Source organism: Rosa rugosa, chromosome 7 (genome assembly GCF_958449725.1).
Source record: "Rosa rugosa chromosome 7, drRosRugo1.1, whole genome shotgun sequence".
Classification (NCBI taxonomy): Eukaryota; Viridiplantae; Streptophyta; class Magnoliopsida; order Rosales; family Rosaceae; genus Rosa; species Rosa rugosa.
Genome location: NC_084826.1, coordinates 20,856,680 through 21,000,459, shown reverse-complemented (window position 1 = coordinate 21,000,459; position 143,780 = coordinate 20,856,680). Strand labels below are relative to the sequence as shown.

General features: G+C 38.6%; 11 protein-coding genes and 1 long non-coding RNA gene across 16 annotated transcripts; 7 read left to right on the top strand and 5 right to left on the bottom strand.

Annotated features, from left to right (window-relative positions):
• Positions 1-5,919: 5,919 nt before the first annotated feature.
• On the bottom strand, positions 5,920-6,900 carry LOC133722236 (dirigent protein 22-like). The gene has a single exon (XM_062149061.1). The coding sequence runs from the start codon at positions 6,552-6,554 to the stop codon at positions 5,970-5,972; it is 585 nt and encodes a 194-aa protein (XP_062005045.1). The 5' UTR covers positions 6,555-6,900; the 3' UTR covers positions 5,920-5,969.
• A 5,963-nt stretch (positions 6,901-12,863) lies between these two features.
• LOC133722110 (large ribosomal subunit protein eL21z/eL21y) lies at positions 12,864-14,374 on the top strand. The gene is made up of 2 exons (XM_062148926.1): positions 12,864-13,180; positions 13,943-14,374. The coding sequence occupies exons 1-2, from the start codon at positions 12,944-12,946 to the stop codon at positions 14,198-14,200; spliced, it is 495 nt and encodes a 164-aa protein (XP_062004910.1). The 5' UTR covers positions 12,864-12,943; the 3' UTR covers positions 14,201-14,374.
• A 10,770-nt stretch (positions 14,375-25,144) lies between these two features.
• LOC133722187 (serine/arginine-rich splicing factor SC35-like) lies at positions 25,145-30,079 on the bottom strand. Of its 4 annotated transcripts, XR_009852533.1 has the most exons (11): positions 29,874-30,074; positions 29,692-29,770; positions 29,229-29,308; positions 29,059-29,125; positions 28,536-28,607; positions 27,517-27,762; positions 27,259-27,436; positions 27,047-27,161; positions 26,595-26,772; positions 26,225-26,464; positions 25,145-25,353 (listed from the first exon to the last, which is right to left on the bottom strand). XR_009852533.1 is itself a non-coding variant. In XM_062149009.1 (8 exons), exons 1-8 carry the CDS (start codon positions 29,947-29,949, stop codon positions 27,156-27,158), a joined length of 783 nt encoding a protein of 260 aa, XP_062004993.1. In that variant the 5' UTR covers positions 29,950-30,079; the 3' UTR covers positions 26,897-27,155. The 4 variants fall into 4 exon arrangements, 2 of the variants coding, with proteins under 2 accessions (XP_062004993.1, XP_062004992.1); XR_009852531.1 differs by having other exon boundaries at positions 25,145-26,464; XM_062149009.1 differs by lacking the exons at positions 25,145-25,353; positions 26,225-26,464; positions 26,595-26,772 and having other exon boundaries at positions 26,897-27,161; positions 27,259-27,415; positions 29,874-30,079.
• Positions 30,080-34,623: 4,544 nt separating this feature from the next.
• On the bottom strand, positions 34,624-36,764 carry LOC133723027 (uncharacterized). Its single transcript, XM_062149863.1, has 4 exons — positions 36,369-36,764; positions 36,185-36,282; positions 35,520-35,954; positions 34,624-35,047 (listed from the first exon to the last, which is right to left on the bottom strand). The coding sequence occupies exons 1-4, from the start codon at positions 36,762-36,764 to the stop codon at positions 34,624-34,626; spliced, it is 1,353 nt and encodes a 450-aa protein (XP_062005847.1).
• Positions 36,765-41,348: 4,584 nt separating this feature from the next.
• On the bottom strand, positions 41,349-43,892 carry LOC133723744 (uncharacterized). Its single transcript, XM_062150613.1, has 2 exons — positions 43,462-43,892; positions 41,349-43,093 (listed from the first exon to the last, which is right to left on the bottom strand). Exons 1-2 carry the CDS (start codon positions 43,769-43,771, stop codon positions 42,876-42,878), a joined length of 528 nt encoding a protein of 175 aa, XP_062006597.1. The 5' UTR covers positions 43,772-43,892; the 3' UTR covers positions 41,349-42,875.
• Positions 43,893-53,587: 9,695 nt separating this feature from the next.
• LOC133721144 (glycine-rich protein DC7.1-like) lies at positions 53,588-54,258 on the top strand. The gene is made up of 2 exons (XM_062147678.1): positions 53,588-53,775; positions 53,894-54,258. Exons 1-2 carry the CDS (start codon positions 53,667-53,669, stop codon positions 54,034-54,036), a joined length of 252 nt encoding a protein of 83 aa, XP_062003662.1. The 5' UTR covers positions 53,588-53,666; the 3' UTR covers positions 54,037-54,258.
• Positions 54,259-63,889: 9,631 nt separating this feature from the next.
• Positions 63,890-64,634, top strand: LOC133721845 (uncharacterized). The gene is made up of 2 exons (XM_062148587.1): positions 63,890-64,072; positions 64,255-64,634. Exons 1-2 carry the CDS (start codon positions 63,967-63,969, stop codon positions 64,458-64,460), a joined length of 312 nt encoding a protein of 103 aa, XP_062004571.1. The 5' UTR covers positions 63,890-63,966; the 3' UTR covers positions 64,461-64,634.
• Positions 64,635-71,058: 6,424 nt separating this feature from the next.
• Positions 71,059-71,847, top strand: LOC133721846 (glycine-rich cell wall structural protein 1.8-like). Its single transcript, XM_062148588.1, has 2 exons — positions 71,059-71,327; positions 71,513-71,847. Exons 1-2 carry the CDS (start codon positions 71,222-71,224, stop codon positions 71,686-71,688), a joined length of 282 nt encoding a protein of 93 aa, XP_062004572.1. The 5' UTR covers positions 71,059-71,221; the 3' UTR covers positions 71,689-71,847.
• A 12,021-nt stretch (positions 71,848-83,868) lies between these two features.
• Positions 83,869-84,710, top strand: LOC133723026 (uncharacterized). The gene is made up of 3 exons (XM_062149862.1): positions 83,869-84,069; positions 84,173-84,400; positions 84,471-84,710. Exons 1-3 carry the CDS (start codon positions 83,872-83,874, stop codon positions 84,708-84,710), a joined length of 666 nt encoding a protein of 221 aa, XP_062005846.1. The 5' UTR covers positions 83,869-83,871.
• An 807-nt stretch (positions 84,711-85,517) lies between these two features.
• On the bottom strand, positions 85,518-97,081 carry LOC133723025 (uncharacterized). The gene is made up of 5 exons (XM_062149860.1): positions 96,919-97,081; positions 87,155-88,237; positions 86,728-86,867; positions 85,969-86,397; positions 85,518-85,598 (listed from the first exon to the last, which is right to left on the bottom strand). Exons 1-5 carry the CDS (start codon positions 97,079-97,081, stop codon positions 85,518-85,520), a joined length of 1,896 nt encoding a protein of 631 aa, XP_062005844.1.
• Positions 97,082-115,244: 18,163 nt separating this feature from the next.
• Positions 115,245-122,356, top strand: LOC133723024 (uncharacterized). The gene is made up of 3 exons (XM_062149859.1): positions 115,245-115,318; positions 116,581-116,948; positions 121,392-122,356. Exons 1-3 carry the CDS (start codon positions 115,245-115,247, stop codon positions 121,694-121,696), a joined length of 747 nt encoding a protein of 248 aa, XP_062005843.1. The 3' UTR covers positions 121,697-122,356.
• A 7,899-nt stretch (positions 122,357-130,255) lies between these two features.
• On the top strand, positions 130,256-134,724 carry LOC133721544 (uncharacterized). 2 transcript variants are annotated; one of them, XR_009852230.1, is made up of 7 exons: positions 130,256-130,836; positions 131,090-131,159; positions 131,419-131,529; positions 132,331-132,493; positions 132,724-132,798; positions 133,830-133,879; positions 134,414-134,724. It is a non-coding gene; the product is annotated as an uncharacterized LOC133721544 (long non-coding RNA). The 2 variants fall into 2 exon arrangements; XR_009852229.1 differs by having other exon boundaries at positions 131,414-131,529.
• The last annotated feature ends 9,056 nt before the right edge of the window (positions 134,725-143,780 follow it).

The window sequence follows — 143,780 nt, the reverse complement described above, 5'->3', positions numbered from 1 at the left end:
TTCAAATTATTAGACTTTAGAGCATCTCCAACAATTTTCCTATAAATTCTCTATTATAGGGAAGCAAAAATTAAAATGGTGCGACCATTGCCACCCTACTAATTACTTTGTTCACCCTATACATATTTTTTTTAATTTCATGTTTACTTTGTTCACCCATTTGTAGTACCCAAAATACCATTTTCCAATGTAGGGTTTAACTCGAATTCTTTTTCTATTTTGCTTCCCCCGCGTCTCTCTCAATTGTTTTTGGCTTCCTCCTCGTCTCTCTCAGTCAATCAATCTCATGAAGTCTTAATCAATCAGTCTCACCAGGTTTAAAATCTATAAAAAAAATTCTGCTCCAACTCCAACAGATTCTCTATTTTACATATTTCATTCTTTCCTAAAATTTTACAGATTGTTGTAAATATAGGGAATTTTGTTTTCTCTCTCATCACTATCTCTATTTTAGGGATAATTATAGGGAATTTGTTGGAGCAAAACAGCCAAATTTTTCTTTAAAATGGAGAAAAATTAAGATATGGGGAAGCTGTGGGGGTAGTCATAGGCCTCATCAACGGGCCCATTCGTAGCGGGCTTGGGTCGGGCCTTACTCCATTTTTAACTAGTAGCGGGCCTGGCCGGGCCGGGCTTTATTTAAATTAAATGATTCAAGCCCATCCATTTAATGCGGGCCTCGCGGGCTTTTTCGGGCAGGGCCAGGCTAAGCCTTGCGGGCTTTTTTAGGGCGGGCCTTGCGGGCTTTATTTAAAAATAAATCTTTAAAGATAATATTTTTTATAAACTTATATTTATATATCATACACTCCAAAGAGCAACCTCTATCAACTTAAATAAAATGGGAAAACCGACCGTTGGATGAGATTATTATAATAAATTATGAGCGTGGTAAAAAATTTAGCCAATTTCACCATATTTTAGAATCCGATCGAATTAGTCAACCGTCGTCACTTGTATGTTTTCTTGGTTGACTGATGGCATGACGACCGCGAAACGTGCTTATTTTTTCACATCACGTCTGTAAATATTCCATCGATGGATGTGCGTAGACATAAGATAAAAATTTCAATTTTAATTACAAAGAAGTTTGTCTATATCAATTTGCCTCCAAAAGTAGTATGACTTGTATATTGCATTTAAATTGTTGAGGTTCATTCTAAAGCAACCATGAAGTGGAAAATGAATTTAGAGAAATCAACCGCTCGATTGAGAGATTGTAATGTTTTATGGTGATTGTAAAAAATTCAGCAAATTTGATTCTCGTTTCGAATTCGATCAACTAGGTCAAATTTAGTTACTCTTATAAACCTTATATTTATATATCATACACTCCAAAGAGCAACCTCTATAAATTCAAATAAAATGAAAAAACTGACCGGTGGATGTGATTATTACAATAAATTATGAGTGTGGTAAAAAATTTAGCCAATTTCACCATATTTTCGAATCTGATCGAATTGGTCAACCGTTGTCACTTGTATGTCTTCTTGGTTGACCATCACATGACGACCGCGAAACGTGCTTATTTTTTCACATCACGTATATAAATATTCAGTCAATGGATGTGCATGGACATAAGATAAAAATTTCAATTTTAATTACAAATACGTTGGCCTATACCAATTTGCCTCCTAAAGTTGTATGACTTATACATTGCATTTAAATTGTTGAGGTCCATTCTAAAGCAACCATGAAGTGGAAGATGAATTTGGAGAAACCAACCGTTTGATGGAGATATTGTAATGTTTTATGGTGGTTGTAAAAAAATCCAGCCAATTTAGTTCTCGTTTCGAATTCGATCAACTAGGTCAAACTTAGTTACTCTTATAAACCTATATTTATATATCATACACTCCAAAGAGCAACCTCTATAAATTCAAATAAAATGAAAAAACCGACTGGTGGATGTGATTATTACAATAAATTATGAGTGTGGTAAAAAATTTAGCCAATTTCACCATATTTTCGAATCCGATCGAATTGGTCAACCGTTGTCACTTGTATGTCTTCTTGGTTGACCGATGACATGACGACCGCGAAACGTGTTTATTTTTTCACATCACGTATATAAATATTCAGTCAATGGATGTGCATGGACATAAGATAAAAATTTCAATTTTAATTACAAATACGTTGGCCTATACCAATTTGCCTCCTAAAGTTGTATGACTTATACATTGCATTTAAATTGTTGATGTCCATTCTAAAGCAACCATAAAGTGGAAGATAAATTTGGAGAAACCAACCGCTCGATGGAGAGATTGTAATGTTTTATGGTGGTTGTAAAAAATCCAGTCAATTTAGTTCTCGTTCGAATTCGATCAACTAGGTCAAACTTAGTTATTCTTATAAACTTATATTTATATATGGATTAAAGTTTGTTTAGTCCTTGTACTCTGCCTCCAACATCGTTTCAGTCCCTGACATTTTAATTTCATCCAAAAAGTCCCTGAGGTCACAATTTCCGTCTGATTGGTACACTCCGTCCAATTGCTCCGTTTATAGGCTGACGTGGCATTAAAGTCAACGTCAAGTCAACCTTTTCAATTGTGAAATGTCCATACTATCCATGCCTTTTATTATTATTTTTTTTATCTGTTTATCTCTTCTTCTTCCCTATCTCTCTTCTCCTTCTGTTTATCTCCCTCCTCTCTCTTTCTGTTCGTCTCTCTTCTCTTCCCTATCCCACTTGATCCGCGGGCTTTTTGATGAGGCCTAGGTAGTCAACGATTTTGGCCTACCATTGTGACGGTTAACCTTCGCCATAAGTATGCCGATAATGACGATCGCAAATGCGGCTTAACTACTGTTGTTAATACCACAATGAAGGAGGCTATTAAAGGCAGTCATAATAATACGGCATGATGGCGTTAGTAAATAACGTGGAGTGATGGCGTTATTAAATAGCGCGGAGTGATGACGTTATTAAATAGCGTGGAGTGATGGCGTTATTAAATAACGCGACATGATGGCGTTAGTAAGAACATGTATTAAAGCGATATTAAACGCGACTTGTAGTGCAAGCTCTCCTTCACCTATAAATAGGGAACACACTGACCAAGTAAGACATCTCATTTCGACTCTTTCTACTCCACTACTAAGAAACGTACTGACTTAGGCATCGGAGAGTTTTCTGCAGGTACCCCCCTCATCGAGCTAACGGTGAAACTTCGAGTCAACACTCGAATGAAGCTTTTCGATCTTTCCCGGTCAGCTTCCGCTCCAGTCCGCATTCATTGGTGAGTCAAACTCCTCTACGGAATTTTTCGTCACCAACAGAAGCTGTTGGAGTTGCTTTTAGGGATGCTGTAAATTTAGGGAATTTAGTTTTCTCTTTTCTCACTATCCCTAAAATGAGGATAGTTATAGGGAATCTGTTGGAGCAAAAGATGTTAATTTTTCCCTAAAATAGAGAAAAATCAAAATATAGGGAACCTGTTGGAGTTGCTCTTAGTGAGATTAGCTATATAGACTATTATCGGAGCCTATTAGTTCACCGCTAGTGAAAGTTCACTGGCGGGTCAACCACCACCAAAACGAGTGACCCTGTTTTTTCTCCCCCCTTGTGCCACCTCCGACCATGTTACTGGTCCTAAAGCAACCACCTCATCCTATCTAGCCCCTGCTCGAGCTCCACCATCCTTCAGAACCACCCATGCCGGCGTATGGAATAGGAGAACCAAAACAGATTGCAACCGACTTCTTCCTCCTCCGGCTACCTCGTGCTCCGTCACTACTTCAGTCGTATTCCTCTCTCCTTGTGGTTCCAACTCCACCAACCAAGAACATCAAATAGATCACACGATGACATATTGCAGAAGAGAAACCAAAACAGGTTGTAACCAGGTTCTTTCTCCTTCGGCCACCTCGAGCTCCGCCATCACTTGAGTCGTATTCCTCTCTTCCTCGCGGTTTCAACTCCACTAACCAAGAACATCTAATCGATCACACGACGACGTCTTGAAGAAGAGAAACCGAAAAGTGCTGTAATCGGGTTCTTTCTTATTCGGCCACCTCGAACTCCACCACCACTTGTCTTGTGTTCCTCTCATCCTTGCAGTTCCAACGCCATCGACCATGCACAACAAATCGTTCTGTGGAGGGAGAAAGCATAATTGAAAATTTTGGCAAAAAATTTTTCGAGATAAATTCTTCACTTCTCATTCATTTTTGGACTATATATACTCCAGTTATAAAAGTTATAAAAGAGGTAGAGACGAAACCAACGCCATTGATTTCAGCCTTTTTAGTGGTGATTGACCATTCACCTTTGGGGAGCTCAATAATTTTACAACGATTACTAAGTCTTATTATGTTGTATAGAATTTAACAAGCTAATAAATTATAACTTTGCTAAGGTAGAATGGGGTTAGATACTGCTCATTCAACAGTGAGCAGACTGTTTTGCCCCTCCCTCCTAATCAAATTACACTCATTTGCCCTGCTACCTATTGATCTGCTGAGGCACCAACTCCCAAGATTCACTGCTTAAGTTCTTTCAATTTTGGGTTTTTTTGCTCCACAGAGACTGAAGAGAGTCTTTGAGAGCTACTAAATAATCTTTTCTTTGAAATTTAAGAGATTAATCTCCCAATTGCCCCATCAGTTTGACCGATTTTGTGTCATTAAATTTGCTCTGAAAAAGAAGAAGAAGAAGAATCACCAAGACACAGATGGTTTTATCTTCATATGCCAATTCACTCTCTCTCTCTCTCTCTCTCTCTCTACACACACACACACACACATACAGTCCTTCTCTGCTAAGGAGGTCTCCTTAGATATTAATATCTAAGGATTTCCATGATATACTCACTTTTCGATTGCATATCCACATCTCGACCTTTCAATTTTTAGGTATATATGACTAGATCATCTCTCAAATTTTCAGCCAAATTGATAATCATTCAGGCATTCAAAACTGCAATTTACAATTATGAACATGAACGGTTCAGTTGGACAGATTCAGTTCGTTCATTGATTTAATCTAGTTCGATACCTTAACGATCATCAATTTGGCTGAAAATTTACATAAGTGATCTATACATTAGAACCTAAAAACTGAACGGTTAAGATGTGGATATGCAATCAAAAAATGGGTATATCAAGGAAATCCTTAGATATCTAATATCTAAGGATCTAAGGACCTCCTTAGCAGAGAAAAGTTATATATATATATATATATATATATAACTTTTCTCTGCTAAGGAACGGATTTCCATATTTTGATAACTTTTCAATCACATATTCACATCTAACCATTCAGTTTTTAGGTCCTAATGTATAGATCATTTATGCAAATTTTCAGCCAAATTGATGATCGTTAAAGTATCGAACTTGATTAAATAAATGAATGAACCAAATCTATCCAACTTGAACCGTTCGTGTTCACAATTATAAATTGCAGTTTTGGATGCCTTAACGATCATCAATTTGGCTGAAAATTTGCAGAGATGATCTATACACTAGGATCTAAAAACTGAACGGTTAAGATGTGAATATGTGATAAAAAAAAGTGGTCAAAATATAGAAATTCATTCCTTAGCTAAGGAACGGACCTTCTTAGCAAAGCAAGCCTCTGTGTGTGTATATATATTTTTGGAGTCTTTGAAATTATTCACTAATAATGAACTCAATAGTTGGGTAATTGATTGATCCCATCTTGGATCATTTCACTCTGTTCGTTATATAACATACAAACATATATATAAACAACAAGAAACATTAATGTAAATCGTGTTCGGATGGAAAAATAAATCTTTGTTGACTGTTGAAAATGCATAGTACTCAGAAAAACATACGATTCTCAAAATCTCAAATATAGGTGCAAGAGACTCATCTTTTACATCTCATGATATATATATCCTAACATCTCCTCTCTCTCTTTTTATTTTTTTTTATTATTAAAACATCTCTCTCTTTATAAAGCTAAAATATGAAAGTAAATTAAAACTAACCAACAGAGGAGATCAATAATGGAGAACGTAGACATTATACTCCACCACAGCATCCCCAGTGTTCAAATCAACCTTGTGAGTCCTAGCACGAGCATACCCCCTAGCAAACCGGAAAAGGCCGCTCCCGCCAACTATTGGCATCTCCCTCACGGCGGAGAACACCGCGTTCCTTCCCAACACGCTCAGATTACTCCCATTATACTTCCCTTCCACAAAAGCAAAGTTCAGCACCATCAAAAGCCCTAACTCGGTTTGTGAGGCCGAAGCATAAATGCCTTGTGCCTTGCCGACTAGCTTGGTTCCCAGCTCCGGTCCGGCAGTCAAGGGGTCATCCATCATCATCACTGCACCGAAAGCCGTGCTGGAGTTTTTGGTCGTGGGAGCCTCAGCGACCCTAACGACTGTTGGGCTGTGGCCGCTGACTATGTCGTGGAAGTAGAACCGGAGATGGCTCAGTTTCTCTTTCTTTAGGCCAAGTTTGGCTCGGGACAAGGGTCTTGAGAAGCGGTGCTCGCTGGCACCGACGAGGGTTAAGAGGAGGAGAAGAGTCAAGGGAATGATGCAGAGGGAACTGAAGTTTTGGAGGGTCTTAGCCATTGTTAATTGGAAACAGAGGTGTGGTAAAGCTTTTTTTTTTTTTTTTTGATGCTAGCTAGAAGAAACAGAAACAGCAAAAACAGACTACAGAGGTGTGGTAAAGCTTTGCATCTATAGCATTTGGGTAAAACCCTTATATAGTACAAAACGAGAAAGGCTGATTATTTTATTTAGCGTAATACATATACATTCCAGGACTGCTTTACACTAAATTTATAAGCCAACCAATCTAGCTAGGAATTGAAATAGTCAATTTCATTTTCTTGTTTTTCAACATTTGTTTGGAAAATCAAGGAGCTAGGCATCAACATGCATTAGATGATAAAAAAAACACAAGCAGATTGGGTCGAGATAATTTGTAGTTGGTTTAGAACCGTCTGATCAAAGATTGTAGAAGGAGGATCTCACTGTTGTAATTGAAAGACGACCAAAATCTATGAAGTCGACTGGAAATTGATGGCAGAGAAAATAATGGGAGTTTAAGTCATGCATGGACCACGGGGCCGGGGGGTCTGAAGAGGTGATCGACCACCAAAAGCAACAAGGTCTTTGGAATTATATGCGAGTCTGTAACCAAAAGAAAAGAATGAACGACATGGAAGGATATGGACCATATGGTCGTTACTGTCCTAATTTCAAGCCTTCACCAAGGTCTTGGCCAAAAGAAGAGAAAAGTCTTTAATATATATAAGGTCTTCTAATACCAGTCAACTAACTTATGTAAAGGGATAATTTGAGGGAGTTCGTCTTTACTTAACAACCCAAGTCATCATTCAAAAGAATCGGTTTCAAACTATTTGTGGACTCCCAAGTCTTCTTTAAATACCACAATTTTTTGAAATTATAGCATTATTAACGTGGAAACTCAGGGTATCACAATGCCCATCTATTACTTTGAATCGTCATGTCTTCAAGAAAAGAAAAGAAAAATTGAGAATGGAGTACACTTATTAAATGAATTTGTAATAGGTAACGCAACCATTTATCTAGTTACATATTCAAGTTAACTGGGAGAGGCACCATTCTTCTCATTGGTATGCATAATCAAGATGGCTAGGTTGGATGTAATACCATTGGTGTTGGGGGCTGTTGGGGCAGCGGTGTGGCTCTGGGAGAGTGGATGCTTCTCCGTTTTTGGGCGGTATGGACCGATCTCGATCTGTCCTGCTCGGATCCGGGGCGGAGGCTATGGTGCTGCAACGTCGTTCTTCGCTTGTCCGGTGGGGGCTTCTGGCGTCATCGATCGGGTCGTGGGTGTGGAGCTTCAGTTCGGATCGGGGTAGTGGTGATCTCGAAAGGGATCGGGGTCCGATCTGGGCTGGATTCGCTCGGTGGTGGTCCTTCTGGTGCTGGGGCTGGTTCTGGAGTGACTTGGCGGTGCTGCGATGGAAGGATTCGGCGCGGCCGTCTGTTGCTGTGGGGCGGCGGTTTGGTGGCGATGGGGTTTGCCGGCGGCGAGTGTGGCTGTTTGCAGTGGTTGGCCTTTGCTGGGGGATGGGGGTCTTGGGCCGGATCGGTGTTCATGGTCCTCTCTGGTGTTTTTTGTTGTACTTTAATTTGTTTTGCTGCGTTTTAGTTTCTGTTGTTTTTTGGTTGGGTGTTGTTGTTGTTGTTGTCGTTGTCTTGTTGACAATAAGTCCCTCCTCTTTTGAGCGAGGGTTTGGGAGTTTCGGTATGGTGTCGATGCCATTGTTTTGGTATCATGGTTGTACTGTAGCGCAAACTCTATGGCTCGGCTTGTTGGCCGTGCCGGCTGTTTGTCGATGTGTTGATGAATTACCCTCGCACGTGGTCTGGCGGTTTTGGGACACGGTGCTTGAGAGGGTGTTACGGTTCATCTTCATATTGGCGACAGGGCTGTATTTTTACACTAGAGTTTGGTTGCTACCCTTCGGTAGCCCGTGTGAATGGGCGAATTTGGTGGTTGGTAGTTGGGCTTGTTTGGCTCACGGAGGTCGGTCTTTTTGGCCGGTCTACCACTATGGTTCTAGGTTGGATGGGGTGGTGTGGTTTGATACCACATATCGTCACTCGTTTTAATATGTTTTGTGCTTAATAAATTTCCTTATTCTCAAAAAAAAAAAAGATGGCTAGGTTGGATGTAATACCATTTGTAACAATTCATGCCTTTTTGAAAAAGCAGTAGCTGAATTTTGTATTATTGTTTTTGTTTTGTTTTTTTGTTTTTTAATTCTTATTTTTGTAACACCCTATTTCTTTCTATACCTCATCCATCTCATGGTATCAGTAAGATTATTATTTTTGGTTAGGTTATTGTCACCTTATCATTTTCTTTGTTTACCCTACTTGCTCATTAATTACACCCTACATTTTAACGATGAGAACTGAGGAGGGAACAAAAAGACCAATAATAGTAATAAATCCAAATTTGGATGGAGAAGATGAATCCTATGAGAATTTAAGTAGCTTTTTGTATTTAATTAATTGGTTATGTATTTAGTTTCCCTTATAGATTTGGATTTAAAAAAATTAGTGTACTTATTAGTCATTTTTACACTTAGATAATGTAGTCTTTGAATAATTCAAATATTCGTAGGGTCAACCAAGAAAATGATAGGATGACAATAGCCGCATCCATTTTTATATCTTTGCCTCACCCCCTCTCATTCTAAACCCCACTCATTGCTGATGCCAATAATGAGATTTGAACTCATGACCTCTATAGTATTAGTTAGACTAGTTAACCAACAGGCCACAGTCATCAACATGATACCAGTAAGATTTGAACTCTTAATCACTATAGTGTTTGTTATTCTAAATATCTCAGCTGACCAACAAATGTAGTAGTTGAACTTATTTTTAAACTTAATTATATACTTTGATAAATATCTAAAATCACCCAACACGTTATTGATATGTGAGCCGGTATATCACACTAATGAAATTCAAATTAAACCGCTTGAGGATATGTTCCATGTGAGATCCATGCATTGTGTTAAAAACAACGTCAACATTTGTTTTTTAAGTCTCTACTCAAAATTATTCCTATATGTAATATGATCCACTAAAAACAGGTTGTTGGTCGAAGTCAGACTATGTTTTTGTCATCCCATCTTTGTCTCAATATAATTCATAAATTAGATGTTATGATTCTTTTATTCATAACTTAGAGAAAGTGAGCTTCTAGTTTATGTATAAGATATTATCCTTATCGTCTGGACAATATTAGACTTTCTCCTTGTAATTGCAAAAACTAATTACAAAAGTGAAACTCTATAGAATCTGTTAAGTAGAGCCAGGCCCGGCCTTGGTGCTGGGCGGCCTTGGCGACAGCCCAGGGCCACAAAAGAAATGGGGCACCAATTATAAAAGCCCAATGTACATATTAGTGTATATATTTGTTTGCTATGAGGTCATTTTTGGAATGATAAAGGGAAAAAAAAACTGATCTGAAAAAATAAAAAAATCAAGGAAGTTGTATTTAATAAGAATTAAAGTTGGGATATCTCTCTTAGGCAATTTTTCTCTTTTTCTGCAACATGACCAACATCTTTCTCTCTTCTTCCTTAAAACAAGAAGACAATTTCTCTTTTTTCAACTTTCCCTCCACATCTCTCTCAATCCATCTTCTCTCACAAGCTCATCGAGTCATTGCCGCATATTTCTTCCCTATGGTTCTCTTCTGTGTTTTTTCTTTTCTTTTCTTTTTTGTTTCATCTCTAGAAATTAGGGATTTTTTTTTTAAAAAAAAAAATGTATATCTTCTACTTTTCTAGACTCCAATAGAGAATGAGAAAGAGATTATGCTTTTTTTTTTTATGAGTTGGGTTAACCCTCAATACTAATGCACGTTTTGTTTACGATTTTACTGAGTTTTGCAATAGGGGTTTTTATTGGTTGTTGGAATTTTGAAGAAGAGTTTGACATTTTCATTGAAAGATATTTTTTTTAATTTTTTAATTTCATTTCAGTTAAGAAAGAAGTGTCATTTCTTTTGTGTAGTTGTGTTGATCTTCAAAAAATTCTGAAATTAGAATTTATATAGACTTTGTTGCGCTGTTGACAAATTTTGAAAAAAAAAGAGACTTATATTCAAGTTTATTAATATACAAATACGGGGCCTAAGAATAATTCTCGCCCAGGGCTTTGAAAGACTCAGGACCGGCCCTGAGTAGAGCATCGATGAAGGAGTCAAATGTTTCTCAGATAGTTTGACTCCTAAAAATTTGCACTTCATTAAGTGAGTAAGTGTTGTGACAAATGATATTTTGATATAAGCTTAGATAAAACAAATTATCAAACATCGTGCATCAACTAAAATATTTAAAACTCTAGGAAACCCTACAGTTGCCTCATCCAAAAAATAGGTGTTTCTAATGTTATAACCATAAAGGCTTTGGCATTAGAGCTAGTTTGCATGCTGCTTTACTTCATGGCTATCTTAAAGTTCAAGTTGAAGGTGATTAACAACTACTGATTGACAACATCAACAAGAAGATTTCTACACCTTGGCTAATCAAAACTCTGGTGCATGACATCCTTTAACAAGCTTCCCCATTTCAAGTTCATTACTCTCATGTTTGGCGAGAAGTAAATTTCGTTGTTGATGCAATTGTAAGTGTTGGCCATACTGCAATTGTTCACTTCCACTTTATGCCCTTCATGCTTTTAATTTTGATGCTTTAGGTATAAGATATTTTATAATTTTCTATTTCTACATTTAAAAAAAAATTGATAAATTAAGGTGTCTGGTATGATGTCTATGCATATACAGCTTACTCGCCTAAGGAACAGTTTTAAAGGACTGTGAGGGATAAGTAGATCTCAGCCACATGTATTAAATTTAAATGCTGAATTTATAATAACCTAAAACTGTGCATTTATTTTCAGCCAGATGCACTTGTCCCTCATAGTCTCTTAAAAAAGGTCTCTTAATTGAGAGCACCTTGCTCTGCATATAAATAGTCTACTACTTTTGGTTAATTAATATGTAAATAGTTTACTTTATATTATATATATATATATATATATATATCAAATAAACAACTCATATGCAACAACTAGTCTATTGTGAGTCGAACTCACGACTTCTCACTTATAAAGGGGAGACTTATTCCACGAGACAAAATGATACTGGGCATATGTAAATAGTTTTTAAAATAAAAAGTTTTAGATATATGGTGGGCTTGAGTTCATATTTTAAACTCTAAACTTCAAAAGTAGGCCTACCTTCTTGCTTATTTTTGTTTTTGAAAAACTAAAAAGATTAGGCGGTATTAGCTCTCATATAATAGTGAGCACCCACACAACCCCAATGGGGACTATTACAACTGGAACCCACTACCCGTCCCTTCCTAGAAGTATTATTAAAGTCAAATTAAGTACAAGGAGTGGATAGTGAAGGACTAGGCTAAAACCACTGTCATAAAATAACAATGACCAATAGAACCAAGCAAATGGAAATCAATAGATAGAGCTCACGCCAAATTAAGCAAAACGATATGCAATACGTGATGCAAAGTCAAAGCCAAAGGAGCGGTACAAAAATTGGGGAAGAGCGTTCCACCCTCTATCATCTTCATTGGGAGCACCATAGTTAGCAATCACATTTGCAACGGTGTTCCCGTCTCTAAAAATATGTGAAACATCGAGATTCATCTGACTTTTGCTAACCCGAGACAATTTACCCACTTTACTTAAAGACGCCTAGGAACATTCTTTCTCCTTATTAGTTGGTCATTCATCTTAAATGAAGGTTTAGATTAAATCTGATTCGACAATTGTTGTTTTCCTTTCGAAAACGTGTGACGAACTTCCACCCCCTCTTGCTACATTGATTGTTATTTGTGAAGATCTATTTCACCGTTGCAAATGAAGAAATTTGTTGCTGATACAGTTGTCAACTCAGTCATTTTATTATAATTGAGTTTATATGTCATGAATTTTTCTCAATTCTTTTGTGAGAGAAGCTTATTTTACAAAATAGTTAAGAGTAGCTGTGAATTTTTCTCAATTCTTTTGTGAGAGAGGCTTGTTTTACAAAATAGTTAAGAGTAGCTATGAATTTTTCGCTAAAACCCGGGTCAACTTGCCTCAATACCCTTCATTTCTTTAGGCCCTTTGATCCCCTCTTTTACACCAAAAAAAAAAAAAAAAAAATCTCTTCTTTCTAAACTGGGCCCAACTTGTGGCTCCTTACACTTGGGCCATTCATCCTTTTTTGTTTTTGGTCACATTGGGCCATTCATCTCAAAACATTAACATACAACACTACATGCCCAGCCCACATCTCAACCACAGAAACCCTACCCGAGGCAGCTACTATAAAACCAAACGAACCCTCAGCCTCTCTCAGAATTCTCATATTCCCAGCCGCTCCACAGAAAACCCTAGAGAGTGAGAGAGAGAGAGAGAGAGAGCAGCTCAAAATGCCGGCTGGACATGGTCTCCGATCACGAACCAGAGACTTGTTCTCTAGGGCCTTCAGGAAGAAGGGTTACATCCCACTCTCGACTTACCTCAAGACCTACCGGATCGGCGACTTCGTCGACGTCAAGGTCAATGGCGCCATCCACAAGGGTATGCCCCACAAGTTCTACCACGGCCGCACAGGTCGCGTCTGGAACGTCACCAAGAGAGCCATCGGAGTTGAGATCAACAAGCAGGTCATTTACTCGGAACCCTTCTTTTTTACTTCTTTGTTCTTCCATGTTTTCGGTTTTTGAAGTTATGTCTGATTTTGGGCGAAAATGATTGTATGGATTTGTGAGCTATTGTTGAAGTATGCTGGTTTTTGTTGTTGTTCTTGTTTAGGGCTGAGAGTAACGAGTTAGGTCTGGGCAATCTAGTTTTGGTGTTTTAGTGTTTGGATTTGATAGATATTTCGTAGATGTGTGAAGGTTTTCAAACAAAAAAAATTAATTCATCTTGTTCATTTTACCTTTGATGTTATACTGTTTCAGTGGGTAGTGCTTATTGTTGATATATTGTTAGGTTATGTTTTCGGTTACGTCAGATAATAAGACCCACTGCAATTAAGATTGCAGGATTCGAATAAGCCTTGGTTGAAGTTGAATAATGAGAATTAGTACTAGGATGTGATGTGATTGTTGTTAGGCTTTACTCATTATGAGGTATGTTTGGAGTACGTATCTTGATTTTCTTTTGTGAGGGTCTTGAGAGTTTAGATAAATTGATGGTTTTTCGATCAGCGGTTACTATGTAAAATGGTGTTAGTAGTTGTAACATGAATTGTATTCACAGTTGTCAGAATCTAGGTTGCTTCGTTATGAGCTTGTGATCGCACAATTCTAGTTGTATGCCCTGCTTTTGTTAATGCAACTTTATACACTACACAACCCAATTGTTTATTGTATGTTCTTCTCAATTCAAAGGTTTTCTGATTGTATACTTTTAAATGAGAGCAGGTGGGTAACCGAATTATCAGGAAGAGGATCCATGTGCGTGTGGAGCATGTGCAGCCATCCAGGTGCACTGAAGAGTTCCGTTTGAGGAAGGTGAAGAACGATGAGCTGAAGGCAGAGGCCAAGTCTAAGGGTGAGGTCATCAGCACCAAGAGACAGCCAAAGGGTCCCAAGCCCGGTTTCATGGTTGAAGGTGCAGTTATGGAAACTGTTACTCCCATTCCTTATGATGTCGTCAATGATCTTAAGGGAGGTTACTAGGTCTACATTTACTTGGCTTTGTTCACCATCCGGACTAAGTGGATGTCTCTTTAGTTTGTCCTCTTATAAATTTTTGAGATATTTTTATTTGCTGCAGAAGTACTGGTTTAGTTTTGATTAATGTGTTTTGATACATGTGATGTTTTGAAGTACAATCTTGTGCGAATCTGGAAATTTTCTTTGCGGTAGGTCAATGTTTTTGAAACATGCTTAAGTTGCTTGACTGTCTGTTTCTAATGCCAGGCACTGCTGGCCCTTGAATGGTCAGTATTAAGTTTTTGAACATGGTGAGGCATTTTGCTGGCTCATACCTGCCATTATCTTTGAATTACATAAGATGATAGTTTAGGGATGGCATGAGAAATATGTAGTCATATTTGGTCATGAGGGAAAGTGTTTCAGTACACAATAAAACATGTGAGACCTTTGGCTCAAATCCTTTTATGTATTTTTGGTCATCGTAACATTATTCATTTCACCGTCACTTTGTTAAACAGTTTCACCACTTTTCTCAAGGAACCCTTGTTTGGTTAGTAATTGTTCAATTCAAAAACAAAAGTTTCTTTTCAAATAGAATCCTAAACAGGCCCTGGTGTTTTTTTCCCCTAAAATTTGGAGTGTGTTGAAATCTGTACATTCTTTCTGCGTTTCATTTGAGTGGGTGTAAAACAGCATTTGGAACACGATTTGCCCAGTTCTAGCACAATGATATGACCTGTAGCAATATGAGCTGCGAGCTTGCGACCCATGCCCAATGTTTGAAAGAAATACTTTGATTCTAGTTGGTTGTCCAACATGATTCGACCATATATCAAGCCACACATTGTTTCTTGGCATTTTAACAGAATGGAAACACCTTCCAAAAATGATCTAGATCTTTACGAAGATGGGGTAGATTCAGCTTCCACCAGTGGTGATTTTAGTTTCCGTTATTATGGTCATAAGAATCTAACATATGCTCAAATGAAGCTTATCGTCGGCACTGGACAAAGTGAGATTGGATTCCAAAAGAGCTAATTTTATCGTTCAGAAAATGCTCTGTTTATAGAAGAAACACTACATTTTTCTTTGCTGGTTTATCTGTCCAACACCTGTTCATTTACGTTTTTTTTTTTTCATAAGAATCTTTGCAACGTGTATAACAAGGCGTTGCCCTTTGCATCTTACAATGACAAAGCTTTGAGTCTACAGTCTTCCTGACCTCTCAGTAAAACTATGAAGGCATCCTGCACTCTCCTCCTCTTTCTTCTTGTTTCAGGTTTCTCTTTCAATAGCATATCCCACTGGTTTTCAATTTGTCTAATCTGATATATCATTCTCGTTTTTTCTTTTTCTGCTAATTTTAATCTCAATTTCACACACACATGACATGCATGTACAATAGGACAATAATCAAGCTCATTTTGAGTCTGCATATCATATTTCTTTAAGGATCACTTCCCATCCATTGGCCATGAAAATCCATATCACTAGATCAAGATCCGGTGATTGATATTAATTGCAAAAAGAAAATGCTGCATTGGGTTTTGATTTTCAACGAGACCACTAGATATTCATGGTTCGTTGCCTCATACTTGAATCATTTGCATATTCCTGCTGTTGGATTTTCTGGACAGTCGGAATCTTGGCATCCTCAACTGACCGCGGTCGTGCACACGCGATAAGGATCCCCGAGCACTCATGTCATAAGCAGATTGAGTCAAGCAAATGTGAGCTCCAGAAATGCATTCAGGAATGCTCCAAAGAACCATCTGGCGCAGGAGCGTGCAAAAATACCATTTGCTTTTGCACATACTATTGCAAGGATCCTCCAAATTGATACATTTTAATCCTTGCAGTGCAATCGTGCTGCGAGTTAAACTATAAGACTATGAATCATGTGGCATGCATATTATCAAACTCAAATATCGGTAAATAACAGCATTGCGATTGTTGTTAGTGATCGAGTTATGTATTTTCGTGTGTGTGTGCAAATTCAGCGTTGATAGCTGTAAGTACAAATTTGTGTTGCATGTTTTCTTTCATTTATTACCAGAATTTGGATAACAGAATCAGTTCAGTGCATTGAAATTGTTTAGCAGGCAGCCGGTTTGCGAGTTTTGTGTTGAGTCGAGTACGGTGAATGTATGGAAACTAGACTAAAAACTAAAAAAAAAAAAAAAAAAAAAACAGATTCATGCTAGAAGTGTTTTCACTTCAATGATAAATAAATTTTGTGCACAGTTCTGACAGTCACTTCAATCTACATCTATACTATAAACTCAGCTATATTTCATCTTCATATTATGGAGTCATTCCTACGTTTCAATGATCATGATCAGTTTTACTAATGTCAAGATCGAGGACAAGACATGTATGAGGTGCCAAATTGAATGAAATAAGATTTTAGCTAGAGTGGTTAGAGATGTGATCAGAGAAATAGCGTATTGGATTGCTCAGGAAGAGGTACTTGGGAATGTTCTAACTGCTACATCTAATGGTGATCCTTTTAGGGAATTATGGAGAAGACTACGGAGAGCTAAAGTGCCAGGCAAGGTTCAAATATGTGTTTGGAGAGCATGCAACAACCTGCCGCCCACAAGAGGAAGACTGCTTACGAAGGGTTACGTTGGTGACGGGCTGCCTTTTGTGCATGAACTGATTGGAATACACAGCTCATGTTTTTAAGTGTCCTATTGCTGTGGAGTTGTTATCTGCACCCCCTGTTAATTATGGCATGCCTTGCATCTCAAGGCAGAACTGTTCGAAAAATTAATGATGCTCATGTGGGCGCTATCGAAACAGATTGTTTGGAGGCCATGCGATTTTGAACAAAGATTATGAGCTTTATGTGAATGGCAGTTTAATAGATGACTTACAAGTTGCTATGCGCAGTATCAAGGGTGTGCAGAGTGCAGACTGATAAACCAATCATTAATTGATCAAGCATGACTTATCTTATGTTACGTGATATACTCACTATCTCATATTCAGTTTCTCTATTGTAATTATCTTCTCTTCTCTTAGACGTACGAGTATAGATAGGTTTCTGTTTACCAGTCTTTATCTTTCGTATATGTAGAGTCTCACACTCCTAATACAATTGTACTCGTAAGTTACTGATCAATATATAAGCAATCGTCAGCACAATTCATAGTGTGTTCGACAACGCTTCAATTCAAATCCTTATGGTCACGAGCCTAAACGTCCAACAATTTTTTTTTTCCTCCCACCCACCCTTCCCATGGCTACTACTCCGATTACCTCTTCCACCACCGCTGGGGTCACTTCCTCCACCATTTCCACCTCCACCATGTCAACTGCAATGTCCACCACATCATCAATTGAGACCTCTCCTCTGTCACCAACTTTATGTCCATCAAATTGGACCATACCAATTATGTACCATGGTTGGCTCAAATTCTGCCCACTCTCAAGGGTAGAAAACTGATGGGATATGTATGGCACTTCTCGTTGTCCCTCTTGCTTTAAAACCGATGCAGCAGGTCAATTGACAGATGAAGTCAACCGTGCCTATGATCTTTGGATGGCACAAGACCAGATGGTGCTTGGTTGGATTAACAACTCGCTCACACCGGTAGTGCTTGCTTCGGTTGCTCATAGGCAGGGTTAATTTCATCTGTCAATTGACTTGCAACATCGGTTTTAAAGCAAGGGGGACAATGAGAAGTACTGCCATCGACATATCCCATCAGTTTTCTACTCTTGAGAGTCAACAGAATTTGAGCCAACCATTGTGCATAGTTGCCTTGGTACGGTCCAATTTGATGGACATAATAGAAAGTTAGTGACAAAGGGAGAGGTCTCAGTTGATGATGTGGTGGACATTGCGGTTGACATGGTGGAGGTGGAAATGGTGGAGGAAGTGACCCCAGCAGAGGTGGAAGAGGTTATTGTAGTAGTAGCCATGGGAAGGGTGGCTGGGAGGAAAAAAAAAATTGTTGGACGTTTAGGCTCATGATACCATAAAGGATTTGAACTGAAGTGTTGTCAAGCACACTACGAATTGTGGCTGACGATTGCTTATATATTGATCAGTAACTTACAAGGCGAACACCTTCTCATAGACCCCAATCCTTTATGGTATCAGAGCCTCAAGGCGAACGCCTTACTGAGGCTCTCCAGAAAATGCCTCGGCTACGTCTCAGCCTTTTAAAACATTGATGGCTACTACTCCAATAATAACCTCTTCCACCTCCGCTGGGGTCACGCAGATCCAACATGCTCCCAGAACATGCAATGCAGTGGCGCATAGATTGGCCAATATAGCTTTTGAAGCTGATCAAATGGAAGTGTGGTTCCATAAAGCTCCTAACTGTATCTTAGATGTACAACAGCAGGATTGTAATTAACCATATTACTTAACCCTTGAGTGGAAGATTTTTCTCCTTAAAAAAAGAAAAAGAAAAAAAAGTTCATTAGAAAAAGCATCATGGAGTGTAAAAAAAAAGCGTTTTACACCTTTTACAGTTCTACTGATGTATTGGGAAGTCAGCGTATAATTGTACATTATTTGATACATACAAACTTATAAAGTTCGAGACCATTACTATTCATTAGACAAGTCATAATACTATGTACTCCTCAACTCTTCAATACACAAACGCATAAAATTCGAATCGAATGATAACTTCAAAGATAAATGTGCCCACCTCTCTTTTCATTCTTATTTGAAAGTTCATTTACTGCCAGAAAGGTCATTTGTGCGTTGAGCAGCACCAAAAGCTGAATTATTTGATTCGTGAAGCTTTATCATCCCCTGATCATAAAATCGTGGACTTCAAGGAGTTTTCGAGCGTAGTTGAGTTAATAACTCCCAAACTGACTCTTTTAAACAACAGGAGAATAAAAAAACTTGTTATTTGTCACATAAATTCCGTTATTCGTATGAATTATGCCTGTGAGGCATTCTTCCATCCAAATTATAGCTTCTCGCTTGTAAGGGCAAAAGCTTGAGAAGCTTACCTTTTTCAAAGATACAACGCTTGCAAATATATTTGGAGATTTTATTCCAACATTGGGTCCTTACTCATCCCGAAAACAACTTTTGGTTGTAGTTTGGATCCTTGGATGGTAGTTCCAAATCCTTCATGACCAAGTGACCAACTATATTAGGGGGGTCTGTGTGTCACAACGTATATAGTGCAATATGGGCGCGTTTTTTAGGGGGATTGTGTTACCCCGTCTTAATTTCTTTAGGAGTCCCGCACTCCTCAAGCCTGATTCATGCTATAGAATGCCTTGACCCACGTTTGGTGCCAGCAGGATTAAGTATAGAACTAAAACACACTAACCTGCAAAACCAGCGAAGCTCCAAACAGTGACCTAATTAGAACTCCGCCATCAGGCCACCTCAGGCTGGGTCACCGTTCGGGAGTCGCCGACGTGCCTCTAGCCTCAGTTGGTCCGATTGGTGGGTGTAGAGAGAGAATCAAACATCGAGGTCTTCGGCGGTTTTTCTACAAATTCCGATGGCTCCGGTGATGTTTTGAGGTGCATGAGGTATGAAAGTTGATCTACTCTTCGTATTCTACATGCTAGTTTACATGATTTTCAAATTTGATTATGTTTTGGAAGAATTGGTTTCTAGGTGTTTCAGCCACCGTCTGGTACACTGTCTATGGTGGTGGTTTCGAGTTTCTTTGGACTAATTTTAATTCAATTATGAATGTTGGGGCTAGGAATGAGGTCTTTGAGCTTAATTTCAAAATTGATGAAGGTTGTGGAGAAGGCGAGCAGAATGAATTGATTCAATTTCTGTGTTCTTCGTCAAGGTCAGTCAGGTTTAGGGAGGTAAGAATGATCGATGAACTGAAGCAAAGTGGAGAGTGAGAATGAGGCTTCCACAATACCATGATTTTTGGTGTCTCTATGGTAGAAGGTGTTAAGGGGTTTTTGGGACTCTAGAGTCTCATTTAATATAGTCCTTGTTGTTGCCAAACATGGGATGACTTATCTTCCACTAGATAAGCATGTCCAATCCTGTCCAGTCCCCCCTACCAAACGCGCTCTATAGCTTATATAGTACAATTTTTTTTTTGATAAGGAGTTCATAAATTAATATCACCCAAACTCATGGTCATAGAATAGTACAAGGACTACTCCACATGGAAACAATTAGAGCACATAATAGTCTATGCTAATCAAAAACATCTCGCCTCGTAGACAGTCTATTCTGTCTAACCCTACTACGCCAAGCACGCCATTGTGATACTTCTACGGATGCTTCTAGAGAAGCTTCTAACAACATAGACCATAATCTAAGAAAAAACCAGCTAGGCAGAAACTACCTCCTTCCCTTTAGTAGGTTTAGGAGTACTAACTTTTCCTGGCATAGAGAACTCGGGAAGGCCATTAACCAACTGTTCTCCTTTCTTGCTACCTATGCTACGCTTCATGGGTGAAGTCTTGACCACTTTGCAGTCTGCCTTGGTCTTATTCTTGGCACCACGAGGATGGCCTCGTTTCTTAGTGCCTTCTTGAGCAGCATTCATCACAACCAACCCCATAGAGACATTGTCAAGGTTGGTTCTCCCAACTGCAAGACTGAGTCGAGGCTTCTTGGGGGAAACTCCAAGGTCCTCAACAAGTTTTCTCCTCATACCAACAAACTGTGCTATACTCTAATCGAGCAACACATCTCCAAAAGACAATTCATTACTGCCCTCACCACCGCTAGACTCCACCCCCACCACAGGGCTCTCCACCGCCGGTGTAGCCTCACTGCTACCATCAAGACCTGTCTTGGTACTAAAAGTGCCCTCATTAGACCAAGGTTCTAAAAAACGCTAGGCGCTAGTCGGGCGGAAGCTCGGGGACTAGCGCCCAGGGGCCTAGGCCGGGACTAGGCGTTTTTTTTTTAAATTTTATTTTATTTTTATTTCTATAACATATAATTATATAAATAAAAATATAAAAAGTATTATAATGTTTGAAAATAGTAAAAATATGGATAAAATGTTCCATGAGGTATTCAACAACTCAATAAGACAACAACCATTTGTCCATTTGCTAACAAAAGTCCAAAACTGGCAGCAGCATACCAATAGTCCAATACATTTGCATATTACCAAAATTGGCACATAATAACAGATTACAGAAACATATCTTGACATTTTAACTGCTTGACATGGTCTTTCTACTCTGGTGGATCAGTGGATGTACCTGTGAGAAGTTGTGCCTTCTCAATTAGGCCAAATGAAGAAAACAAAGAATCAACATACAAAATTTCATCGTCCAACAGCCACAACTTTAGTAATAGCAACATATATATAAATACCATTCTAGCAAGTTTCACCATACAAAACCATATACACCAGCAGCAACTAGTAGTACTATATTTCTAACCCTTAGAAAGTAGAAACCATCCACCATGGCTATGATGATGAGACTGATTCAATAATTGGTGATCATATCAATAACTACACACACAGAGAGATGAGATAGTAATAACAAATTAACAAATAACAACTATGAAGTATGAACAAAAACTGGAAAAACTGAAATCGAACCCAGAAATGGAAGACTGGAAGTATCGAATGAAGTCACTGAACCTAGCCTTGCCCAGAAATCCAAATCTGAAATCGAACCCTCAAGTCTGTAAGTAAAGTGAGTAACCAAGCAACTTACCCAGAAATCCGAAATCGAACCCAGCCTTCAAGCCTTCAAGAATCTGAAATCAAAAACTGAAATCGAAGTATCGATTGAACCTAACCTTCAAGCCTTCAAGTAAGACTTCAAGAACCCAGAACTCTGCTTGAGCCTTGACTATTGAGGACACTGCAAATTGAAAACCCAGTAACGCAGTCGCAGTAAGAGACCGACCGATTGAAGTTCATAAAGAGTGAAAAACACAAACCCATAAACTCAGACTTACCAGTTACCACCGTCAGTCCGTCACCGTCGAAGAGAGAAAAGGCCGTGCCAGAGAGAGAGATAGAGGACCCAGAGGGGAGACGGAGAGAGGCTGTGCGGCGAGTGTTTAGGTCTCGGGTTTGGTTTTGTCGAAGATTTACAATATATATATATATATATATATATATATATATATACACACACATCATCGAAGCACCTAATCGCCGACCACCCAGCACCGCCCAGCACCACCTAGGCGGCTGACTTTCTGCCCAACGCCTAGCTGGATCGACTAGGCCATAATCGGAACGGGGTTGTAGCGCCTAGCGCCTAGGCGCCGCCTAGGCTGATTTTTAGAACCTGAAGCACCCTAGGATGAAGTGGCCTGCGAGACTTAGCTTTTGGAGTAGCTACCGACATGAAACGGGCCAAACCTGCAACAGCTTCCTCTTCCACTCGTGCCCCAAAGACTAATGCTGGTCCAAAGGCCGGAGTGGTGTCTTCCCGAGCCAGCACTCATTCCAAGTAGCGCCGAACTGGCGAAGTATCCTCCCTCAAGGCCTCCCCTAAAGGCGGACCTGCACATAAGAGGCCGACATGGTTAAGCGACCACACTCCACACACTGGCCAAACAGGTTTTCGAATACAAACTCAAGATCCACATCTAGCCCCTCTTCCATGGTGAAACACCTATGTAACACCACCGGTTGCATCAAATCAACCTCGACCCGGATTCGGATACGACATGCATCATATTCCACCGTGTCTTTTTGAATAAACTTCCCTAGGGAACACCCGAGTCGACGAAGGCACCTGTCCGAATGAAACGCTGGCGGTAAATCCTTCACCTTGATCCAGAAAGCTAACATGTTCAAAGGGACTGCATTGATATGTCCCATGCCATCATATGACCAAAACCACTGGCGCTCGATCAAAGCTCCAAGGTCCTCCTCGCAGAATACAGTTCCGGTCCGATGGGTCAGTAAGAGTGAATAAGAAGCGATCCCCATGTTCCTGGACCGTGTACATCCCATTGAGCCGCCAAGCACGGCGGAACATACCCATGAAAGACCGCCGGTAAAAGCCGTAGCAGTCAAAAGTTTTCCCACCAGAAAAGTTTGTGAGCGTCGAAGCCCTTCCCTACGTGGTGGTCGGAGATCCACCAGTTTCCTTCCTCAGCCAAGCCCAGGGAAGCCGCTAGTCTCACCGCCATCCTATCCATAGCGTCCATGGAAGTAACTAGAATGAAGAGTAGCTAGGGTTTACTCTCTCTGAGAACTCACGCTAAAGAGCGGCTAGAGTTTCATTTTCATGTTTTTGATTATACTTGTTTTGTATATAGTACAAATTGAGTACTACAAGAAAAGAAAAGAAAAAACCATGTTTGTTGCAAATATAAAGAAACTAATATATTTTGTTGGTGCAAGAAAGAGTAATCATATTTTATGTGAAATTAGAATTAAAAGTATATGACCGTACAACCACTTGGTGTGGTAAGTTTGGTCGAGCAGTCTAACGTGGAATCCCCATGTCTAGTGTTTGAGTCTCAACTCCTACCAGGCCAACAGGTTTGAAGGGCCTTCAAATTAGTGTGTCTGCGATGGGGATTTGTCAGGCTTTGCTGGGATATCCTCTAGTGTTGGCTTGAGTATAGGCCAAATAGGCCTGTGCCTATGGCCCCCAATGATCATGGGTCTCAAAAAAATTTACCTTTCTTTATATCTATGTAGAAAATTAAAGAGAGAGAGAGAGAGAGAGAAAAAAAAAATAGCTCGCTTTAACTTGCACGAGTACTCCGGCTTTCACATATTATTTTCAATTATGGAATTGGAAAGCCTATGAAAGATTGGACGACTTACTTTCAATTTTTCATTCTCTTTGAAGCTTTTTGAAGAATTCAACTTTTTTTTATCAACATCAATACTTCGTTTGATTTGTTCATGATATGTTATTCATCTATTCTAAATTTATAGAAGCCTTGGCAATTGGCAAGAAGGAACCATTGAATTCGATCAGTTACTATCTAAGAGAAATAGATATTCATCGGGTAAATTTCAAGTTTTAGTTTCTCTTTGATGATTTAGATATAATATGGATTTATTTTTTGATTCACCTGATATTATGAACAGATGAACAACACCAGAGTTTTACTCTAAGTGGTACAACGCAACACATATATGGAGTTTCATTCAAAGGACATGTTAGTTATTTTTTTGGGAATAGATTATTTTATATATCACAAATTGATTAGTTGATTATTGTTATGGTTAATGATGACGGTCTTTATCATTTTGCTGAATTCTCTACCTTTATCAAAATTTCAATTTTGATTTCACTACAATGTATCTTCTTCCGTTGCTATACTAACATGACAAAGTATGATTATGGGGCTAGAAGAGAAAAGAAGTAAAAGATGGATGACAACCTCATGAGCCCTATTTTTTTTTTTTTTTTTTGCCTAGAGCCCCAGAAATCACAGGGCCAGCCATGATATCCTCGTGGACTGGACAGTTGTGACTTGTGAGATGGTAACAGAGTTAGATTACCCCCAATTAAAAAAAAATAAAAAATAAAAGTGTACGACTGTACGGTAATGTGAGATGGTACTCATGGTGGTTTGATTTCTTCATATTCTTTACCAGCTATTCAAAAATCAAAACGCTTAAGAGGACTGCTGGAATAAATTTGGGAGCGTACAAGAGTCAAAAGTGGTTTGAATCCAAGCTAAAACCGAGCTAAGACCACATTAAAGTTTATTAGTAACATCTTAACCGATATGAAAACGATACTCTTCGTGGCCCGCTTGAACCAACCGCAAACAGTCTCTGAAAGTGAACTTCATATGAATGAATAGGATTGGCTTGCTAAATGGAACCATCTGTTTTAGAAATTTTCAAATTAGAAGCTTCGTGATTGATATAAAGATGCATTCTCGATAATATTCTGGTCATCTTTGTGAAGAAAAACGAGAGTTGGCTTGGCTTCGTAAAATCCTATGAACACTCCATTTCTCTCATCTTGTTAACCCACGTTCACTGACAAGTCTCACCCATCAAAACGAAACGAGAAAGGCGAGGAGGCAGTTGGGAATAGTTAAAACATGACCTCAGCATAAGCAGTAATTCATTAACAAAATCACTGGTAATTCAAGCCCTGAACCCAAAAAAGAAACACACTAACACAAATGGTCCTCACTCAGTTCTGCAATTGTTTCTTGCAACTTCAGGCACATACATCTGGCCTACAGTTCCCTACAATCGCTTCTTGCAAAGTCCAGCACATTAACCTATCCCACTTCACTACAATTGGTTCCGAGAATGCAAAATCAGTTTAGCCTGCATTCTAGGCAGATGATGCTGCACCTATGACCCATCAGCATTCAATTTCCGGAACAGTTTCAATCGCTAGTGTAGCTCAACGATGCATGCATCCACTTGCAAGATAAAAACACATGAAATAGCATCTAAAAATTGGATAGCATACCTTCGCAAGAGTAATGCAAGTCCATTGAACAATTAGCAAGAAAAACATATGGTAATAGCCAACCGGAACACAAACGATCGACTCACAAGCACACACCAATTTGTTTACTGGCAACCACATAATAATCCAGTAGCCAGGAAGCACAGTGGTGATAAGCATGCACCAAATTCTGTGCAAGCAAAGACGGATGCAGTAATATCATTGCTTCCCCATTTGTGAAACACTGGTCCATAAGTAGCAAAAGCAATGCAATAGAGACTGGTATTTAAGGACAGACAAACTCAGGATAACATGCATACCCGAGCATCACATGACATAATCAACAAGGAAATTATTTATGTTGAAACTTGATGACCCCCTCATTAACTATGTCATACCCGTTTTATCAACAAAACACACAAATCCAAACGGATATTTTATAGCTTAGGCACATGCAAAGTATAGCTAAGAAGCTACAATCAGGGACAGACTCATAACAGACAACAAAAACCCCTAATAAAATGGCCGAAATGGAAACTTACAGCTGGTTATTAGCTAGATACTGACATAATACTGATAAGCTACCACTTCACAACTAAACAAACAACCTTGTCATGCAAGATCTAAGCAAGTTCAACAATACAAATTATATTCTAACAGGTTATATAGTCTTGAACACCGTAAAAAAATTAGCCATGAATTCATTACCATGTCTCATGACTCTGGCTGCAACATTGATACAGGTGATCAGGCTTTCATTGTTAGTGGCCACAGTTCAGAGTTGACATCGACATCAGTGTCAATAAATCACATGTCCAACTTATGTGAAGCATCATCTTGCACCATGTAGCAATTACAAATCCTTTTACATTCATACGAGTTACAAGTCCATCTCACATTCATATGCAGCATCAGCTACAGGTAAGGACCCTTTCAACATGCATCCACCTTCTCATAGACCCATTTCAAGGTCAATTTTTTTCAAAATAAACGAGACCAAAAAGGATTATCAGGTCAAACATTAAAATCCTAGAGCATATAACACTTCTCAGAAACAAAGAGCCAACCATATTCTTACCAAAGTTCATTTCGTTGAAGAAAACCAGTTAATTTATTGGCCCAGCAAACAGCTGACTGCAAATACAATCATACTTCTAATACCAGCAAACAGCATCACATTCACGACTAGAAACAGCATCAACGGCTACAAATCAACCTCCTCTATCATGCCTCAATCACTCTTTTCCCGAACACAACTATAAAACCCAAGAAATAGTTCATGATGAATCAGTCCTATAACTTAACCAGCAAAACCACCACTTACTCATAATCAAGAAAGTTAAAAAGAATGCTACAAAAGAAATAAAACTACGAAGAGAATGAAGATGAAAAAGTGCACATACTAAAGTAATTACAGTAGAGTATCCTTTGCAAATACTGTAATACCAACTTAAAAACTACAAAGTGCAATAACTGCCAATCTGTCCCAAATTAATGAAAGATGCATAGAACACTAAGTAAAACCAGTACCACCCAAACTAGCAATTCAAAGTTCAGATAAAACCAATATGAACCAGACATCAGCAGAACATCCAGAAGAATCAATATGCTTCCAGGAATTGCATAGCAACCAGAAAAGTCAATCCTGCAAAATAGATACAAAAATTTACCAATTTAGTATACTTCAATGATGCAGTAGAAAGTCATTCCAGAAACAAACAAAATCATACACATCAACTCACATCATCTGAATGTCGAGGGGATGGACTTCGAGAATCAGCAGGACGACCTCGTGGTGAAACACTTTGAGAATTAGGCGATCGTCCATCACGACCATGTCCATAAGGGCTGACACTGCGGCTTCTGCTTAACGGAGAAAGGCTCCTTTGAGGTGTAAGGCTACGCCGAGCAGGGGATGCACTGCATCACATTAAGTAAAGACAATCAAAGTACTTTCAATGCTGAAACAATAAACGAAAAGGATTAGAAATAATTATAACCTATCAAAAGAATGGCTCCGACTCCGACTCCGCCTCCGCCTATCATAATCATCATAATCATCATCATCATCATCATAGCGTCCTCTTCCCCTGCTCCTGTAGTAATCAGGACTGGCACTAGGGCTCCTGCTTCGTCTATGGAGGTATCTGTCCCTACCATGGCGGTATCTGTCACGCTCATACCTATCCCAACTCCTACTGCGACTTCTCCTCCTGTAGTCCCGATCTCTATAGTCATCACGGTACCTAACAGATTTGAAGTAGTGAGTATCACAAATTCAATAGTATATCATTGTTAACTCAGCTTAATGTAATACTAGAAATCTCTACAAGCCCGATGGGTGTGGGAGAGTGGGTAAGTCGGGTGAGTGGTTAAATAGTTTTTATATTTTTGATTTGACATTACCCCTCATATTAAACACATTCCCTATGTTTTTAATATCAAGATGGCATTTACGTCAAAATTTTCAGTTATGGTTGACAAAGTCCCTACTCTTAATTTCTTAAATATAGTATAGATAAACAGGCGCTTGCAAATTAAGTTCAAACTTTACAAAACTCCACAAAACAAATTACAAATGTAAGCCTCCTAATACTCAATTTTCCTGATTTATTTGCCAATAAGCATTCATTCAAAATTGAAGTTAGATGCATTGCATTACATTCCGCCTGATAAAACATTATAGCACTGGGATAGCAGAAGTTAGATACCACAGTTTTCCAACATCTGTTCCTAGAGTTGAGGAAAACAAAACCAGTGTGGTAACCCACAAGCCACCATCAATCGACTAATTCCACCTCTCGAAAGGGGAGGGAAGGAAGTCAATGGTTTTGAAACCCAGTTGGTATCCAATGGGCACTTTTGCCATTCTTATCTGTTTCCATCCCTATCTATGAAAGGAGTCTTCACATTCTTTGTCCATTAAGACATACAGTAGCTATCAAAATGAAAATATATGATAAATCAAGTGAAAAGGCCCAAACCTCGATCCTTAGAGAAACAAAAGGAAGAAACTAACCTTCTCCGAGGACTGCGACTTCTTGACCTATGCCTCGATTTTGGTAGAGTTTCAGTAATCCTTCCTTTATGACTGGAGGGAGGACAGCAAGGAAAAAAAAGTATATTAATACTACCGGATGTGAAGGCATATGTAGACAAAAAAAAAAAAAATCGCAAGTGAATGACAAACTCCATATACATAAATCTAAGAGTACAGGACTGAAAAGCACCAGTGCACGACTAAAAGGAAAAATTAGAATCACGGTCCACCGATAATGCAACAAAATGTACACCCATTTAACAAAACAGTCAACAAAGCACTGCTCAGAATCCTAATGACGGATGCACCAATCAGAAGATACATATGCAACCATGCACAATGGTGCGAATAAATTTCAACCAGAAATGTTGTAAAGCAAATGAAAGACTGTAGTTGCAGTTCATTCATAACTTTATGCATAGAACACAAATCCAACCCAAGCTATGCTTTACTGATCAACAATCCATTACATAGAAACATACAAATAAGCAATAGAACTTACATCCTCTCTGCATTTGGCCCATATTTTGCAAACTGAACAGTTATTTCGCGACCATCAACAACTCTTCCTGAAAAATACAATTGGCAAGCTCTAGTTACCAAAACTAAAACTAGTGAACCAGTTTTTGAAAGAGAAACGATAAGGTAATGATAATAAATTGATTAGCATACCATCGAGCCTCTCAACTGCTTTATGTGCCTCATCTGCATATTTGTATCGCACAAAAGCAAATCCCCTGGACTCGCCAGTCCTAAACCACCAGAGCACAATAAACACCCAGAAATCAGTCAGTCCTCAAAAACTAAAAAAATAAAAAGGATTTTTGTAGCTAAACAAATCCAAAAGAAGGAAATTACAATTTCCTAGCCCTCCACCACTTCAAACTTCAAAGAGAAGATAAATTACTCCTCCGAAAACGAAAAACAGAGGATCAAAAGCTTTCAATTCCAACATCTTCTCCGCATCCCAGAAAATAAGAAAAACAATGAACAAATGGAATTACATAAAAAAAAACAATGATCACAAATAAACCCCTATAGTTAAATGTAACCCCAATTTTCTTAATTCTTGATCATACATTTCATTTCAAGATTACTGAGAAATCAAACAGGATTAAGAGTTATCCGAACGAACCTTCGGTCTCTGGGGATGAAGATGTCGACGACCTTGCCGTACTTATCGAAAAGCGGAAACAGATCATCCGCACTCGTCCCTAATTACGATGAATCAATTAATCAACACCATGAGAAATCCCCTCAGAAAAATTGAAAACAGATAGAACCAGAGAGAGAGAGAGAGAGAGAGAGAGGACTTACGGAAGGTGATGTTGAGGACGAGGAGAGAGTAGGTATCGGTGATGTCCGGAGGGCCAGACCTTCCGAAGTGAGACATGTTGGTGGTGACGGTGATTGCAGAAGAGCTTGTGAGAGATTAGGGTTTGTGGTACCAAATTGGGGGAGGATGATAGAAGAACTTTCCTGAAGTATCTTTAGGGGTTCTGGATTTGTATATAAATCATCGGGGGAGGAAGAGGAGGAGGGTTCTGGAGTCTCTGACTGTCTATGGACTCTGGCCGGTGGTGATTGGATTTGGATTTGTATTTGCCGCCCAAAACCAACCCAAACCCAATTCCGCTTATTTACTGGACTTTGGGCTCTTTTACTGGACGGTAAATTGTTACAGTCACATCCTATTTGTTTCCTGTCCTAGTTAAGAGTACAAACATTTTTCTGTTTTTTAATAAAGGGTCGGTGCGGGCTGCTTTTAAGACTTAAGTAATGAAATTGTTGAATATAAGGAGATGATATTGAGCCTAATGAAACTGCTAAGAGTACAAACATTTTTCTAGTGTTATTTGTATTTCTTATTCTAAATAAGCTGGTAGTATGTGTTATATTGAATCAAATTTACATTCCATTGTGTGGTCTCTTTATGAATTCCGAACACTAGAAAGTGGAAAATCATAAATGGAGTTGCATTTTTCGAATGTATGCTCTCTATCACTATGAAAATGCAGATCAAGGATGCATGTGTGTTAACTGCCTGCTATATACATATCTTCATGTGTCTGCTGATTGTATATGCAAACCGATATTGGTGACAAAAGTTAAGGCAATTGAGCTTGTTAGGGTTTTATAATACGAAACATACAATATTTGTATTTTCGACAACTGTGAGAATAGCTTAATATTTGTATTTTATAACTTGATGTTTGCCATAGTCCATATAGATGTTCTATTGCTCATCTTCAGTTGGGTCGAAGCATGTCTAGTAGTAGTTGAAAATATTTGATTTCTATGTTTTAGACACCAGAATCACGCGGTTCACGACGTCCATAATTACGAGGTCCGCGATCCCAATCATGTATGAAGTAAATGCAATTCGGTGCGCATCTTAGAAAATCCGAAGCCAACATAGAGAATGAAGAATTGTCCCCTACACCTAAATTGTTTATCTTGATCCATCTATGCTTATCGGCATCAAATTTGAAAACGTTGAATTTCGTTGTCATACGTTTCCAACGGTGGCCACGATGGCGAAATTGATGAATATCATATACCTTTGGATCATCAACAGCTCTTTACCATCACTTAAGTACTTAACTCCACCAAATATCTCTTGATGGAGTCAAATATCTCTCTACCATGCACCTTGTTCAAAACCTCTTGCAAATTTTATATCTTGCGAGCTGTATTGAGTAGTAGTAACGTCAAAAGAATGAAGTTGGTCAAAAGCATTGACGACATAAAATTTATCTTCAACATATACAACATCTTGAATTCTCGAAAGACATTCTGTATAAGTCCATGATGTGTCTTTCTTAAGTCTAATGAAAGCCAATTCACATGGATACTCATATATAACCACAACGATGCAATCTCTAGTATTTGAGATTGGGTCTGCCGACATCATAGCCTTGAAAGATATAATCACAATTATAAGCCCACTTCGCCGTCAATCCTTTATCAGTCTTTGATGGAAGGTTTAGAGGAGGAAGCCGAACGATTGAATTTTCTGTAGGTCTCGTCCCTTTAACTCTGGAGTATGGATTTATAAGGGTTACTACGAAATTCTCATCCATAGTTATTATTTATTAACCATCCTTTTGAAAACACAAAAAAATCTTTTGTTTGGCAACTCCATTTGTAAATCAAGAATCTTATCACGCGTGATGTCACATAAATTCCATATCTCTTCTTTGCCCGAATAAATCAAGAGCACTGGAACTGTCATCAGGCGTTTTTTTTTTTTTTTTTTTTTTTTTGCGTCATTTGCTACAGAATTCCATGACATACATGTTTCACTGAACCGCAAATAGTCTAATGTTGCTGGTAGTCTCTCCAAAACTGAATCCACAGGTCCTTAGGCAGGTTTGCCCAATCTGAGGAGTCCATAATTTGAAACCTAAAAGAAGATTGATGGAACAATTTGCGGTTGTTAGATATGAGCGCAACAGGTTTTAGAGTAATAGATGTCAAACAAATGCCTTCTTCCCTCTATTTATAGATAACGTTCCATAAGTATCTAGGAAACTGATTCCTATTATATATAGGTATATTCCAATAAAAACTATGAATTCTAGATTGTTGTAGGAAACTTGTTTCCATTATGGACCAGGAATTCTAGAGAAAGCTCAGTGCTCACCTTTTGGCATGGATACTTCAATTGTATCAGGGAATTTGTTGAAGAAGTGAACAAAGCTTCAATGAGGTTTAGGGTAGAGAATAAATAAACGAAGAAATAAACATGAAGAAGAAATAAAGATAGGGAAAACAAAGGAACCTGCCACCGCCGGAGCAGAGAACTACCACAAGAAAGGGTAGAGAAGAGCAAAGGGAAGGAAGACGAAAGGGAGGAGGAGAGAGAACAGAGGTTCCCCTCAGAAGGTTTTCATTTTGGTTGTGCTTCAGGAACTGTATACCTAAGCAAAAGATTGGTTTTGGTTTCTTTACTGTATACCTGTTGTGATTTGAAGTTTTGAACATCTGTAAATTGAATACACTACATGAATGGAAAAGAATTATGTTATTATGTTTTATGATATTTTTTCCTCTACTCTTCAAAGCTCTAAAGGGCAAGAACTAATTTCCAGAAGAGGATGGACTCATTATTTTCTTTTCCTTATTCAAAATGCAGGATGATGGGGACCAATTGGGGTAAAAATGCATCAAATATTGTAGGGCAGGACTCAAATCCATAGATACATATCAGTTGCATTAAAAGGGAAGCTGATATAGAAGATAATAGTCTGACATTGCTATTGGATGGATGTCATCCGTGTTCAATATTGCATGTAATATGTAATTTTTTTGAATCAAAGACAGAAATACTTACATTAGGAGGCAATTAGCCAAAGTGATTACAATCAAACTGCATAACATCAACTATGCAGTTAGGTATTCGACTGAACCAAAAACAGCCTTCCCTCAAAAGCAATACTAGCTAGCCTATGAGCTACTCCATTACAAGTTCTTGGAGCACGTACGGCCAACATACACATTTCGAAACAAACCCAAAACAGTTTTGACATCATCTTCCAGACCTCCCAACACAGTAAGATCCGGGCTGGGATTATTAATTGCTGTTGTGGCTTCTAAATAATCGGTCTCCAGCACCACGTTGGCTTCTAAATAATCGGTCTTCACAAATTATCATTTGTGAAGTTGTGATGAAGAAGAAAGCTGGAGAAAGGCTATGGAAGAAGAAAGCCAGAGGAAGGCTGGGGAAAAAGAAAGCAAGAGCGAGAACACCTTCGCCAAGGCACTTGAATTACTACAAGATTGCTCAGAGCAGGGCCGGTCCTGACATTTTGGAGGCCTGAGGCGAATAATTAAAATGTGGCCTCATATAAAAAAATCATATAATCGAACAAACTTTTATATATATATAAATTGAATCCCTACATTAATAGTAATGCAAAAAAAAAAAAAAAAGGTATTCAATTCCAAAATAATTTTTCTCTTAGAAGTTGAAAAAATAAAAAAGAACAAAATATATTTAATTACAAAAGAAACCAATGAAAAACAAAGGGCAAATACATTAGTATTCATTTCCAAAATATTCTTTCCATAGAAGCTGGAAAAAGAAGGAACAAAAAATGTTTAATTACAAAGAAATTAATTAAGGAAAAAAAAAAAAGACATAAAAACTCTATCACCGCTGCACTAGCGCGGCCCCATTGCTCAATACGGGCAAAAGTAAAATATATAATTATACAACATATATATGTAAAATTAAAAAAAAAAAATTGGCCGAGGCCCGCCGGAGAGCGGTGGCCTGAGGCGGCTGCCTCAGGTAGCAGCCCTCAGGGCCGGCCCTGGCTCAGAGTATCATCAATGTGGATTAAGGAGGAGTGTTAAAACAGTAATGCACATTGATACTTTCTATTCTCTAGTTCTAGATTAATCTAGAACTTGTACAAATCTAGTTAGATTAATCTAGACCAATCATGTTAACTAGTGAAGAAAGTTTCTAGATGTATCATATAATTAAGAAAGTCTAAATGTATCTAGAAGCATCTCTTAATGTGTGGTTATCAATTAACCACAAGGGAAGGTCGGTTAAGCAAGTCGGCAGACTTGGTCTATATATATGTATCAAGCCATGTACAATCATCAATTAATGAACTAACCATCAATTATCAAAAACTCCTCTGTTCTAATACAGAACACCTCATCTGTTTTAACTTCTTCCCCAAACTCTTGCTCCCAAAACTAAAGTCCTAAACACATTGTCCTAGCCCACTACTCCTAAAGCTTCCGCACCAAATTACAACAATGGTATTAAAGCCACAAATTCTAACACCATCTCCTATACGCCAATGACTCCCGCCTTTAGCACCGGTCTCCCCTGCAAAATGCTTCTCCAAGAGAAAGAAGGTGAATACCCCAGCTCAGCCTCCCAAAATGAACAATGGGGATGATATCTGGCCTTAAACAACTTAGCAATAAGTGAATTAGAGTTATTTACCAGCCTCCACCCTTGTTTAGCTGGCATGGCCAAGTTGTATGCATAAATGTTTTTGAAGCCCATGCCACCTTCATGTTTAGTAAGACATAAACGCTCCTAACTTCGCCAATGTATCTTTTTCTTTTCCTCAGTATTACCCCAGAAGAAGGAAGCACAAAGTTGGTGAATATCATCACATAAACCCTTAGGTAGCAAATAACAGTTCATAGCATATAAGGGCATGGTTTGTGCCACAGCCTTGATCAAAATTTCTTTACCTACACTGCTGAGGATTTTTGACTTCCAACTGATGAGCTTCTTAGATAATTTTTCTTTGAGGTATGCAAAAATCTCTGTCTTCGATTTACCAACTCTCAAGGGAAGCCCCAAGTACTTATCATGCTCCTTGACACATTTAACTTCAAGAATGGAGGCTAGGTGAAATTGCTTTTCCTGTGGCACATTATTGCTGAAGATAATACTACTCCTTTGGAAGCTTACTTTCTGTCCAGAAGCTTGCTCATACACATTTAGAATATTCCTGTATTAATAACATTCTTCTACATTTGCGGTTCCAAACAGAAAACTTATCGTTCACAAAACATAAATGATGCAGAGTTGGTGCTTGAGGGGAGGTCTGAAGACCAGCAACCACATTATCATTAACATATTTGTTGATCAATGCAGATAAGCCTTCTGCACATAGTATGAACAAGTATGGTGACAGAGGATCTCCCTGTAGGATTCCTCTAGTAGGAGTGATTTGTGGACATGGTTCACCTTGAATAAGGATAGAGTACGTACTTAATAGAATTTACACACCTCATGATCATCTAAACTCAAGGTGTAGAGAAACCGCTTGAGTAGGATGCCCTGCAAAATACTCCACTCTAGCCTATCATATGCTTTGCATGATGTCAAGTTTCAAAGAGAAAAAACCGATCTCCTGATGCTTCAACGTATGCATAAAGTGAGCTGTCTCAGTAGCTACTAAAATATTGTCTGAAATTAACCTGCATGGAACATAAGCACTCTGCAAGGGGGAGATAATATCCGGCAAGCACACTTTAAGCCTGTTAGCAACCACTTTGGACCTAATTCTGCATATTACATTGCATAGAGCTATGGGTCGAAAATGTGTAGCATCTTTTGGGTCTTTGATCTTTGGGATTAAGCACAAATAGGTATAATTGGACTCTGCCCAAATATCTCTTGTTCCAAGTAAACACCTCACAACCATACACACATCCTGACTAACAACATCCCAATATTTTTGATAAAATAATGGAGACATACCATCCGGGCCGGGGCTTTTAGAAGGATGCATTTGGAAGAATGTAGCCTTAATCTCTTCATCAGTGTACGGCCTCAATAAACTCTCATTCAGTCTTGTGTGACTTTGCATGGTGTTGCATACAATATTTGCTGCATAGCAATCACATTTGCACCTTCAGTAGAGAAAATATGAGTATAATACTGCATTAAGAGGCGTTGAATCTCGGTGGGGGCAGATTGCCATTCATCATTCTCATCTGTTAACCCCTTAATTGTATTCCTGCTTTTCCGATTACTAGCCCTTCTATGAAAGAATGCCGAGTTTCTATCACCTTCCTTTAGCCAAAGTGTTTTTGAACGTTGCCGCCAATACTTCTCTTACACCGTAAGTAATTGACTATACTTCACATGTAACAGCCGTTGTTCTTCAGATTGTTGAGAAGAGAATGGTTGTCTCATTACGTCATTCAACTTCTCCTGAATAGTACGCATCTCCACTCTCTGTTTATCAAAGTCAAAGTGGTGCCACTCCATTAGCCGCTGGCCCACACACTTAATCTTGTGACCTAGTTGTCTTAATGGATTACCAGTTGTAGGTTTAGCCCACTCTTGCTAAATGATTTAGCACATTCCTCCCTGCCATGCCATATCTCCTCAAAGTGAAACCTTTTACATCTCCTGCTATTTTTCCTCTTTTCACCATTGACCTCAATCAACAGATGTCCGTGATCAGATTCACTAGGGCTTAATGTGATCACTCTGCTAAATGGGAACCTTCGTCTCCATTGTGTTGTCTGAAACCCCCGATCTAAATGCTCCTTTGTGTAATGATTGGACCAAGTATATTTGCTACATACAAAACCCATATCCATAAAACCACAAACTGACATCGTTCTTCTAAATTTGGCCATTGTAGAAGCTGCCCTTGGAGGGGCCCCCGACTTGTTTGCTTGATTCATAACTTCGTTAAAATCTCCAGCCATTAGCCATGGAAGAGAGCATGGCTGCGCAACTAGGGTTTCAATAAGAGACCAAGTTCTGTCTCTGCCTCCCCTTGCAGCAACACCGTAGATCCTTGTAAACCTCCACAACTCCGACCCAGGTTTCCCAATGGTAGTGTCAATATGGTTTGGGGAGGATGTTCAAACGTCAACATGTATGTCTTCATTCCAGAGTAGCACCAAGCCTTGAGACTCCTTGCCATGTCCCACACAAATGCTACCCTTGAATCCCAATCTGCCCCTAAGCGAAACAATGAGATTTTCCTTGGCTAGGGTTTCTTCGAAGAAAATAAGACTTGGTTTCTTCGCTCGGACAAGATCAATGAAGGCCCTTTGGGTTTCAATATTCACGATCCCCCTACAGTTCCACACCAGAATATTGCCTTGGAGCATGCTTCTGAAGGTTTGCTTGCCGGAAGATGGTCGGCTTGGTGGTGCCAAACAGAGGTTGTTGTCGGCGCCTTAGGGTTTTTTTTTTTCTGTGAATTATTAGTATTTAGTTGCCATATGATTTTGTTAAATTTTCCAGAAGAGATTAGAATCAACTGCATGTAATATGTAATGGTTGTTCCTTAGGTGAATGTATTATTGTTATTATTTTTTAATGTTTATGTTCTTTCATTGAAATTAAGATGCAAGGCTTCGGAATAATCTGGTGATTCTTCATACGGGTGATAGTGTATAAGGGGTAATTAGGCCAATTTGTTTAGCTCAATTACATAGTCTGAATGTCTGATGCCTTTTAGGCTTTTTCTTTAAACTTCACAAAACTATTTGTCGAAGGGCATTCTAAGTGACTGTCAAAGGAAAGGACGGGAACGGGGAATGTATAAGTGCACACGCGAGCACCGCGCACTTCCACACCCGCGTTTAGGGTGTGTGTGTGTGTGTATATATATATATATATATATGTATGTATTTGATTTAGAATTAATATGGTATAAGTATATATATTAATATCCTAATTATAAGTTTATAACCACAAAAGTCAAAAAAAATTGATGAAAAAAAGTCAAAAATTAAAATTAGATCCACAAAAATGCAAAGAAAATATATTAATATCGTAATTCTAAACCACGAAATCTTTTTATTTTATTTATTTTTATCAAAATCTAACCCATGAAATCTGGTAATTTGAAGTAATATTAAACTCTTTTAATAAATAAATTTAACAAAATTAATAGCACGGTAGTTTCCTTTTTTTTTTTTTTTTGAATCATGCCCACGGGGCGAAAATAGTTTATTCATAACAAGCCAGAATATGCCATTACATACTCTTCCGCTGTCATTTAAGGACATAGACAGACAAGAAAGTAGTGGTAGTACCCACAGTGGTACATAGAATAGACCTACTCATTATACATTTCAGATCGTAGAGATAGCGGAGATCATCCATTGGTACTACGCCGGAGGCGCTAGTGATTTAGGTTCCTAATACAAGGAAATTATTGAATTTAGATAAAAACTAAAAACATATAGAGTTAGGCCAAGAGCCTAAACCCTAGCCCAAATTGACTAGAGTAGGACCCCAGCCCAAAAACTTAAAGCCCAAAAAGAGGACAGCCACAAACAAAAGATCCACCAAGGCCCATCAGACTGGTCCGGTCCAAGTCCACCAGCTCCAGCTCCCTGTCGCACGAACCAGCTCCTGCAAGCCTCTCACCATCCGCCGCAACCTGTGTAATACCCCGAAAAATCCAAATTAATTTCCGTGGATTTTTAGAAATGATTTCACGATAGTAGGAGCGAGTACGAAGCTTGGAGAAGTTGTGGAATTAGTTCGAACGATTTTATTTTCGAAAACGAACGTTTTTAGGGGGTCAACAAAGTTGACTTTTTATTCGTTCAAAATTTGGGAAAACTTCCTTCATGAAAGTTGTAGAGCTCGTCGATACGAGTTCGTGGACATGTGGAACGCATTATTCGGAGTTCGTATGATTAAGTTATGAATATTTGAAAATTGGGAATTTTCTATAAATAGGAAAAATTTCTGATTTATTCATTAAGGACAAAAAAATGGAGATTTTGCGGAATAGTCCCCCGAAACCCTCCGTCCTCTCTCCTCTCCCACGCGGCCGAACCGCTCGACCCGACCCGGCCGAACGGCCCTCCTCCGGCCTCCTCTGGCCACGGACCCGGCCTTCCCCGAGCTCGCCGTCGCACGCCCAGCCGCTCCCTGCCACCGTCTTGCCCCGCCGCTGCCCCCAGATGGAGATCGAAGACGCCCCAGCCATGTGAACCCGACCCGACCGGAAAACGACTTTTCCGGCGTTGCATGGGCCGATCGTCCCCATTTTCGTGATCTCCTCCTCATGCTGATCATCCCCATGTAAGCCTTTCATCACGATTTTGTGTATAGAACGCTAGATCATGGTTTGACTTTTTCGACGTCCCTGATTTAATCTGAATCTGATCAGACGCACGAGATTAATCCAACTTCAACGCTTGATCTAGGACGATCTAGGCCAAACCAGACTTAGCTCCAGGTATGGAAGTCGATCACCCTTTCATTTTGAACCAGTTTGTAGTTGGTCACTTTGCCATCTGAGGTGGTTGACCGTCGTTGACCGCCGCGTTGACCGCCCACTGACCACCGCTTGTGGCGGCGCATCAGACCATATTTCGAGTTTTCATTATCTAGGCGATGATCTATGCATCCATACGAGCGTTTTGATATATAACATGGTCATGTTAGAAAAAGTTGATAAATAGTGGATTTACGTTTTGACGTTACTATTTAACGTTTTTACGTTTATCTTCGGTTTACGATCTGTGAAGATCTGACCATCGGTTTTGCTTCAATTTTGGATATGTTGATCGTATGACTGTCCCGGTGACCTTGTGAGGTCACGGACGAAGATCCGACCGTTGGATCTTCGTATAATTGAGAAATAGTGATTCGGAAGGCGATTCGTGAGAATCTGACCGTCGGATTTTCATATAATTTTGTGGAGATGTTAGTAAAGGCGATTCAGGAAGATCTGACCGTTGGATCTTCGTGATAATTTTGGAGGATGATCCTAAAGGCGATCCGTGAGGATCCGACCGTTGGATCATCATTAAATTCAGATCCGACCGTTGGATCATCGTTTAATTTGAATCTGAGCGTTGGATCGTCGTTTAATTTCATATTTGAGTTGTTGGCTAAGTCAAGATCATTATTGGACTAGGTGATTGACGGTTTGAGTTGGTGGACGATTGTGGATCGTATTTTGAGCTGAATTGAAGACGCAGCGGGATTATCGAGGTGAGTAAACCTCACGTGGTTCATATTACGAACCCAATACAATTAATTGCTTTATTTTGTTGCAATCATATGAACTATTGTTGGTGTTACTAGACATTCCTGTGTGAATGTCTGTATATATATTATTACGTGAAATAATATGTATTGTTGGAGTTGTGTTGAGTTATTGTTGAGAAACAATATATTGTGAGAGATATTGAGTTTATTGTTGAGAAACAATATATTGTGAGAGGTGTTGAGTTTTATTGTTGAGGAACAATAAATTGTTGTGATCTGTGGAGATCACTAGGTCACAAGGTGACCATGGCATCTATTAGTGAATCACGCTCTCGTACCGGGCTGGTGGTTATTAATAGTATTAAATCGTAATCACGTCTGTGGCCGGACGAGTGGTTACGTTCAGTTAGAGCTCTAGTCTGTCTGCCAAATGTGGAGTGACCTTATGAGTGAAATTGAGAGTAACTCATAAGTGTCAATATATATATGGTAACCTTATGAGGGAAATTGAGAGTAACTCATAAGGGTCTATATATATATATGAGTCTGTCTACCAAATGTTGGGAAATCTTATGAGCGAATTTGAGAGTAACTCATAAGTGTCTATATATATATATGAGAGTGAGGGATCTTATGAGCTAAATTGAGAGTAACTCATAAGTGTCTACATATATATATGAGAGTGAGTGATCTTATGAGCTAAATTGAGAGTAACTCATAAGTGTCTATATATATATATGAGAGTGAGAAAGTAACGTGGGTTTGTGGTAGTCTTGAAATCTAATAAATCAACAGTTCTTTCTTGTTTACTCATACTGGCTGTAAAAAGCTTACCGGGTTTTGTGTTGTTGCAACTCCCGGTACACTATTCAAATTGTGTAGCGGGTAATCCTACAGGACAGGAGAACCAGGACGGTGATCGTGCGGTTAGAGCAATTGTTAGAGTTTTACAACAATTGTAAGTTGTGAGGTGTGTTATGCTCATTTGAGCTTTATAATATATTGTGAGAGTGAATTGTAATAATGAACTCGAAGTTTCGAGATTTGGTTTTTTTGTAATTGTAATTATTCAGGTTTCGGATTTGAATTTATCATTCAAAATCCGGGGCGTGACAGTTTGGTATCAGAGCGTAAGGTGCATATTTGGTGATGTGTCAATACCTTCCGAGTGATGGCCCGTCTGCAGCGGATCCCCATCGTGTGCTCTTCGGTATTGGCTAAGTCATTGGGTATGCGTGAGTGTTGGGAGTTGTTTAGGCCGCTAGGTCGTTTAGGGAACGTGAATACCTTCCCTATAGTATTGACTTGGTTAATATGAATTTGTATTTGACTTATACTGTGTTTTAAGTGTTATACATGTCTTAGCCAAGCATACTATACTCCTTAGGTGATGGAGATTCGAAGGGGTTGTACTTAGAACCTTACAGTTGTCTTGTAGGTTCGTATTGGAATAAGTTCAGTGGCCGCGAGTTACAATCCTTGAGGAATAGGAACCTCTTGATTCAACTCTGTTAAGTCAACGAGGATTGTTTTATGGAAATGAGGTTCTTTTGATTGTTGAAGTGTTTGGTTGAGGACATGGTGTGGACCTATGCACGTACCTAGTGTGGATACGAGTATGAATTGTTATAAATTTTGTCTTCTTAAGTTGGACGTACAGATGTTTAGATGAGGTGTACGTATCAAGGATTAGATATCTTGTTTTATAAAGAGACGTCTTAGTGGAGTTTTGGTAATTGACATGTGATACGTGATTAAAGTGACTCTGAGGCAATTATGCTGACCTTGTGTGAGATTGAATTCTTAGTGTAGACTAAGAAGGTTGTGTGGTGATTTTATATACACTACGTGATGAACTTTTAGAAGGAAAAGTTATGAGTAAAAGTATGGGTTTTTTCCCTGATGTCTATAGCAGACTTGTGCATATGGCAGCCTTGTGGTGGTGCCAGTAGTGTTTATTTTATAACAGTTTTTATGGCAGTGCTTGTAGTGCTTTAGTGGTAGTTGTGTGATGTAACCATTTGATAGAACTCACCTTGGTTAAGGTGTTAGCCATTGAACAGGATTCTTGACTCTGTGGTTTGGGAAGAGATTGATATAAATTTTTGAGTGTAGTGAGGTAATTTGGAGATACTTAGGTTATCTATAAGGAGGGTGGTGGAGTTTGTTATCGAGGTGATACCAGGTTAGATACCTATATTAATGTCGCCTTATTGGATGAAACTGAACTTAAGGAGTTGAAAGTTCAAGGTGAGAGTTTACTTGAGTAGAGATTCATTAGAGCTAGTATTTTTCCATGATGGTACTGTATTGAGAAAGAAGAAGAATGTGGCTATGTTCCTTCTTTAAGGTGAAACATGACCATGATTAGATTTGGTACTAAGGATATGAATTATCGATAATGACTTGGAGCGAATTTGTAGCATTCTTTTGAGACATGTACTTTCCTGCCCAGTGAAGGATATGTTAGTGTTCTAGTTCTAAAGATCACGAGCGTAAGAGGTGTTAAGTTTGGTGCTCTATAGGTGTTTCTGAATGGGAAGTGTTTAGCTTTATTAATCCCTGAATTCTAGCGACGAAATTGTTTGTGTTTGGTTTGACTCAGAGGATGCTAGCTAGACCTCTGTGCAACTTAATTGATTGTTGGATTCTTTTTGAGTGATTGTTTTTATTGCATCATTATGAAAGATGTGTGCAGTAGAGTTGTTTATGGTTTTGAAAATAGTATTGGGTGACCAAGGTTCGATCCTTGGTGTTGTTGTTGGTTAAACAAAAAGAAGAAACAACATGCACACCATCTTATTGATTTATTATTACAAAAAGGAAATTGGAACTACGCTATACTAAGCCTAATCAGTAGCTCCGGATGGGTTGAGGCTGAGCTCAAGAGAAACTGGAGATCCACGGTTGTAACCGCCTGAGCCACCGAAATAGTAATCATGTGCACTACCTTCCTCGGAAGTAGTCTTCAGGTTACCAAAGACGTCCTCGCCGTGCACGGGGAACAGAGGAAGAGTTTGAACCTCCTGGTGATCTCCTCCTCGTTGTTGCAGGGATGTTTGTCCTCCTGTTGTGCCAAAAGAGTTGGACTGGTATTAGTGTTGAAGTGTGAGGAAGAATATGAAACAAAATTTAAGTAAATAAATCCTTCATTACCAGTAGAATAGGTGGAACCAAAGTTGAGATCAATGGATCTACCATCATCAGTAGAACTAGTGGACCCAAAATTGATGTCAATGGATCCACCAGCTGGCCCAAAATTGATGTCGATGGATCCACCAGCACCAGTAGAACCAGTGGACCCAAAATTGAGATCAATGGATCTACCAGTACCAAGAGAACTAGTTCTCATGGGCACTGGAGCAGCCTGATTACACCTATTCATCTGCTTCTCTCGAGCCCTGACGTTCTGGAACCAAAAGTAAATGTTCTTACCCTCAACATGCCCATACTGGTTCAGCTGGAGACAGATCTCGTGAATCTGCTCTGTAGTTGGGCACTTAAATCCCTTGACGTAGTAAAGATCCTTGAGGATTCTTATTTGTTCTGGAGTAGGAATCCACCTGGTACGGCTTCGCCAGAAATCCATGTTGGCACTACTTCCAGCTGCTTGGGTGTTTCCTCCCTCCTCTGTTGGTTGCTGTTGTTGTGGTTCCATTTGTTGCGGGGTTTGGAGCTCCATTAGTTGCAGAGTTCGTGGCTCTTGGGTCATGGGGTGAGAGGATGTGGAAATCGAGGAATACATGGTTTAGTGTTTGAGGGAGATTTTGTTAGAAGGATTGGAGTTGTTGAACTGGTGATTGGAGATCTGAGATTCTCAGAGGAAAGATGAGATCGAATCTTCAAATGGAAGAAAAGATCTGAGAAAGAAGGATTGAAGATTTGGAGGAAAATATTGAAGATCTGAAAGTTCAGAGGAAAGATGGGATTGAATCAACTAGATGGGAGAGAAGATCAGAAGAGAAGGATTGAAATTGATGAAGAAAGGATTTGAGAAGAGAAAGGCTGAAGAGTTGAGAGAGAAAGACTTGAGCTCGGAAGAAAAATTTCTTTTCTTTTGGAGTGAACAGTTTTTCTCCAGAATGCACCTATTTATAGAACAAGGTGAGCAGATCTCCACCGTTGGATGAACGATCTCAGAATTTGAATCCACGCGTTGGATTAAAGTCGCCCCGAAACCCGGAAAAGCTGTTGGCGCGTGTTGAGCGTGTAAGGGGACAGGCCGAACCTCGAGACGCTGTGGCAGACAGCTTTAGCCGAAAGTGATTTGCTTTCCGTAAATCACGGAAGAGACGTGTCGTGGCACGTGGAGTGTACCGACAGTTTGTTGTTATTCTATCGCTTATGATAGAATAAATAAAAGAAGTTGCATGGATAGTAACGAGAGCAGCTGGTGCTCTAGTGGTTGAAGAGCAAGGCTCATGTACAAGAGGTCAGAGGTTCGAACCTTGCCTCTCGTTTATTTTTATTATGTTCGCTTATGACATAATAAGTAAAACATTTGTACACATTATATTAAGCACAGCTTGTGCTCCAGTGGTTGGTGGGCAAAGCCCTTGTGCAGCAGGTTAAGGTTTCGAACCTTGCCTCCCCCGTTATTTTATTTATGTCGCTTATGACATAATAAATATAACACGTGAGCATATATTAATGAAGGCAGCTCTTGCTTCAGTGGTTGGGAGCAAAACCTTCGTGTTTGAGGTCGGGAGTTCGAACCTTACCTCTTACAAATATTTTTGGATCTCGTATATGCTTGATATACGGACGTATATACGGTATGTACGGTATACATACGTATATACGGTCTGTACGGTATGTATACTTATATACAGTTGTACAGTATGCATACGTATATACGGTCTGTACGGTATGCATACGAATATACAGTTGTACGGTATGCATACGTATATACGATCTGTACGGTATACATACGTATATACGGTATGTACAATTTCATACCGTAGCCGAGCTGGAAGATGGTGGGCCGATTGGTAGGCCCAAATAGTAAGCCCGAATAGTAGGCCCAAATGTTAAACCCAAAGTGGTTTGGGCCGGTTCGAAATGTGGATGGTCCGATTTCTTCAGGCCCAATTGGCCAGCCCTAATGCTTAGCCCAAGGATTGAACAAGCCCAAGTCATCGTCACTGGGTGACATATTTTATTGGCGTGCTTTTGGGGATGATTTGTTTTGAGTGATGCATCTCTATTGTTGTGAAGAAAGGTGCATGCTTGAGTTTTACTATAGAGATTTACCGTGATGCTAATTGAGTAGCGAAACACTTTGTGGGAGTGTTTACTGTGCTTGTATGCCAGTACAGAGTGATGATCTATGTGAAGATCTATGTGAAGATCTATGTGAGGATCTATGAGATGATCCATGTGACGATTTTGTGTATGTGATGTGGAGTGTTGTTGAGCAGTTGTTTTGTGAATTTACATTGTGATGAAAGGATTTAGTGGCCCTAGGAATGTATTTTTATACAAAGGATTGTGGCTTTGTAGATTACTACAGATTTGGAAAAGATGGAGATTCTATGATTAGGTCAACCTTAATCGAGAGGAATTGACTTACGCTCAAATTTCGGGACGAAATTTCTTTAAGGAGGGTAGATTGTAATACCCCGAAAAATCCAAATTAATTTCCGTGGATTTTTAGAAATGATTTCACGATAGTAGGAGCGAGTACGAAGCTTGGAGAAGTTGTGGAATTAGTTCGAACGATTTTATTTTCGAAAACGAACGTTTTTAGGGGGTCAACAAAGTTGACTTTTTATTCGTTCAAAATTTGGGAAAACTTCCTTCATGAAAGTTGTAGAGCTCGTCGATACGAGTTCGTGGACATGTGGAACGCATTATTCGGAGTTCGTATGATTAAGTTATGAATATTTGAAAATTGGGAATTTTCTATAAATAGGAAAAATTTCTGATTTATTCATTAAGGACAAAAAAATGGAGATTTTGCGGAATAGTCCCCCGAAACCCTCCGTCCTCTCTCCTCTCCCACGCGGCCGAACCGCTCGACCCGACCCGGCCGAACGGCCCTCCTCCGGCCTCCTCTGGCCACGGACCCGGCCTTCCCCGAGCTCGCCGTCGCACGCCCAGCCGCTCCCTGCCACCGTCTTGCCCCGCCGCTGCCCCCAGATGGAGATCGAAGACGCCCCAGCCATGTGAACCCGACCCGACCGGAAAACGACTTTTCCGGCGTTGCATGGGCCGATCGTCCCCATTTTCGTGATCTCCTCCTCATGCTGATCATCCCCATGTAAGCCTTTCATCACGATTTTGTGTATAGAACGCTAGATCATGGTTTGACTTTTTCGACGTCCCTGATTTAATCTGAATCTGATCAGACGCACGAGATTAATCCAACTTCAACGCTTGATCTAGGACGATCTAGGCCAAACCAGACTTAGCTCCAGGTATGGAAGTCGATCACCCTTTCATTTTGAACCAGTTTGTAGTTGGTCACTTTGCCATCTGAGGTGGTTGACCGTCGTTGACCGCCGCGTTGACCGCCCACTGACCACCGCTTGTGGCGGCGCATCAGACCATATTTCGAGTTTTCATTATCTAGGCGATGATCTATGCATCCATACGAGCGTTTTGATATATAACATGGTCATGTTAGAAAAAGTTGATAAATAGTGGATTTACGTTTTGACGTTACTATTTAACGTTTTTACGTTTATCTTCGGTTTACGATCTGTGAAGATCTGACCATCGGTTTTGCTTCAATTTTGGATATGTTGATCGTATGACTGTCCCGGTGACCTTGTGAGGTCACGGACGAAGATCCGACCGTTGGATCTTCGTATAATTGAGAAATAGTGATTCGGAAGGCGATTCGTGAGAATCTGACCGTCGGATTTTCATATAATTTTGTGGAGATGTTAGTAAAGGCGATTCAGGAAGATCTGACCGTTGGATCTTCGTGATAATTTTGGAGGATGATCCTAAAGGCGATCCGTGAGGATCCGACCGTTGGATCATCATTAAATTCAGATCCGACCGTTGGATCATCGTTTAATTTGAATCTGAGCGTTGGATCGTCGTTTAATTTCATATTTGAGTTGTTGGCTAAGTCAAGATCATTATTGGACTAGGTGATTGACGGTTTGAGTTGGTGGACGATTGTGGATCGTATTTTGAGCTGAATTGAAGACGCAGCGGGATTATCGAGGTGAGTAAACCTCACGTGGTTCATATTACGAACCCAATACAATTAATTGCTTTATTTTGTTGCAATCATATGAACTATTGTTGGTGTTACTAGACATTCCTGTGTGAATGTCTGTATATATATTATTACGTGAAATAATATGTATTGTTGGAGTTGTGTTGAGTTATTGTTGAGAAACAATATATTGTGAGAGATATTGAGTTTATTGTTGAGAAACAATATATTGTGAGAGGTGTTGAGTTTTATTGTTGAGGAACAATAAATTGTTGTGATCTGTGGAGATCACTAGGTCACAAGGTGACCATGGCATCTATTAGTGAATCACGCTCTCGTACCGGGCTGGTGGTTATTAATAGTATTAAATCGTAATCACGTCTGTGGCCGGACGAGTGGTTACGTTCAGTTAGAGCTCTAGTCTGTCTGCCAAATGTGGAGTGACCTTATGAGTGAAATTGAGAGTAACTCATAAGTGTCAATATATATATGGTAACCTTATGAGGGAAATTGAGAGTAACTCATAAGGGTCTATATATATATATGAGTCTGTCTACCAAATGTTGGGAAATCTTATGAGCGAATTTGAGAGTAACTCATAAGTGTCTATATATATATATGAGAGTGAGGGATCTTATGAGCTAAATTGAGAGTAACTCATAAGTGTCTACATATATATATGAGAGTGAGTGATCTTATGAGCTAAATTGAGAGTAACTCATAAGTGTCTATATATATATATGAGAGTGAGAAAGTAACGTGGGTTTGTGGTAGTCTTGAAATCTAATAAATCAACAGTTCTTTCTTGTTTACTCATACTGGCTGTAAAAAGCTTACCGGGTTTTGTGTTGTTGCAACTCCCGGTACACTATTCAAATTGTGTAGCGGGTAATCCTACAGGACAGGAGAACCAGGACGGTGATCGTGCGGTTAGAGCAATTGTTAGAGTTTTACAACAATTGTAAGTTGTGAGGTGTGTTATGCTCATTTGAGCTTTATAATATATTGTGAGAGTGAATTGTAATAATGAACTCGAAGTTTCGAGATTTGGTTTTTTTGTAATTGTAATTATTCAGGTTTCGGATTTGAATTTATCATTCAAAATCCGGGGCGTGACAACCTGCCCCTCACGATCCGCATCCCACGATCGCAACCGTCAACGACTCAAAACCGCACCACACGGGCCATACTGCCACAGTCACGCCACCCAACCCCGATCCAACCAGCCATGCCCTCACACCCCACACTGTCACCGCCACGATCCGCACAGCCGCGATCCGCTCCGCCACGATCACACCACTGCGACCCAAATCCCATTGGCCACGCTACCTCGAAACAACGCCAAGACGAAGAGAAACCAAAAACCCCGATCCAAGACCACTGCCATCCGGGTTCGATCGCCGGAGCAATTATCACGACCACCACCGTTTGTCCTCCCAGCCAGAACAATCCGACAAGCCCAAGCAAACCCAGTTCGATGGCCCCCCCATGAGCAATAGCAATCCAATACCCGTCCGGCAGCCGACCTCACGACGATGGCAAGGCCCAAAGGCCCGCCCGTGCGCCCGAGCGCCGCCGGATGAGGACGATTTTGCAGAGCAGTGGCCGACCTTTTGAGAGATTTAGTGTTGTTGATGAAATTAGATTTTAATAGAATACCCTTGAATTGGGAGAGAATTGAGTCATGCATGTTAGTTTCCTTACACTAACAAGTTAATTAGAAAAGTCAAAAATTAAATTGGATTCACAAAAATAAAAATATTGAAATCGTAATTCTAACCCAAGAAATATGGTGATTGATGGCGATTGAAAACTAAAATAATTTAGAGCCATTAGATTTTGGAATGATAAGATGATCTTTTTACTCAAGAATTACATAACATGATTCGGCAAATATGTGATGTGTGTAGATTACATGGCATAACACCTAGGATTGAGGCCACAAATCTTAGGCCTCATTGATGCCCTATATCATTGCTCTTAATTTATATATGCTTTAGGGAAAATTACGTGGTGATGAACATGATTGAACGCGCAAATTCCATTTTGAAAAAAAGAGATCGATTATTCAAAAAAAAAAAAAGAGATCGATTGCTTCCCACAACGGTAGCAATACACAGAGATTCACAATCAATTTGTTATTCCAAAAAGAAGAATATAAATCAGATAAATAATATTAACAAACACGCAATGATTACTCTTGCATATATAGCGCTGCTTTGTGTCTAATATTCCACAAGATTGGATCAATATTAATGCTCTGCTTGTGCAAGTTATTATTATTTTTTTCAGAAAATAAAAAAGAAAAGAGTTGGTTATTGCAGAGAAAAGAAAATGAGAGAGAGAAAAGTAAGTTGTGGGTACTTTTTAAAATTTTTTTTTAATAAAATACATTTTGTAAATGTCTTAATTATCTTTGTGATTTAATTAATTCTCAAAGTTTATTAATCTTCTAGGGTCAATTCTGTCAAAATTTTAGATTTTGGCTAACAAAATCTCTTCTCTTAATAATAGTATAGATTATGTACCTCTAAACCTTTGGAGCGCAGAAGTAAAGGAAATGAAGGATACGGCCGCACCTCTCCTCATCTCTGGAGTATATATTTTATTTTTTCTTTTTCTTTTTGTGTATGTAAATAGCAAAAGTACACTATTATTTTTAATGTTTTCCCTTGGAGTGCTTCTATTTATACCTCCACAATTGTCATATGGACCTCCCTCAGTTTTTATAAATTTTTTATTCCCATTTTGACCCTGTAGAAAACTAAAAAAAAAAAAAAAGAAATTTATAACGTAGTCGCGATGCAACCAAAGATGCATCCCCAAATTGAAATTGCCATTTCTTGGTTTCTCTTTCTTTCTCCTTCTTCCTCTTCCTCTTCCTCTTTCCTGCATATTTTTTTTTTTCTCTTCCTCCTTCTCTTTTCTATATTTTTTTTCTTGTTTCTCTTATTTATTCTCCTGTATGTCTCTCTATCGGAATTGGCAAGTCCTATATGAGAGTCCTCGTCTAAAAGATAAAGTTTTGATCACCGAGTCCGCCTAATTGAATGGCTCCTACTTCTTTTAATATTATGAGTTGAATTTCTTATTAAACAGACTAAATTAGTTTGCTTTGCTTATAAACTCATTTGTTTCTTCATAATCAACTAGATCTAGATGTGTGCATTCCATTGATTTTGCTACTTGATATCTTGGGATGACATTAAATTGCAATCATATAACACTCAAAGGCCCAACCCTCATATGCTTTCTCCTATGAACCTTCTCCAAACTTGAATCCCAAATTGTCTTCTTTATCAATTCTTTCAATATCCTTGATCTCATATGTGTTATATTTATTGATCAACCTCTGAACCTCTCTATCTTTCTCTCACAACAAAGTTTTTGTCGAAGACACACAAGTCTTGTGAGGAGGTAGATTGAGGTCAGGAAGTGGAAGAAGATAAAGAAAAGAAAATTCTCAAAAGGGTAAAATTGAAAATTTAGTGATAAAATTTTGGGTAAGAGATCCAAATACCAAATGAGAAAAATGTGGTATTTATTCTCCTAGAATCTTCACCATCTCTTAAGCCTCTTCTAGGGTTGGATTTATTAGCACTATTTTATGGCATCTGTTGATGCAATGACGGCTAGGCTAGTTTTTTCCTTAGGGTTGGATGATAATGATGATGTCATGCACCATCCATTTGTGTCATTTGCGACGCCAGGGAAAGCTTTCGTCACTCGTTGCTTGTTCATGGTGCATACTTCGACTTCGACTGAACACCTACAAGGCCTTCAATGCAAATGCTTTCATGTGAATTCTTCCGGAGCGTAGCGGCTCTAATAAGGTCCAGATTCAAGAGCAGGGTGACATAACTTTCAACAATGAAGCGGCTATTGCTTGGTTGAAAGTGACGGATTTCAGGAAATTCAACTTTTTATTGGCAAACAAATGATGAAACTCACGACATTAAATAAACGAAAGATTACAACCAAATTCAGCAACTGGTCGGAACCACAGACACAAACAGAATTCTAACACACATAAGAAGATTGGCCTTAATATGGAGGCTGAGACGTGCAGAGCTGGTCTTCTTCTTGGTATACACCAAGGTTGGTCGAAATTGACATTGAGAGCGACTCTGCCCTTCTAATTGCTGCTCTAAATTGCGAGGATAATTTTTCGGAGGTAAGTCGTGTTTTAGATGATTGTAAAGACTACCTTACTGCTTTTCAATCATTTAGAATAATGCATATCTACCGTGAAGCAAATGGTGTTTCACATAGGCTTGCACGCCTTGCTAGTGTTGATGGACTGGATGATGTATGGTTAGAGGAGACTCCTGCTATTATTCAGGATGTACTCTATGAGGATTATTGTAATCTTTCTAATGTAGCACGGGGTTCAGGTTTTATGTCCCCCCCCCCCCCCGTTGCAAAGTATTATTTCAATAAATAGAACCGGGCGTGGGGCTGAGCCTCCCAGCTAGGCTGGGTTTCAAACCCCTTTAAAAAAAAAAAAAAAAGATTGGCCAACAGCCAAATCCAGCAAACAACTAGGATTACAGACCATAAAACACAAAGACCAAGGCCCAAATCAGGCGAGCCCACACACATCACCACCAGAACAGCAACCTAGCGACGAGGAAGAGACAGCAGATTTGGTCGCGCCGCCTAGAAGAAAGAGTGTCCAACAATACCGAAAAAATAAAGGAGACACCGATGACAAATCCGATTGATAAAACATTACAGTCCACTTGGTCAAATTAGTCCACTATTTCATGCTGTCTCTCATCTTAGCTAATTAATCGGTTGTCGAAGTTCATTTTTTTCATGCTTGTGATAATTAAAAAAAAAAAATGACAAAAACCTTTTCAAAAGCTTGAGAAAGAGCCTAAGCAACATTTTATACAATCTTCTATGATTCTACAATCTTCTATGATCTTCAAACATGCTTATCTATAATTCAGCCAAAAAAAAAAAAAAACATGCTTATCTATAAGCTAGCATGGCCGCCATAGATAAACATGATCAATTACGTTTTTCTTTTTTCTTTTATTTTTTCCTTCTGTTCTATGAGCAATGGCCATATGTCCCGTAGTACGTATGAAAATGATGTGAGTGAAAAATTACAAATTCAATTTGACAAAAAAAAAATAATTACAAATTTATAATAGTACCTACCCTACAGTGGGAGTGAGTAGGTGCATGTGGTCATAGTTTCATCTTTATCCAAATCCAATTATGTCCAGTTAAAAGCATCCCGTGTGCTCTATATTAATAATAATGGGTTCAGCCAGTGCCCTCGAGAATTTCATGCTAGATCTTTTATTTTAGCTAAACAATCAGCGGCCAAACTTCTTTTATGTTTGTGATAATTTAAAAAAAAATAAAAAACAATAAACCGTTACAAAAGCTTCAGAAAAGAAGGAGCCTAATTATGCAACATGCATCTTCTACAATCTTCTATGATCTTCAAACATGTTTATCCATAAGTATTTTTTTTTTTTTTTTAATCGGGTTAGTTGTTAGTAACTCACACACCCATGCAGTGGTATCCCAACGCCAGAACACCTGCACCGACATTGCGGCGAAAGCCTGACAAAGCCAGACTAATCCATAAGCATCTTCTGTTCTATGGAGTTGAGTGAATTTTTAAATGTCCCGTAGTCTGAAAATGACGCGAGTGAAAAATTACAAATTCAACATAATAGTGCCTACCCTACAGTGAGTAGGTGCATGTGGTCATATTTCCATCTTGATGCAAATCCAATTATGTCCGGTTAAAAGCATCCCGTGTGCCCTATATTAATAACAATGGGGTATACTTTCCCATATTTATATGACCTAGTGACGTAAGGAGGGACGTATATATCGCACAAGATCCATAGTTTCATACGATTTTTTCGAAATTGAATGAAATGTTTATTTATCTGGCCTTGAGACATGTGAGTTGTATGTGGTTTGTCAACATTGTAGTGTGAAAAGCTCCCTAATTCAAACTTTTAGACTATTAGGCTAATCCATTTTCATATGTATATATGTAACTGCCTAATTTGATATTGATGGTTCATTCTCACTCTGTAAATTGATGCTAAGAAAGAGAATCATCGGAACTTCACCCGATTTTCCACATCCCTTAAAATTAGAACTTCAGATCGAGTAACACGTATAGTTACGTGGACTCAAATACTTGCTTAATTGAAACGCACTCACATCAACCTTATCAAGAAAACCAAATAAAGCATTTCGTACTAGTTTAATTATGCGCAAAAAGAAAAGGAAAAGAAAGAAATTAAACTGTGGGTCTCACAAATTGATCCCTCTTTCTCACTCGCTCACTCCTCTCCCACGTACTCGATCACTCTTCGAGGCCAAGAAGTCTATAAATAGGGAGGGCCAAGCTTCAGCAACTTCACTCAGAAATCAATCACCTCTTGCATACCTTCCTACAAACTCTAAGCAATCAAGAGAGATCGAGATGGCACTCTCAAAGACTTTCCTTCTTGTCGCCCTCGCCTTCGCTGTTCTCCTCATCTCTGCTGAGGTCTCGGCTCATCGTGACCTAGCTGAGACTACCACTACTACTCGTGAGTTTCTCACTTAATTTCTTAATCAACCAGTATAGAATTACATTCTATAATTCAACTTAATTGTATTATGTTTCTTTTCTTTTCCTTTCTAACGTATAGATTTTTTCGACTGTAGAAAAAGCCAACACTGACGGTTACCACGGACACGATCATGGACATGGCGGCCATGGAGGACATGGTGGACACGGAGGACATGGTGGACACGGAGGTCATGGAGGACATGGACCTCATGCTGTTGAGACTGAAACTGAGAACTAGATGGTGACGACCCTTTGTATGCATGCAGTTGTGTGTATATTGCACTATTGCAAGCGTACGTACCTGATGTAAGGGTATTAATATTAGTAGCTTGTTTGGTAATTAATAATAAGTATGTATTGGTTGAGCAGTCCACCAAACTCTCAATCGATCATATCTTTGTAATTCAATCCTCGCATCTTCATGTTATGAACTATATATGATCCACTTAAATTAGCTGAATTCATGTTTGACTATAAATATAATATATATATATATATATATATATATATATATATATATATATATATATATATATATAACTCCAGTGTGTGTGGGAAAAAAAATTTGTCTAATAACACCTAATTAATAACAATTTAAAGAAAATATATATTGCCGGCCAGCTCAAAGGTTAACGTAGTTTTATAAAGTTCTCGATGAAAGTACCAATTTGTATGCAGTAAACTTTATTTTACGTGCAATATTTGAATGACGAGATAAGCTCAAGACATAATAATAAGAGAGGCTCTCGGCGCAAAACAAACTTTTCTGGTCGAGGTCGATACTGAATCACTAAATTTAATCCTTGAAATTAGATAAAAAAAAGCTGACACTTACGGGATCCGGATCGTCTCCTTGGCTAGATTTCCTCCTTTGTTGCTAGATTCGAAATCTAAAGAGTTAATAATTGTCCACATCAGCATCAGACTATTAAACTCCGAAAAGCAAGATTTCCAATGCTAAAGTACGTTTATTTCCGTCATCTTTCCCCTCCTTCAACCTCCTCGACACCTTTTCATGCAGAAATAAATTTTGAATCAATTTCAATATCAACCTAATAGCCTATGGCTTCTGGACTTAGTTTAGTCCATCTGTTTCTAGTCGCCTATTCTCCATTCTCCTTTTCGTTCTTCTTGTTTTTCTGAAATCTGATTCTATCTGATCTATCATCTGGAAATTTTCCAATTCTCAGACGCAGAGATCTGTACACTACTTTGTTTTTTTCTCTCAGATTAGCACGCGGTGGGGGAAGAAAGCGATGGACGTGGATGACGAGATTCATTCACCTGCAGCGAGTGGTAAACTGGTAATCTCATTTTGGGATTTTGGGTGGGTTTGCTGGCGAAATTTTATTAAGATGTTTTGGGTTCGGTAGATTTGGGATTGGCAGTGAAGTTCAGCACCAAATGGGTCTCTCTTGATTCCTTAAATTCCCAAAACATTAATTCTCAGAACTTTTATGTTCTATGCTTTGCAAGTTTGCAATATTCATAAGACAATTGATGTAAGAGACATCTATCAAGTAGGTGATTGTCTAATGAAATGGACATCCTGTAAGAGATCTAAAGCCTTGAGATTTTGTCTATGGATTGCAGTTTGCTGCAAATGGGTATTGAAGAGTGATTACTGGTCATAAAAGAGGTGGGGATTTCAGTCCTCGTTGAAGAGAGAAATTAGTCTTCAAATACAATCATTTGGTCTATACTCTCATGCCGGTGCTATAAGAGCGTTCGAACTAGGAGATATGATTCTGAAGTTTGTTAAGTGGGTTGAATGATGGTCTATTTCTCTGGGTATTCAATTGGCTGTACCAGGCAATGGGGTTTTTTTTTTTTTTTTTTGAGAAAGAAGTAATTGCATTAAAAGCAATTTAGATACATACATGGATATAAGTACCGTAGAGAGTCCAACATAGACTCATCCACAACCTAAATATGAAAGTCAGGAAACAAAAGCGTATGCCTATTAATTAGGCCCGCTACCTGAAACAATCACATATAATAAAATACTTATAACCAAAAGAAAGAAGTGGAAAAATGTCATCACTTCTTCTCTAAAAACCATGAAGTGATGAAACTACAGTCTCATCACTCCATGAAAACTACAGGCAATGGGTTGAAAACTAACGTGGAGGCAAGAGATGAAGTCATGAAGACGAGAAAGATGGGGAGAGGAAAAAAAACACAGAAAAAGAAAAATTATTTGTAAACGGCGTTTATGTTTTGTTAACAGTAGAATTCTAAGCTATCCATTTAATGCATATTTTGCTGATGTGGAGTTTTAATGGCCCTTGGATATGTAATCTACGGTTGAGATTGAAAGCCAAGGATAAATAAGGATAACTCCCACAAGGAGAGGATCCGGATCCAACACGTACTTACAGCTATAGCCTGCAATCTGACGGGAAAGTTTTTTTTTTTTTTTTTTCCTGAAATTAACTCCAAAACCCCCTTCTCCCTCTCTCCCCGCGACCACTGTATATTTTCCCTTGTCATTTTCAGCTTCATTAGTATTTCGACTTATTTTGTTTGTTGGCTTCTGCCTGCATTTTGAATTTGTGATTTTTGTGCATTCTTCCCGGATTATGAAAAAAAAAAAATCTCATATGAAGAGCAGAGGAGTAAAGTCCTCCCAGTTTTTAGGGTTCGCCTTGAAGGAATGGATGGATTTCAAAACTTTTTAATTAGTGCGGAATTAGTTTAACCATTAAACTACTAACTAAACATAAAATCCATTCCTTTAACCCATGATCTTGGCTTATTGTGATATGTATATAAACATAGCATGCATAGTAAGGAAGAACAAAGAGGGAGTTTATGTTCTACTCACCCTTGGAGCGTGATTTTAATCCGATCCAAGTGAACCACCAAAGTTCCTCTCCTTGATCTCTCCTTGTGTGTGTTTCCTCCACCTTGAAGCACCTTGAATTAAGAACTCCTTCTTGTACTCCTTGTGCTTGTAATATTCTCCTTGATGTAACAAGTAAAGCCACAAAAATATATGGCCTCTAAGGATCTTCACCAAGTGAATCAAGAGATGAAGAAAGATGAAAGAAAAGAAGAAATTATGCAAGTGTTCTTCTTTCCTTTAATTTCTGAAAAATGGACCAAGAGAGAACTCTCTTTCTCTCTCTCTAATCTGAAAATAATGGTGTAGAGATCCTTCCATTATTATATCTATGCTTTCACTTTTATATAATTGGAAATAACTCCAATTACTAAAAGAAAATATTGACTTTCATAAAGCCAATATTTTGGCTGGTCCATACATGTTATTGGGCACTAAAAATGTGTCTTGGGCTTTCATTTAAATCTCATTTAGTGAAGCCCAAGTCCACACCAAAATCCGACAATCATTTAGGCCCAATAGGTTCGGTTTTACCCGAAAATTCTAATTATGTTCAAATAATAAATCTAATTAATTATTTGCTCATAACCAACTCTTGTTTAATCTTCTTCATATACAATCTCAAGGATCCACTTATATGGTGTGCGATCTCTTAGGTTCTAATTAACAAGGCAGTGAAGTTTATAGAAACCATTCTATTTTGTTTACGAATCAAAAACTCCATTTTTGATTCTCCCTTGTTATTAGGATAATAAATGTTTATTAATCCTCGGGGACTTCACAAGTCATGAGTGACGTCTTGCAACATATCATGACTACCCTAGTTAATGTAGAATGACAAAGAATCTATTCAATTGGAATTACAATACAATACGGTCCTTCTCTAACACGATGTTCTAAATCACATCATCGGGGTATGGAATTGATATGTCAATCCCCTAATGTGATTTTCATTCTTATGTGATTCTTAGAATATGATTAAAAACTCCTTTTTAAATCTCATTCAATGCTTTGGCCAAAGACTCATTGAATCACATCTTTGAACATACACCTTATTTACTTAAGGATAGAGATTCCTTGTTGTACACTCACATGTCTACATGACCGAATTGATTATACCAATGAATGCATCTATTATATCCATTAAGGGACACAATATTATTGCATCATCAAGAGATAATCCATTCACTCATAAGACAACTATGGTGTCTCAGGTCAAAGGACTAATTTGTATTATTGCAATTTAGAGTTCAAGTTTGACATGTAAGTAAGACTCCATACAAGAACTCTAATGATCGCGTTCAGTGTACTCTTTAAGTTAAGAGCACCCACATACTTGTATTAGTGTCTCTACACAAATGACAAGAGACATATCATCCTCCATATTGAGCATACATAGTATGTGCTAGTCTTTCCGGATTATCAATGTCCAAGTGATAATCCTATGACTAGGAACCTTTTAGGATAAGAGTGTGAAAGAGTAAAGGTCTCACACATCTAACTCTTTAGATTACTTTCTCTTTAACTCATATTCCTTGGACCTTGTTCAATCAAATATTAAATATAAGCAATGAACAATAAACTTGCCCTTTTGATTAATAATAATTACAATAATAATTACATCAAAATGATTGTTTTAGGACACAATTCCTTCACGCCTTTGACCTAAAAATCTCAGGTTTGAGCCATGTGATTGCTTATATCCTTTTGAATCAATTAATTCCTAATTAGACAAACAAAACCTTATATATATATATGAAACTAACTTTACTGTGGATGATCTCGCAAAGAATGGTCAAGATTTCCGAGACATATAGTAGACATAGAGAAAAAGGTTTTCCCTTAAATGCGCTAACTACTTTTTTTTTTGGGTTGGGCTATAGCCGAAACAGCCCTTCATGTAGTTCGGCCACTGCTGACTGGATTCTTCCCCGAGTGTAAGTTTCACTGTCTTCAAATGTGTATTCATGCTGATATCCACACCTGTGATGGTGCCATTCACGACGATGTCGTTCTTAAGCTCGATCAACACGGTTTCGTTGTTCGATCAACCTCAATAACTTGACGAGTTTCATTGTGGCGATGAGAAATTCGAGAGCAAGGGCTCTATGGTTTTCCAAAAACGTAGCGGGAGAGTGCAGTTTTTCCATATTAGACAGTAACACAAAAGACATGTTTCATGTGATGAACGAGTGTTAATAATTTAGTGTATAGGAGCTCTATTTAGTGTCTCGAAGTTGGAAAGAACTCTGTTCGTGTTGATTATTGAAGGTTTAGTTGTTACTCGCTCTAATAGACAGATGGAGTGTTTCTATTTGTGCACTGGATTAAGTATGTCCAAGAACTTATATATATTTTGATATTTAAAAAAACAACTAGATTGGGGTGTTGGGCATCCAGGGACCCGAGTGTTAGTATTCTTCATCTTAGAGGAAACTTGATGGGTGTAGATAGATATTTTATAATCTGTATTTAGATATTTACTGGATACATTTAGAAAAATCATCTCCAACTATATCGAGACATTTTGTGATATATTCTAATACCTAATGATTAGTTAAGGTGGACAATATTAGTGCAGTGATGGTTAATAATGGGTCACAGGTCACACTTGTCACTATTTAAGATTTTATCATAACGAAATATTTATCTCTAATTAATCAGATCATAAGTCTGAAATACTAGGTTCCTATACTGGGCCTTCGGCAAAATGATTGGTGATAACGACGAACACCCAATCCAGTATATGAAATTACAAACTTTCTGATATGTAGGTCACTTGATAAGAGATATAATGTTATTTGAATATACACTCAGACTCATAATAAGTTTGCATGCATGCATGTGAAAGGATATGCTAAATAGAGGATATAATGTTGTTCTCGCGTTTCGGATTTTGAATTCCTTTATTCAAAATTCGGGGCGTGACAATAAGGGTTTGGGCCACTTCATCCATTGTCAATTGGTTTTGGATGCGAACCTCAGATTACTTTATCACAAAGGTGGCTTCCAATACGTTCGTTTTGGGATCTCTGTTCTTGAACAACAATTCCCTGAGCAGCTATATACTCTTCATCCAAGCTAAACTACTCAAGAGAAGGGTTTAAGGGGGCATTGCCACTTCAGACCATAACATGGCATTTCTGTTTTTTCCAAATAGCCCAGATTACCATAAGTGGTTTAGCAAAGATACTAGCCTGTAGAGTAGATGCCATTTCAAGCATCCATTCTTTGAAAAGAAAGCCTGGCGAAACATGTACCTTAATATTAAAAGGTGATGCTGCAAGTAAAGGTTTTATTATATGTTGGTGTAAAGCAGTAAAGGTTTCTCTTTATAGTAAGTATTTTTAATGAGACTTCCAAATTTACTCAATGGAATGACAAACCGCACCAAATCGAAACAAAACAAAACTGATGCTTGCAATACGTTTTCGGTTAGTACTTAAGAAAAACAGGAAAAAAACTTAACCGAAACGAACCAAAAGCATAAAAAAGTTATATAATTATTAGATAGGGTTGATTATTATTAGCTTTAGTTTCTATTGTAGGCTCTCAAACGCTATATAATTGTCCATAATCTTAACACCTATGCTTCTTTAATTTTCTATTGCTTATTAGAACTTTAAATTCTATGATTGTAGGTTTTTTTTTTTTTTTGAGTAAAAGAGGTCATCCCATTATATAATTCAGCAAGCAATACAAAAACGATCCACCCATGTGGGGTCGTCAAAAAGAACCGTTTCTTAGAAACTACTACAAAGCCACCCCTAACAAAAGAGCAAACAAACTAGTAATCTCCTAGCACACCCACCTTTTAGGATTAAGCCCAAAACAAAGAAAAGTAGAGCCTCGAAGCTAGAAGATTAAATGGACAACGAGGTCTCTCTTTTCTTTGCGATCTCTCCCACTCAATGCAAGAAAACAATAGGCCCATCATTCACAAAAGAATGAAGGCCCAAAGCTACATTAAAACATAAAGATAAAATAACTACATGGGTCCAAAAAACCCTAGCAGCCCAATCATAACACCTAGGGCAAAACCTATATGAAAAAGCAAGCAAGCCGCCGCCGCCATACATGCCAGCTTCTGTCCCGCCTCCACCGCCGTCGAAAACACCGCCGGTGGCCCACAGATCAAGCCCAATGTCAACAACCCGAGACATATTACCGCCTCCACCATCGACGACCAGATGCTTTGCCCTCAATAACCAAAGACAACCAGCTGCCCCGGCCACCTCCATCACCTCCAAGGTGTCTCCGATCGGATATGAATCCAGATCGACTTAAACCCAGCAGTCAATGAATTCCCATCCGACCTCGCCCGAAACGAAAGGTCCAGCGTCGCTTAATATCAATGAAACAACTCGCGTCTTTGCAGCCAAACTGATCGCCATCATGGGACACCGTCGAAGCCAGTCGCTGCTGCCGCCAAGTAGGGGAGAAGAAAGAGGAGCGCCGCCACCCTTCCACCTCCAAATTACCGAGCTACTATGTAGCCCGGAAATCTCTCCACCGAGAGTTAAGCAATTTGCAGCACCGTTGCCGCCAATCAAGGACGGCTGCGGCCTGAGAGTTTCTCTCTCGAGAGAAAGAGAGAGCATTTTTTTTTTTAGGAGTTTATATTTTGCCCTTCCTTTTCCAATACTTATGATTGTAGGTTAATCAATCTCTATTGTAAATGTAGTTTACTCTACTTTTTTTTTTTCTTATAGATTTAAATTTCTCTTGACTTTTTTTGTCATTCAATGCATGTTATTTGGTTCAAATTAATTATAGATATTGTTAATTAGGATAAAAAATAGTTGTCAAAAATTACAGTCAATTTGTTAAAGTCAGCGTGATTGAAATTAATCGAAACTGAATAAAACCGAAAAGGTACGGTTTCTATTATTTTAAAAAAAAAATTATCAGTTCGATTAATAATTTATACTCAGAGTTGAACTGATCGAACCAATTCCTTCCCTAACTGGCCTCCATTTTTTTTTCTAAATTATCATATATAACCAAACATAAAATGAGTAGTATGAACAAAAAAAGAAAATTACTTCAAATTCACTAAATAAAAGTAAAAGTAAATTACCAATGCCAACTACCCAACGGCAGTGAGTCAGATACAGAATGCAGTCCAATCCCTACAACAAAATCCAGGCCCCGCGCGCGATCCATACGTAAGTGTCAAGTGACGCAGTGAGGGACGTATGCTACTGTGCTTTGCTTGGCTATCTATCCAGTACTGTAAGCTTCTTCGGTGATCCAAATCTTCTTCTTTGTTTCCCTTTGGTCGAAAAAGCCAAAGAAAGATTTGATGAAAAAGCCAGAAACCATCAAGATCTATCAAACCCCTCTAATTACTTGTCGACTAGCTAGCTAGAGAGATCAGAGATGCCCGTCGACAGTGTGAATGGCCTCCCTATTCAAACTCTGCGGCTACATACATGTATGAAATGGCTTTTGGCCTCTACTTTAAAATTAATTGATGCAAACACACCAAGCGCTGTAGGAGTGTAGGTCCTATAGTGTTTGTTCTGCTGTGATCTTAAAATTTTGAACCCATTGAAATCCTTCCCTCGTTTTTTTTTATTTTATTGAAAGATCTACTTTATCACCGACATGTTCGTTGTTATACGTGGATTATATCATGCATGGAAGATGAACCTTCTTGTGTTCAGCCTATTTGCCACATGATATGTGATACTAGAATATCATCAACAACCGCCTTTGACTTAGAGTGATGCTAAAAGTTAATTTAGGAATTTTGTGTTATGCGGAGCATCGATAATCGATGGATCTTACACATATATCCAACATACTGGTAATTTCTTTAGTTTTTGCTTTTCAAAAACCAACAGATATTGTCAGAGAATGAAATCCATGATATGAATGTGATACTAAAAAACTATAAATTATAAGTTAGTGGCTTATTTTAAATTGATTTTTTTAAATGTCCGCAGCAAATAAAATACACCCAACAAATTAATTTGGCATAAAAAGACAATTGTGTCCATGTAGGAAATGATTTTAAAATTCATGGTAAATTAAGATAATAAAAAAAAAACCAATAAAATTTAAAAATGTATTTCTATTTGAACCCAGCAGTCCATTGCGTTCAGGTAACAATGTCATTTTTGTTCAAGCAAAAACCTTGAACCCAAATTTCACTTTCTATTATAATTGCTTCACATCTCTAGATTTAATACACATGGTATTGACAAAGTTGTGAGTATCAGGATTTCGAAGGCTTCTAATAAGGTATGTTCATTTTATTTGTTATTCACAAAAATTAACAAGTGCAGCGTATTTAACGATCACCACAGCCATGACTGTGTCCACGTCCACGTCCATGTCTAGTATATGAAATTACCAACTTTTTGATATGTAGGTCACTTGATAAGAGATATAATGTTATTTGAATATACATTCAGACACATAATAAGGTTGCATGCATGTGAAAAGATATGCTAGATACTCGTGAGTGACTTACTTCTAATTGTACCAAGATTTTGATTTTATCACGGACCTCTGTATATTGGATCGGAGAAAATTAAGTTATTGAATTGTATTAAGCAAATAAATTATTGATAATAGTTTAATATTTTATTCCGAATCATCTATTTTTTAATTAAAAATCATGTTAATTTTCTTCAACAAATCATCAAAACGGTGGACATGTGAGATGTTTATCAACATAACACAGTAAAATATCAGTCAAGTAGTTTGAAAAGCCTACCAATATTTCAAACTCTTTTTACCTACTCTCTAATTTACTTGAGAAGTATATACATCAATCAAGTAGTACAGTTACAGTTTAATGGATGGTCGGCAATGAAAAGGACTTTGATAATCACTAGTCTGTTCTTATGAAATTCAGCCAATTTGCCACATGCATCCCTTGAAATCTTATCTGCATTGGGTGATTTAAGACTGGAGTGTCAATTATTTTGTGGTCCTCGATCTCCCATGGGAAATCTTCTGTACGTGGACTCCAATTCTTACATGAATGAATTGTACAAAGCTATAATCTCGATCCTCCTATCTATCCACCTTATAATTATCATCAAAACAAAAGAATTAAAAGCATGATTGATAAATAAGTTACGTGCATATACTTTCTATTCCAGAACGACAAAAGAAATTAATTAAAACGTAGGCCTCACTAATTGACCTCGATCTGTGTCTTTTTTCTCACTCACTCTTCGATCTTCCCACTCTGTCTTACAGATTATGTCTATAAAAAGGGAGCGCCAAGCTACATTAAGTTCACTACAAAATAAATCACCTCTTGCATATTTCCTTCACAGATATATACTCGCAATCAACCGAGAAATGGCGTACTCAAAGACTATTCTTCTTTTTATCTTTGCTGTTCTCCTCATCACTGCTGAGGTCTCAGCTCATCGTGACCTAACTGAGACAACTACTCCAACTACTGGTAAATTTCGATCTGGACCACTTTCTTAATTACCTACACATTATTCCGGTAATAATGAATTTGTGAATTAATTGAGGCATGCATGCATAAATAGAGCGAGTTATTGAATTACGGTATATATAATTTATGTACATCATCTTTTATTTTCCGTTTTGATCTTTAAAATATATTTTCCAATGAAGATGGCCGAGGAGGGGGATACAACAGAGGAGGCAATGGAGGAAAAGGAAGATTTTCCAATGAAGATGGCAGAGGGGGATACAACAGAGGAGGCAATGGAGGAAAAGGAGGAGGCAAGGGAGGAAAGGGAGGTATGGGAGGAAAAGGAGGCAAGGGAGGAAAGGGAGGAAAGGGAGGGGGAGGGCATGGACCCGAAACCGGGAACTAGATCGACGATGATCCTGCTGCTGCAAAAATATTAGGGTGGAAGAAGTATATACTAGCTTGTTTGCTAATCAATAAATCTGTATTGGTTGAGTAGTGGCTCAATCATATCTTTGTAATTCGATCCTGGGAACTGGTTATGTTGTACGTACTATCTATAAGACTATAATTAAAACCACTTACTTTGCCTGGAGTTTACCAAAAAATAAGAGAAAACTCTTAATTTTAATTGATAAAAGATTGAAAGATAGATAAGTTATGCAGCTATTTAAGGTTACTTATATAGGAGAAAAGAAACCCTAGGGACTGACAACGAATCCTAAAAGCTCACAGGTTAAAATAAAACAAATCCAAATCAAACTAGAAAACCTAAAATGCTGAAAAAAATACTAAATTGCAAATTTGAGGCCCGAAACGATTTCGAAAGCTAGAAAAAGCTTATATGTAGTGGCAAAGCAACATGTCGTTCCTGGCACCGTTTCCTTCTCGAAAAGGTATAATAATTAGCATTCTGACACAGAACGCCAAATTTACAGCAAACCGATTTTTCCTTTTTTATGATCAAGCTGCTCTTCGATCCTTATTATCTTCCGTTCTACATCATCTACACACACATTACAAACCCTAATAACAATTTAAAGTTAAGAGGTTTAATAAAAGCAATTAAAAGAGAAAGTTTACCTGACATATACGAGAGCTTGCAACCTAAAGACAATTGTAGATGTAATAAATTAGACAACATACATTTATTTGTTTTTAATGAAAACACCAATTTTCAAGAGCAAATTTACTAATAATACAGTAATGCACGAAATGTTTATTATGTCCATAAAAGTTTTTGTCCATAAAAGGTTTTATCGGCATATATCATTGCCTTAACTACATAAGGGGTAGGACTATATGAGGGTTTAGGATTGTATGAGTACTTCCCTTATTTCTTTAACTAAATAAGGGGTAGGATTGTATGAGTTCACAAAATGGTAAAATATTTTAATCGAATTTTCGATTCTCAATATTTTGAGCAGGCCGATTTTGATATTTTGGAGGCATGAGGCGAACATTCATACGAATTCCCTATAATAAATTGAACCCAAATACACTAGTAGCAATGAAAAAAAAAATCTATATTTATTCTTAAATTAGAAAGAAGATTAGTAGAAATGAAAAAAAAAAAAAAGGTGTCTAATACCAAAAGAAATCAGAGAGAGAGAGCAAAATGAAACTATTTTGGAAAAAAAAAAAGAGGAAAAAAAGTGTTTAATACCAAAAGAAACCAGAAAAAAGAAAAAGACAGAACATAAAATGAAACTGTTTTGCCTCAAACGTGGGTGGCTTGTAAGCCACACTTCGCACTTACCGCTGCACTAGAGTAGCACTTCGCACTTACCGCTGCGCTAGAGTAGCGTCTCCTTAAAGAGTTGGCAAAGATCATATATAAACACTCGTTGAACTACAAATATATATAAAATATAAAAACTATCAGAGGCCCGCCAGAGACTGGTGGCCTTAGGTTGCAGCCCTCAGGGCCAGCTCTGATTTCGGGTGTGCTGCTCTTATTGTTAGGTGGATTGTTCATTACTAGACTCTATAATAAGTCTTAGAATAAATGCACTGTGAATGCCACAATTACTTGACTTGGCGGGTAATGCATTTTATGGTTGGACAAGTCTAGTTTTGATTGGTCTGCTCCTTTCTTGCATGCACGCCCGTATAGCAGATACTAATGGTTTGTTTCATAAATCTCAAGATGGTAAAATATTTTAATCGAATTCTCGATTCTCAATAGTTTAGGTGTGTTGCTCTTATTGTTAGGTGGATTGTTCATTACTGGACTCTATAATAAGTCTCAGTTTTTTTTTTTTAAATAAATAGAGGATTATGCGATATTAATTAGCTCATCTGTGACAGCCGATCGCGATTTGGGGAGTCAACTGCCCACCCGCAATTCCGAAAGAAGGGGGTCCATCACAACTGGGAACCCACCGCCCGTTATTTGACTTTATTACTAAAATAAAAAAGAAAAGATCGAATACAAAATGTGGAAGGGGGACCAAACCAAAAACCTTCCCCAACAAAAGTAATTTCTAGAAAGTCTCTTAAAACAAAGAGAACCTAAAGAGAAACCAAACTGAAAAAGAGAAGGAGTAGCCCAAAGAATGCTCCTCATGTTAATAGCAAGATCAAAATGAGGGTCGTTAATCTGCACATTCGTAAAAACATGCAGCCCTTTCAAAAAAAAAACATGCAGCAACAACCTAGATAATTGTAAACAAGTGCAGGCTTGACGTTGGTCCCTCATCTTAAAGTTACAATTGCCAACTAACCACAGCAGCACAGGACACTGAACACCCACAATCCAACTCTCAATCATACCGAGGTGCCCAACATTAATAACCCACATATTAAGATTGTCTATAAGAAGGAAAACTCAAAGCATCCATAAGCAAGTAAGGACAAACCTCAGGTGGAGGAGTGACATGCCAAGTCAGAGAGGAAGAAACCAGCCCCAGATTAGCAAATCTATCAGCATCTGAATTTCCTTATCGAAGAACATGCGAGCAGGTGAAATAGGCTTGACTTTCTTAGCAGAGAAAAGCAGAAAGACCCTAACTTAAAGCTTCCTCAGCAATGCAAAATAAAATTCGTGACATAAGTCTCAGTATATATAAGTGCACTGTGACTACCACACTTGCTTGACTTGGCAAGTAGGTGTATTTTATGTTGGGGCGAGTCAGCTAGCTAGTTTTAATTGGTCTGCTGGTTTCTTGCATGTCCATATAGCAGATTCTAATGGTTTGTTTCACAAATCTCAAGATGGTGACAATGATTCTATTGTTGGAAATTATCTTAGGAATGCTGAGTATTTATCTTTGGTGTTTGCTAGTTTTTACCTTTGGTATAATGGTTCTTTGACATTCTTTAATTTATACTCAGCATTCCTTTACCACTGCTAGTCTATGTTACCTTTGCTGAGTATAAATGGTTCTTCCCTTCGCTGATACGGCTTCATCTTCTGGATTCTAGTACCAGCAGTTTACATTCGGCATTTTAATTATTTTTTTTAGTCATAACTAAAATAATAAAATAAAAAAGGGACTAGACTACTAGAGGACGCTTTCTTGGTTTTGATAGTGCTGGACTGCTCATGGTGTTGATTCGGATATGTTCTCATTGAAAGCTATGTATATTATCTTGAGGAGAACGAAAGAAAACGAAGAAGAGGGCTGTATTCAATCAAGAAAAGAGAGAACATTACAGAACCAGAGTACTAGCTGTCTAACTCTATTTATACTATAGAGCAGTATGTCTAACTTGACTTGGCAAAATACACTTTTACCCTTAACATCCCCCCTCAATCTGATGGGAGGGAACCTAGCATCAGATTGCAGCATATGAAGTAGTTCGAAGAGAGCAATTAGGAATGCTTGCTTCAACCGGGAGGAATAAGCGGCAGTGATTGACATAGTTTCATAGGATGAGAGGACTGCCTACAATGCAGTGTAGTTTTATTTGAAGGAGTAAACATGACCTGCTTATTGCCTTGTGTTGGTAAAGCTTCAATTTCCTTGAGCAATTGATGCTGCCATTCTGAAAGATCAGAGGAAACTGGAGTTGCGGAAAGACAAATATTGTCGTTTGATTTCCCAATGGAAGCTGAAGGATGGTTGGACATTAGAGTAGGATTAGTAGGAATAGATGCTGCCCTTGATTGAGAAGAGAAGGAAGCGATCATAGCTTGAGGCACTTCATGAGTCGGTGGTTGTAAATCATAATGATGTCTATGCAAACACTCTGCTGCACTGTGGCCAGTCTTAAAGCAAATTTGACATTGTAAAGAAGAACCAGTAGCAAGAACCTGCCTGGGAGATGGTCTTTGGGAACATGTTAGAGCAATATGATCAGAATCGTAACATATTTGACAAGATTCAGGTTTGAAGGATGTATTATGAGGATTTCCAGTGTCTCCATCTTGATTACAAGAGTCTCGGTTATAGGTGTTGTTATGTTGATGAAAAACTATTTGCCCAACACCATATGAATTTCCAACATTCTTCACCAAACCATGTGTATTAGTATAGTTAGAAGTCCCAGCATGATTAGTTCTATTGAAATTATGGTATCCTCCAGAGTTTTCATATCCACCAAAGAACCCAAGACCATTTTGATTTCTGCTGTAATATATCCCAGATTGCTGATAATGAACTTTAAATCTTCTTCTTTGATTGAAGCGCTTGTAATCATGACAATTATCATTAAAAGTAGGAGTAGTAAGATGTGTACCAGAAGAATATTGATAGCAATGCCCTGCCTTAGTTCTTGTGTGATATCTTCTCATGATTAGCAGCAAGTGCAGTCACATGAGCATGAGCAAGTGGTTTTGATTCTTGGACAACATCAGACTCAACATTCAGTAATATAGGCTTCTGATCAAAGGTAGTACCCGGTGGCTGAGGTCCTCCAAAAGCAGGAGCAGAAGAAATAGACTTCACAGTTTGTGCAATCTCATCTTCAGCAATCAACAAAAGAGATCTTAATTCTTTCATTGAAACAGAGGAGCTTAGTGTTTTGATTCTTATTACAGCTTTTATGGTAGCAAACTCTGAGGGCAAACCATGAAGAACCGAGACTATTATGTCTTCATCAGCCATATAAACTCCCATCGTAGCAAGTTGATCACATATTGACTTGACTCGAAGTAAGTACTTGTCAATAGAGTCTGAGCCTTTTTGGATGTTGTATAAGGAGTTTTTGAGATTCATTATCTTATACCGAGAATCATCAACATATTTCTCCTTAAGTCGACACCAAATTTCCTTAGAAGACCTACTTCCAATAATGAAGCAAAGAGCATCACTGGATAGAGTAGAAGTAAGTATCGACATAATGGCATAATCAGTTTGCACCCAATTCATGTACTCCTTTTCTATATCAGATGCAACCCCATTTTCTTCCATAATCACGTGTTCTGAAGGACAAGGGAATGATCCATCAACATATCTCATCAAGCCACAACCTTTTAACAGTGTCTCTACCAGAAATTTCCATGTTACATAGTTAGAGTCATTTAGCTGAACTGTAATGAGATTGTAGAAATTGGACAGTAGACAATTTTGTAACATTGTACTGTTATCCATGATGCAAAGCAACAAAGAATTGTAAACGAACCTGAAAGAGACTCACAAATCTTCACAGTTCAATTCTTTTTTTTTTTTCAACTTTCTGTCTCATTCCCAAATATTTCTGATCAAGCTAAATTGTAGATTGTAGACTGGAGTAAACAATGATGTCAAAGGAATATCAATGCAGAATTCTGTATCCCAACAATCCTTGGAACAACATAATATTGCAAAGTGTATATAACACTATTGATAGGCATTCTTTAAAGAATCAGTACCCAGACCAAAGTGAATACCAGTCTGCTGCAACCCAAGAGACTTTAATATCATCTTCAATGATCAGCAGCTTTCAGTAACAATCTTTTGCACATTCAATATCTCTATCTACCATAACTACCAGCAAAGGCACCCAAACTTGAATTATTCTTTCTTGACATGACCAATGACATCAACACTTCATCAGTTTTCTTGACGATACATCACAAAACACTTCTTCCTTTCACCAATTTTCATCAATCAACAACCAAATTCTAGATGAAACCTCAAATCATAACAAAGAGAACCTCTGAACTAAAATCCCCAAATTCTAGGGTTTCAATGTATCAAATGCTCAGAATTTCTTATGAAACAACTACGTACTGTATCTTGTACCAAATCAAAGTCGAACAAAATTTATACGATAACAAAGCTTCGAAGCTAATCAATTTCTGGAAATTTCTCAGTAATCTCCCAGAACATGAAGTAAGAGTATTCAAAGAGAGAGAGAGCTTATCTCTGTAGCAAATCCAAAGGTCGAACACAGAGAGAGTGAAATTGAAGACGAAGCAAAGCTAAAGGAGCACGATGGAGCTCGAAGAACAAACCCTAGGTCGCAACCTGGTTCTTGATACCATGAAAGCTATGTATATTATCTTGAGGAGAACGAAAGAAAACGAAGAAGAGGGCTGTATTCAATCAAGAAAAGAGAGAACATTACAGAACCAGAGTACTAGCTGTCTAACTCTATTTATACTATAGAGCAGTATGTCTAACTTGACTTGGCAAAATACACTTTTACCCTTAACACTATCGATATCAACCTCATCATCGAAACCCACTGGACATCTTAAATTGAAATTTGCGGCCACACGTCTTTGCTTTCTGCTTTCTTTATACATGGTGAAAGAACCCACTGCAAAATGACCAACACTTTACTTATCTGTATTCATAGATCCTTAATGGCTACATGCATGCAATTATAGATTGTTTCTCACTTCTGTTACAAACTGTTCCTGATCGACTAGGTTTTTATTTTTCTTATTTTAACCTTGTCTTCTAATAGATATATATATGCTGATGGTATTATTGACTCGATCTGTGGACTTCAATTCTTACTTAATAGAGACGTACTCCTTTCAACCTTATCAGCAAAACCTAATAAAGCATTCTTTCATAAACTAGTTTATGCCATCTTTGTCAAATTGTAAAAAAGTTGGCCAAGTCTCAGTAATTCTCTCTCCCTTTCTCGATTGCTCACACTTCTCCCACTCACTAATCTCAAATGTGTCTATAAATAGAGACGGCTAAGCTACATTAAGTTCACTCCAAAATCAATCAACTCTTGCATATCGATCTCCTTCACAGATATATACTCGCAATCAACTGAGATATGGCGTACTCAAAGAATATTCTTCTTGTTGTCTTTGCTGTTCTCCTCATCACTGCTGAGGTCTCAGCTCATCGTGACCTAACTGAGACAACCACTGCAACTACTGGTAAATTTCAATCCGGACCACTTTCTTAATTACCTACAAATTATTCCGGTAATAATGAATTTGTGAATTAATCGAGGCATGCGTCATATATATAGAGCGAGTTATTGTGAATTACGATATATATAACTCATGTACATCATCTTTTATTTTCCGTTTTGACCTTTAAAATATATTTTCCAGTGAAGATGGCCGATCGGGATACAACGGAGGACGCAATGGAGGAAAAGGAGGATTTTTGAATGAAGATGGCAGATGGGGATACAACAAAGGAGGCAATGGAGGAAAAGGAGAAGGCATGGGAGGAAAGGGAGGCAAGGGAGGAAAGGGAGGGGGAGGGCATGGACCCGAAACCGAGAACTAGATGATGATCCTGCCGCTGCATAAGTATTAGAGTGGAAGAAGTATGCACTAGCTTGTTTGCTAATCAATAAATTTGTATTGGTTGAGTAGTCGCTCAATCATATCTTTGTAATTCGATCCTCTGATCAACTTGTTATGTTGTACGTACTATTTATAAGACTATAAAACCACCTACTTTGCTGCGTTTATAGTGTTGGTGAAATTACAAAAAAATTAGGATTAATTTCAGTTTACCCCCCTGAGGTTTGGGGGTGTCATCATTTCACCCCCCAAACTCTCAATTTCACTTTTTTATCCCCTGAACTTTCCAATTTCAATCAGTCGTGTCCAATTTCTACTATCCCGTCTAAATTGGACTTTGACTCTGACTTTTGAGGGGTAAAATGATAATTTCAAGACAAAAAAATAAAAAAAATAATAAAATAAAATAAAATAATTCGTTTTTTTTTTTTATTTTTTATTTTGTCTTCAACTTATACACCACAAGTTATAATAGGTTTATAAAAATAAAAAAATACTCTAGGTGGTTAAAAGCCGCTCGCTGGTCTACAATATTTGTTATATATCTCCGATAAAGTGAAGAATTTTAGGATATATCCCCAATAAAGTGAAGAAATATCTGTAAAAAATAATTTTACACTTTATCTGTAAATAAATATCTGTATATCCCCAATAAAGTGAAGAAATATCTGTGTAAAATCATTTTTGGTCTACGATATTTGTGATATATCTCCAATAAAGTGAAGAAATATCTGTAAAAAATGATCTTACACTTTATCTGTAAATATCTGTATATCCCCAATAAAGTGAATAAATATATGTTTAAAATCATTTTTTACAGATATTTATTTACAGATAAAGTGTAAAATTATTTTTTATAGATATTTCTTCACTTTATTGGGGATATATCCTAAAATTCTTCACTTTATCAGAGATATATCACAAATATCGTAGACCAGCGAGTGTGTAAAATCATTTTTTACAGATATTTATTTACAGATAAAGTGTAAAATTATTTTTTACAGATATTTCTTCACTTTATTGGGGATATATCCTAAAATTCTTCACTTTATCGGAGATATATAACAAATATCGTAGACCAGCGAGCGGCTTTTAACCACCTAGAGTATTTTTTTATTTTTATAAACCTATTATAACTTGTGGTGTATAGGTTGAAGACAAAATAAAATATAAAAAAAAAAAAAAAACGAAGAAACATAAAAAAAAAAAAAAAAAAATGAAAAAACAGAAAAAAAAAAAAAAAACTAATTATTTTATTTTATGGGAAAATGATAAAAAAGGTCATTTTGAAGTGCCTTATTATAATTTAAACACCACAAATGTCCCCATGATAATTAAGGTCACCTGTTCACAACCTACCACTAGAGTTCAACTTAATTACAAAACCTGCCACCGTCAGTTTCATTACCAGTTAACTGCAAATTTCCCAACTGTTTATCTTCTCCAAATTATAATTCCGAATTTCAAAGTTCCAAAACCGCTCAAACCTACTCCGTCTCATCTTCATCTCCGGCGGCCACATTCTGAGACACATACATTCTCCGACGACTGTTTTGCTCAACGGTGAAGCAGCGCCGACGCAAAACTACTTCACAGAAAAGCCCCAAATTTTAGGGATTCGAAGAATTGCAGAACTCGAATCGTCTACCTCGACCGGGTAATCTTTCAGTCTCGATTCTCAGAAACTTCTCTTACTTAATTTCGAGTCATTGATATAGTATTTAGTTTTGGAATTATAAGTCGAATATGATATAATTATTTCTGCATTTGATTCTGAAACAAAACAATTCGATTCCAAGTTTTGGTTTGAGTGAAGATTTAAAGCTTTTTTGAGTGGAGATGATCAATGACTGTCTTCAAATTTTAGTTTGATGCTGTAACATAGCCAGTGACATAGGTTACTGACTGGGTATCATTTGATTTTGGAGGGGCTCTGTTTCCATTTTGGTGTGATTTGATACAGAGACATGGACAGTAACATAACCATTTATATGGAGATAATGACTATGTGTCATGCTGTTTAGGCTTTAGGCTTTACTTGAATGGAAATTCTGCTAGTGTAAATACATATTTTATAGGCTCAGATAATGAAACTGGCCAGTGAGGTCACTGGCCAGGTCGCTAGACAACTCAAAAGGCCAGATAAGTCATTGGAAAAGGCCAACTCATTGGCAACGTGTGTGTTATCCTGTCAGTGATCATGTAACTGATCATGTAACTGGCCATGTAACTGGCCATGTAACTTACAATGTATATAACTGAACATGTAACTGATAATGTAACTGATCATGTAACTGGCCATGTAACTGGCCATGTAACTTACAATGTATGTAACTGAACATGTAACTGATCATGTAACTGACGTTGTAACTTACAACATATGTAACTGGCCAAGTAACTGATCATGTAACTGACGTTGTCATTGACATGAGCTGTAACTGACCATGTAACTGATCATGTAACTTACAATATATGTATCTGGCCAAGTAACTGACTACGTAACTGATTATGTAACTGCAAACTCAATGCTAACCTTCTTATTTTTTCAACAGAATTTAAACATCAGAAATGGCAAGAACAAAAAGAAAAGAAAGGGAACCAAGCGATGATGACGAAGACTACCAAGAGGTGGAATCAGAAGATGAAGAACACGATCGAACGATACACAGAAAGAAGAATTCGGAGAAGAGCTTGAAGAAATCAAAAAAAAGGAGACAGGAAGAAACAGAAGAAGAAGAAGAAGAAGAAGAAAAAGAAGAACCAACACCGAAGAAGATCCCCAAGAAGAGCTTGAAATCAAAAACAAAAAGACAGGAAGAAACAGAAGAAGAAGAAGAACCATCACTGAAGAAAATTCCCAAGAAGAGCTTGAAATCAAAAAAAAAAAGACAGGAAGAAACAGAAGAAGAAGAAGAAGTAGAACAATCACCAAAGAAGGGTTCCTCTTTGGTGCTGTTTCAAAAAACTGAAGCAGCACCAAAGAGGAAGAGAAATGTGAAACCAGGACATGTGCAGTACAGGTGCACATTAATAAGTTTCTTGAACACAATTAAAGATAACAAGAAGAATCTCAGTGCAAGAACATTAGATTTGCTCAGGCAGTCACCATTTGGAAATATTGTCGATGCATTCCATGGTGGCTACATAGAGGAGAAGTCAGCCAAGAAATCTGATGATTTCATTACACTCCTCCTGCAGGCCTACGACCATGAAAATGACCTCTTCTTCTTTGGAAAGAAGAAATTCAGGATCTCAACAAGAGATATTTCAAAGATCCTAGGAATGCCAGAAAAAGGTCAGTTGGTCCCAAAGACTTCTGAGGGTGCATATCAGTCTGACTTTGTCCAGCAGTTTTTTTCAAACACAGCGAGAATTAACAAGAGAGCCGTGGAGAAAGCTCTGCAAGATGCGCTCAAGGACAATCCAACAACAGAGGAAGGGATTGAGAAGAAGGACAAAAATGTGGCAAGATTAATCTTGCTGGACTTGTCCATCAAGTTTCTGTTCCCAAACGCAGGAGGAACAATTTCATGGGACTACGTCAAAGCCTGCGAAAATTTGGATAAGATCGGATCTTATGACTGGGCAAGGGAAGTTGGAAGCTTCTTAAAAAAGTCTATAAAGACTTTGAAAAAGAAAAAGGAGTCAACCAGCCCATATGGTAATACGGGAGGCTGCGTTCTGATAATACTGGTAAGTTACTGTCAGACTGAAATGTAACTGGTCAAGTCACTGATCAAGACAAACTGCATGTCATTCGTCAAGTCACTATGACTAATTTTTTTTTGTTTTTTGTGCAAGCAGTATTGGTTCTGTCAAAAGACTGGAAAAATCAAGCCAATATCTGGAAGGGAGAACGAAGATCATGGGATGAGAAAATGGGACATCCAGAAGCTGATACAGAATTGGACAAGTTTTAACAGCTTGAAAAAACTAGAGGTATTTTCTTCTCTGTCAAAGTAGTTGTCACTAGGCACGTCACTGGCCAAGTAACTATCTTGGTTAAAAGTCACTGATTAAGTCACTGTCACACTGCATGTTCAATGGCCAAGTCACACTTCATGTCACTGGCCTTCATAACTGTTGTAAACATGTCATTGCTCATGTCACATAGCATGTCACTGACATATTGAATATGTTTCTTTCAGAAAATCTTTGAAAACCTGAAGGAGGATAGAGAGGAATCAGAATCCGAGGAAGAGGAGAATAGATCAGATGAAGCAAAGACAGTTCCGGAAGGAGAGGAAAAAGGAGCTGATGATCAGAATTGTGAAAACGAAGAAGATAACCTACAAGTTGAGGTGGCTGAACAGGAAACAACTTCAGAAAAAAACAAGTGGGAGAAAGAGCTTCAGAAAAAGGAGGAGGAGATAAGATATATGACTGTGGAGAAAGATAATTTGAAGAAAAAACTGAACGAAAAGGAACAGGAACTAAGGAAAATCACGGAGGACATGGTGAATCTGGAGGAACGAAATGCTACACTTGTGACCGAGAATTTCTGCCTTGCATCATCGGTGAAGGAGTTAGAGATAAAATTGAAGGAATTGGAGAAAATGTTGAGCCCAAAGACTCACACATCAACAGCAGCTCAGCAGCACAGCTCCCCACCACCTAACTCAGCAGAAGAAAACACAGAAAAGAAAGATCAATCGACTGTTGAGGAAAGTCAGACCCAAGGGATCTGCACAGTCGAAGAATCTGCAGCAGCAGCAGCTCAATCTCCACCTCACTGCACAGTGGCAGAAGAAACTCAATCGACACCTCCATCACACAAGGACTCACAGTTCCAGAGCCCCACAGTCCACATGCTCACAGTGGCGGAAATGGAACAACAAGCTGACATGTTTCAGATAGTGAAAAGTCCTATAGTTGAAGAAGCATCTCAACTTCGTACGTTGAGCATAGAGAAAGAGAAGAAGACACCAGAGCAGAGCAAAAAGGGCCAGTTAACAATGCACCTTACACAGCAACATTCTGGTGAAACGGTATCATCAATGGGTCTCTACTCTTACGTTGTGAGATTAAAGAATAGGAGAAGAACACAGAAAAAGGACAACATTTACTGGTGGGGGGATGTGAAAGCAAAACGACAGAAGAAAGCAAAGGAGATTGAAGAGAGATTGAAAGAGGCTGAAAAGAAAGAAAAAGAAGAAAAAGAAAAGGAGATGAAGGCCTCACTGCCAGATGCTGAACGTAAAAGGCTAGAACAGATGGTAGCACAACAGAAGTTGGACGATGTACCAGAGGATGTTCGGGAAGCAATAAGACAGATGGACGCTGCAGAAAATGCACAAATCAATAAAGAGCAAGAAGAGAAGCAGCTACCTCCTGAGGTCGTAGACTGGGAGGAGAGCAAAGTATACAATTTTATGGACCAGGACACCAAGAGGAGAGTCCAGAAATACTGGCAAAATGCACCATCAGGGTAATACTTTAATTAAGTCAAAATTCTATTTTAAACTTATTGTCACTGGCCAAGTAACTGTTTATGTAACTATCAAAGTAACTGGCCAGGCCATCTTTCATGTATATGGCGAAGTCACTGGCCATGTGAAGTCAATGGCCAAGTCACTGTCCATGTAGCTGACCAAGTCACTGTCCATGTAACTGCGGAAGTCACTGGCCAACGAGTTGGGCAAGTGAAGTCACTGGGCAAGTCATTGGCCATGTGATTTTTAAATAACCAACATCACAATCTATGTTACTTACACTATTCATTCTTTGCAGAGTATACTTCTGGGATGGAAGACAGTATGGAGCACAGGTTTTAAGACAGGATTTAAAAGACATGATCATGGACGAACCGATAGCAAGCAATTGCATCGAATGTTATGGAATTCTCTTGACTGATCAGCTGTTGGAGAAAGAATCACAAGACTTGGATGTCCCAACTTTTATGAATCCCTTATGCTGGGTAAGTAGTGGAACGATTATCAATCTACAATCAAAGCAAATAATTCTTAATTGATAATAACTTGTCTTCTTTTTTTCTTACAAACAGAATTCTGCAGAAAATTTGACGGTGTATTATGTACATCTGTACCTCTGCGAACCACTGTTCCAGAATCTGGCAAGATCCAACTATATATTCTTCCCAATCTCACATGAATCAGGATTTCATCATACACTGCTCATTTTTGACAAGGAATTAAATGAATGGTACCACTGTGATTCAAAAAGACCGAAAAAACCATCAACTGGAAAATCCTTTCAAAATGTCCAAAAAATGGTATGGAACACTTTCGTCATACTAATTTCATATATTTAATTTAAGCAGAAAGCATATTATTGATTATGTTGCGATGTTGGAAATGCAGGTTGACATGGTCGAACTTTGGATGACAGCAGTAAAACAACAAGCAGATGACATGCTGGAACAGGGATGCAGAATGAAATTTGATGAAAAGAACAGTTCAGAAGAAGAACTGAAAATGATAGAAGTTCCATTGACTGAAACCGAGAGAGAAAGCATAAAGTGGATCAAGGATAACTATAAACAAAAAATGGCAGTGACAGAACTCAAAGACAACCCTCAGCAAGGAAAAGATTCGTAAGTACACAGCTCTTTAAAAATGTCAATATAATCATTATAAAGTTCAAATTCATTTACTTCAATTTTTATATGATGAACAGATTGGATTGCGGACTTTTTGTAATGTACACAATGGAGATAATTTCGAAAAAAGGGAAAGTTCCAAAGAAGCTCGCAAAGGATGATATTTTGAATTTTAGAGCTCATGTTGTAAAGTCATTTGCAGAAAGTAGGCACAGCTGGAACTCAAAACATAATGAAGTGTAGAAATTTGTTTAGGCAATAGGATAGGTTATATAGTTTTTTCGAATTGATTCATCATATATATCCATTCATTTGTTCAATCGGAATTTCCATTTTTTAATATTTTCTTGCAGATATTGCTTCAGTATATAAAAGTTTGTTTGATATGATCTTCTGAAAAGTTTGTTTGATATTGCTTCAATATGTAAAAGTTTGTTTGATATGATCTTCTGAAACTGAATGTCACTGGATATGGCAACCTGAATGTCATAGACCAAGTCACTGGTCAAGTAACTGTAAAAAAAATTCATGTCCTTATGAACCCTATAAAGTAACTGGCCAAGTCACTGGCAAAGTAACTGTAAAAAAATTCATGTCCTTATGAACCCTATAAAGTAACTGGCCAAGTCACTGGCAAAGTAACTGACAAAGTCACTCACTAGCAAAAGACAAGACATGTTTGGTAATCTTTTTATTTTTAAATGCAGCGTGCCGCTGCAGCGTTCCGCTGCACGACAACAAACAAAGTTTAAGTTTCAATTAAAAATCTGTAAAAGGTAATGTCATGGGCCAAAACATAAAGCAAGTAACTGTAAAAAAAATTCATGTCCTTATGAACCCTATAAAGTAACTGGCCAAGTCACTGGCAAAGTAACTGTAAAAAAAATTCATGTCCTTATGAACCCTATAAAGTAACTGGCCAAGTCACTGGCAAAGTAACTGACAAAGTCACTCACTAGCAAAAGACAAGACATGTTTGGTAATCTTTTTATTTTTAAATGCAGCGTGCCGCTGCACCGCAACTGCAGCGTTCCGCTGCACGACAACAAACAAAGTTTAAGTTTCAATTAAAAATCTGTAAAAGGTAATGTCATGAGCCAAAACATAAAGCAAGTAACTGTAAAAAAAATTATGTCCTTATGAACCCTATAAAGTAACTGGCCAAGTCACTGGACAAGTAACTTTAAAAACTAATGCAGCATGCCAATAAATAGAACAAGTAAATGTAAAAATTGAAGTCACTGTGAAGTCACTGCTTATGTCACTTTCTATGTTTGAAATTACCTATCTAACCATTCAACTACAAGTAAACTGCCAGTGGCAGTTATCTAATCCGAGGGCGACTATTTCTCTTGGTTCATAATATCTTTTCACAATTTCAAAACTCAGAGAAACTTTATACGATTTTTGCCCTAAACTCAGAGAAACTGCTCAAAAAATTTCTCTCCGGCTAAAACAGAGGACAACGACTGATTTCCTCCACCGTGAACGGTGGGTAAGCAAGAGTGATTCACCGACTAAGCCCCAAGTTTTACGGTTCTTCAAATTTACCGAAAACATTTGAAAATCTGTGCTCGTCAGACAACCGCCGGTAACTTCCTCCTCCTTTCATATAATTTCGATTTGAATAGCTTGCGTTTTGTTTGAATTAGAAAAGATATTTCAATTACATGTGGAGTCTCATCAGAGAATGAATTTGCATGCGACATTTGTTTGACTTACATGTGGAATCTGATGAGAAAATGGTGAGACTTGTTTAAATTACATGCGGAATCTAATGAGAAAATGATGATTTCTGTTTGAATTACATGTGGAATTTGATGAGAAAATGAATTTCCATGTTAGTTTTGTTTGAATTACATGTGGAATTTGATGAGAAAATGAATTTCCATGTTAGTTTTGTTTGAATTACATGTGGGATGATGCGAGAAAATTTCAGCCTTTTGTCATTGTTCAATGTCTTTGTCACTGCCCATGTCGCTGCACTGGTCACTGGCTATGATCATGTAACTGGTCATGTAACTGGGCATGTAACTGTTTATGTCACTATCATAAACATGTGCATAAATATGTCACTGGTTATGTAACTATTAAAATAACTATTGAATTCTAATTTTCATAACTGTTTACAGGATTTTTTTTAAAAAGTTCGAGGAATGGACCAACTAAAAAGAAAACAAAGTGAGGAATCCGGAGAAGAACAATCTAAAGAACAAAGTCCAGAAGAAACAATTGGGGAAAAGTTGAAAGAGATAAAATGGAAGAAAATGGAAGAGAGAAAAAAGCGAAAGAAGAAAACTGAAGATGAAGAAGAATCAAGTGAAGTTGAGGAAGGAACAACTGGAGATGAAGAAGAATCTGATGAAGAACAAGTCCGGGGTAAGAAGACGAAGAAGGAAAAAAAGAAGAAAACTGGAAAGCACAAAAGAAGAAAACTGGAAGGAACTGAAGATGAAGAAGAATCTAATGAAGAACAAGTCCGCAGTAAGAAGAAGAATAAGATTAAAAAGGAGAAAAGAAGAAACAGGGAAGAAAATGAAGATGAAGAAGAAGTTCGTGCCAAGAAGAAGAAGAAAATGGATAAAAGCAAGACAAAAAAAGAGAGTACAAAGAAGAAGGAAGAAACTGATGAGGAAGAAGATACAAAGGATGATGAAGAGGAAAAAGTCCCAGGGAAAAGAAAAAGATATGTAAAAGAGGGTTATGTGCAGTATCGCTGCACAATGCTTGCTTTTCTGAAAACAATTGCAGAAAACAAAAATAACTTGACTGAAGGGACTTTAGAGCTGCTGCAGAAAACACCCTTTGCAACGCTGATAGATGCATTCCATGGAGGTTCAATTAAAGAAAAGGATGCAAAGAAATCGGATGATTTAATCACACTTCTGCTACAAGCATACAACAGCGACACAGACCTTTTTGTGTTTGGGAACAGGAAATTCAGAATGTCAACAAGTGATATATCTATGATTTTAGGAGTGCCGGGATCCGGGTTATCAGTACCAAAGACCAAAGAAGGGGCATACAGATTTGAGTTCGTGACTAAATACTTTGACAAAAAGCAGAGGATCAACAAGGCGGCTGCAGAGGAAGCTTTGAAGAAGGAATTGGCAGAAACTCCAGAAACAGGGGATGAAAAAACGAAACGGGACAGAAATGTTGCCGTATTAGTACTCTTGAACCTTTTCATCAAACTCCTGTTCCCAAACTCTGGAGGAACAATATCTTGGGACTATATAAGAGTCTGTGAAGAGGTGGAAAGTCTGGGAAAATATAGCTGGGCAAAGGAAGTTGGCGACTTCCTTAAAAAATCAATTAAACGAAAGGCAAAAGAATCCCAAAACATGGCAGGTTGCGTGATATTGATGATGGTAAATTCCCGTACCTTGTTAAAAATTTGTTTATGCATCATTTTGCTGTCCCATAAGTAACTACGTATGCTGTTGTAAGTACAAAAACTAGATCAGTGTCATGTCATTGGTCAGGTCACTGGACAGGTAACTGGCCAGGTCACTGTTAATGTTACTGTCAAGTTTATGTCACTGACAATGTCACTGTTTATGTATTTGCATATGTCATTGGTTATGTTTGTGATATTCATATGGCTAAGCAGCTGTTTGAAAAATAACTAACTAGTTTTCTATTTTTATTTTTTATTTTCCAAACAGTATTGGTTTTGCCACAAGACGGGAGTAGTGCCGCCAATCTCTGGAAGAGAAACCGAAAAACACGGAATAAGAAAGTGGCAATTAAAGACCCTGATAGAAAAAAAAGGGGATTTCAACACCATGGGGAAGTTGAAGGTATGTTAATTTGATGTAGATAAACTAGGTCACTGGTCTTGTCACTGGTCCTGTTAATGTCGTAGGGTTCCAACTGGTCAAGTCACTGAGCAAGTCATTGACTATGTCACTGCTGATGTTATTGTTATATTTTCATGTCACAGTGCATGTATCTTTCCATGTCTATGATTGTGTTGTTGTTTTATTTCTGTCACTGCTTATGTCACTGACAACTTTTGTAATTTTGTTTCAGAAAATCTTTGATAAAGTTAAAGAAGATGCAGAGGAAGAAGATTCTGAGTCTAATACAGACACAGAAAGTAAAGAAAAAAAGAATGATGGGCAAGAAGATAATGTTGAAAATAGAACCAGTGGAAACATTAACAATGAGAAGATGGAGAGAGATATAGGGAAGACCAATGAAGAGAAGAACGAATTACAGAGAAAGCTGGAGGGAAAGGAAGAAGAGCTAAGTGCTTTTAAAAAAGAAGTTGAGGAGAAAGAAAAGGAAATTGGCAGAATAAACGAAGAGAATGAGGATGTGTTATTGGAAAATGAGGTGCTGAAAATTGAGAAAGCCTCACTGATTAAAAGAGTGAAGGAATTGGAGGGCATAGTGATGGCACTAACAGAGAAGTATGAGTCGCCAATAGCACGGCCAGGTGATGACAACAAGTCAACTCCTCCTCCCCCACCACCTAGTTTCCCTCCACCAAAATCAAAGGCCCCTCAGGACAAGCCAACTGACACCAAGCACTCCAAAAACACAAAATCTCAAGGTGGAATTCAGGGAACTCAATCACAACCTGCCTACTCCACAGCAAGCGCATCTCAGATGACATCTGCGGAACCTCACTCTACCGACCAAGGACATCAGTCACCACTTCAATGCCTTGCCCAAGTAGCTGCACAAGTTCATTCACCAACCTCTCCTGAGGTTAAATTGAGAATGACGGAAGATGCTTGCACACCAAATACTGCTTGGGTTAATGCATTGTTTGTGTTTCCACCTCCGGGCGTGTTTCAAACTCCTCCTCCAAGAAAAGTCAGTTTGGAAGATATGCAAGCAGAGCCAAACAAGTATCAGATCATTATATCACCAGAGGTTCAGCCTGTTTTTGACGTCGAACCAGTCAATTACATTTCTCCTACACAACAGATGACAAGAGCTGAGTTCATCAAGCCAATTTTAGAGGAGATATCAGGGCAGGACTCAGAATCTATTGGCCTCTATTGTTATGTGGTTAGGACGAAGAGAAAGGAGAGAGTACAAAAAACACATCATATTTTCTGGTGGGACGAGGTGAAAGAGCAAAGGCAGAGGGCGAAAATGACAAGATTCACAGCACTAGAAAAGAAAAAAGGACAAACAGCTGAACAGCAGCCACAGGAGGAAGTGATACATGATTTGACGATTAATGTGGATGACGAGGAACAAACAGAAAAAAACAAAATTGAAGTGATAGATTGGCAAAACCGACAACTGTACAAACTACTTGACAGCCCAACTAAAAGCAAATTAGAGAAGTACTGGAACAAGGCAGAACAAAGGTAATGTTTCATGTTACAGCTCACAAGATAGTGACTTAACTTGCCATGTAGCTGTCCTAGTCACTGGCCAAGTCACTGTCCAGATCATGGCAATTGCCATGTAGCTGGCCTAGTCACTGTCCAGATCATTTTCAAATGCCATGTAGCTGGCCTAGTCACTGGTCAAGTCACTGTCCAGATCATGGCAATTGCCATGTAGCTGGCCAAGTCACTGTCCAGATCATTGGCAAGTGAAAAGTAACTGGCTAAGTCACAGGACTAACAACGTTCTATGTTATGCAGCGTATTATTCTGGGAGGGAAAAGAGGCTGGAAGCGAAATCACAAGGGCAGATGTCAAAATGTTCATAAGCAATCAATCAATAGCAAACAACTGGATTGATTGCTATGGGGAAATGTTGAAGGATGAACTGCAAAACGAAAGTTCACAAAGTTTGGGAAGATCTGCTTTTATGCATACCATGTGTTGGGTAAGTATGACGAGCACTTTCTATAAACATTGAATCCTTATCTCTCATTCTTTGTTTATTTATAACTCGTTCTATGTATTTCTTTCTTTCTTTTTTTAAATAGTATTCGACAATACATTTAACTGTGAGAAACCTCCATCAATACTTGTGTGAGCCGCTGTTCCAAAACATGGGAAAATGCAGCATGCTTTTCTTCCCAATTACCCATAATGAAGAATTTCACCACACGCTCTTGGTCTTTGACAAGGACATACCGCAATGGCTGCATTTTGATTCAATGAAACCAAGAAGAGCAGGAACAGGGGAGTGCTTTAAAAGTATAAAAAAATTGGTAAGAAACTTCTTACTGACCATGTAACTGACCATGTAACTATCACTTACTAATCTGTTAAAAAATACAGGTTGAAATGGTCGAGCTGTGGATGAGAGCAGTGAAAGATCAAGCAGACGATATGCTGCAGCAAGGCTGCCGAATGAAATTTGACAAGAGTCAAAGCACTCACACAAAATTAAAGATGGTTGAAAGTATTTTGAGCGATGACGAGATAAGAACAATAAGGTGGATAAAGGAAAATTATGACGGTGGAAGGATTCCTTTGAACCATGCCAGAATCTACCCCCAACAAGACGAAGGATCGTAAGTCTATATTCAAAAATTTAAAATGATAACTTTACTGTTACTAAGTTGGTCAAAATCATTAACTTGAAATTTTTAATTGACAACAGATTAGATTGCGGACCTTTTGTAATGTATTACATGGACAGAATGGCAAAAGAGGAGAAGATACCAAACAAAGTCACCAAAGCTCAGATGATGAAGTTCAAAGCTCAAATATTCAAAAAATTTGCAGAACATAAGCAGAGCTGGAACTCAGCAAATTAAGAATTTTAGAAATTTGTTTGTTTAGTTCAGAATTTCAGAAATTTGTTGTTTAGTTCAGACTATGACTTGTATGGATCTTTTTATTCAAGATTAATGCATCTTCTGAATTCATAGGGCAAGTCACTGACTATGTAAATATGAAGGCCGCATATAATTGAAAGTGTCATTGTTAAATTCACTACTGCCCATTATGTAACTGCTTAAGTCACTGGCCAAGTAAAAAGAAAACTGAATGTCATTGGCCAAGTCACTAGGCAAGTTACTGTAAAACTCAAGTAACTGACCAAGTCACTGATAATGTAGCTGACCATGTAACTGACCATGTAACTTACAATGTATGTAACTGACCATGTAACTGAACATGTAACTAAGCATGTAGCTGAATATGTAACTGGACAAAAAACATTAAAACTATAAGTCAATAGAGAAGTCACAGCCAAAATGATATTTCTATTTCAGTTTGCAGCGTGCCGCTGCACCGCAAAGGCAGCGTTCCGCTGCCAATTACCAAATCTATATGCAGTGATCCAACTACAAGTCATTAAACAAGTCACTGCCAAGATAACTAAAAACTAATGTCACAGGACAAGTCAATGTAAACTAATGCCAAAATGGTTATGTCACTGTACATGTAACTATTAAAAACCTGTAGACACAAAGAATACTGATGGATTTATAAAAGAAGAAAGCAGATACACTGTCTCATAGTCAAAAAAAAAATTCCAATGAGTAAGCACCTTACAAGCACTTCTTATCATTTATTGAAAAAAATGAAAAATCAAAACAAAATTTCAAACTGTATTGGAGTCACTTGCTATGTCACTTGCCATGTCACTGTTAAAGGCATGTAGGCAGAATTGAACCTATATCGGAGCTGTACAACTCTTTCTGTTGTGACCATCACATTTTCCACACCTACCACACTTGATCACCCTGGTTTTCTCGCTCCTTTTTCTGAACCTCTTCTTTCTAGGCCTTCCCGGTGGTCTTCTAGTCAAAGGCGGCTGCAATATCACCGCATCTCTACCAAAATCATGCACTTGCTTCGAAATAGAGGGAAGAGGATTAATTGGGAAAGAATAAGTTTCTCGATATTTCTCCACCTTGTACAGCTCATTGACATACAAATACGGGGAAGAACCATGTTGTTGGATCACTACAAGGGCATGGGAACATGGGAAGCCATACAGCTGCCATTCTCCACACGAACAAAAGCGAGTTTCCAAATTTACCATGCTATTGTACTTCTGGCAGTGAACTTCATACACATAGGTATCAGACCTGCTCACTCTCCAATGCCTTCCGACTTCCAAATTCTCCTTCAGCTTCTTTTCAATCACCGGGCACAACTCAGAGAACCATTCCTCAGCATCCTGCTTCCGAGCAGCAATTGAAGCCATGGACTTCACTCTAATGCCATCATTAATATCAAGAATAGGAAGACTCTTCAAAGGCAACACCCAATTATTGAAAGACTCAGCCAAGTTATTTGTCATTTCACCAAATCTTTCGCCGTTAAAGTAAGCCATACACCAGTTCTCCTTGGGAAGATCCTCCAGAAATTGAGCAACTATGTCGCCGCCTTCACTCCTCAAGATTTCCATGTTGAACTCATACATCTCCGGTGTTCGAGAATAAGCACAACACATAAACAAGTAAGGAATCCGATCCTTGAGGTAAGAACCAGCTGGAAATTTGTCAGAAAGGTTAGCCATCAGGTGTCTAAAACAAAACCCATGTGGATTATTGGGAAACACTCTAGGGAAAGCACTAACATGCCCAACATGACGATCAGAAATAAACGTCACCCTCCTCATAGGGTGTTTTGCAAACTCTTCAGCCAAAACCTCAAGAAAAAATCTCCAATTACTCTCATTTTCAGAATCCACAATAGCATAAGCAACTGGATACAAGCCTGAACAGAAAAACAAAATAATGTCACTGTCATGTAACTGTTAATGTCACTGACCATGTCGCTGACATAACTGCAAATTACTTGACAGTGACATGGCCAGCGACATGTCATTCAAATCACATAACATTTAGGTCATTGGACATGTAACTGTCAATGAACATGTAACTGACCATGTCATTAACTATGTAACTAACCATGTCACTTACATTACAAAAAAAAAAACAGAACATGGCAGGAAATAGAAAACAAGAAAAATAAAAAACTACAAATAATGAAGGAGATTCAACCTTGATTGGCATCCTTTGCCGATGCAGCAATAATCTGCCCCTTGTACTTGTTGGTAATGAATGTAGCATCAATGAAAAGAATAGGTCTACAAGATTGAAAACCCTTCATCCATGCACCATAGGTCACAAACATACGCTGAAACCTGTGTGTTTCTCGATGAAACTCAACCACTATCCTAGAGTCGGGGTTTGACTTCATAACAGACTCACTGAACCAAAGTAGCTGAGCATAAGACTCAGCTTCATCACCATGTAGGGCTGTTTTTGCCAACTCCGTACCATACCAAACTGTACGATAAGCAACATCCAAACCATAATCACTCTTGATCTCATCAGCTATATCAATTGGCATTTTGTTTGGATTGGCACGAATCTTATCAAGCACAATAGACTTGACAACCTTGGATCCCATCATCTTACTCTTCTGCAAACGAATCACACCATGACAAGTGTGAACATTAACCAACCTTTTAATCATAAAGAAACCATTAGCCCTGCATAAATGAGCCTTCACAAGCCAATTGCAGCCTTGAGAATGTTTCTTAGAACACTGAGCAATAACACGAACCTTGTCATTTCTAACAAACTCATATGAAAAGCCAATTTCTATGGCATACTTACGCAGCTTATCCCTAAACTCAACAACCCCACCCTCAAACTTTTGGCCTTCAGAATGAATATAACTCTCCCAACCTTTCGTCATATAACTCTTCGGTGCCTCTGCCCTATAACACCCCAAATAATCATTCTCATCAAGCATGGTACTAGAATCCTCACACACTGTATTACTCACCACACTTTCACTAATAGAAGGCAAATCAGTAACAAACACTTCAACAAAATCAGAATTGTAACGAACCAAATTCCTAAAAATCATTCTCATATCAACTTCACTCTCTAGAAAACATGAAGTAGAATCCGGAGGAATAATGTACCTCAACATGAAATTGCCTTGAATCAAATCCGGAAAACGAGAGCGTATGGAATTGCATAGGTCAACAAACGACCAATTATGCAACAATGGAACTGTTGCTGCTTCACCAGAATAAATAAACTTGACAACATAGCTTGTATCCATATCAACTGCACAAGAATAAAACAAATCACTATCCATGTCACTACTAAGGAAATCAACAGAATCAACACAAACAAGTCACTGCCAAAGTAACTGTTAAAGCCTGAACAGAAGAACAATATTATAAATATAACTGACCATGTCACTACTAAGGAATCAACAGAATTATCACTGCCAAAGTCACTATTAATGCCTGAACAGAAAAACAACATCATACTCGCAAAATAAATGATAATTCCTGAACAAAACAGCAGTATTAAAAATGTAACTGGCCATGTCACTGATAAAAAAATCACAGTATAGAACAAATATAGTACCGCAATAGCACAAAACATAATCAACAATTCAACATAGCACTGAGTCGACGAAGGAGAAGAACACAGTAATCCAAAACGAACAATTCAACAATTTAACACAAACAACAAAAATACACTGCAAAATCCAAAAACGAACAAATTCACAGAGAGAAGGCTTACCGATCAAATCAGAGAAAACCAGAGAGAGGAAAAAATAGAGAGACTGTAACTAAGCACTGAGTCGACGAAGAAGAAGAACACAATAACGTGATCAAGACGAACACCGACGAAGCCAGAGATCCAGAAAAAGAGAAAAGAGCTGAGGAAGCTCCAAAACCACTTTCAGATCGTCGCAGAATCATAAAGAGAAATCGGAAGCTTCCGACGGAGAGGGCGGCGAAGAAAGAATCTCGGAAAGAGATCTCCGATCAAATCGAATCGGAAGCTTTCTGATCAAAGGAGAGAGAAAATTTGAGCTCCCAGATTTTGAATTGGAAGGTTATAAAGGTTTATTACCTTAGGGGTAGAATCGGAATGATAAAAATTAAAAACTGACCTTTTTTAACATGACCTCATTATTCATAAGGACTAAACTAATATTAATAACAATTCACAATGGACCTTTTTATCAAGTGGGAAACTAGGTGACCTTATTATCATTTCACTCTCTAAAGTAACATTTTCCATCATTTCCTTTTTTATTTTATTTATTTATTTTTTTTTTAATTTTTTTTGTCTTGAAATTACCATTTTACCCCTCAAAAGTCAGAGTCAAAGTCCAATTTGGACGGAATAGTAGAAATTGGACACGACTGATTGAAATTGGAAAGTTCAGGGGGTAAAAAAGTGAAATTGAGAGTTTGGGGGGTGAAATGATGACACCCCCAAACCTCAGGGGGGTAAACTGTAATTAATCCAAAAAATTATCATTTCTATATGAGAAACTCGTTGACAATAGGCTGAGGCGCGGGTATATCGCTCTCTTTAAGGAGATTCAAGCACTCTGCGGAACAATGCCGGTGCACCAGAAATCTCTTGACTTGTCCCCTCCAAGATACAACAGCCTAACAACAAGCTGTGTGGCTCCCACCAATCTGCACAAATTGGAGGAACCCAAAGCTCCACCAAAAGAACACATTTCTTTGGCCAAAAAACACACAAGACTCTTTTGGGGAATTTTGGAAAGAAAGTTGATGGGTGAATAGTTGAGTAAAAGTTTGATATGTTTTAGCATGCAACAAATGATGCTATTTATAGGCTCTTAGGACACTCCCTACAATTAATAGGGTAGTAACCAAATGCCATAGGTTACAAAAAATTAAAACCCAAAATAAATCAAAATAAAACACCATGAGTTACAAAATAAAATTCAAAATAAATTCTGAATTTAAACACACAAATAAATTCAAAAATTAAACACAAAATAAATTCACCCAAATTTAATTTCAATAATAAATAAAATATTAAAATGTTACAACATTCCCCCACTCATTTTAATATTTTAAAAACAAATATAAACCAAAGTTACCGGCCAAAGACGAACCATTATGCATCATGAAGGTGTGCTCTGCATTGAACCTTTACTTAGTGAAACAGCAATCCCTACTCCAGAGTTGATAGTGGTCTCAGACTTGAACTACAACTGCTTAAGGCTAGGAAAAATAAGAACTACTGCTCACACATAATAATTCAGGTGTTAATATGAGCTTTATTAGCCAGCACGTTACGGCCTTGTGCTTATCCCGGTTTTCATGAGTGTATTTCAAGAATAAGCCCAATTCTTATAGAGAGCGGCCCCACTCTCTCACTCATATAGGTAAAATCAGTCAAGGATGCTCTTGTAACTATGACATCCCACTCATATGAGCTGTACACACTAGGGAAGTCTCAACTAAGTTTGGCACTGTCGGCTGGGCCCCATCGGTACTCCCATGTACTATGCCATGGGCCGGGTTTACGACCCACCATGGCGGGGCTCATCTGGGATGCCACCCCGGGCACCCAGGGCCCTGGGCAAGGCCAGCACAGCCCAACTATTTACACAACAGGAGGACTGATGGCATCAGAAGAACAACTAGTGTCCCACATCGAGGATGGGGGAGACTTCCTTCACATGCTCGAGTATAAAGGCATTAGCACAACTACCTTTTACGGGTAATAACTCCTTTATCCAATATTTACTTACTATACATCTATATTAGCTTCTCACTCAGGCATCGGAGAGGTATAAACCGTCCGGTACGGTTTATCCCTCTAAACGTGTGTTATTGATACAGGATTGAGGAGTTGGATCGGTACCCCAGACGGTATAGCATTCTGTGTGAGGTACCCGGAGAAAGCCACCAGAAACATTGGCGCGCCAGATAGGGGGTCGCTATCATGACTGAGCCGGAAGGAACGACAGGAGAGGGTAGAAGTGTCGCCCGGGCACTGATATTCTCTCCGGGTACTTCATCAGCAGAAGCGCCAGGTGTTGAAGAAATTCATGGTCTCGGATCCTTGGACCCGCATGTCCCGGACCAAGTGTCTCCGGTATCGGAATTGGAATCCATGCGGGCGGAGATAGCAGCCTTCAGGGAACAATCCAGGATCGATCGGGAACAACAGAGTACCGATAGGGAAACAAACCGCCTTACGCAACAGAAGATCCAGGATCTGGAAGATGAAAACACAGCGCTGGCCCGAGCACTGGACCGGAGGCACTAGCACAACGAGGCGCTCACCCAGGCCCTGGCAAGAGCATCCCAACCGGCAACAGGCGCGAACGCCGCCCAGCGGATAATCCAAGTACCGGTAGAATTATTCCCGGAAAGCTTGAGACATCTACCACCACCACCGTTACCACAGCCAGTATCGAATATCCCCCCGGTAACCGACGCAAACACGGCATTACTTGTACAAATGAGCAACTCTTTGCATGCTCTGCAGGCAAGGGTGCAGGCCACGGAAAACAGGGACACCTGGAGGGCCATGACCACCTACGAGGACCGCCCGGGTCCTTTCACCCAACAGGTCAGAGGAGCCATTCGAGCGGATATGTCGAAGCCACTGAAGATTGACTACACGGGGGTTGGAGACCCCTACCAGCATCTACAGGCCTTCCGCTCGCAAACAAACGCCAAGGGATATACGGATGAGGTGTGTTGTAACATGTTCCAGGAAACCTTGTCAGGGGAAGCTTTGAGTTGGTTCTACGAACTGCCGGTCGGTTCTGTAGGGAATTTCAAGGAGTTAGCTGACAAGTTTGTAGATCGATTCATCTTACGCACCGATGGGATGCACACACCAAAGGGCCTGTTAAAGGTCCAGCAGGGAGAGAATGAAACTTTGAAGTCTTTTGTAAATCGGTGGCAGGCGGCTACCGCCAAGTGCCGGGACCTTAATAAGGAACTGGCCGAGCTGGCTTTCAGGAGAGGCTTAAGGCGCGGAGAATTTCTCTACGGGATTAACCATAATCCTCCAGCCAACTACGACGAGCTGATGGCCACTGCCATCAGACACGCCCAGGCCGAATTCGAAACCTACGGGGACACCCCCAGACCAGAGCTAAGGGTGCCAACCCCGGCCTCAACTGTCAGGGAAGAGCCACGAAAGAGGGAGTGGGCCCATAGTCATGACAGGTCACCCCATAACTCGAGCAAAAGAAACAAAGAGTCCTCGTCCAGGACTAACAGTTATGGGACCACTCACCGTCAGCGGGAGCCAGGGGTACAACAGGCCCCGCGAACACCACCACCCCCCCGGTATGAGGTGTTCACAATCCTCAACGCTTCATACGAGACTATTTGGAACGAAAGTAAGGATGAGATACCGGGCCCACCCCCAAGGAAGTTCCCGAAGAGTAAACTTACCCAGCAAGATACCGGAAAGTTCTGCACTTATCATGAGGATGCCGGACACAATACTAATCTCTGTGTTGCTTTAAAAAATACTATCGAGTCCCTTATCCAGTGGGGCAAGCTTCAACGGTACCTGCCTGCTAAGGAGGTAGGAGCGGTGGACGTGTACGGCCAAATCTTCACGATCCACGGTGGGGGCCCGAAGGAATTACATCCCCAGAGGAAGAGGCGAAATTCTAGTTTCGGTCATCCGGAAGTTTTCAACTTCCACAAGGCCCCGCGGCAAGACGGGGGTACCGGATGGACATCGGTGACATTCCTGCAGGAAGAGGAAGCCGATCTGTAAATGCCCCATGATGATCCTTTCTTAATCACGCTCCAAATGGACCATTACATAATGTCCCGGGTGCTCGTGGACACCGGGGCCTCGGTTAGCGTATTATTTCGCGATGCGTACAAAGCTCTGAACAGAGGGAGAGCCAAGCTGTCGCAGGATAATGAGCCCCTCATTAGCTTTTCAGGGGATATCGTCCAACCACTCGGATCAGATTACCTATCGATCACGGTAGGCGAAAGTCCAAATTGTTCAACCATCAAAACAGAGTTCATCGTGGTAGACTGCGTCTCATCCTATAATGCTATCCTGGGCCGACCGGCACTTTGGCGTCTGAAAACCTTCATTGCAGGTCACATGCTGATGATGAAAGTGCCAACCCCGGTCGGCATTGCTATGATCCGGGGTGACCAGGTCGCAGCAAGGAAATTTTATTCTTTGACCGTATCTCGCGGTAGGGGAAAGTTTGAGATGTTGCCCGTGGCTACTAACCCTCTGACGGACAGGTACGAGGATCCCAGAGATGATACCGATTCAGACGAAGAACGGCCCGGTGCCGTAGAGGACATTGAGGAGGTGGTGTTATCAGAGCAGTTCCCGGACAGGACTGTTAAGATAGGTACTAAGCTGTCCCCGGTTATCAGGGAAGCGTTGATCTCGTTCCTCCGCTCAAACTCATCTGCATTCGCCTGGTCATATGAGGACATGCCCGGTATACCAATGGAGATAGCCACGCACAATCTTAGTATTGTCCCTTATTCAGCACCGGTAAGACAAAAGAGGAGGGCCTTCACACACGATAAGTACCGGGCTATCCAGGCTGAAGTAAAGAAGTTGATGGCCATCAACTTTGTCAGGGAAGTCACGTATCCCCGGTGGTTAGCCAACGTGGTCATGGTGCCAAAGAAATCTCAGGGATCATGGCGCATGTGTGTGGACTACACAAACCTCAACCGAGCATGCCCCAAGGATAGCTTCCCGCTCCCGCGAATTGACCAACTAATCGACTCCACTGCTGGGTACCGGTTACTCAGTTTCATGGATGCGTTCAGTGGGTACAACCAAATTCGAATGAACCCGGCAGACGAGGAGCACACTGCCTTCACCACAGACAAGGGTCTCTATTGTTACCAGGTCATGCCTTTCGGATTAAAAAACGCAGGTGCCACTTATCAGCGACTTGTCAACTCTATGTTCGAGGATGTTATCGGTACTATCATGGAAGTTTACGTGGACGATATGTTGGTAAAAAGTTTAACTCCGGAGGACCACGTAACCAACTTGTCAATCGTCTTCACCATCATATTACGCAATGGTATGCGGCTTAACCCGCAGAAGTGCATCTTCGGGGTCGAGGTAGGAAAGTTTCTCGGGTACATCATTAGCCACAGGGGGATCGAAGCCAACCCGGAGAAGGTGCAGGCTATATTAGACATGGTATCCCCAACCTACCGGAACGAGGTCCAATCTCTTACAGGCAAGGTGGCCGCCCTGTCAAGGTTCATCTCCAGGCTGACGGACAAGTGTACTCCTTTCTTCAAACTGTTAAAAACCCAGCACGTCGAGGTAATAGCCTGGACAGCTGAGCACGAGACTGCTTTTATTGGCTTGAAGGCGTACTTATCAGCGGTACCTCTACTTTACAAACCCGTTCCAGGAGAAATGCTCTACATATATCTGGCGGCATCTTCAACAGCTGTAAGCTCAGCTCTGATTAGGAAGGACTCCGATTGCGAGTACCCGGTGTACTATGCTGGAAAGGGGTACACTGGTGCAGAATCCAGGTACCCGGACATTGAAAAAATAGCACTGGCCCTCCTGGTATCGGCCCGGAAGCTTAGGCATTACTTCCAAGCACATTCAATCACCGTTTTCACTAATCACCCGCTGAGGCAGGTTTTGCAGAAACCAGAGACATCGGGCAGGTTAATTAAATGGGCCATCGAGCTGGGAGAGTTCGATATCAAGTACCAACCCCGGACAGCTATTAAGGGCCAGGCAGCGGCAGATTTTATTTCTGAGGCGATTCCCTCCCATAACCCGTCCCTGGAATCACCTGAACCACTAGCCCCGGATCCGCCTCCACCAAGCACTTGGCGATTATATGTTGATGGCGCATCCAACAAGAAAACCAGTGGAGCCGGTATCCTGCTAATTAGCCCGGACGATCAAGTCTACTAGTACGCCCTCAAATTTGCCTTCAAGGCATCCAACAACATCGCAGAATACGAGGCACTCATAGCAGGTCTGCAGATCGCCCGGGAACTATGGGTGCAGCACCTTAGTATTTTCAGTGATTCCCAGTTGGTCGTAAACCAGGTCAGCGGTAACTTCGAGGCAAAGGAACCCCACATGTCCTCTTACCAGGCTCTGGCTCGGGCATTGGTTCAGAGATTTACCTCCTACATTTTTACCCAGATACCGAGGGCGGAAAACGACAAGGCAGACGCCCTTGCTAAGCTTGCATCAACTTCTCCAAGTCCTACCTATGGGGCCACTAAAGTCGAAATACTCGAGAGACCTAGCACTTCTAAAACTTTGTCAGAAATATTCGCTGTGGATCACACAGTTTCGTGGATGGACCCAATTTTGAAATACATGGTCGACGGCGTAGCACCGGACGATAAGATCGAGGCCAGAAGACTACAGTTAAGGTCAGCTCGATACACGATCATGAATGGCAAATTATACCGGAGAGGCCACTGCTTCCCGAATCTGAAGTGTGTAACCCCGGAGGAAGGTCACAAAATAATGAAGGACATACATGCTGGTGTATGCGGTAACCATGCCGGAGCACGATCTCTTGCACACAAGACCCTAAGGGCAGGATATTTCTGGCCAACCATGTCGGCCCTAGCCCAAACAATATCCAGTTCCTGCCACAAGTGCCAAATGTATGCAAATATCCCAAGGGCACCACTCATTGCCCTCTCCATCCTCCTTGCACCATGGCCGTTCTGTCAGTGGGGTTTGGACTTGATTGGTAAACTTCCCACAGCTGTGGGGCAATTCAAATACGCCATCGTCGCTGTGGACTATCAAACAAAGTGGGTTGAAGCAGAACCTCTTGTCGCCATCACCACGGAAAAGGTAAAAAATTTCCTGTGGAAGAACATCTACTGCAGGTTTGGAGTCCCGGACACCATAGTCACGGACAATGGTGCCCAGTTTGACAACGATGAGTTGAGGGCTTACACAGAGAACCTGGGCACCAAGATCCTATATGCATCCCCGGCTCACCCCCAGACCAACGGTCAGGTCGAGGCTGTCAACAAGATCATCAAGAAGATACTGAAAAAGAAGCTCGATGATGCCAAGGGTCTTTGGGCTGCTAAACTCCCGGAGGTGTTGTGGGCTATCAGGACCACGGCAACAGAGGCTACCGGAGAGACCCCGTTCTGCATGGCTTTCGGGACAGAAGCGGTACTCCCTATTGAAACACAAGTCCAGAGTCCCCGGATCGAATACTTCGATGCGGGTACCAACTCGGAAGGCCTACAACTCGATGCCGATTTACTAGAGGAACGAAGGGATGTGGCACACATGCATAACTTGGCTAACAAGCGGAGGATAGCTCGCTACTACGATGCCAAGGTACAATCCCGCACACTGAAGTTGGGGGACTGGGTCATGAAGCAGGTCTACCCAGAGCCCCGGGGACTGGATCCATCCTGGACAGGCCCTTACGAGATCGTTGAAGAGGTAGGCCCCGCAACCTTTTTCATCCGGGACATGGACGGAGTCGTTTCCCGGCATCCATGGAATACCCAGCGCCTGCGATACTATTACAAGTAGCTCCGGGAGCATCTTGTCCTAGCTTTTGCTTTTTGACCATACAGCTATGGCAAGCTACCCATCGGGTACTCATTCTGTATCTAACCACCATGTGGTATTTGAACGGAAAAATGAATTATTCAGACCATTTCTAGCATTTTTTTTACCTACCCCGGACATTCCCGGACATAGCTATTGTCAGTTACTCTATTCCGGTAATAAGTGATGCAAGTAAATGCTTAAGGTACAAAATCCTAGAAATTTTAATTCCTTTCCAATTCCCATTCAAATTCAAAAATTTTAATCCACAAAAGCCTGGACTACCAAGCACAGGAATTACGCCATTGTTCAAGGCAAGGATAACTTTTACTAAAAAAAAAAAAAAAAAAAAAAAATAATATAACATATACAAAAAAAAGGGGAATCCAAGTACTACTGATCCCCACCGGTACTCTGGGATCCACCGGCACCAGACTTGGCTGCCGCCTCCATGTCTTTCTTCTTCTTCTCAAGAAGGCCCCGCCTGAATTTGGCCTCGTCCAAGTACCCAGCCGCCACCCATTCCTTGAATTTCATGATAACAGCTTTCTCTTGGGCAGCAGCCAGCATGGCAATGAGCTCTTCGGAGGCCTTGTACTCCTCTACGGCCTCGTGCTTCTCCGCGGGAAGACGCTCCTCCAGGTAGTCTGCTTTCTCCTTCCAGGATGTGGCAGACTCCGCAGCCTTTTTTTCGGAGTCCCGGGCACTTTTCATCTCTTCCCGGGCCTCAGAGATTTCAGATTCAAGCTCCGCGATTCGCTGCTTGGCCGCGTCCATCTCGGCAACTAGGGGAGTCAAAGACTCAACCTTCTTCCTCAAGGAGTCCCGCTCCTTCTCCAGCTTGACCTTCTCGCCATGAAGATACTTCACCTGCCCGGAGAGATTGCTAACCTCCTCCTTCAGTTGAGTATCTTCCTCGCTGGCATCCACCGCGTACACATTGAAGAGTGCCTGCAAGCGCACCGATTAAAATATATATGTAGTAATAAAGGGCTACAAGGGTAAAGCAAACCCGTACCCGCATCATGGATTCCCGGGCAAGGCAGCGATTCTCTTTGGGAGTATTGTCTTTGGCCCGCACCCGGTCGAGATCAATGTCCTTCAGGTCACTAAGCATGGCCCGCACGAACTTCTCGTCAGCAACCCCGTACTCGCTCAGCAGCTGCTTGATGGGCTTCTTGGGGATTACCGGAAGGGCAGGAGACAACATGCCAAGCGAAAGCGACGACTCGGGTACCGGGTGATCCTTCTTCTGTCTCTTAGCACCGTACCCCGTAACGTCCCGGCCGGTATACGTCACCTCATGCTTCTCGCTTCGGTGCCGATGCTTGTGAGATCTCCTCTTCTCACCTGGAAGCAAGGCCTCATCACTCCCAGTGGAGCGGGAAGAAATAGATACGGAGGCCGGTGCTTTTTCCTTCCCGGTATCAGCAATGGTAATAACGTCAGCAACCGACGGCTGCACGACTTGGGTCGCGGGAGCTTCAGGATCAGGTGCCCCATACGCCGCATCAGTGAGCTCCAGTAGGGTCTCTTCAACGGACCGACCCGTAGTTTTCGACCCTAGGTCGACTTCAATGTGAAGGGCGTCTTCTCCCTGCCCCATCAGCATATCCATCAGCTGGTTATCATCCATTTTGTCCTCCTCTTTGCCTCTCCGGGGTTTCCTCTTCGGTGCTTTCACTGCGGTAAGTTCGAAGTTAGTCAAGGAAAGAGGACAGGGTGACATGCAAAAAAAAAAACAAATAAAACCTTTCAGCCTCACCGGGAAGCCACCCTAGTCCTAGCCTAAAAAGTATAGAGTGCCGGATGAATCTATAAGAGCTCCTCTCCTTTTCACTCCAAACGGCATATACCCGGGCTATCCTCTTCCTTTCTACCTCAGACAAACTGTAGGCCTGGTCCCCGATGGCTTAGAAGGTACCGGTCAGCTGCCACTTCTTATTTTTGATTTGCCACCGGCCCCCAGCTAGAAACACTTTATTCCTCCACCTTTTGCTCATCGAGGAAGGCATATCGGTAACTAGTGGTTCGTAGTCCCTAGCAGCAAATGTCACCGTACCCGCACAGGACAGCTTCCTCGAGTACAGGACCCTGTGCACCGCGCGGAATTCATTTACAGAAGGCCACCCTTGTTGGCACAAGTCCCACATGGCCAACATACTATATATTTGGCGAATGGCATTCGGGGTCAACTGCCCCGGTGACAGGTTCAGCATCCGCAATAGATACTGTAGGCACCGGGGCAGAGGTAGCGATAACCCTTGGTGGAACTGGTTCTCGTGCAGCGCCACCCACCCCGGAGCAGGATTTGCGGCCATCTCTCCATCCTTGAGAGGCCTAAGCTCTACTGAATCCGGTATTCCCCACTTCAGTCGCATGCCGATGATCTCCTTCATCGTCATACTTCTCCCGGGTTCGTCGCATACGGTCCCGTCCGCCAGTGTATACCTAGGCATCGGTATGCCCTCGGGAATTGCCACCGTGACTATCGGGGCCTCCGCCGACCCTCCCTCGCTCTCACCCTCGTCGGACTCCTCACTGCTCTCCGAGAACACCCCAGTCGAGGATCCGGTATTCTCTGCTAATTGACTTACTTGCGCTAAGTACCGATCGATGTCCACTTCAGCTTGCCTGGCAGAAGACTGGTACGACGATCCCACATCCCCACCCTTGGTTTCTGATTCCATCCTAACTACGATACCGGGGACCTCAAAACTCGATATATCTGGAATCAGAAGCACAAGGGTTAGCCTAGCCAGATCTAAGACCATGTTGAAGCGCGGATCACTCCCCACTTCAAGAAAAACCCAGAAATTCCCAGAAATTCAAACAGAAAAACCCAGAATTCCCAGAAATTCAAACAGAAAAACCCAGAATTCCCAGAAATTCAAAACAAACCCGCAAATCTAAAAACCCAAGAAACAAAACCGACACTAGTATTATTCGTGTTCTTTCTTTACGCAAACAAACAGAAAAAACCCAGAAATTCCCAGAAACGCAAACAAAAAACCCAGGAAACACACAAGAAAAACCAAAAACCAAACCACATTCCCTTACCTCTTTTCCCGCAGTCGCTAAATCCGGCCAAGGCCTTCTCTGTGATCGCACCTCAAGGCTTTCGTCTCCACTCCTCACAGCAACAGAGGCACACAGTGAGAGAGTCAAAAGCAAAACTCGCAAATTCTCAGAACTTTGGATAAAGTGAGAAGGGAAACAGTCTGTTTCCCTCTTAAATTCAATCTCCAAAGCATCAGGGCCGTTGAAGACGAAAAGCCCTCAACCGCAAGATCGCTACACGTGTCCCACGTCTTGAAAACCGTCAGTGGAGGGGACGGGCATTTATTGCACTCAGTCTGCCCCACGTGGCTGACATGCACCGCTTACCCCATTGGGTACCGGAGGCTCACATCCTCTACCCCACCGGGTATCAGAGCCAAATCCTCTACCCCACCGGGTATCAGGGCCAAATCCTCACATCCTCTACCCCATCGGGTATCAGAGTCAAGTCCTCTCTACCCCATTGGGTACCGGAGGCTCACATCCTCTACCCCATCAGGTATCAGAGTCAAGTCCTCTCTACCCCATTGGGTACCGGAGGCTCACATTCTCTACCCCATCGGGTATCAGAGTCAAGTCCTCTCTACCCCATTGGGTACCGGAGGCTCACATCCTCTACCCCATCGGGTATCAGAGTCAAGTCCTCTCTACCCCATTGGGTACCGGAGGCTCACACCCTCTACCCCATCGGGTATCAGAGTCAAGTCCTCTCTACCCCATTGGGTACCGGAGGCTCACATCCTCTACCCCATCGGGTATCAGAGTCAAGTCCTCTCTACCCCATTGGGTACCGGAGGCTCACATCCTCTACCCCATCGGGTATCAGAGTCAAGTCCTCTCTACCCCATTGGGTACCGGAGGCTCACATCCTCTACCCCATCGGGTATCATGGTCAAGTCCCCTCTACCCTATCGGGTACCGGAGGCTCAACCCTCACCCTATCGTAGCGTGTAGATTAGCTACCTACAGCGTAACCCGCTCAAGATATCCCTTGAACGGGAACTTGGGGGACTCCCTATAGGCACACTAGTGCCAAACTTCCGAGACAATAATAAGTCCCCACCCAAGAAACATCTTGAACGGGAACTTGGGGGACTTGTACACACTAGGGAAGTCTCAACTAAGTTTGGCACTGTCGGCTGGGCCCCATCGGTACTCCCATGTACTATGCCATGGGCCGGGTTTACGACCCACCATGGCGGGGCTCATCTGGGATGCCACCCCGGGCACCTAGGGCCCTGGGCAAGGCCAGCACAGCCCAACTATTTACACAACAGGAGGACTGATGGCATCAGAAGAACAACTAGTGTCCCACATCGAGGATGGGGGAGACTTCCTTCACATGCTCGAGTATAAAGGCATTAGCACAACTACCTTTTACGGGTAATAACTCCTTTATCCAATATTTACTTACTATACATCTATATTAGCTTCTCACTCAGGCATCGGAGAGGTATAAACCGTCCGGTACGGTTTATCCCTCTAAACGTGTGTTATTGATACAGGATTGAGGAGTTGGATCGGTACCCCAGACGGTATAGCATTCTGTGTGAGGTACCCGGAGAAAGCCACCAGAAACATGAGCTACAGATTTTATTAAGAGTTTTAATGAACTCAACCTTCATATACGTTACAAGATTAATGCACTTACATCACAGGGATGAGTAAGAAAATATAATGCATTTTTCTTACGGCCACCTTATGATTCGTTTTTCCCATTGAACCCAGTTTTTAGGATCTCTAATCACCGGGTTGGGTGTCCTCATATATGGCTCATGACAATGTGGGCTTCAATCCCATCCCCCTCGATGTACTCCAGACCTTATCTCTTGCCAAGCCCTTAGTTAAAGGATCTGCAATATTATCACATTAATAATTCTATCACTCAAATATGATCTCACAGTACTGTGCTTTCTTCTTATAGGTCTGGATTTACCGTTATAATAACGGTTATTTACTCTACCAATAGCTGCAGTGCTATCACAATGAATCAATATAGGTGGTATAGGTTTTTCCCACAAGGGAATTTCATGCAATAAATCTCTCAACCAATTTGCTTCTTCACTTGCTGAAGCTAGAGCAATAAGTTCAGCTTCCATGGTTGAATTAGAGATTATTGTTTGCTTCTTTGATTTCCAACAAATAGCAAATCCACCTAATGTAAAAATATAACCAGTGGTAGAGAGAGAATCACCTGACAGAGTACTCCAATCGGCATCACAAAAGCCTTCAAGTACAGCAGGATATTTTTTTTATAAAATAATCCATAATTTTTAGTACCAAGCAAATATTTCATAACACGCTCAATTCCATGTCAATGTTCTTTACCTGGTTTACTTGTGAACCTGCTAAGTACTCCACTGCATACGCAATGTCAGGTCTAGGGCAGTCAGTTGCATAGCGCAAACTGCCAATTATACTAGCATATTCCTTTTAATTAATCACATCATTTTCACTTTCAACAGGAAATAAGTGAACACTAGAATCAAAAGGAGTAGACACATGCTTGTGGCCAACATAATCATATTTCTTCAAAATTTTCTCAATATAATGTGACTGATCAAGAAAAATACCATCACATGTTTTTGTTATTTTCATGCCCAAAATAACATCAACCTCACCAAGATCTTTCATATCAAAATTGCTCTTAAGCATAGTTTTTGTCTCATCAATTACATGTAAATTTGAGCCAAAAATTAACAGATCATCCACATAGAGGCTAATAATAACATGTGAATTTTTCCAAGATTTATAATATATGCACTTGTCACATTCATTTGATTTATAACCATTTTCAATCGTGCAGGAATCAAATTTTTCATGCCACTGTTTAGGAGCCTGCTTTAAACCATAAAGGGATTTAGATAACTTACATACCTTGTGCTCTTGACCAGGTTCTATAAAACCTTCTGGTTGGTCCATATAGATCTCTTCATCTAAATCACCATTTAGAAAAGCTGTTTTCACATCCATTTGATGAATAATCAAATCATAAATTGCAGCAATAGCAATCAATAATCTAATGGATGTAATCCTTGTAACCGGAGAAAAAGTATCAATCTAGATCAGCTTTTTGCTTAAAACCTTTAGCAACAAGTCTAGCTTTATATTTATCTATATATACTTCCATCCGGTTTGAGCTTTTTCCTAAGGACCCATTTACACCCAATGGTTTTAAACCCTGTTGGTAAATCTACTAATTTCCAAGTATTATTAGAAATTAGAGACTTCATTTCATCATTCACAGCCTCTTTCCAGAAAATTGCATCTGGTGATGATAAAGCTTCATGTAAAGAAATAGGATTTTCCTCAATATTATAAACATAATAGTCAGGGCCAAAATCTTTTTCAACTCTAGCTCTTTTACTTCTTCTAGGTTCATTGTCATAAGTTTCTTGTATATGTAAATTAGAAGAAGAACTAGGTTGGATAAAAACATTTTCTCTAGATTCTTGACCCCCACTATTTTTTGATTTAAAATGAAATTTTTCTTCATGAAAAATTGCATCACCAGATTCAATCACAACATGATTTTCAACATCAAGAAATTTATAGGCTGTACTATTTAATGCATATCCAACGAAAACACAAGTAGTAGCTCTAGCACCCAATTTTGGTCTTTTAGGGTCAGTTAACCTCACAAAGGCTACACAACCCCAAACTCTAAGATAACCCAAATTTGGTTTATGCCCCTTCCACACCTCAAAAGGAGTAATTTTTGTATTTTTATGTCGCACTCTATTCAACACATAACAAGCAGTTAAAACTGCTTCACCCCAAAGATTAGAGGGAGCACCTGAATCAATCAACATGGCATTTGTTAACTCAATCAAAATTCTATTTTTTCTTTCTGCCACACCATTAGATGCAGGTGAATAAGGTGGAGTAACTTCATGAATCACTCCTAAAGACTGAACAAAAGAATTGAATTCAGAAGAATCATATTCTCTCCCTCTATCACTTCGGAGCCTTTTAATTTTTCTACCAAATTGATTTTCAACCTCAAGGAGGAACTCTTTAAATTTACACTTTTATTTTTCAACAAATATACATAAGCATATTTAGAACAATCATCAATAAAAGTGATAAAATACCTGTTACCTCCATGAGTTAAAATTCCCTCAAATTCACACAAGTCTGTATGAATTAATTCCAATAGCTCGGTATGCCTTTCAACATTTTTGTGAGGCCTTCTAGTAATTTTTGCTTTACTGCAAGTCTCACATGTTTCAAAATCTTTTTGCACTAAAGGAATTAAACCCAAGCTACTCATGATTCCCACATATCTACTATTTATATGACATAAACGTGCATGCCAAAAATTCAAAGAAGAGAGCATATAAAATGAAGTAGATGCTTTATTATTATTCTCAACATTCAATTTGAACATGCCATCACAAGCATAACCTTTGCCCACAAATACACCTTTTTTGGTGATCACATATTGGTCAGATTCCATAGTTTGTTTAAAACCAGCCTTATTAAGAAGATAACTAGACATCAAATTTTTCCTCATGGAGGGTGTATGCAACACATCTTTCAAAGTTAGCACCCTACCAGAAGTAAATTTGAGTTCCACCTCACCAGTTCCAAGCACATGAGTAGTATGTGAATCTCCAAGCATAACTGTTTTGGGCTCCTTAAAAGGAGTGTATGTCATGTACCAATCTTTATCATAGCAGATGTGCCTATTAGCACCACAATCTGCCCACCATCCTTCAACACTTTGAACCATATTTACATCAATTATCATTGCCACATATGGTTCTTCAGTGACGTGAGCTTGAGGAACAGCGTCACGTTTTCGATAATTGCAATTTCGAGCAATATGTCCACTTTTGCCACAAACATAACAACAAGTATATTGTTGCTTATTTTCTGAAGGAGGATATTGGTTTTTATTCACATAGCTTGGTTTGCCTTTATTCTGTTGGTGAGGTTTACCAACTTTTTTCATATTTTTCTACTTTGGCTGCATAAGAGAATTTTTATGAAAATGACCATTGGACATATTATTATTAGAAGATACTAAATTTACCTTGGAGGTGTCATTGTTTGTATCTTGCATAAGAACATCTTGACCTCTTGCTTCCTCCTCAACGCGGATGCGAGTGATCAATGTCTCCAAGGAAATCTCCTTTTGTTTGTGACGAATGAATTTTTCGAACTCTCTCCAAGTTAATCTACAAAACTTCTCAATATTTATTTGAATAACAGTGAGTAGTTCATTATAATCATAAACAATATATGAGAAATAAGTCAAGAGATAAAAAATAATATTTATACTCATCTTTCTAAAATTGAGATCTCCCATATTGTCAAACGGTTTCTCTTGTGCATGCTCCATCTTCGTTGAATCTCCTTAAAATTGTTGGTGAAATTACAAAAAAAATTATCATTTCTATATGAGAAACTAGTTGACGCGGGTATCTTGCTCTCTTTAAGGAGATTCAAGCCCTCTGCGGAACAATGCTGGTGCACTAGAAATCTCTTGACTTGTCCCCTCTAGGATACAACAGCCCAACAACAAGTTGTGTGGCTCCCACCAATCTGCACAAATTGGAGGAACCTAAAGCTCCACCAAAAGAACACATTTCTTTGGCCAAAAAACACACAAGACTCTTTTGGGGGATTTTAGAAAGAAAGTTGATGGGTGAATAGTTGAGTAAAAGTTTGATATGTTTTAGCATGCAACAAATGGTGCTATTTATAGGCTCTTAGGACACTCCTTACAATTAATAGGGTAGTAACCAAATGCCATAGGTTACAAAAAATTAAAACCCAAAATAAATCAAAATAAAACACCATGAGTTACAAAATAAAATTCAAAATAAATTCTAAATTTAAACACACAAATAAATTCAGAAATTAAACACAAAATAAATTCACCCAAATTTAATTTCAATAATAAATAAAATATTAAAATATTACAACATATAGTGTTAATTTGCTGTGTATGTCAAATATATATATATATATATATATGTATATATATATATATATATATATATATATATATATATGGGGTTATCTAGAGTACTTGGATGTTTATCATACACTCATTTACATCTAATTGAATCAAAATTATAATTTAGTTGAATCAAATTTACAACATTAACAACAAAGTTATCACATTTGTTTTACACATTTACATATAATTGACCCAAGTTACTACATCGACAACAATTTGTTCATAAACTTGTAAAAATAACGTAGGTGTAGTAATTACCTGTAATAGAACTAAAATTACCCAAAAAATAACTCTATTTACCACAATGACAACAAAATTGTTGTTAGAACTGTAAATGAGTGTATCACATACATACATGTACCATAGAATTTTCCATATATATATATATATATATATATATTATATAAATTGACTCAGTCGAAAGTAGCGTAGCTTGGGTTTACAGGCAATAAACCTTAGAACAAACAAGCCTGGAGTCCAACAGAAAATAAGAGAAGATTGAAAGATTGAAAGATGAGTTCTGCAACCATTTAAGGTTACTTATATAGGAGAAAAGAAACCCTAGGAACCAACAATGAATCCTAAAAGCCCACGGGTTAAAACAAAATAAATTCAAATCGAACTAGAAAACTTAAAATGCTGGAAAAAATAGTAAATTACAGTTTTGAGGCCCAAAACAAAGCCGAAAGCCAAAAAAAGGCCATACATCGTGGCAAAGCGACAAATTTTGTTCCTAGCGCCGTTCCTTCTCAGAAAGGTATAATAATTAGCATTGTAACACCAAACGCCAAATTTGCAGCAAACCCATTTTTCCCTTTTTATGAACAAGTTGCTCTTCGATCCTTGTTGCCATTTGTTCTACATCATCTACACACACATTACAAACCCTAATAGCAATTTAAAGTTAAGAGGTTTAATAAAAACAATAAGAGAAGGTTTACCTGACATATATATACATATATTGATTGAGAGAGCTTGCAACCTAAAAACAACCGTAGTTGTAATAAATTAGACAACATACATTTATTTGTTTTCAATGAAAACACCAATTTACAAGAGCAAATTTACTATTAATACAGTAATGCACGAAATGTTTATTATGTCCATAAAAGCCTTTATCGACATATATCATTGCGCACTTTAACTAAATAAGGGTTAGGACTGTATAAGTTTACAAAATGGTAAAATATTTTAATTGAATTCTCGATTCTCAGTATTTTGGGTGTGCTGCTCTTATTGTTAGGTGAATTGTTAATTACTATAGACTCTATAATTAGTCTTAGCGTAAGTGCACTGTGAGTTCCAGTGTTCCACACTTGCTTAACTTGGCGAGTAGTGTATTTATGTTGGGGCGAGTCTAGTTTTGATTTATCTGCTGGTTTCTTGCATGCCCATATAGCAGATTCTAATGACTTGTTTTACAAATTTCAAGACAGTGACAATAGTTTTATCGTTGGTAATTATCTTAGAAATGGTGAGTATTTACCTTGATATTTGCTACTTCTCACCTTTGGTATAATGGTACTTTAACATTCTTTAATTTATACTCAGCATTCCTTTACCTTTGCTAGTCTCTGTTACCTTTGCATATATACATTATTCTCTTGTAGCCTTTACACCCAAAAGGCCAAAACATCCAAACTCGAGAAGCAGAAGAACAATCGTTGAATAAATGGATAGCAGTTCAACTACACACAAATCGCATGCTACATCCTAGAACTGCACTCTTTTGGTGAGGTTATTACCATTTGTTAATTGAGAATTTGTTCATCATCCATCTGTTCTTGTATCATCTGATCGATCCTGTGTGCCACTAGGCAATTTTAGATTCATGAGTAAGTGGTAGAAAGCAGTTTAGATTTAGTATGTGGTAGAAATCAATCAAGTTGAGCAAAGCTGTATAGTTCAACAACAATCAAGTTGAACAAAATTGTATAGTTCAACAAGGATTAGGAATCACTAGCATATATAGCTTGCTGACGGTCCAATAAATTTTGGGTAAGGAAAAAACAATCCGATTACTTACCAGTATAAAAACACCCCTTAACATAAATATTAATTACTCACGAGAAAATTATTGGTAACATGCATATACCTAGAATAATCATCTTATAACTTGTGAATCAAGATAACTCGGTTCACATCTGGCAAAAAGACTAAACTTGAGATCTAAAATAGAAACTTATTCGACAAGGATTGTTCAGAACAAGGAGCCAAGGAGGAAAAAAAAAATCTACTCCTTAAACAGGCATTAGCCCCTTTATACACACCAGACCCCTGCTGACATCTATGAAGCAAACTCAACTCATAACTCAAGAACTAGCTTATATTTGAAAAGTACACGATAAACAGATGGATTTTTTAGACACTATCTGCTGCGGCTGTTTCAATGGAGGCAAACACAGCAACAAAACTCAAACAGATTTGTTAGAACCAAAGGATAATCACCAACAACAACAACAACAAAATTCAGATGCAAATAGCCAGGAAAAAGGCAAAATTGGAGAAGATGTCAAAGGCAGCCCACAAGGCAAAGAAAGCAAAGAAGCAACAAGCGAAAATATGAACCAGATATATAGGCGAGTCTAGCCAGATTGGCCAAGATGTCAAAAGCAGCCCACAAGGCAAAAGAAAATAAAGAAGCAACAAGCGAAAATATGCATGCATCAGGTTGTGGAATTTAGCCAGATGGGCCAAATCGGTCAGCATCCAATGGATCAATATATATTCAGGTGGTCAGACAATGGGAGAGATGACTCAACAACCACAACGGGAGTCCATGTTAAGTGAAGAAAACCCTAATGCTTGTATTATCATATAAAAGTTGTTTTTTAGGAACTAGATCATTCAGGTTGTTCGGTAGCACAATAATGACAACTTTCTTTTTTTCCCTTAATATATGGAATAGGCATCGATGATTTTTATAGTTATATCCCTCTTCCTTGGTTTAAATTGGTTGTAACAAGACTTATTGAGATCTTGCAATAAAATTTGGGTTTTTGTCCACTTACCCATTAAGTTTTTTTAATTCCCCCTTATCAAAAACACTCTAAAGGAAGTCTTCCCTAATACCCCATTAAGTTTTTTTTTTAGACTATTTTACCCTTACTCTTTTGTTACTTAGAGAGAGAGAGAAAAAATGGAAGAGAGAGAAACCATAGGAGACTTCGGTCACCGGTCGCCGGATTCTGGTCAACTTTCGCTGGAATTCCAGTCACCGACCGCAGCCCACCGGATTTTTTTTGAAAACCTCACCAGAGGTCTCCAAAGAGGTCGTCAGAGATTTCATAGATCGCGGAAAGGTTTATTGCCCCCAATAGAACTTTCAGTAGCTGGAATGGGAACTAATCTTCTTAAAATTAGACAAATAAAACTTTGATTAAAGAAAAAAAACGAAGAGAGTATATCAATTTAAAACGTCTATTTCCCTCCAATAGACATTCAAAACTTATTTTCTTTCTTTCCTTCTGCTCCATTACTTAAAAAAAAAAAAAAAAGACTGAACAACGGCGTCGGAGCTCGACCCGGACCGAACTCCCGTCCTGGCGCGTGGAGCTTCGGAGGTCTGATGACGACCCTGGCGTGGCAGCGGTGCTCGAAATTGGAGGTGCAGTCGACGTCGATGGAGTGAGGAAGATAACACCGACGTGAGGGGTGATGTCGCGGCGGTCGTCGACTCCATCTCCTCCCAATCCCCGTCACCATCCTCGTTCTCGACCACAAACCTCGGTCCACGGGTCACTGGCAGCGAACCTCCTCGAGGAGAGATGCCGGCCTCGTTGGGGAGAGAGAGAGGGGAGGAGGGAGGGCGGGAGAGAGAGAGAGAGAGATGTAATAATTTAATTTAGCTGAGGGCAAAACTGTCATTTTGCTTTAAAAAGAGTAAGTAGGAATAAAAATTTGTTGTTGGGATAAGTGAGATACTTTTTGTCACTTTTGGTGCTTCCTTTTTTTGTCAAATTTAATGTGACAAGTTAATCAAATCCGATGTTCTAATGCTCATTACTTGATTGATGCATGTGTAAAAAAAAAAAAAAATCCATTCTGGACAGGATAAACATTATTGAAGTTGATCTGGACCCAAGTATATATACATGGAGTTAACTATTACGTAACTTTCAACCCAAATATAGCGTTGATTAACCCACCAGAAGGAGGAACACTTCACATTATGAGCTTAATTAATTACAGTTTAGTATCTCATGCATATTACTAATGCTCATGTCAGGTGGGAACATTGATCACAAACCATTACATATACAATGCCAATTCGTTTGGAATTCTTTATCTAAATTAAGGAAGAACGTACATGTCAACTGAGGATGCAAGTTGACATGCAGAAGTTGATGTGATTCACAAAAATTCTGGAAATCACATATGTATTAACAGTATTGTAAGTTGACATTTTGTTTATCAATAATCCCAATGGAGTAGTCATTGTTGATTTTTTCTTCTTTTCTTTTCTTAATTCAGTTATATCCCTCTTCCCTTGGCACTGAAATATATATGTGTGTGTGTATAGACAAATTTTATATTAAACCACTAAAATTGATGTTCTAATGCTTATTACTGCATCGATTCATGCGCAAGTGACCTTCCTGGCTTGTATGAACAAGGTCACTAGCTAGGATAGATTTTTTTCCACTCTGGATAGGACAAACATAATGATGTTGATCTAGAACAGTAACGGATGAATTATTCTGCAGTAAATTATTTTCATAGAACAGCATGGAGGAACACACTACCGCCACATTATCAGTTTACAGTTTAAGGTATACTGTAATACTTTCTGTATAGTGCATATAAGAGTACAAGATCAGGCAATATCAAGATCCTGGTGATTAGTTTATTAAACGTAAAGGTATTGGTTTTTGGCTCTTTAAAATTCTTTTTTTTTTTTTAAATACTTTTTTTTCAAAATTCGTATTAGCCTGGTTTAATTAGTACTATACCCAGTTTGGTCATCACCTTTAGAAGGCCTGCTTGAGTTCAAGATTGCTGCAATACAAATTATAGTTCTAATCAATGAAGCAAGTATAGTGATTCAAAACTGACAAAAACAGAAACTTGGAAATCTTAAGCAGAGGCTTGTTAGACAAGGATTAGTCCAGAAAGTTAAAAAAACCTACTCCTTCATCTGTCACTGGCTCCTTTATATACTCTAAACCTCTGCTGCTTGTTCAATTCTCTCAATTGCCTGCAGATCAAGAATCATGGGTCAGCCTCAACCTCCAGTATATAATGTTCTTAGACCAAGTGTTAGTATATATAGATATATTGTTGGCATTCCTTCTTTTAACAAAACTCTACCTATTAAGCCCAAGAGTTTGAAGCCCAAATCTAAAGACCACTTTGCTTAATTGCAATCTTCTTCTCCATTGTGGCTTGTTGCCTTGTTGAAGATCAAGGTTGAAGAATAGAAGAAGTCCTTTATACTCATGGCTCAGGTAAGCTCATGCATTGCATCTGATGGTCCTTCAATTGCTACAAAGTCATGGTTTTTCAATGACTTCCATTCTTGTGACGACCATGATTAAGAGGTTTGAGTGTTGGCTTCTAAAATTAGTTTTTCCAATTGAAATTAGGGGGTATGGGTTTACCTTTGCAATATGAAATTAAGGGTATGGCTTTACCTACTCAAACTAAGTTTAAGGGCCTCTTATGTGAACTGATTTTCGTTCTCCTCTATATTTACGGAAAGCATGTTCCCTCTTTGTGGTATTGAAAATAGTTTTGGTTTTCAATCCCTTTGTTACTCGATCAGGATTCATTCTCTCTGGTTTTCTGTTTTTTCAAAGTGTCTTGTTCCATTTTGAAAACAGTTTGAAAAATACAAACCATTCATTCGTATTCATCTCTTGCATCCCATAAGGTCATATAGTTCACAATTTCCACAACCCGAAAATCATTTTATAACAAAATTTCATTTTAACTTACCAATCAACCATTGACAATCAAGTTCATATATTTCAAAACAAATATTTATTTTCGATAAATATGATTTTGCAGCTAACAATTATTTATACTAAAACCATAACATAACTAATTCATCACCCAAAATAACGTGAGATTTGCTCACCTCTATATTCTGCTGTGTCTTCACACACAAAACGAGATAAGCACAATCCACAACAATCCGCTCCAAACAACTTCGTTAAGCACCTAATCAAATCAAGGTCACAACTTATTACAACACAACGCACAAAAACTTTTAAATACGAAACGCACATTTGAACTCAAAACCGAAGTTTATGCGAACCGAAACAAAACTTTATCCGAGACACCACAAGGTCTCCAAAACACTTCTATAATCAAAATGACAAAACGAGAGGACGATCCAAGGGTCGGATCCTCACGAATAAAAAACCGAATGAATCAAAACTGCAAATAACCTAACTTGTCCAAAAGATCGAGCAATGACAAAACTAGACACAGCTACATGTTTGTATCGACAAGCATAGGTTAATGGAGTAACTAGGTGCTCTAAAGGTGGCCGGATGCACCGCCACAAGCGGCTGCGCGTGAGTGCCACCCGCCGCCGGTGAAAGTCACAACCAGCAAGATCGAAATCGTTCAACTAGTAGATCACAACACAAGGAGCAACTTTCATACCTGCCACTAAGTCCAATTTGGCCTGGATCTGAAACTTCAAATCCAAATTCCGAGCTCCACACTCTGAATCGGTTTTCAAGGCTTGTATATATCAAACGAGGAGGAAGATGGCTTCAAAACCCATGTGGTTTGAAATCTAGTCGTTGCCGTAAAATGAAGATCCGATCGGGTCTACACTGCCGTGAGTTTTGCGATTCAATCAGCTGTGTATGGTGAGAATTGGTGCAAGTGAGTGGCTTAGGGAATGAGAAGATCGCCTGGCGAGTAGTTTTGGGTCAGTGGCACCGTTGGTGCGCCTCTAGATGAAAGATTTCCAACCGGGTTGGATCGACGTTCACGGGTCTGGTTAAGGATTTCTAGAGAGAATTTTCTGAGATTTCTGGAGAAGTTTCTTGTGACGACCTAAATTTTTAACATTTTCCGAAAAATAAGTTTAGTTTTAATTATTGTGCTAAACTATTTGTTACATATTGTTTTTATATACTATATATATATAGTGTAGAGATGATTTTATTTTTTTTATTGGGTATAAGTAATTAGAGTGTAGCCCAAAGTTTTTTGGCCCAAAACTAAAACCCAAGTAGCTTAACAGCTGATAGAACAAATTCCACGACAAAACCAAAACAAGCAACGTCTAAACTCAAACCATTGTCCTTTCTCTTCATCGCCTTCCTCACCCCCAGATTCTCCTCCATCTGATACACCAGCCACCGCCTTAGGAAAGTACAAAGGACATAGCCGCCGCCATGGGTAAGTAGGAGGTGTCAACAGCCTTGGAAATCAAGTTTCAGATTGGTGATTCCCCAAAGATATGAAGCTAGAGCTGGAACCCTAGAATCAAGAGCTGGAACTCTAGAAATCTGGAGGTGGCGAGTCTAGTACCTCTATGGGTAAGATTTTAATTAGAATATCAAATTTTTCTTCTGTTAGACCTCTCTTGCTCTCTACGTTTTCACCTCCTTTCCAGACACTATAAATAGGCTGACCATCTATGCTTTCCATATAGTTCCTTGAGTTGTTAGATACATAGATAAACAAGAAAGAGAGAGAGAGAGAGAGAAAGAGAGTTTAATTCGGTATCTTAGAAGTGGAGGAGTAAAAAGTCAGGTGTGATTCTTTTTATTTTTGATTGGATAAGTCCTTTGTTGGTTTGATGGTTAATGCAATTGGAAATTGAGTTATGTTTCTGCTTTAAATATTCATAGGTTACTATAAGACTTGGGGATTCATGTTGATAGAAGAAGTTGCAATATAGATGAAGTTCAGTTAGGAATAAAGTTGTTGTTACTGGAACAACTAGAACTAATTATTTTCTCATCTTCTATTTTGATTTCACTAGTTTTCTGGAAAATAGTTTTTATATTTGGTCTTTGAATTTATCCCAAGTAGAATTTGAAATCACTTTGCAGCTGGTTTGTTGTTTCCTTTAGTCATGAGAGCTTTTGGAAGACATAGATTAAGAGAATCTGACTTGAGAAGAGTCAAGAACCAAGTAGGAAACTTATGCAGTTCTAAAGTTGAAAACTTTCACTCATCCTTTAAAGCCTTGTTGAAAGTGTGGTTTCTTTTATTTTGACACTTTAGAAAGTCTATTTTTCAGTACTGAAAGTTTTGCACAAATTGGAGTTTTAGAAAGTACATTAAAACTGAAGAGGTTAGCACACAGTAGCAGTTTCTGCAGAAAAACGTGGGACTGTAGCTGGACTTTAAAAATTCATAACTAATTCTAGGAAAATTGTTTTCAGATGATTCAAATTCTGATAGTTTCTTTAGGATGTCAGCTACAAATCGTTAGAAGACCATGGAAACAGATTTTAAACAGATTAGTACAGTTTTTAACATAAAGGTGACTGGGTCAGGAAACTGCAGTATTTCAGTTTGGAAACTGCAGTATTTCAGTTTGTCAAGTAAAAACATGTTTTGGTCAAAATAACTCACTGCTCATATTTTCCAAGTATTTTTTTAGCTGAGTTTTGCTTTAATTATTTGTGTGTGGAACTAATGAATTCTAATCTTGCATTAGGAACTTGTTTTCATCCGGATACTTAACGTGAAAATCGATTGAGGTAGGGGAAAAACTTGGGGAGCCTCTATGTTTGCATTGGATGGTTGCTTACATGATTGTATTGGATGGTTGTGTACATGATTATATGCATTTATGTCCTCTATTTCTGTTTGTTTGGTATGGCTGAATAGTGAATACACTTACATATTCAAAGTATTTGTGCATCAATAAGACATGAAGTATAAGGGTGGTGATGGTAATGTGAATATGCTATTGGAATGAGTATGTTGGTTTATCTTTTGCGTAGTTGAGTCTATAACCTCAGCAGGTACCAGATCCCAAGTATGCCCACTTGTTAATGTGCACTTAGTATAGGATATTGAAAGGGTAATTCGGGACTGGCGAAAGGGGAATGGACAAGATCACTAGCAAAAGAGGGTTAGGGGGGATTGATTTTGGGTGGGGGTTAATTTACATTGTTGAATACTCTGAGTCACCTTCGTGGTAAAATACATGGTATGGGACATGTAGGCTCGGTTTATTTTGCAATGTGGATTATCGGGAATAGATAATAGTTGCATCCATTCATTATTGCTATTCTAACTATGATCTTCACAGAGGTTTTGTTCTCCTACTGGGCAATGTATGCTCACCCATTTTTATCATTTTGCAGGTGACGAATAAATAAGTTTGAAGTTATTTTACTGCAAGGGTGTTTTTAATAATGTAATATACATGTGTGTTATGGTTAATCATGCTTGGGTTCCTAGACAAGAACTTGGAATATAGTTGACCTTTTGTTGTAAATGTTGGTGTAAACCCCCCTTGTAATAAAGGTTGTGTTTCAATTTCGGAAACTTGTCTAGTAGCGTTCTTTTCCAATTATTCACATTTCGATCTCGGAAATTTATTTCCATGATTAGAGTATGAGTTGCATCTCAAAAAAAAAAAAAAAAAAAAAAAAAAAAATTGGGATGTGACATTTCTCAAATCGGAAACTGGCATATTTTTCTATAATTTTCACTCGTATCGACATGCATTTTGGCCAAACCAGCCAAATTAAGTTCGAATCGGGCCATACCTAAATGGGCCGACTTTGTCGGCTTACCGATATTCGGCTCGGTGAGCCATACCGATTGAAGGTTTTGGCTCGGCCACGGTATGTACATACCGCATAATATGCAAAATATACAAAATTTGGTAAGAGGCAGGGTTCAAACCCCTTACCTCTTACAGGAATGCCTTACTCCCAATCACTAGAGCACAAGCTGCTCTCTGTATACTATATGCAAGTTTATCTTTATTACATCTTAGGCAGTAGAATTAAAACAAAACAGAACCCAGAACCCTCTTTTACTTTCTATTTCTCTTTCTCTTTCAAATCTAGTCGTCTTCTTCGACTCTTCTTCTTCCATAATTCTGCTCATCCAATTATATCATCCTCATCAAAAAACCTTCTTCTTTTTTTCCTCTTGCTCCTCTTTCATCAACTCCAGAATACTCTCCTCTTTCTTCCTCTTCTTTCATCAAGTTCTTTCATCCCCCTCTTCTTTCTTGTCTTTCATTCATCTACTTCCATTTTCTCTAGTTCTCCATCATCTCATTCATCTATATCATCAAATCCACATCATCAGATCTACATAACCTCCTTCATCACATCTGCATCTTCATCATTAGATCTGCATTCGACTCAGATATTCATCTATTTTCTTCAAATTCTCGCCGACATCATTATAACTGAAACTCTAGCCTAATTAAGCCGATATCTCAATATACCGATCTCTCGGTAATCGATAGGTTGGTTTTCAACTGAATTCAGCCCTATGCTCTACAACATTTATGAATAAAGTTTTCGGAAAAACCTAACTTATAAAAAAATCAACTCTTGACCCCTCTAAAATAAAACGTTTCGAGTAATTATCCATCCAAAACATTTTCACGACCCACAAAATAAATAATCGTATAAACCAACAACTTATTAATTTCAGAAAACCACGCGAAATTAATAATGAAATTGGTGGTATTACATATTTAATCTTCATTCAAGAAAATAATATAAAAACTAGCTAAAATAAGGAAAACTGATGTAGACCTATTTTAAAAGTGACTAGCAAATAGGGGTGGGCGTCCGGACCCGAAAGACCGAGAATCCGACCCGAACCGAGGAAAAAAGCCCGATTCGGTTCGGTTTTAGAATTGAAATTTTCGGTTCGGTCTAAAGCCCGACCCGAATTCATATAATCGGTTCGGTCTCGGGTTTCATATTTTCAGGGCCCGAAAGCCCGAACCGACCCGAATACTGTAGCAGTTGCCACATGTCAGTCCATAATTGGGTGTTATAATAATAAGTTAAATATTAGAAAAAAATTAAACAACCCTAAAGGAGGTAGCCTTTACTCCAGTCGACTAACTCGACCTCAGCCTCCCTCTCTTTGGCTCTTTGCTTGTCGATACCAGCTCAGATTCTCAGTCTAAGCCCCAAATTTCAGAAATTGATAAACCTTCATTGAAATCTGAAATCTCTCTTTCACTCTCTCAGTCCCTCCCTCACCCTTCTCTGAGTTGTCTATCTCTCTCTCTCAGTCTCTCCTCCCTTACCCTTCAATTTCTGCTTAAATCGAAACAAGAACACGATCCGTGGGCGTTTGGCTGCTCAATTTTTCGTCACAGTCGCTGTTACAGCTCGCGATTTCGCCGTCGCCGACTTGGGGCAAGTCCGAGCCTCAGATGTGGGATTTTGGAAAAAGCTTGTTTCTTTGGGTTTTCTGGGTCTGATTTGAGCTCGCCAGGTAAGCCCCCCCAGTCATCTCTGATTATGTGTTTTTATATTGGGTTAGAGAGCAAGAGAGCCTCACACTGCAACTTGAGCGCCAGTGAGTGAGTGAGTAATGGTCTTTGTATTCCTCTCTCAAAGTCTATACATTTAGATTGTTTTGATTGTGAATGTTGATGAAAGGTCTGAACTTTGGTCAATTGGAGTTGGGTTTTTGTTGGAAATTGAAGATCAATGTTCTATGTTGATAGAACGTAGAAATAGCGTTCTGGGTTTTGTCTTGAAAGTTCTGAATGTTTCTAGAACACCCTTTTGGTTGTTGTGTTTGTGATCAGAGGTGGAACATGTGTGAAAATAATTGTGGTGAAAAGACGGAACTTTTTTTTTCCAATTTGAGTTGGGTTGTGTTAGAAATTGGAGATCAATTTGATTAAGTGAGCACGTGATGGTCCTTTTTCCTTCTCAAGTCCATTCATTTCTATGTATGTCTGAGTCTGTGATTGTTTTTGATTGTGAATGTTGATGAAAGGGATGGACTTTTTTCTTTTTTTTTTTCAATTTGAGTTGGGTTTTGATAGAAATTGAAGGTTGGTTTGAGTAAGGTTGATCAGGTTGGCAATAGTGGTCTGGGTTTTAATTTTGAATTTCTATATGTTTCTGGAACACCCTTTGATTGTTGTGTTTGTGATCAAAGCTGGGTATGGAGGGAGAATATTATAGTTATGTTAATGAGTTTATTTCACAGCATTATAATTTGATATGCATTCCAATCTTCCAGGTACCAAAACTGACAAAACAGGCAAAACAGGCAGAACTGACATTTTGGGCCCGAAAAAGCCCGAAAACCGAACCGGACCGAATGGGTTCGGGTTCTGTCGGTTTTCAGTTTACAAAAAGCCCGACCCGGCCCGAACCGAAAGTTTCGGGTTCGGTCTCGGTCTCACTGATTTTCAGGCCCGGCCCGACCCGAGCCCAGCCCTACTAGCAAAAATAAGTTTTTAGTTACTTTAGCTAAATTGACTAAAATAAACCTTGCATTGTTAAACATGCTCTTAAATGAGACTTCTTAGCTTTATTTGGCAGTAAAATAACTTTGAGTCAAATTTCATTCATATGGCAACTCCATTAAATATTCTGGTTAGCTATTGATGCTCGTTACTGTAGTTAGGGCTGTCAATAACACGACTTGAAACCTGCACGAAATAAAGCGGATTGAACCCGCACGATTAAAAAACGGGTCAGCCGCGGGTCAACCCACTATGACCCATTTAATAAACGGGTCGGCCGCGGGTTAACATGTCAACACGAAGTGAACCCATATAACTCAATTATGTTATATTTCTTGAAATTTTGGACGTTGGGAGTATTTGATCCTAGGATTGGACAATTTGAAATATTTTCCTTCATCATTATTGGATTTAATTATTTACGAATTATATATAATTATTTATATTCTTCGTCTTGTGGAGTTTTTAGTTAATTTAATCAATTCATGCATTTTTTTATAGTTAAATTGGTCGCAGTGTTAACCTTTAAATGAGTCATTTTGTCCAATATAACATGACCTAATTATTAAATGGGTTAAGTGGGTTGGAAACGGGTAACCCGTTTAATAAATATGTTGGGTTTTGGTTTAAATTTTCGACATGATTATCAAATGGGTTGGGTTTGGATTTGTTTACTGTAACACGATAAATACCTTAACTCGACACGAACCCAACCCAACACGACCCATTGACAGCCCTAACTGTAGTAATGCATGTTGACCTACTTGATTTTTATTAACATGGACAAAAAGATTTCCACCTAGCATTTTGATGCACATATGTAGTAATTTCTCTTCACATTTGGTTGTCAATGTTTTGGCCTTTCAAGGCCACATGCACCATCACCATTATCGACAAGGTATTGAAACTAGCTGGAGTTCATCATACTTCCATATATACTGCTAGAGCTGGCACCCTATCCTCAAGGTCATCAAACAATCAAGCCTATACTCGAATTGGAGTAGGAAATTGGTCATATGAAAATTTTTCTACAAATTTTTTTTCCAGTATTTACTCAAATTAACTGAACGAAGAGTAGCATGGCGATTAGTCTATTGTTACTCTTAGACAATGGTATGAGTTTTAGGGTCTTCAAAAAAATCATATTTGTCAGACTTTGTACCAGTTAGGTGGTTCTCCTCATCACCAGTACAAGTGTGCTACTACCACATATTTTTTATTTTTCTGACTCAACAGATTCTTTGGTTGATTTTATTTTATCATCAGTAGTTCTTCTCAAGAGTAATAAACTAGGTAATTTATTAGATGGGTAGATGCTGATTAATTGTAAAATATCAGTTCTTTATATGATCCATCTCAGATGACGAATTATTGGTCATCACTGAGGATTCAATGAAGGGGTGTATATCAATTCCAAACCGTTGAATTTTTAACAATTCTACATTATTACTTTGAACCAATGGATATTAGATTTTAGAGTTAGAGGGTAGAATATTTTAATATGATATAATTGACATGGATTAGATGATTTTATTCTCCTCAAACAAGTTCAACGAGTAACCAAAATTAAACATCATTTTATCTAGGATTGAAGAATAAGATTATAATATAGCATACCAGTAATTTGTCGAAAAATTGATGATGTCATCATTATTTTGACCAACCTTGGGTACATTTCCAATTTATTCTGTCTGACATGATAAAAGCGGGAATTTTTTTTATTTTTTAATTTCTAGTCAATTTAATATATTTAAGTACTGTACTAATTTAAGTACGCGTACAATTGAAGAAGCAATAACAAGCATAGATAGTTCCGCTACTGTTGCCAATGCATTGATGTCCTTGATCATTGTGTTTATTGAAACACTTTTCCCCGCAATCCATCAATGTACACCCACTAGCATACAACTCCTCTTGGCATCTATTCTGTGCATAAGCTTGAGGTGGCATCCCATTTTCAAAAGCAACTGCAAATTTTGAAAGTTGACAAGTAAATATATAAAGCATTCGATCTATATATACATGCATATAAGAAGATGAAATGTTGTAGGCATAACTAGCTTAATTGACAACCTATGGTGAGAGCACATATTACAAGAACATGAAAACAATGACACAAAGGAAAAGATGACAGACCTGAGAGAACAAGAACAATGAGGAAGAACTGAAAGCAAGAATATCTTGACATCTCTTACACTAAAAGGTAATAACTAATGTCTACTCTTGAAGTTTTGTGGAATGGTGAATCAAAAGACTATGGAGAAAGAATATATATATAGGCAGGTGATTTAGATCTAATGGTTAAAAATAAAACAATTTAAACTTAAAGATAAATATTTTCACCGTTAGATCTAGATCTAAGGCTGACTAAAAACATCACTGTATAAGCATGATGATGAGGCTGATAAGAGTAATCACAAATACTAAGAATTCATGCAAATAAGTAAAGTATTTTCCTTTTATTCTCGTTACACATTTTACTTTTTATAGTAGTTATATAACTAGGCTCTTAGAATAGAAAAATTATTCTATATATGGTCCCAGACCATGGTACATATAGTGTCCACTGTCCAGGTTAATGTCACTGGTTCATATAACATGTACATGTTCCTGATTAATTCTCTTAATTTTTTTTTTTCACCCATTGTAATGGTCCCCAGCAAATTTAAATGATATCATTGGCTCGGACCACCACATGACAATGTCACGTAGTAGTCTGAGACCATAGAATAATTGCTCATTCAAATACACCATGGAAAAGTCAATGGGCATGTTTTGAAATGAGAAAATTTCATTTGACCTCCCTAAATTATACCCTAAATCACTTGTACTCCCACACTTCTAGTTTCATCATTTGTGCCCCTGTACTTACCAATTTTAATCAATCTTGTTTGTCTCTTAGTTTTTTTTTTTTTTGCCAATTGTTGTGTAATATATTTTGAAATTCTTGTTACTTACGATATAATTATTCATCCCTCGTTAGTGAATCATCAACCTATAAGGGTGCCCGTTAGAGATACGTTTTCAATTTACAAAGATAAACTTAAAAACAAATATTTTCATCATTGGACCTAGATTTAAAGATGACTGAGCATAATGAGTAGATGAACACTACTATATAGGTAGGATGAACCTGATAAGAGTAACCACAAATACGAAGAATCAATGCAAACAGGTAAATTATTTTCCTTTTATTTTCATTCTACATCCTACTTTTTAAAGTAGTTATATTACTAGGCTCTTGGAATACACATGGGTATGTCAATGGGCATGTGTTGAAATTTACTATTATATATTAGCATAAAAATGTAAAAAATAAAATAAATGAATAGTGAATTTTCATTGTTGCTTTTTTTTTTTTAATTATTTTCTCTTTTTAAATCTAGAGAAATTTTAAATACACGTCCCTAACTACTTAATACACATTCCTATTATCTTATATTTCAAATCAGGGGACCTCGATGAGAATAAGGGGGATTGCCAGGCAGATCTGATCGAGATCGGAAGTTGGCGCAATTGGGATTCGGGTGTGCGAATCAGGCCGAGGAGAGGGCGACTCAAATCTCCGATCGATCACAACGGAGTCTTCAAGTCTCAGCGGTCCGGGCATGGAGATCTGGTCGGATTCGTATGGGATAGCTTGATGGTTGAGGCGGCGCGTCATTATGCGTCGACTGAGAGCAAGGCGGAGCCAGGAGGTGTGCAATGTCCTGCAGGGTCAGTGAGGAGATTGACGACAGCGGCAATGGAATGGTAGGCAGGTCTTGCTATGAATCTACTGCCTGAGGTTGTGAGGCAGATCATGGAGTGGAGAGTTGAGCTGACTCACAAGTCTGTCCGTACAGTGTTGGTGGCAAAGACAGTGAGGTGTGCGGACGGCAGAGGCAGCGACGGTGAGGCTGCGAATTGGGTGCCCTTCTGTGGGTGGGTGCCCAAATCAGTTTTGGGGCCCAAGTCTTTGTTCAGGCCCAAACCAATATGGGTGCCCAAACATAACACAATTTTGGGGCCTAATTGGAGATGGGCTTGGAAGTGGACTCAGCTATGGGCTCTATGTTGGACTCGGGCTATCTCATGGGCCCAATTGATGGACTCTAACTCTCTAGGGTATCGTATTTGGGATCCTGGAGGTTTACTAAAACAGAATCCGAGTATGTTTGGCATCAGTGATACTATTGGATCTTCTGGAGTAGTACTAAAGGAGGATTCAAGCTATTCTATAATGGCGGAGCATGAAACATCAAATGAGTGGATCTATCTCTATGTACCACCGTGGGTACTACCACATCTTCTTGTTCTGTCTGTACATGACAGCGGAATGGTATGTAATGGCCACTCTGGCCTTAGGCTAAAACAAATTTCTAGAAATTTGATAACACTCCATGAATGCTATCTGGATGTGTTACGATATGATTGTAACCCAACTCTATTGAGTTTCTATCTATAAAGTTATTTCCTTGATTCAAAAAAAAAAAATTCAAATCAAATTTGATAGGTATACTAAATGACCAAAACATACATCTATGTATTACAAAAAATTCTTTCTTTTTTTTTAGGAAAAAAAAAATAGGGAAATGATAGAGAAGGTCATATTAGAATATGAAATGATAAAAAGGTTACCTAGTTTCCCACTTGATAAAAAGGTCCATAATGAATTGTTAGTAATATTAATTTAGTCCCTATAAATAATAAGCTATAAATAATAAGGTGATGTTAAAAAAGGTCAGTTTTTTATTTTTTTGATTCCCATTCTACCCTTAAAGCCAACTCTCTCTCTCTACCTTTAGTATCTTCTTCTTCTCCTCCGCACAGAGACACAGACCTCGAGAGAGTGTGAATGGCGAAGAACAACGCGTCTTTGGAATCGGTGTACGAGTTCTTGAAGCGGTGACGACTCGCCGGTAATCGGATCCCTCCAGATCGTTCAGCTCAGCTCCTCCGCTTCCTCTCCCTCCGATCTCATCACATAAGCAACATACCCATCTCTGGCCGGCGATTCGAATTTCAAAACCCTCGCTTATCCACTCTCGCTTGTTGCAACGTCGTTTCGAATCGGCGCGCTTTCGATACGCGTCGTCATCGTCGACTCCACTTCACACCACCATGCCTAGCGCCACCATCGACTTCTGCCTCCATCACCGTGATGACGGACAAATCACATCCCGCCACCTCGAATTCGGTATATGCGGCGGAGAAGCCACTGCCAATACCGGCTGTAGCCTATTTGATGCGTACGTAAACAAGACCTTGGACATGATTGAGGGTTTTTGATTTGGGTTTGTGATTGGTGGTTTTTGCAGGAATTTTTGCATTGGTGAGCGAGAAGGACAGTAAGAGGCATAATACCATTGAAGAAACTTAGAATGGTCCCCAGGTCACCAAATTTGTATTCCTGTATATTTACACTTTCATCAATTTTCAGCTCAAGCTTTATAATCATAGCCGAGAAAGGAATGAATTGTTTAATGAGAAAAAGAGTTTGATGTTTATGTTGACTGGTGGTAATGGATTGAAATGGGTTGTGGGTGCCGTCAATTGGAACTATCTATATAGTGCTAATATACATTGTAACTTAATGGTTGGTTGCGATTCGTGGAGCATATTTGTAGCTTTAGATTTGATATACAATGTCATAGTGTTCAGTTTTTTGTTTGTCTTATATGTTTGCAGACTTGGAATTAAGTTTAGTTCTGTTAGTGTAGAACAGTGAGTAAGAGTTTGTTTTTAAGTGAAATTATGTTTACCATAGTGGTTTAGATTATGGAAAATCATACAGGAGGAGAAAAAGAAGTACAATGATCTTGATTTCTACTCTTGCATCTTTGTAGGGATCACGATGAGCTGAGAAGAGTAATGGTGCTAAACATATTCCAATGAGTGAGCTGATGGATGGGTCTGAACCTACTGTTGAGATAAAAATAAAGACATTGGATCGCAAACCTATACTCTCAAAGAGCATAAAGAGGTACGTACTCTTGTAACAGCGGCTAATATGCAGAGAAATAGCTCTTAAAGAGGTACTATTATAGCTTTCGTTTGATTTAAGGAAGGTCTAGAGTAACCACATTCTTGAAAAGATTTAATGATTAATATAAAGAATCCCTTTATGTTTTAGCGATGTAACATGAAGGGTAAAGCTTCTCTTCTCTTTGATTATGCAAAGGTTTAGAAAACAATTTGTGAAGATAGCACAATATAAGGGTATGAGTTGACCTTGGTGTTGTTTGATGTTAGAAAGGGTTTAGTGAAACATGAATTACTGTGAAGATAATATGTGGATGAGCCTCCTCAAAACCTCTTTGTAGTGCTAGATATGCAAAAGCTCAATTATTGGCCTTTCTGATTTCTACTATTGTCTGCAAAAGCAATGTCTTGCACGGAGAGCACTTCTCATGGGCGGTATCATGAAGGTGCATATTGTGATCTAAATTAAATCATGCTTCGTTTTATCTTCACGTTCTATTGATAATATTATGATTATTCTCTAACTTTTCACATATAATAGGATGCAGGGACTTGTTCATGTTACAGATTGTGGTATTTTTCTCAAGGTTAGTGTTAATGTTATTTTGAACCTTATGTCTGACGTATCCTTTTCTGGTCCTCCCCATCTCGCCTGCATGTGAAGTAAAATTATTGTTTATGATTATAATATGCCTCTGAATGAACAGGGAAACACTATTGAGCAATGGAGCAAATGTTTGTATTAAAGCCAATGAACCAGTCCTCGGTAGTTTACTTTCTCATTACAAGTTTATGCTGCTTGCTAAGATCTGTCATGTTTGATTTCATTATCTGATGGTGTTCGATATGGTGATTGGTGGTTGTTTGGCTTTCAATGAGAGTTGGAGTACAAGGATAACAGCTCCACCAACAACGCGGTTATGGATTGGATTCATGGCTCGAGTTACTGAACTGATTTTAGCAACTTTCTATTTAAACAGTCAACTTCCTAACTTCCTTGGGGGAGATTGCTCATGTCCAAATGAAGGCGGGTGCTTAGGTCTGCAAGGGACCCTGGAATGATCCAGAAATTATGAAAGTATGATTTTAGTGGAGTAATGTTACTGTCACAAATATTGATACTTGAGATATCAATACTTTGAACTAATAGGGGGATGTATTACGGGCTTTTATTGCCAATGATACTCGAGTTACTGAATTATAATATAACTCTATATATTTGAATCTATAAGGTTCCTAGTTGTTGACTATGTACTACTTTTGTGTACCATTATCCTTCGTGGATAATGTTGGTGGTTGTACACTTTTTTTTTTACGTATATATAATGAATGCAATGTAGCCATTAGAACATATGCTGATATGCCTTGCAATCAATACAACAAGGATTGATAGTGACATGACCGACTTGGCCAGGAATTGACAGTGACTTGGTCAGAGATTGACAGTGACATGGTAATGGACGTGTATAACAATGACATGGTAAGTGAAATGCAACTTGGCTAGTGACATGATCAGTGACTTTGTCGATGACTTGAGGTTAACAATAACTTGGCCAGTGACATAGCCTGTGATATGACCAGTAACTTGGTAAGGGATTGATAGTGACTTGGCCAGGAATTCACAGTGACATGGTCATAGACGTGTATAACAATGACATGGTAAGTGACATACAACTTGGCTAGTGACATGGTCAGTGACTTGAGGTTAACAATAACTTGGCCGGTGACATAGCCAGTGACATGTGATTAACATTGACTTGGCTATTAACTTGTGACTTGCCTACTGTCAGTTACTTAGTTAGTGACATGGTCAGTTACTTAGTTACTTGGTTGTGACTTGGCTACTGACAGTTACTTTGTTAGTGACATGGTCAGTTACTTGGTTAGTGACATGGTCAGTTACTTAGTTAGTGACATGTGATTAACAGTGACTTGGCTATCAACTTGTGACTTGGCTACTGACAGTTACTTGGTTAGTGACATGGTCAGTTACTTGGTTAGTGACATGTGATTAACAATGACTTGGCTATTAAGTTGTGACTTGGCTACTGACAGTTACTTGGTTAGTGACATGGTCAGTTACTTGGTTAGTGACATGTGATTAACAGTGACTTGACTATTAACTTGTGACTTGGCTACTGACAGTTACTTGGTTAGTGACATGGTCAGTTACTTGGTTAGTGACTTGGCTATCAACTTGGCTACTGACAGTTACTTGGTTAGTGACATGGTCAGTTACTTAGTTAGTGAAGGATCTCTGATATTGGTCCAATTACAATAGCTAATGTTAACCTCAAGTCAGCTACGAACATGGTCAGTTACATGGTCAGCTACGAACAGAGAGCAATTACAATAGCTAATTGCTATGACATTTGTGGCAAGGGTCTTCTTAAGAGCAAAACAGGCTTCCCATACTGCACCAACCAACTGTGGAATCGACAGTTTCCAGTCTTTATTCACTGCTCCTGCAAGTGTGCATTCAAAGTGAAGATAAGGATACATTTTCTGTAGCATATTCCAATCAATATTGTTCAACTCCAATAAATTCAATCAAATAGAAGCAAAGGACCAGAATGGTGTAAAGATTTATAAGAAAAATTTGACCTTCATTAGCCATTAATATAAGGATTAGCTAGACTTCCAGTCTCCTACACATAGCCTGACTCTAGAATGAGGTTCATGATCATACACCATAGACTATTGAGATAAACAATAAGTGAAACTAACTAGAAATGAAGTGCTCAAGGACAAGATATGCCAAGAAAAATTGTTCATATAAATACATATTCCACAAATCAAATTGCACATCCTCAGCCAATGCACGCGCTGGTATTAAAGACTAATTGTGTGAGTGTGTGAGTATAGATGGGTTTTGGGTGCCTGTGCTCTGAAACAGAGAGAGGGAGATTACCATACAACGAGATAGGTTCCTTCATCAACTTAAAACTGGAGTCAACAACTTGCTTTACAGATGCGTGGACACAAGAAGAAAGAGTAGGCCCTGCACCAACCATACTCCCATGTGAAAGAAGAAGAAAACCTTGTAGCATGTTAAAGTAGGCAGTAATGTTTTCTTCAAGCACTCTAGCTTCTACTATTTCTCCACTCCAAATCATTCCAACTGTATAATGAACAGAAGTCACATTAGATTACTCGAACACGTGGCAACTATACCACACGGTAGAAGGACCTATGCAACTAAATAGAAAATTGGATAGACCAAAACATAAAGGTCGGATCTCCTCCAACATGCATTTCCTGGTAATACACAGGCATCATCTTTTCACTTTTCTTCTATGAATGTGGAAAATTCGTCAATTTGAAGGATTTCAACATTTAGAAAGCTGCTGACAACTGAATTGGACAACATTTAGATAATCAATAAGTTCAAAACATAATTAGAATATCAAGGTCTTGCAATTGTTTGGGTAGAAACAGAATGCTCAACTTTTCAAATTGGCATAACGAAAATTACTAATAATCAACTTGTAGGGAAATTTGAAAGCATGAGGTGTGCAACAACAGAGGAAATTCTCAAAATCCATTACATATTCTTCTGGGCTCAGCTATGTTGGACTTCTACACGAACATTTACAACAAGAAGACTCTTGTGTTGATATATATTTCTATCTTAAATTGTTAATCATATATGCGCAACAAGAATGATCAATACTGTGAATGATATTCATATGTGCAATTGGCTCCTCTAATTCAAGTATATGAACTGTCAATACTCCATTAATACCTACCAGAGCTCAAATACATACTTGAATTGAATCAGTTAATCAAATACTAAATTCCAGAAAGTGATGAAATTTACTTTGAGCTAGTCAAAGACCCATGAACAAGCAGCATGTGCAAGATGCTATGAACCAAGACTACACAGAACATGATTTGAGTATGTGGCATTTACTGAAACGATGCACAGTAGACCAGCAAGCAACATGTGCAAGATGCTATGAACCAACAGTAAAATTACATTGCTACAAAGTACAGTGATTAAAGTATCAATTACGAAACCAACAAATGCAATTCGAAAGCATATAAGATGCGGAGGTGAAAACTGTGCAGTAAATAAGACACAGAAGGTCGAGAACTTCAATTAGCCAATTCGATATACAGAAGCTTATAATATTGGGGTGCCCCAGGAGAATCCAATTTTGCAAATAGTTTGTCTTCTGACAAAACATAACACAAATAGACTTGACTTGGAGTCTTTCACCACCTATAAGGCTATAACCATGCAAAATCCCTTTCAACAATAAAAGGACCAATGTTCCTCTAATCTCTGGAAGTGAAACAAACACAATAAGTTTCTCCAATTCACAATTAATTCAGGGAGAAGTACCAATTATTACTCTTACTGTTGCATAAGCATTGATAATACTAATAATATGAAACAAATTCAACAACAAGCTTACACTCTTAACAATCTCTCAGACCGTCGGCATCACCAGTCATGGTGAGTAACAATAAAATATACCTTAGATCAACCTTGCCAAAAACAGCGAACAAAGAAAAAAAAATTGCAATATTTCCATGAACAACTTCACAAATCATGTAAATTTTCAACTAATTGAAACTATAGGAAAAGTAATTCTTATGATAGTAGAGATAATGAAACCAGAAATTCAATCAAGTTTACAAACCTGCGGGTGTTTTCCGTTTGCGAAGATGAAACTCATGGCGTGGATCGGAAAAACTCAAGACGTCATCGGCGACGGCGAATCGGGTTCTGAGGCCGCGGCGGCTTTGCAATCGGCAGCAGTGGCTGCAACTCGAGACTCGGCCTGTATTGATCTTATCTCTTGATCGAGTTGAGTTTCCGGTATGGCGACTGGTTCACTTCCGGCGTCGCTCCGCTCATGGCGTCGCTACTCGTGGAGTTGTGGCTCTGCATTTCGAGCGTGACGATTCGGACGGACATGGCTGGCTCCGATCACAGAGAGAGAGAGTAATGGTCTGAGTCCGAATGGAGGAGGGTTCAGACAGGCTTGGGTAACAGGAGGGAGAGAGAGAGCCGCGGTGGCAGTTTTTGTAATTAAGTTCAACTCTAGTGGTAGGTCGTAAAGTGTTGACCTTAATTATCATGGAGACATTTGTGTATCCTGAATTATAATAAGACACTTTAAAATGACCTATTTTATCATTGGCCCAAAAAAAATTCTTATATTATTCTATAATTATGTATAAAGAGTTAGATACACGCAATAAATAATTTCCATACTTGGCCTGCCCATTTAATACAAAAATAAAGTTATAAACAATCTAATTTAAATTTTCCTTAAATAAGTTGTAATTAAATGGGGTGAGAAACCATATAATTTAGAATTTCAGAATTAATGACACTAAATATTATTAAATAAATCGCTTTACTCCCATTTTTGTTTTTTCGCTGTAAAAATTATAACTAGTCAATTTATTCTCTAATAAAAAATATCACAGATAGAAAATTTTGTAATTGTTAATTTGTTGGCCACTCTAATAACAACTTTGTAGTTCGTCCACTTTGGAGAAACTACTGATATTTAAATAGTTTTGGTTGAATGTTCAACTCAAAATGATCAAGTGGTGTTTGGTGGATGTGAACTCAAATAATACAAAATCTATTTCTAGGCATCTATTTGAAGGGAACGATAATAAATCTATATGGATTTCTTAATAACTAATCCACATAATCAATATGATCATTTACAAAACGTCAATGTACTAATATATAATAATCATATCAAATAGTAGCCTTAATATAATCAAATAATAGAATATTTTATGGTTTTTGAGATCACTACTACAAAAAGTTAATCACACAACACTAATCACACAACGGAACATAAATTGTCTGTTGTGTGTTTAAGTGAACTCTATTGTACAACGGTATTAGTGATGTTCTGTTGTGTGAATGTCAACAAAGTGATAACTTTTTTCTCAGAACTACATTGCACAACGCAATTAAGTATTGTCCGTTGTCTGAGTCTTAAAAAATATAGCGGCAGATTTCCCTCCCCTCTCGAGTCTTTGTTGCCTCTTGACATCTGAAATTTGGGCTACTAGGTACAACGGTGCTTGAGATTTCCGTTGTGTGATTGAAAATTGGATGCCAAATTTTGAGGAAGCTTGCTTGAATGTCTTCCACTCGGTACACCTAGTGCAAGCTCTAGAAATTAGACAACAGAATTTATACTTTTCTGTTGTGTGAGGTAGGAACATAGGCGGCAATATTTTGAGCCAAAATGCTGTAGGCGGCATATTTCCCTCCATATTTTCCACATGTTGATTTTATGTATTGCACTCATACGACAGTTTGTGTGAGTAACTTGAGAATTTTCTGCTAGGTTTAATTGCCATGCCGCATTGTGTCCCAAAGAAAAAAACAAAACCTAGCACGACATACAAAACCTCTCGACCCTATCTCTATCCTCTCTCTTGAATAGCCTCCCCGAAACGCCTCGATCTCTCTTGTGAATCTCTCAGTCTTCCTCGAAAGCTCTCTATCTCGTGAAACCTCTCTCAGCCCTCTGTCCCTAGTTTCCAATTCCTCACTTAATTTCAACTCTCTAAATCCCTAAATCCTCCACCTTCACGGGGAGCTGACTACGATGGCCTCGATTCTCAAGCCGTCCAATAGGGTGAGATGGGAAGACGATGGCGACTAGTAGTAGCGGCGGCGGTGTTTTGTTGGCCTTTCTGGAGAGGCAGAGGGCTAACTTCAACAATGTTTTGAGAGAGATGAGTATTTTCGCTACTCAGGCGATTGTAACGCCCAATTCTGTGCTCAGTGAAGAGGCCTTCAAGGGGCTAGGGGAGTTTTTGAAGGAGGAACTGGACTCGGAGTCGGCTAATGAAGACGAGTTGGCTCTTTTGAAATTGTGCTTGCCTCAGCGACTTGTGGATAGCTTTGAGAGGCGTGGCATTTCTTCGCTTTTTCCCATTCAGGTAGTCTCTTATCCCTTTGAAGTTGTGTTCTTTACATCAAGAGCTTGCTCTAATTTAATCCGACTCGGAATTATCCTTTAGATTATGTGTTGTTTGTGTGTAAAAGTTGTCTGCAGATGAAAATAATTGGCACATGTTCATATAGTGTGGCTTAAGTTTTGAATATTTTGTTGAATTTTGTTTACACTCATATAGGTATGTAATGTTGTGTATATGAAATGCTGATTTGCGACTATCTGTGTAATATCTTCAGAGTTGATGATGACTGCTGAGGATGTAATGAATTGAGCAATTACTGATTGATATCTTAACCAGATTTCACTGTAAGTAACCTTCTATGCGAGTGCCTTAACAATAAGTAAACCTTCTTTCTTTGTTGTGGGACCTTTGGTCCTGCTGGTGCTTTGTTCTAGTTTCAATCGAGAGCTCTGTAGCTTTTTAATATGTAGTGCACCAAAGTATGTACACACCTAGTGTTTGTGGAAATGCTTGTATGAACATTTCATTGCATTTCAATTGTTATGCTTGTGTGGACTTGTGTGTATGTAGTATTTACTTTCTGCTTGGTTCAACTCAGTCCAGCAGGGAATGCTGTCTACTCAGCAGAACTTCTTCGTTCAACAGGGCCACCTCCAGAAGGGCTTTGTCGTCCTGCCTCACCTAATTCACCTGCATCACAGTCCAAACCCGCCGGTATGTACTAGCTTTTCTCTTCCTTCCTTTTCGAAATTTGATGCTTTTTTGGTCAAGTTTTAATTGATGTGTTTGTTTTGGATTTTTGTGTTATGATTAATGGAATTGAGAGGAAATGATACTGAAGCTGTGTTTTAGTTAATCTAGAATTTTGGAGTCTAGTGCTTTTCGTTGTCCATAGTTGATTAGGTTGGCAGCAATTTACCCCAAAGGCAGTTTCTTGACACCTTTTGTGGCTTTCTTTCTTTGTTTTGTTTCATTTCTAATGAGATGGACTGGATATTGGATCCAACTATTACCTTTTGTGGCTTTCTTTCTTTTTTTGTTTTGTTTTGTAGTTCATTTCTAAGGAATTGAAAGGTGCCATATTTGCATTGGCCTCACTTCAAGGCCATCTATTAATAGCTTCTGGTCCTAAAATTATTTAACACAAGTGAACTAGTAGTGATCTGACCAGTGTTGCATTCTTTTTTTTAGAGAGAATATGGGGGGTTTGTGGTGATAGAACGGGAAATGGGGGTAATTTCAGTATGATCCTTTTGTTGGAAAAAGTAGTAATTCAGAAAAGCTTTTCCTTTTTTTCACAGAGGTGATATATGATGTGGGAGAATGAGTCATGAATGTTTGTCATTTTGGAATGAAATCTGGATTGAAAAAAATGAAAAATAGTGGAGGATGGAGTAACAGATTTTGGCCTCTTATTACTTTATTCTTGATGAGTCATGTGGGAGTGTTTGTCTCTTTTCTTTGTTTGATTTCATACCAGTTTAAGTGTTTGTTCTGTGCTTTGTTCTTGTGTAGAATTGTGAAGTCAATTGAAAGTAATTGTTCTGTTAAGAACTTGATAGATTGCCGGTAAGCTGATGGTATCTTGAAAAACCCAAGAACGGGAACAACTGTATATGTCATTGAAGATATGTTCCGCTAGCTCAATGGTGAAACAGAAAGCGACCACCTTCCGGAGGTAATTAATTAGAAACTTTTCAATTAAACTTGAGATTGGTATGAGATATATAGTTAAACTTGAATTGGTATGAGATAGTTAAACTTGAATTGGTAGCCAAAGTCACCATGCAGTTTTGTTTTCTTATCTGCATTTTTTGTTGGGCATACATGGTATGTATGAGTAAACACTAATTCATTTATATTCACTTGTTTTCTTATCTTTTCCTTTCTTGTCTGTAACTGCTGCAGGTTGTAACAGGTCTGCTAATAGCCGAAGTTAATGTAAATACCATGTCTGAACTCGGTTCTGGTGGTGTATCACTGGTACTTAATTCTTTCTCTTCTTTACTCGAGAACTGTCTTCAGTTTGCACCAGTGCATATACTACTCCCTATCTATACATTATATTTTGGATTGCACAAACATATGTTATATCTACTAGAGAATACAGAATCAAATTCTGTCTGAAGAATGATAGCACAACAATAATATTGCTTTAATATTACCATTTGTCACCCTATGCTTGTTTTCTATTAGTTTAATTTTTATTTGTCAGCATCATATGCTCTTTTGTGATTTGGAATCCTGCATATGATGGTGTATATACCATCTTCCCTGTGATATTTTGGTCACTTGCACATGAGAGCAATACTGATTTACTACCTCATTAGGCACATTAAACTAAATCAATGCAGCAGAACTTTAAACCATACGTGCTATTTCTTTATCATCTAGACCTGATAGGAGAAGTTGGGAAATAACTATTTTCTTCTTCCTTTCATCAACACCGTCCTACGTACTATGATATCCTCATCTGTATCTCTCATATGCATGGGATTCTAAAAGATAGTGAATTAATAAACTACTGAACATAGATAGAAGTAGATTAATAGACTAGTAAAGATAGATAGAAGTGGAGTGAGAAGCCTCCCCTTGTAAGACAAGCTTTCTTACTATCTCAGTCTCTTTCGTAACTGGGATTGATGAAGCTAGCTCTTCAATTTCCCTATGTTTTGAAACTATTCAAGTAGATGACACTTGGGCTTACATATTTTCCGTCCTAAAAAGCTAGGAGAAAAGAAAAAGCTCTGACCACTTTCAATAAATTACACACGTTGTGTCCAGAAAGATAAAAGCCATATTCCTTCTATCTCTTCCAATTGATAGCCCCTCCATCATGTTATTACCTCCTTAATGTTGCGTATACATCTAGTCCTAACAGTTTAGGTTCCAAAATATTATAATCATTCTCTGTATATTGTATTGTTTACAATTGTCTCTTACCAAGAACAAATATAAGGCTAACAACTCCATAACATTGGAACCTAATATAGTTGTCTTGTGACTGACTTCAGGTATCCATGGCAATGAGGACTATTGGTAATGTGGGAGTTCAAATTGTTTGGTAGGTTAACATTTGTTATTATCTCTCTCTCTCTCTCTCTCTCTCTCTCTCCTAGCCACTATTGATATATTCCAAGTTTGTTTGTACTTGTTTAGCTGTACACCTGCTGGTATTTGATAGTTGAAAACAGAGAGGTCTGTTTGGTTAGTGAGAAAAGAAAAGGAGATTGTTATTATCATATTTTGAACGATTTGCTTTGGGTGCTCTAAGCCTTATCTTCAACAATACCGTTCAACTAACAGGGACAATGAAGCCCATCTGGGTGTGAATTGTACTGAGCTTCTTCTAAGTGTTTCATATTGATCTCTTTCATTAGAATGGGGCTCAATTACTATTTTTGCATCGACAATTTGATCCTGGGAATGGGACTGTTTTTGTACTCTCTAGCTTTGATTTACTTAGATATTTGTTTATGCTTCAATGGGTCTGCAAATGATTTGGAGTTTTGTTCTGGCATTGTTAGATGCATATTCCTTGATGAAAAAGAAGGCCCTCCACAACAATGTATTCTCATCCAATGAATTTATTGTGCAGGAAGCATATGAGAATGACACAAGACCTTGTGAACGCTGTGGTTTGATCACTCCATATAAAGTTATTTGGACAACGTGAAAGGCTCACGTTCCGAAACCCAAGTTTTATGTAAACATTGCGCAAAGGTTCAAACTTGCCTCATGTTGAAAGTTTTATCAACTTCGAAGTCAAACTTTTTCATTGTAATTGTATTCATATGTAGCTAGTTAGGAATGCTATGTTGTTTGGTACATTATTTAGTTACTTAAATGTATGGATGTTTGAAAAATGGTACTTGAATGATATGGAATAGAGTACTGTTTATGTGGTAATTATTGTCCAATACTAAGTCATACAACACAATACAAAACAATGTGTTGTATGATTGTAAAAGAGTTAAAAATTAAGCTTCTCCTACAACAGTAATTGGTTATTAGCCAATTTGATTACAATATTCACACCACAGCTAACCAAATATAGTTGTTGTGTGAACTAACAACCAACAACAAAAGAAAACAAAATTCTGTTGTGTGAGATTCATAACGCACAACAGAAATAAAATCATCTCTGTTGTCTGAGTGAATCAACAGACAAGGGAAATAATTTTAGTTTGGTTGTGTGTTACCTATCTCAGACAACAAAGAAAGAATTATAGATGTTGTGTGTTATTAATCTCAGACAACAAAGAATGAGTTATATCTGTTGTGTGTTATTGATCTCAAACAACAAAGAATGAATTATAGTTATTGTGTGTTATGAATCTCAGACAACAAAGAAAGAGTTATGGCTGTTGTGTGTTATGAATCTCAGACAACAGTAAAAATTATCTTCTGTTGTCTGAATGGCCGAGGCATCCCTGCGCATGCCATGGCAGGCACCTGCTGCGCAGAATTCACACAACGGAAAAATAGCTATTCTGTTAAGCCAACTACTGTCAGACAACGGTGGAATTACCGTTGTGTGATTTTTCAATCACACAACACTGACTTAGATAACGGTGGACTTGGTCATCAGACAACAGAAATCCACCGTTGTCTGATTAACTTTTTGTAGTAGTGGATTGAGGATATTTTAGGTACTTTGGGTTGTGTATTTAGTAAAACATTAGAATGAGAAATTAAATAGGTGGTGTATTGAGTACGGAGTGTGTATTTAAAATTTCTCTTAAATCTAATTATGGATCTTTTTTTTTTTTTTAAAGAGAAATATTTCATGAAAGAGTGGTTCTAGTTGGACATCTAAATTTGATATTTGGACCTCTATCTTTTTTCATTTATTAATAGATTTTGTCAAGTCATATGAAAAGACAAATAAGGACTAAGAGAGAAAAATGGAAAAAATAAAAACTACTCTTCTTACCTCCCTAAATATAACATTCAATTAAATTATTTTTTTATTTCTTCCGGAATTTCCTTATATTACCATATAGTTTTATAATTTACCTAAAATAATTAAGTAAAAATAATAATTTATATACATGACCTATCATTTAATACAAAAATAAATTCAAAACAATCTGATTTGGAATTTTCTTAAACTAAATTCATTGAATATTATGATATAATTATTACTTGATCTTCCAACCCAAAACCCTTGAAATCATTCTTTTAGCAAATTCAAAAGGATTCCAGCAACATATCAAGATCGAGAACCTCTGATTAATTTTGGTGGAGGAGAAACCTACTCATAAGAGAGCAATATCATGTGATTTTGATTCATTCTTCTTCTCATGGTTGAAGATAGAGATAAAAAGTAGAATAACAGATTGTTGTATCTCATGTTCAATAGTGTTTTGGTAAAAATAAGAAGGTCTACTTAGCTTTTCAAGTATTCTAAAAAGTAATTAGAGGTGTTCTAAATATGGGAGGTCTAAATAGCAAATTTGGAGGTCCAACTAGAACCACCCTTCATGAAATGATCTCCAAGGCCAAAACGATACATACATAAACAGCTTAAGATTTGTGGCCAATATTTGTGATCAAGTTCCACGGGGTGGAACAAATATCACTCATAACATCAATCACATGACTTATTCATCAAGCCTATTAACCAAAAGTCTTACCAATTCTAACCCAAAACAATAATGTGTTTCCACTTGACAATGTAGTTAACTGTAGTACGCCTAGAAGCTCCTCAATTTAAAGTAATTAATACCTCAATGTGATAGGCTAGGAAAAATAAAAAAACTAAAATAGCCCAAGCTTAGGACCAGGCCTATACCAGACTCAATTGCAAACCCAAGCCCCTTTACTCATAAGCCCAAGCCTATCCCTAAACCATGACACCACAGAGAATTCCTCCAACGACAACACCAGTCGATCTTAATCAACTTCTCCAAACCACCAAAATCAAATATTGAACCCAAGAACCAGCACCCAACCTAGCCTTGGATCATCATCCACCTATCAATTTCGTCTACACCACCACTATAGTACCAGAACTCTCAAAATCTGGTCCGAACCAAATAGGCGAGATCAAACCTAAGAGGAGGCTTCAACCTGCAAATCATTGAAACCGCACATGAACAGATAGGTCCAATGACCACACTCGAGAAATGCAAGGGTGCGTCTTGAGTCATAAAAGAGCACCGTCAGATTGGATCCTCATTACATAAATACGACGAAATTAAGCCCGTCATGATAGATCGAAGAAGGAATTTTCCATATACTCTATCAGATTGCACGAGACCTTGAAGCAAAATGAGGTCGATGACAAGAAATGTTGTCTTCAACATTCGTTGACCTTGAGATTAAAGAGCCACACAATATCAGCAATGAAAACCTAAAGAAGGCTAAGTTTAGTGGTGAGCAAAACGCTAATGATGATTAAATGTGAACGATACTTTTTTTCTATTGAATTGACCATATATAACTTTTCGATGAAGTGAAGGAAGGTTACAAGAAACAAATTGAACATAAGTAATTTTGAATAGTTCTATACTTCTATATAGTATGGCTTTTTTTAAGTTTAGCATGATAGACATTTCGACTTAAATAATATTGATAGCTCGAACATTTACTTGCCACATATATCCTAGAAGAATAGTCTTTAATATTAACCATCTTAGACCAAGAAAAATTGGGTGCCAGTGTGCCACATACTTTGTACGTCTTTATTATGTTTGTTAATATTATCACATAGGCAGGCTAGCTACATTCTCTTTTAAACTTTTTGTTTTGACATTCCTTATTCAAGGAATGACGTGTGAAATTTATTCATTTAATGACACGTTTACTATCTGGAATGAGAATAAAAATGAAGGAAGTGATTCTGGTGTATGAGTTTTCTTGCGTTTATTAACATATATAGGTATTTGAATGAGTGTGGGTCCCACATTTTTATCAGGAATCGATTCCTGAATAACTCGGAGTTTGATAACCAATTGGGAGTATGGGTTTAGGAATGAAAGCCTCAGGAATGCATTTTTTTCTACCTAAAATATCCTTTCGTATTTTCAATAACCCCAAATTACTCTAGCTAGCCCTAGGAATATATATATATATATATATATCTCGAGAACATTTATTTTTATATGGGGAGTTTGAGTGGAAAAAAAAACCCTAGGCGTGCTCTCTAAGCCGAGCCTCCAAGCTTCCAAAGCCGCCATTGATAGTGCCTTGTGCACCACCCCGCAGCCGTCTAGCGACCTTCCCCCTCCTCTCCTTCATCTTTGTTCTCAAATGGCTTCTCTTGAGGAAGTTACTGCAAGCTTTCAAGCTTCTCTTGCACTTGCAGGAGATGATGTGATATCACGATGCTGTCCCGTGGAAAAACTCGACGAAATTCTCAAGCATACTTGTTGGGAAGATCCCTCTTACCCAAGCTTGTGGAGATCAATGATCTTCGCCGTCACTTTCGTCGGATTTGGGTGTTGGAAAAAAACTTCAAAATCCAGGAGAGATCAAACTCCCTTTTCCTCTTCTCTTTTGATCACCGTGGCGACCTGCGCAAGGTGATTAGAGGAGGGCCTTGAAACTTTGCTCAAGCTCCAATGGTGTTGATGGAATATGATGGTGTGACACCAATTGAAATGATCCCTCTGAACTTGCTATACTATTGGGTACGTATCACTCATATAGTCATATCCCTCCTGCGTATGAGAAAAAAGAAACTATCATGGATATTGCTACTGTGGTTGGTCATCCCCTTGAACTGGATGAAAGGCTCTTTAAAAACAAAGGGGAAATTAGGGTTAGGGTTAGCCATGATATCCTGAAACCAATTTTTTTGGAAAAAAAAAAGAAGCTGAAAATTGATGTTGGGGTTGAAGAAGTGATTCACTACCATTTTAACAACCTCTTTGGACGTTATGAGGATTGCTTGCTAGTCCTCCATCCTACAGGTTCGTGTTCTGCTGCTGGAAAAAATAAGAACAAGACTATGGTACAAACTCATGTACTAAAGATTGATTTTCTGAATAGGAATTTTATGGTTGATGGCATGCCATTTACTTTTAAATTATCTATTCCATCTGCTGTTACTGTATCACCTTTTGTGAATCTGAAGGACACAGAGTTTCGTAAGGCTAAAAGGTCTATTGTGCTTCGTGAGCTTGAACAAAGGAAAGATAATGGTTTAGCTATTGTGCCTGTTGAAGAACAGATGCCCAGGAAGAGAGGTAGGCACACTCCTACCCCTTCACTTCAGAAAGTCCAAACCCCAGTCCTGATTGATGAAAACAGAGGACAAGTGGCTCAACCAAAGAAGCTCAAGATGCCTGAATTCACCACCAAATTTACTGCAAAATCTTTGGGGCTTCAGGAAACTCCAGGATGTCTAATGGTGCCAGTTGTAGCTGCAAAGATGAAGAAGAAAAGGGGGCGTCCTCTTGGAGCCCGAAATAAAAATCCACCAAAGACTAAGAATGACAAGGAACCTGCTCCTCCATTGAGTCTCACCTATTCACCATGTTCGTCTAGCCCTTTGGGTAAGGATCAAGGGAAATAGATTGAGTAATTTGTAAGTTGGTTTTTAGCTTGCTCTCTAAACTCTGCTATGTTTTTGCACTAAATATTTGATCCTTCTTGAGCACCACAATTGCGTGCATTGGCAAAGGAAGGCTCAAGTCAAAAGTATTTTTTGTAAGCCTAGTTTAGGTTTAGTCTTGACAAGCTCTTTGAATAATTGAGCATGATTTGTAACAGTGAATGGTACCGGGTGTCCATATGGACCGTTTGTATGTACCGTTCTGGCCGTTCAATCAATGGAATTTATTTGAACTCAAAAAAAAAAAAAAAAATTATATGGGTATTTTAGTAATCGAACTAGTTGAATCATAAATGAACATTAGTAAACAACATCGATTGTACTAATTAAGTTGTTGCATTCCTATTTTGATTCCATATGGTAAGTAGACAACTAATGGAAATAAAATATTCTTATACCGATTTTTTTCTTCTCTCATTTTAATTGTCTCTGATTCATGATTTTTTTTCATTCAAGATAAGTAAACATGCCATAAAATATAACATTAAATGTATTGAAAAACTCATTACTTTTTCCATGTTTACTCTTTTAAATTAATGTCCCACATTTTGTTTTGACTGTGGCTCTACAAATTTCTTTTCTTAGAGCATCTACTGTGTTGATCTTTATCTCTGTGTTACACTGTCGAACATATTGCTAAAAGCTAAACTAGGAATTTAACTTTGTTGATCTTCTTTTCCTTTGTCATGGTGGATTGTGAAGGTATATTAACTTTGTCTGATTTTGTGGTTTTTCAGTTCGAGATTGAGATGGTATTTTGTTTATCTAATTGTATATTATGCAATCAAAGTGACAATTCAGTAGAATGTTGAAAAGAACTTTCACCAGGTACAAGAGAAATGTAGATGGAAGAAGATTATTACACAGTAGGCTTGGTGTATTTGTTACATTTTAATCCCATGCAAATAAACTATAACAAGAATTTATAACACAGTAAGTTTAGTGTTTTTATAACAAATTGTTATAAAAAGTGATAAAGAATAATTTATATTTGAGCTACATTATATTACTAAACATTTAAGGCAAAAAATTATTTCATGTCTGTTGGACCATAATTCATATACATATTTGTGCCTTAAAACATGGAAATTACTTGTTCTAAAGTCCAATTTAATGTTGACTAATCCAATTCCATTATTCCCCTAATCTTGTACTTTTTCTTAACCTTTGTGTTTATTTATATATATTTATTAGGAAAAATTTCACAAATGGTCATTCAACTATGACTCATTCAACACTTTGGTCACTGAAGTTTCAAATATATCACGTTGGTCACTCAACTATTACATTGTCAATCACTTAAGTCACTTTGTTAATTTTTTTCATTAAGAAAAATTATAAAAAATACTCTTTGGGTGACTTAAGTGATTAACAGTGTAATAGTTGAGTGACCAAAGTGATATATTTGAAACTTCAGTGACCAAAGTGTCGAATGAGTCATAGTTGAATGACTATTTGTGGAATTCTCCCTATTTATTATGTTTTGCTTATCATGCTAGGAAATGATGGAGAAGCATGAAAATGCACTAAAAAGTCAACCTTAGCACATTTTCATACTCCGGCTAGGAGAAAGCGAGCTAGACAAGGAATGAGGGGCGGCAGCCTGATCAAACAAACTCCAAATGAGTTGAAACTTTCCATATCCATTCTAGACATCCTAAGGATCATTTCTTATGAAGAGTTCAAGAGCTAGTTCGGAGTGTAAGACCTTCAAAAAATCGGTCCAAGTTTCTGACTAAAAGACAAAAAAGGGCAAAACCGGACCTGTACGGATTCCGGCAGAATTTCCGGCCAAACCACGGTGAACTAAGCTCTGAAATTTTACCAGGATGATCTACACTTAACAAGGAACATTTTGTATGAAGAAGTCGAAGGCCAATTCCGAAGTCTCGGTGGAGATTCAATTGAAGGAAGCTTCAGAAGCAGAAAACAAAGTCAAAACATGGCAGTTTAGCCTAAAACCTTTTTTGAACGGATTTCTTGTGCATTTTTGGAAGGTCTATGATGCTGAAATTATCAAGGAGAGCCCTAGAAGAATTCTACAAGATTATCGCAAGATGAATCCATCATATTATCTTTTGGATAATAGGCATCCCTTGCACACTTTCTCTTCCATGCTTGTCACCTTGACTTTGGTGAGCCAAAACCACTCAAACACTCTTCATTTTCATGTTTCTCATGGACAACAAAGAGAGCAGCTGCTCCTTTCTTTTCCTAAGTCAGTTTTTTTCTACTCTACACTCTAATAGCTCATCATTACTTCCTTATTTTTACTCCATCTCTTCCATACTCTTTTCTCTTGTTTTTAGGATCTATTAGCACTCTCATACTCCACCTCCATGCTTCTTACAATGCTTGAGCTGCTCTCTTTTGCTTCCATTCATCATTTTACTCCTCTCTCTCTTCTCTATATAAGCATCCCTTCATCACACTCTTAAAGCATCATCCATTCCATCCCATTACATCTTCTTTCTCTCTTCATCTCCTTCACAAAACCTCCATCTCCACCTCCCAAAATCCAAACCCATAATATCCATACTCCTCAACCTCCATCACCACCACCATTACTCCATCACTACCACTCAAAGTTGGCCAAATGAGCATCATATCTTCATCACCGTTCCATTTATCATCACCATCAAGAAGCTTATCATCCATCCATTCCACCATCAAGGAGGATTCAAGGAGCATTGAAGGAGGAAAACAAATGAGGAGCTAGTCATTGATTTGTCAAGCTTCAACTAGTTCATTCTTTCCTTAACTCTTTGATTTACCTTGATGTACTTTATAGATTTGATGCTAATTTGTATGATTATGAGTGAGTAGTTACTTTGTTAGGGCTAGGGTTGAAAGTCCTAGCCAAACTTGTATGAATTGATGTTTTAATTGACATTTGATGTTATTTGTGATTTTCATCTTCATATGCTAATTCAAGAAGTGAATGCATTCATTCAAACTTAACTACTTTGGATGTGTTGTGTTTGTCATCTCATGAAAAAGTGTTTAGGGAGTAGTTAACCTTGAGCATTGATAGCATGATAGCATCCTCTATGTGCATGTGAAGGTTGTGAGTTAAAATCACCTAGATCTAAGATTGGTTTGCTTGCATGATTATCTAAACTCAAAGCTTTATGCATCTAGGAACAATGAATTGAGACTTAACCGGTAATAGGATTTGTTCTTAGGTAGTTAATTCTAGACCTATCCGGTTGGAATTGATACCATTAAAGGAGTTTAAGCCTTTGTAGTCTTATCTGGATGCAAAGAGGGTAATTGGAAAATTAGAATGACATCACTTGTATTTGAACTTCAATACTTACAAGGGAGGTTAGTGGTAGACAATCCAACCCCTAACTTTATCCATTATATTACTAGTTTAGTTTAGAGTAGTTTAGTTTACATTTGAGCATTTATTTTAATTTGGTTCACCACTCTATCCAACAAACAATTTAACTATCACCACAATGCACATACTCACTATGAGCTTAGATTTCCTTGTGAATTTAGGTTTGTGATTGTACATTTGCATATTCTAGCTCTCATTAGGTTAACACCCTAACTAGTGAAAGGAATCCAATCCTCGTGGGTTCGACAACCTTTCTTAAATCCCTATACTATTACTTGTACCTCTTATACTTGAGGATGACTATTTGGCTAACAATGTCTAAATTGGTCATTCTACAAACATAAAGCATAAACAGTTTTGAGTTTACCAAACACTTTGTCATTGCTTTTGTCATTGATAGCACTTATAAAAAATCAGTTTACCAAACACTCAGCTGCTTTGCTTTTCAGCCACTTATTCTCATAAATAAGCAAAAACCAGCTTTTTTTAAAAGTACAGCCATACCAAACACACTCATAGTATCTCATAAATTATTTAAAAAAATAAAAAAGAAAGTCTTGTAACTTTTTTTTTTCTCTAAAACAACAAAATTTTCGTTTTATTAGAAAGGATAATTTTTATTGCTAAAAGAAAAAAAAACCCAAGAAAAAATTAAAACAAAAGAAGAAAAAAAAAAAGTTTAAAAACAAAGAAGCAAAAGTTTATTTTTAGTGAAATAACCAACAAATTTTGGAAATTTTATAAATAAAAAAGGGGACTGGTTGTATAACTCAAATAAAAAATATAACAGAACAAAGAGAAGAAATTTTGTTAAAAACAACAATAACAAAAAAAAAAAGAAGCAAAAGTTTAAAGATGAAATTTGTATGTTTCTCATTTTCGTTTATGTATATACAACATATACATAAGTACCAGCTTAGATGCCTCCCAAAATCGGAGGCTTGGTGCGGCTGTAGCACCCGTACCCCCTCAGAACCAGCCTGGACTCCTTGAGCTGTAGTTGGGTGAAACACAAAAATCTCTCGTCTTGTTTTATGTTTGTCATAAACACCATAC

What these genes read in the sequence shown, in the direction of transcription:
- LOC133722236 (XM_062149061.1), bottom strand. Translation starts at nt 6,554, where the DNA reads ATGGCTAAGACCCTCCAAAACTTCAGTTCCCTCTGCATCATTCCCTTG.
- LOC133722110 (XM_062148926.1), top strand. Translation starts at nt 12,944, where the DNA reads ATGCCGGCTGGACATGGTCTCCGATCACGAACCAGAGACTTGTTCTCT. An exon ending in GAGTTGAGATCAACAAGCAG is followed by an intron (nt 13,181 to 13,942) that starts GTCATTTACTCG and finishes AAATGAGAGCAG; the next exon opens with GTGGGTAACCGAATTATCAG.
- LOC133722187 (XM_062149008.1), bottom strand. Translation starts at nt 29,949, where the DNA reads ATGTCTCACTTCGGAAGGTCTGGCCCTCCGGACATCACCGATACCTAC. An exon ending in TTCATCCCCAGAGACCGAAG is followed by an intron (nt 29,309 to 29,691) that starts GTTCGTTCGGAT and finishes CTGGTGGTTTAG; the next exon opens with GACTGGCGAGTCCAGGGGAT. An exon ending in AGTCGCAGTCCTCGGAGAAG is followed by an intron (nt 27,763 to 28,535) that starts GTTAGTTTCTTC and finishes CAAATCTGTTAG; the next exon opens with GTACCGTGATGACTATAGAG.
- LOC133723027 (XM_062149863.1), bottom strand. Translation starts at nt 36,764, where the DNA reads ATGGCTGGAGATTTTAACGAAGTTATGAATCAAGCAAACAAGTCGGGG. An exon ending in GTGGGCTAAACCTACAACTG is followed by an intron (nt 36,283 to 36,368) that starts GTAATCCATTAA and finishes TTTGATAAACAG; the next exon opens with AGAGTGGAGATGCGTACTAT. An exon ending in AGTGCTTATGTTCCATGCAG is followed by an intron (nt 35,048 to 35,519) that starts GTTAATTTCAGA and finishes TTATTAATACAG; the next exon opens with GAATATTCTAAATGTGTATG.
- LOC133723744 (XM_062150613.1), bottom strand. Translation starts at nt 43,771, where the DNA reads ATGTATTCCTCGATTTCCACATCCTCTCACCCCATGACCCAAGAGCCA. An exon ending in CCAGTATGGGCATGTTGAGG is followed by an intron (nt 43,094 to 43,461) that starts GTAAGAACATTT and finishes TTGGCACAACAG; the next exon opens with GAGGACAAACATCCCTGCAA.
- LOC133721144 (XM_062147678.1), top strand. Translation starts at nt 53,667, where the DNA reads ATGGCACTCTCAAAGACTTTCCTTCTTGTCGCCCTCGCCTTCGCTGTT. An exon ending in TGAGACTACCACTACTACTC is followed by an intron (nt 53,776 to 53,893) that starts GTGAGTTTCTCA and finishes TTTCGACTGTAG; the next exon opens with AAAAAGCCAACACTGACGGT.
- LOC133721845 (XM_062148587.1), top strand. Translation starts at nt 63,967, where the DNA reads ATGGCGTACTCAAAGACTATTCTTCTTTTTATCTTTGCTGTTCTCCTC. An exon ending in GACAACTACTCCAACTACTG is followed by an intron (nt 64,073 to 64,254) that starts GTAAATTTCGAT and finishes TTTCCAATGAAG; the next exon opens with ATGGCCGAGGAGGGGGATAC.
- LOC133721846 (XM_062148588.1), top strand. Translation starts at nt 71,222, where the DNA reads ATGGCGTACTCAAAGAATATTCTTCTTGTTGTCTTTGCTGTTCTCCTC. An exon ending in GACAACCACTGCAACTACTG is followed by an intron (nt 71,328 to 71,512) that starts GTAAATTTCAAT and finishes TTTCCAGTGAAG; the next exon opens with ATGGCCGATCGGGATACAAC.
- LOC133723026 (XM_062149862.1), top strand. Translation starts at nt 83,872, where the DNA reads ATGTTATGCAGCGTATTATTCTGGGAGGGAAAAGAGGCTGGAAGCGAA. An exon ending in TTATGCATACCATGTGTTGG is followed by an intron (nt 84,070 to 84,172) that starts GTAAGTATGACG and finishes TTTTTTAAATAG; the next exon opens with TATTCGACAATACATTTAAC. An exon ending in TTAAAAGTATAAAAAAATTG is followed by an intron (nt 84,401 to 84,470) that starts GTAAGAAACTTC and finishes TAAAAAATACAG; the next exon opens with GTTGAAATGGTCGAGCTGTG.
- LOC133723025 (XM_062149860.1), bottom strand. Translation starts at nt 97,081, where the DNA reads ATGCTGGCTGCTGCCCAAGAGAAAGCTGTTATCATGAAATTCAAGGAA. An exon ending in CGGTGGATCCCAGAGTACCG is followed by an intron (nt 88,238 to 96,918) that starts GTGGGGATCAGT and finishes ATTCTTGTGCAG; the next exon opens with TTGATATGGATACAAGCTAT. An exon ending in CTGATCGTCATGTTGGGCAT is followed by an intron (nt 86,398 to 86,727) that starts GTTAGTGCTTTC and finishes TTGCCTTTGAAG; the next exon opens with AGTCTTCCTATTCTTGATAT.
- LOC133723024 (XM_062149859.1), top strand. Translation starts at nt 115,245, where the DNA reads ATGGGCCGACTTTGTCGGCTTACCGATATTCGGCTCGGTGAGCCATAC. An exon ending in AAGGTTTTGGCTCGGCCACG is followed by an intron (nt 115,319 to 116,580) that starts GTATGTACATAC and finishes ACTCGACCTCAG; the next exon opens with CCTCCCTCTCTTTGGCTCTT. An exon ending in GTCTGATTTGAGCTCGCCAG is followed by an intron (nt 116,949 to 121,391) that starts GTAAGCCCCCCC and finishes ATTTCAAATCAG; the next exon opens with GGGACCTCGATGAGAATAAG.